Raw genomic sequence first — 129,581 nt, forward strand, 5'->3', positions numbered from 1 at the left:
AAAATCTTTAAAAAAAAGAAAAGAGAAAAGGAAGCTCTACACCCAGTGGGTGGGGGGGGGGTGGTGTGTGTGTGTGTGGGGGGGGGGTTCGAACTCACAACCCTGAGATCATGATCTACATGCTCTACCGACTGAGCCAGCCAGGCACCCCTAAACTGAAAGGTTTTGAGCAGAGGAGTGGCTTGATCGGAATCCTTCCCCTCCCACTCCTCTTGACACCGGGGACGGGGCGGGGGAGGGGGGAGAGAATAATAATGAATTAAATTAAGGAAAAAGAAAAAAAATCTGGCTGCAAGGGTGAAAGCAGGGAAATTAGGAGACCTGCGGAATCCGAACGCGATGATCTTGGCTGCGAACGCCGGCATCATCTGCCGCACCACCACCACCAAGCGTCATTTTGGCCTAAGGGTTATTTTGGCCTGAAGGCGCCCACAAACCAGCTGGTAGCTGGGCGGTTCGAAGCCGCCTACCTGGTGCGCAATCCAGGGGGGATCCCCTCCTCCGCTCCGCAAGGCCTTGGTCGCCCAGCCCGCGCGTGGGGTTCGCCAACGCCCCTCCTCCCCCTCTTTCCGGCTCCCGGGCCACGGACCCTCGTGGCCCCACCTGTAGAAGGCGGCGCCGGGAGGGCACCTGAGGCCACCGGGGGGGTGGGGGAGAGCACGCGCCCAGGCGTCTCCGCCGCCGCGCCCGGGATGCTGCCCCCCACGCCCGCCCCGGGCGGCCGCCGAGCGCAGGGGACTCGCTGCCCCGCGCGGAACGGGCGCTGCGGCCGCGGGGACTCGGCTCTTCTCTGGGATGGCTTCGGAGCGCTTCAGGGCCCGCTGGACGTCCCGCACGGCCGCGCCGTGGCCTCCGTCGTTTCGAGAAAAAGCCCGGCCCCAGGCCCGCCAGAGCGCAGCCTTCGATAGCTCAGCTGGCAGAGCGGAGGACTGTAGGCCGGAGAGGCGTGGACATCCTTACGTCGCTGGTTCGACTCCGGCTCGAAGGACGCGCCCGACGCTTTTGCGCCGTCGGGGAAGCCACCGCGACCCCCGGCGGCCTCGCCCTCCCAGCCCGAGGCCGGAAGCCCTTCGGGACCCCCGCCTCCTCGGCTGCGGGTGTGCCGCCGCCCCGGCAGCACCCCGGGCCTTCCTGGGGCCGTGGGCCGCCACGTGCCCTGCGGCGCTCCGGGTCCGCGCGGCTGCAGCCTCGGCTCGGCGCCGCCCGGTCCCACGCCCTCGGCACTGGCTCCCCCCGCCCCCCCCCCCGCGACTCCGGCTCCGCACCAGCAGGTGGCCCGAGAGGGTCTGCCTCCCGCCCGCCCGCGCGGCTGACAAGCGGACGGGTCCTCCCATGGGGCAGGGAGCACCGCGGCTTCCTTCAGGACAACTGTCCCTCTCGAGCTGGGGCCGTCTCCTGCCCGGCCTCCGGGGATGGTCACCGCTTGTCTCTCCCAGCCGCCGTCTGTCTGTCTGTCTCCTTCCCTGTCTTTCAGGTGGGGTAGAAACATCCAGACTTAACGGCGCCAGAAGAGCCTCTTCGCGGACCCGCTTACTCTGCTCGTGGGACAGAACTGTCACCCTGAGGTTTTCCAGGCCATCGCCAGTCGTGCGCTTGCTTCGAGGCTGACGTTGGCAGGAGCGAAGGGCAGCAGGGGCCTCCATGGGCCTGGCCGGTGTGGCTGAGAACGTCGGAGGCGCCTTCAGGGTTCCGTCCGTGTGAGGGCGGGGTGCGGCCCGGTACACTTCCGTTTTCCCGCGCCTTTGCACCTGCTCTGTAGCCCCGGCGGCGTCGGGTGGGGCGGGGGTGGTGTGTGGGGAGGGTGGGAGGCAGGTGCTCCCGCTGAGGGAGCGCGGACTGCTCCCGCTCGGTACAAGCCTCCTCCCTACTGCGCTGGGAGTGCGGTAAACCCCCCACACCGATTCTCCGATTCTCTGGCTACACCTGATGGAGGGAAGTAGAAACAGAGGAGATATTTCCATCCTGTCCGCTTTCTGGCCACTGACCGCAGGGGTCTCCACGTGTGGGAAGGGATGGGGGCGGGGAAGTGAGATCGGCGGCCACAGCGCAGACTTAGAGCTCAGAGCCCGAGAGAGTCGGGGCAATGAGGGCTGAAGGCAGGGCGCAGGAGAGTGGGGGTAGGGGTGGGGTGGGGCGTGGACAGCTGCCAGCGTGGACGGGCACACACACGTTCACCTGCTTGGCCGTCTTGCGGGTTCTGAGCAGCCGGCTGACTTAGCGCGGGGCCTGCAGGCCAGATTGGCAGGGCCTGAAGAGCCAGATCCTGAGGCCCAGCCAGAGGGCACCGCGGAGAACATGGGCTTCACCTTGGAGCCAGAGCCAGGTTGCCGGGGGGGAGGAGTGTGGGTGCAGAGAACTCCAGAGAATGGTCCTCCCTGTTCTCCTCCTTCCTGCAGGAAGGAGACTCCAGAGTCTCCAAGTAGAGGTGGAGTGCATCCCACAGGGGACTCCAGTGGGACTCCAAGTGTGGAGTGTGGCCCTTGGGAGCCTTGGGGACCCAGCCACTGCCATCCCTGACCTCGGAGCCCACGGGCTCCTTTTCACCATTGCTTCTGCCTCTCAGACTGAAGACTGTGTTTCCCCACACGTCTTCCTCTCCTGGCAGGCTCCTCTTGGTTCTCTCCCCAAGAGGAGAGAACCACTGTGCCACTGCTAACTGAGATGGACTGAGCCATACTTTCCAGGGGCTCAGGAGGGCCCGCCAGGGAAGCCCAACAGGTGAAAACCTTCAGGAAGATGTGATTGCTTTGAAGCCACAGAGAAACCCCGGCCTCCAAGGTCACTACCTACAGAGCCCAGCAGACAGGAACCAAGGAGAACACCTTAAGCCCTTCACTGGATGTGGCCCACTCAGTCCCACTGTGCCACTGCTAACTGAGATGGACTGAGCCATACTTTCCAGGGGCTCAGGAGGGCCCGCCAGGGAAGCCCAACAGGTGAAAACCTTCAGGAAGATGTGATTGCTTTGAAGCCACAGAGAAACCCCGGCCTCCAAGGTCACTACCTACAGAGCCCAGCAGACAGGAACCAAGGAGAACACCTTAAGCCCTTCACTGGATGTGGCCCCTGATGGGATGTGGAGGGGTGGCATCCCTGGGGACCCAGCTCTGGTGCTTTGGGGAAAGAGCAGGAGGACGGGTGGAGGGAGGGGAGGGCATTGGGTTTTGGTGACCAGCCAATGCAAGCCTGGGCCCCAGCATGGCCGACCCTTCCCGGCTGGGGTATCAGGGAGAGCAGCAGGGGGCTTCCAAGGTGCTGCCCCCCAGCCTTGCAAGCGCAGAGGTGCCTGCTACCCAGTCAGGTGGTGGTGGCACTCAGTCAAGGGGGAGGCTGAGCACCTGTGGCTTGCTGGGCCTCTGTGGGACTCTCAGTGGGTGGGGGGAGTGGTCTTGGGCACACGCTAGATGGGATCGGAGAGGCTTGTTGCAATGCAGGGGAGCCAGGGCAGGGAGTCCATCCCCGGCACTGGCGTTCCCTTCTCTCCCTCTGACTGCAGGGCCTCTCCGGAAAGTCCAGAGAATCTTGACCCGTTTCGGGAATCCAGGTCGGTGGGCAAGGGAGGGTCCAAGGAGCCACGCCACCAGCATGGCCCTCACGGCTGGGTCTGCACCGGCCTCGTCAAGCCCCGGAACGCGTAGCTGTGCCAAAAAGTAGAGCAACGTGCGGTGACCGACGTGGACATGTCAGGCACACGAGGGCCAGTTTGAAAGGCTTCCCACTGGCCAAATCAAGGTAAGGATAATAATGCATTACAATCTGTGGAGTAAAATAGGTGCCGGGACACACCAGTATCCGTGACCACGAAGCACCAGATCTTGGTCTTCAAATAAATAAAAGAAAAAGTAAAAGGAACCCGAGCTTCTTGGAGACCTACCTAGCTGCCTCTTTGGGTCTTCATTTTACTACGTGGTCTCCTATGTCCATGTAAAAATCTGTACGCTTGCCTCCTCTTACTCTGTTTTGTTGTTGTTGTTGTTTTAATGCCTTAAGATTTTATTTATTTGACGTAGAGAGAGCACAAGCTGGGGGAGAAGCAGGCAGAGGGAGAAGCAGGCTCCCCATTGAACAAGGAGCCCGACGGAGAACTCAATCCAGGGCCCTGGGATCATGACCTGAGCTGAAGGCACACACTCTGTGGACGGAGTCACCCAGTCCCGCCTCCTGTTATTCTGTTTTATGTCCATTTAATTTTCAGGTCCTGTGGAGACCCCAAAAGGATAGAAATAAAGTCCGTGTCCCCTACTGTTTGATCCAGGGTGAAGCAATGTATGAACAAGAGAGGCAGGCATGTGACAGATATAAGGTGCTAACCCCTGACTTACCTCTCTCTGATGTCTGTAGAATGATCCCATTCTTCTCTGGTGGGAGAAGGGGCTGAAGGAGGCTAGATTGGATGCTGAGGGTGTAGACGAGAGGATCCTCTCCCTGAGCCCAGGGACTGTTCTGTATAGCGTTTTTAGGGGCTCCGGCAAATGATGTTCAGAGGTACTACTGGTGAAACGGGACAGGGAGTGCTTCCAACCCTGTGATTTCTCTGTAGGAAGGAGAGTGTTGGTCATCTTACCTGGACTCAGAGCTAGAATCCAGACCCCGCTTGGAATCCACTTTTTTTTTTAAACCTGAGATCAGTAAGAATTCATCCAATATGTTGAAAGCCTATTATATGGCCATGGGCTAGTCTAGGCAAGTGCGCATGGAGGGTCAACAAAATAGACCAGAATCCCAGCCCTGGGGGACTTACATCCCAGGAGGGTAAAATTAGAAAAGTAAAATATATACTATGTTAGATCAGTGCTTTCCAAACTTTAACGCCTCTAGAACCGAATGGGACTCTTGTTAAAACTGCTGATTATGATGGGTAGATGGGGCCAAGGTGAGGCCTCAGATGCTGCCTCCTTGTTCGGGGGAGAGGGAGAACCTTAGGCTCCACGGAAACCCTGAGATCATGACCTGAACGGAAAGCAAGAGTCTGACCTGACGCTTCACTCCTTGCACCACCACTCAAGAACCCCTAGGACGGGGCATTTCTCTACCATGCGCCCAGGGGACCAGAGGATGCTGAAATCGCTGGGCGATGGGCCACAGGAACAAAGGTGACAAATCCTTGCAAATAACTCCGCAAAGCAGAGTAGGATAGGAAGTACCGTTGAAAAGGGGCTTTTCCCATTAGGAACAGAGAAGAATTTCTTGAGAACGGCTTTCCTTGCTGGCTGAACAACGCACTTCAAGTACACTGACAACACGGAGAAACAAAAAGCCACCCCCGGCCAAAGGCACGCTAAAAGCACGTCATGCAAGGAAAAAAACCACCGCGGGTTGCTGCTGGCACGGCCACCGTGCACCCACTAGGCACCACGCATAGGCACATCAAAAATATCTGACGAGGGCGCCTGGGTGGCGCAGTGGGTTAAGCCGCTGTCTTCGGCTCGGGTCACGGAGCAAGCCGCGCATAGGGTTTCCTCTGCTAGGCGGTGAAACCCGCTTTCACAGAAGCCGACGAATCTTCTGCTTTTTGAAAAACCGGAAAAATCAGGGGAAAGCGCGAACGCAGTCCCCCACTACCACAAATTATGCAGTCGAGTTTCCCACATTTGGGGAAATCGCAGGGGTCAGCACATCCGGAGTGCAATGGATAAGCCTCGCCCTGGGAAAACCACCTTCGTGATCATGGTATCTCCCCTGCCAGGTAAGTATGAGTTGCTCTCCGCGCCCCCCAAACACCCTCGCGCTCCACCCGCTCCTTACACACGGTCACTTCCCTCCCGCCGCCCCCGCGACCCCCGCCTCCCGCACCACCCCCGCCGCCTCCTCGCCCACCCGCAAAGCCACGGAGGGCGCCTTCGTCGGGCCCCACGCGGGACCGGCGGGCTCGGCCGGGGCGGGCCCGGCAGCCTCTGCGCGCCTGCTCCTCTGCATACGCCACGCCCTTGTCGTGACGTCCCGGTGCTGGTGTTCTGCACCGCTTGGGGGAATGAAAATAGACCACGCAGGAGAGATCTGCTGTGTTTTTTCTAGTTAAAATGAACTTTATATATAATTTTTTGTTGTGGGTTTTTTTTCCCCCCTCAAAGTAATCTGTACAGCTACCCGCAGGCGCATGCTTTGCTCTCCATGCCAGGTAGCCGCCCAACATTAGCGTGTAGTAAAATTAGGCGTTTCATTCTCTCTCCATCTTTTTTGAAACCCTTCCCCACAGAGAAATCACAGTCTTTGGGCTATTCAGCCCTCAGGGGTTTCTGCTTTTACCTTTTCTTTGGCTGACCCGTGGTCTGAAGCAGGTTGGGACGATCTGCTTGACTTGAAAATTTCCCAAGGTATGTCACGTGAACTATGTAACGTGAAAAAGATGAAGTCCAAAAATAAACGTAGTGTGTTCCCGTTTGTCAAGCAAAAATGTGAAAACAAGAAAATTATACAAAAAGAAACACAAAACCAATAAATAAACCAGAAGTGGTGACAGTATTGGGGTTTCGGGGGGACCTGCGAAAGGAAGGGGAGAGTGATGGCTTTCCTGGATCGCCTTCTTTGTAATTCAGTTTTGGAACTCTCTTAATGTTTTACACATATTATTAAATTGCAGCGGGGAAATCTCTAAAATTGAATATGAGCATAATTGAACTTAACTATCTTAGATGAATGGTGTAACCACACTGAAATAAACAGAAATAACCAACTGAAATGACTTTTGGACATAGTACATTAACTATAAACATCTTCAAGTCCAAAGACAAGAAGTGCAAACAAATACTGAACTATCCCATAGTAGGTTTGTATTTCATAGCTACCTGGTTGTGATAATTCTGTACTAATGTTTCATGTGTTGTAGGTTGAGCTAATGTGTTTATGGATGTTGGGGAGTCAAGGTCCTCACTGCTGAAGAAAAGAGATACAAATATGGAATGATGGAGGGCAAAAGGGGAACCATGTGTGTTCAAGTGAAAGTTGGAATTGAAAGTATCGGTAAGGGCTCATTATTTTTAAGAGATACAGATATGTGTAGGAAACATGTATTTTTTACCTCTGCCCACTGAAGGGGATTAGAAGCAAAGACAGTAGCATTAAGTATACCTACTACCATGATATTGCTTTCTAAATGCCATTCTCCACTGAAAAGAACCAGGCCTCTTCGGAGAAAAGATAATTTTCAGGAGTCAAGAAAGGTACAAAATGGCCCTGGAACATCTTGTGCCAAAAGATAAGGAAATGCTCCAAAAATTGTATGGACATATCAAAAGTATGCAGTAGCCACCCTGCACTTGATCTTAGCCCAAAGGCCAAGCAGCAATCCACAGTAGCCCCCCTAAAAGGGGCTTTCATTGAACATCAAAATAAATTTTAAAACAGTTATGGGTTACAAACAACTAAATAAAATAATAACCATGAGCTTATATTGACAGTACCTAGGGAAGGATGGAAAGTTCTTTTTTACAATACAATGTCAACTAATAAATGAATGAGTGATAGAAGATCAACAGTTGTCAATTATGATGCAAGAGTCATCAATGAATGCTAAAAACTCTTGTCAGAGGGGCGCTTGGGTGGCTCAGTTGGTTAAGGGTCTGACTCTTGGTTTTGGCTCAGGTCATCTCATGGGTGTTGATATCGAACTCTCCCCCCCTGGTACCCCCCCCCCCCCCCCCCCCCGCCCCCGTCGCTGGCTGCCACACTCAGTGGGAAGTCTGCCTGAAGATTCTCTTCCTCTGCCCCTCCCACCACTTGCTTGAGGTGGCCAAACAGACACCCCGCTGAGTGGGGAACTCATTGGGAGGCTCAATCCCAGGACCCTGAGGGGGTCAGCTTTAGCTGACACTTAATGGACAGGGCCACCCAGGCACCCCTAAGTAATCAATGTTAATACTACCAATAATTGAACAAACTGAGTCATGTGCCTCCGAATGTGATGCCCAGAGGAGGACACTATGTTAATTTGCTAGGTCTGTCATAAAAAGTACCACAAATAAGATGGCTTACAAGAACAGAAATGTGTTCTCTCACAGTTCTGGAAGCTAGAGGTCCAAAGGCAAGGTTCCTGCAGTCTCTCTGAGACTTTGCATAGAACCTTTCCTTGCCATCTCCTAGTTTCCTGTGGTGACAGTCAGTCCTCGGCTTGCAGCTACATTACTACCATCGCTGCTTCTGTCATCAGATACTGTTCTGTGTGCAAATATCTTTACATGGCACTTTCCTCTTATAAGAAAAATAGTCACATTGGATCAGGGCCTACTCTAGTGACCTCACCTTACTTAACAGGATGGTAACCACAAAAATCATATTTCCAAATAGGGTCACATTCATAGGTTGAATGACCTATGGGTTGAGGACTTCAACATATTTTGGGGAGGGACATGAGCCAACCCTTAACAGACACAATATCATTTATGTGGTATTCATGTCAAAAATGCATACCTGAAGGGTGCCTGGGTGGCCCAGTTGGTTAAGTGTGTCTGCCTTTGGCTTAGGTCATCATTTCAGGGTCCTGGGATCAAACCCCTCATCGGGCTCCCTGCTCATAGAAATAAGTAAGTAAGTAAATATATAAACAAGTAAAATCTTTTTTTTAAATAAATAAGTAAAATCCTTAAAAAATGCATACCTGAATGTACTTATGAGGAAACATGGGACAACTCAAAAACTGAAGGATATTCTACAAAATAACTGGCCTGTAGTCTTAAAAAATGCCTACATAATGAAATGCAAAGAATTACCTGAGAGCTATTTCAGCTTAAAGAAGGTTAAAGAGACTTGATAATTGAAAGCAATGTGTGATTTTGAATTTTCCTTTGCTATAAAGGACGTTATTGGGACAACTGATGGAAATGGAATAACTCCTGTAGAGTAATAATATTGTATCAGTGTGAATTTCTTGATTTTGACAATTTTCCTTTTTTCAGTTAAAAAAAAAAAAAAAAAAAGCTTTACTGTATTTCCTTGGATCTTTATGCTGCTAGAACCTCCGGGAAGTCTTTGCTAATCCTATAATCTCTAGTCCTGTCTCCTGCGTTGCTTTGTTCCTGAGCAGCAGTCACCCAGGGACATACAACAGTTCAATCATTTTGGTCATATCTGGAAAGGATATTTACACTTGATACCCAGATAGGATCTCCTTGTATAGAAGAGGAAAAGGTAAATCTAGACAGCCTGAAAGAGGTAAGCTCATCCTGCAGGATGGAAATGTGACATTTCTTTTCCTTTGGTTTTCGGAGACTATTCAACACCCGTCCCCAGTCACGCACCTACTCTGCGAATGGACTCCTTGCCCTGATGCTTTCTGTTCGAATGTTATTTCACTGACACCCTCGCCGCCCGCCCCCACCCCGCCCCCCCTGCCCCTCAGGGGTTCGCAGTCTCGGCGGACATCTGGTATCCCAGAGCCGGGGACAGGGCTCGGGGACGTCACGACAAGGGCGTGGCGTATGCAGAGGAGCAGGCGCGCAGAGGCTGCCGGGCCCGCCCCGGCCGAGCCCGCCGGTCCCGCGTGGGGCCCGACGAAGGCGCCCTCCGTGGCTTTGCGGGTGGGCGAGGAGGCGGCGGGGGTGGTGCGGGGGGCGGGGGTCGCGGGGGCGGCGGGAGGGAAGTGACCGTGTGTAAGGAGCGGGTGGAGCGCGAGGGTGTTTGGGGGGCGCGGAGAGCAACTCATACTTACCTGGCAGGGGAGATACCATGATCACGAAGGTGGTTTTCCCAGGGCGAGGCTTATCCATTGCACTCCGGATGTGCTGACCCCTGCGATTTCCCCAAATGTGGGAAACTCGACTGCATAATTTGTGGTAGTGGGGGACTGCGTTCGCGCTTTCCCCTGATTTCTTAGTGGTCTAAAGGAAGGTGCATATCGTTTTTGTGAGCTGCTGCTTGCTTTTGCTTTAGTTTTCAAAGTTAGGGGTTAGGCGGTGAGTTTTTTGCCTAGGAATTCCGTATTGGGTAGGAAGCCTTTCTCTCGTTGATGTTTCTTTGTGTCCTTTTTCTTTGTGTTTCTGCCGAGTGAGTAAGCAGGGTCTCCAAAACAAACAACACACAAATAAATATGCATGTGCTTTTGAGTTTTGGCCTTACTTTGAGGTGTGTGTAGGAGTTCTGAATTATTTGGAGTTTATAAATGCTTTCTGACCGTGGGTTTTAGATTGGGAAGTCTGTAACGAAGTTTTAAGTTGTTTATACAATTTAAGATATGTCGCAGTATTGAAATCCGTTTTTGGGTGTGTGGGGTTGAGGTAGGTGTACCATCTGTCTCAGGTAGTTCTATACAGAGACGGTATGCAAGTTAAGTTTTGCTTGGTGTTTTTTTTTTTATAAGGCCTTGAACCACTCTAATTCCGCGAAAGCAGTTTTCCTCTTAAACCAGCCAGACGTGTCTTACTAATACTTTAAACTGTTTAACCTGTAGTGCCTCTCTTCAAAAAGATCAGTTTGAGCTCAACTTCTCTAGTTTTGCTACAGAACGTTAATATTGTATAAGCTTTTCCAAACCAGGTGCAGACATCTAGCCCAGTCAATAAGCCTCACTGGTCCTGATGCTTTTTCTTCCTTCCTTTCAAAATTTTAATTCAACTAACATATAATGCATTATTGGTTTCAGAGGTACAGATCTGTTTCATTAGTCATATATAATAGCCATAGCTCATTACATCACATGCCCTCCTATGTCCAACCTCCAGTTAGCCCATTCCGCCACCCTTCTTCTTTCCAGCAACCCTCAATTTGCTTCCTATGATTAAGTCTCTCTTGGCTTCTCTCTGGTTTCATCTTGCTTTATTTTTTCCTCTCTTCCTCTATGATCCCGTTTTGTTTCTTAAATTCCACGTATTATATAAATCATATAAAAAGACATCATATAATTCTTTCTCTGATTGACTCATTTCACGTAGCATAACACACTCTAGTTCTGTCCATGTCCTTGCAAATGGCAAGATTTCATTTATTTATTAAAGATTTTATTTGACAGATATCACAAGTAGGCAGAGAGGCAGGCAGAGAGCGAGAGAGGAGGAAGCAGGCTCCCTGCTAGCAGAGAGCCCCATGTGGGGCTCAATGCCAGGACCCTGGGATCGTGACCTGAGTCAAAGGCAGACGCTTTAACCCACGAAGCCACGCAGGCGCCCCAAGATTTCATTTTTTGATTTTGTTTACTATTTCTGTGTGTGCGCACATGTGTGTGTGTGTGTGTGTGTGTACATACCACATCATCTTTATCCTTTCGACAGCTAGATCCTTCCATAGTTTGGATATTGTGGACATCACTGCTATAAACGGGGTGCAGGTGGCCCTTTAGATCACTACATTTGTATCTTTGGGACAAATACCCAGTAGTGTGCAATTGCTGTGACCCACTTTCCTTTGCAATTTCCTTTCTTGCCATCTCCCCCTCACTGCAAAACTCCCACAATCTTCATTCCCCGGCCCACCCTGTTCATACCCTGGGTCATTCCCACTGCCTAGATTGCTCTCTTCTCCTCAGAGCATAAAGTGTGCCCTGTGGCAGACACTATACTACCACATAGTGTAGGGCTTTATCTGTGCTCCTGGGCATCCTCCTGTTTGTCCTGTGTCCCCCAGGCATACGACAATGGCCAATAAATGTTTCATTAATGCCACAGCCCAAGAGCAGTGAAACCAAGGCAATTATCAGGAACTAGCAGTGAACTATGGAATGTTTCAATTGTTCTGGAGGTACAAAGTAGAACCTCTCCTAAAGTATGTCCTTGAGGGAGTAACATATGTTCTTTATCTTGTGCTTTGTGAGAAAGCCCTTGCATAGAACAGTCAACTCATTTATATGTGTTCATTAAGCACCCTCCCACATATGCTCTAATATGTAACTGCTGCTTCCAGTCTACCCCCACCCCAACACACATTGTGAAAATGTAAAAATGTAAACCAGGCACCAAGGGATGGGGGCACTCTCCTACCCTTTTTCCCCAAAAGACCTCCTTGGTACAGATTAGCTGATGGCTATGTGGAACAATACAGCTTTTTGCCCTGCATTTGCTATTTCTTTCAATTAAAAAAAATATTTTATTCATTTACTTGAGAGAGACAGTGAGGGAGAAAGCACAAGCAGGGGGCAGGGAGAGGGAGAAGCAGGTTCCCCAACGAGCAGGGAGCCCGGATGTGAGGCTTGATTCCAGGACCCTGGAACCACAACCTGAGCCAAAGGCAGACGCTCAACCGACTGAGCCCCTCTGGCGCCCGTGTACTTACTATTTCTTAGCATTTATACAGCATCATCACATTTCCAAAGCACTGTACCAAATGTTTATTAATCCTCACAACACCCCTGTGAGGTAGGTCAATATGTCCTTTGTAGTAGAGAAACTGAGGCAGACAGAGGTCAAGCGAACCTGCCTGAGGCCACAGGGGCAGCCAGTGAAGGGACTGCACCCAAATTTAGAAGCTAGGGCTCTCTGTCCCATGTTCACCCACTGGAGAGCATCGCATAGGTGTATTTTCACCAGTGAAGGAGACACGAAGGAGGACAAAACACAGAGATTTCTCAGGCAACAGAAAAGTCCAGTTCAAATGGCATCAGGGAACAACATCAATGAAAGAAACATTAACCAGCACACCAGTAAGGCAACAGAACATGCAAGGCTGGAATCACGGTGACTACTCTTTTAAGACCTAGGCCAGGGTTTGGGAAAATGTAAACGAGGCGTGACCAACCCAAATACCTGTGGTTTCCAACTGCAAGAGAACTTAGTGAAAAAATCAAACCACACAACCTAATTTTAAATTAGAAATAACTTGATGTTAATTTACATTAAAAAGGCCAATAATATCTTTTGTACCCACTTTATTTCAAATATTCCAATTTCTCCCCCACCAACAAATGCTGTTCTCTACAGCACTCTTTCTCTCCACACGCCAAGTTATACACCAGCGTAACAATCAAGTGGGCTCAATGGCACATCCATGGTTCACTGGCTGAGCTAGAGATGGACGTCAGGAAACCGTAACAGACCATTCGGTCTGCTCCTGTATTTTAGAAATGTCTGCTTCTAACCTGCCTCTGCCCAGGTCCAGCTTCTATGAAAGGCTAAACCGCACACAGAGAAGCAGTTCATTCTTTTGTAAAGGGACTGGTGAACTTGGTTCAATATGCTGTTTAAAAAAAGAAAAACGAAAAATGAAGACCTACACTGTAAAGTATAATAAAGGAGTAGATTTATTATAGCTACTCCAAATTTTAGAGTGATACAATGACCACAGAGTTAAAAACTATCACTGTTATCACTGTTTATTTGATAATAGTTGGTTTAGTCTACAAGTTTAAGGCAAACATACTAATGCATTTGCTTTTCATCAGAAATCATACTTATAAAGATTACATAAAATCTGTCCCCAAACTTCTAAGAAATGTTCATTAATTAAAAATAAGTCTGATTAAGATGCTTTACCAGGATACATGAATGAGCTAAGGTGGTATACAATGTTTTTTAAAAACAAAATTCAAAAAAAGGTAATGGCAATCTTTATCTTGTTTGAGCAATGTATTTTTAAAAGGGTTAAACTTCAGAAAGTACTTAAAAGTAAGTAAGACTGGCAGCCATAAGGAATACTATTCATAAAATAAACACAGTTACAGAGGCTACTTAAAACAAGACTGAACTTTGGGCTTCGGGAGAGGAGGCGCGCACGGTGAGGGACAGCTGTCGCAGGGAGCACACAGGTGCAGGGGTGCCACGTCCCACCGCACACACTGGCAGAGCCCATGGACGGCACCGCTCCGTGGTTTCTCAGAAAAAAAGAGAGTAGATGCACTTTGTCAGCTGTTTCTTTTGTTTCCAGTGAGCAGTAAATGCTTAATATCATTAAGAAAACAAAAATAAAATCTGAAAGAAGGCAGCCCTTTTTAACCGAAGGTGAAGTGTGGCTTATGTGTCTCCATTTAACACTGCCAAGCAGTTCTGCAGCAACTGTAGGTTACCCTACAAGGGAAGGGAGAATAAATTATGAAGCTCAAAGAGCTTGGAAGAATTGTACTGAAAAAATATACAGCACTAGAAATCACGTAACTTTAAATTTATTACGGCAACAAAATTTTGGTAACAAGCTACTCATTACACAGAAGTAACTTTTTTTTTTAAAAAAGATTTTATTTATTTTTATAAAAGATTTTATTTATTTATTATGTATTTGAGAAGGACAGTGAGAGAGGACTGCAAGCAGGGGGAGTGGGAGAGAGAAAAGCAGGCTTCCCGCTGAGCAGGGACCCCAATGCGGGGCTCGATCCCAGGACCCTGGGATCATGACCTGAGCCGAAGGCAGACGTCCAATGACTGAGATACCCAGACACCCCCAAAAATAACTGTTTAAAGACATAAAACTATATACTCTGTTTCATGTACAATTTTTCCACATACCAGATTCTTCAGTAATTTTCCATCTAGACCAATAATATTGTTTTGAATTGCCTGGCATGATCTAATGAGAGATAAAATATGCTCTCTGTGTCCAAGTTAAACTACTGATATTTATTTAGAGAGAGAGCAGGGCGAGGGGCAGAGGGAGAGAGAATCTCAAGCAGAGTCCCTGCTGAGCACAAAGCCCCGCGTGGGGGTTGATGTCATTGACCTGAGATCATGGCCTGAGCCAAAACCAAGAGTCAAACATTCAACCAAGCCACCCAGGTGTCCCTGAACATTCCTGACAGTAAGATAGGTTCTTATCACTCTTCTTTGGCCATTAAAATATGTGTACTATATTATATATATAATTAATATAATGTATATTTTAATGACTAAAATGGTAAGTTATAGCAATTTTTATAAAAATTTTAATAAGGGGCTGCCTGCATGGCTCAGCTGGCTAAGCGACCAACTGCTGAGTTTGGCTCAGTCATGATCTTGCGGCTGTGACATCAAGCCCTGCACTGGGCTCATGCTGGGTGTGGAGCCTGCTTAAGATTCTCTCTCTCCTGGGGCGCCTGGGTGGCTCAGTGGGTTAAGCCGCTGCGTTCGGCTCAGGTCATGATCTCAGGGTCCTGGGATCGAGTCCCACATCGGGCTCTCTGCTCAGCAGGGAGCCTGCTTCCCGCTCTCTCTCTCTGCCAGTCTCTCTACCTACCTGTGATCTCTCTCTGTCAAATAAATAAATAAAATCTTTAAAAAAAAAAAAAAAAGATTCTCTCTCTCCTTTTTCCTCCACCCTTCCATACCCTCATGATCTCCCTCTCTCTCAAAAAAAAAAAAAAAAGTAAAAATAAAGTAGTAAGATCATATACAAATGTATACTATAAAATGCAAACCTGTGTAGCATCTGTAAAACATGTGAAATGGCCCCCAAATTCAGATATGTATAAACATATAGGTTACATCAACTCATGAATGGGGGAGAAGGAAAACTTCCTTAGAGTAGAAAGCCAACTAAAATGTGTACAATGATGGAATTAGAAACTGATCACCATTTGGCCACCATCATAAAAACTGACTCAGGCAAAAGTCAGGATGGATGCTAAAAATAATATAAGGCTGAAATGCTAATACTGTGGTCATTAGGTACATGCTACAGAACACTTAAATTTCTGCTAATTAAAATGAAATAAAAACAGTTTGAGCTTCTCTGTTGCACTACGCACATTTCAAGCATTTGGCAGCACATGTGGCTAGTGATTACCATACTGGAAGTGCTGATTATAGAGTATTTCCATTATCACACAAAATTCCATGGGACACTGCCCGTTAAGTGATGGCTATTTAACTTACATAGTCCCAAGCCAAGTATCTCACCACAAAATACTTGTTAATTTCAAAGTATAAAACAGTAACTTTGCCTCTGAGAAACCTGCAGACATCATTTTATTTACTTATTTTTAAAAAAATATTTTATTTGGGGCACCTGGGTGGCTAAGTGGGTTAAGCCTATGCCTTTGGCTCAGGTCATGATCTCAGGGTCCTGGGATGGAGCCCCATATCGGGCTCTCTGCTCAGCAGGGAGCCTGCTTCCACCCCCCCCCTTCTCTGACTGCCTCTCTGCCTACTTGTGAGCTCTGTCAAATAAATAAATAAAATCTCTAAAAAATATATTTTATTTATTTGACAGAGAGACAGAGAGCACACAAACTGGGGGAGCTGGAGAGGGAGCAGCAACTCCCTACTGAGCAGGGAACCCAACACAGGGTTGGCTCCTTGCTTGGCGGAGAGTCTGCTTCTCCCTCTCTAGCTCCCCCTGCTTGTGTTACCTCTCTCGATCTCTGTTATAAATAAGTAAAATCTTAAAATAAAATAAAATAAAATAAAATAAAATAAAATAAAATAAAATAAAATAAAATAAAATAAAATGTAGTTGGGAGGCCAGAAGGGGAGCCCTCAGATCCTACCACTGATTGCAGACTTTGTAGACCCATCAGGAAGAGAAAGTGAAGTGAAGTACCTTGCATTCTTTTTCTTTTTTTATTTTTTCTTAGTACCTTGTATTCTCAACAGGAGGAAACCCACGTTACTACCCCAGCAAGAGAAAGAAAGGTGGTCTCCTTGTCCAGCAATGGCCCCCACAAGGCAAGACTGTCACAGCTAAGCCAGTGAAAAGTCACGGCACTTCCAACTCACAGTTTACTTTAGTGGACTTTTGGTTCGTAACAGCCTTTCCCAACTCCCCCCTTCCCTCTCTAAAAGAGCATTCCTGTCCTTTGTTCTCTGCACTTGCCTGCGGCTTTTGCTACAGCTTGCGTGTCCTGAATTGTAATTCCTGTTATCCCCGAATAAACCCATTTTGCATCAGATAAAATTTGCTTTGAAGGCTGGCAACTTTTAAACATAACATTGCTGAAGGAAACTCCAAAATTCATTCTCCCCCATTTGGAAGCCCATCCATTTGCTGAACTCTGATTCCACAGAAACAATCCACTTGAATAAATTATGTATGGTGGAAATGTTGATAGTCATTCTGTCATAAATAAATGTTTATTTTCTTTGTACCTTTCTGTATTTGCTATGATAAAAAAAATGCACAAAAGTTTTACCACGCCTGTACTGTGTTTTGAGGCGCTGTACACCGGTTTGGAGGATTTTCCTTCGTTTTCATATTCAAACTGACTAGCCTTTCCTCCCATACCAAGCCACCATACCAGCAGTTTCTCTACCCTGTGGACTGACTCTCACCCCTGCCCTCCCCAGAGCCCATCTGTTTTTCACCTTCTTTTCTTTCTCCTTCACCCACAAACTGCTCCTGGAATAACTCAGCTTCCAGAGGTTCTGCCCAGCCCCTGCCAGAAAGACGTGGGCCAAGAACCCCGAGGTTACTGTGACTGCTGGTCCAGGAATGTCACAAAAACCTAGGATTTCTTTGTTTCAGTGTCTTCCTGTCTCTTCTGCAGGGCCAGGAACTCCTTAAACGCTGGCTCTGTGTGGCCTGCCCTATGGCCCCTGGCAAAGGGAGGTACTTACTATGGTTAAACTTAATTATAACATTCTTTCTGAGGGACATATTGACACGGGATCTTTTTTTTTTTTAAGATTTTATTTGACAGACACAGATCACAAGTAGAGAGGCAGGCAGAGAGAGAGAGAGAAGCAGGCCCCCTGCCGAGCAGAGAGCCCGATGCGGGGCTCCATCCCAGAACTCTGGGATCATGACCTGAGCTGAAGGCAGAGGATTTAACCCACTGAGCCACCCAGGCACCCCATACTGACACGTTTCTTATTAGACCATGAATTCTGAGAGCAGAGGTCCCAACGGGCTGGTCTTCCTGCAACCCAGCCCACTGTGGGCACAGTGCAGTGGGAGGTGAGTGAATGGCTTGGTGAATGACTGGCTCACTTGAAATGAAGGGATGATTTAAGTGAACATTCAGAAGGTAAAAACAAAAAAACAAAAAAACTCCACAAAAGGGGCGTCTGGGTGGCTCAGTGGGTTGAGCCGCTCCCTTCGGCTCAGGTCATGATCTCAGGGTCCTCTGATTGAGTCCTGCGTCTGGCTCTATGCTCAGCAGGTAGCCTGCTTCCCTCTCTCTCTGCTGCTTCTCTGCCTACTTGTGATTGTTGTCTGTCAAGTAAAAAATAAAATATTTAAAAAACAAAACAAAACAAAAAAACTCACAAAAACGGGACAGTTTCTTGAAAACCTGTCATTCTTTTCTCATAAATTAAAAGGTTTTTCAGGGGGGCGCCTGGGTAGCTCAGTGGGTTAAGTAAGCCTCTGCCTTTGGCTCAGGTCATGATCTCAGGGTCATGGGATTGAGCCCCACATCGGGATCTCTGCTCAGCAGGGAGCCTGCTCCCTCCCCCCTCTGCCTGCCTCTCTGCCTGCTTGTGATCTTTCTCTCTGCCAAAGAAATTTAATAAATAAATAAATAAATAAATAAATAAATAAATAAATAATCTGAATACAGAGAACACGTTTCAGAAAGGATTTGAAAAGTACAAAATCTGAGAATTAGAGGTTGGCATCAATCTATAGTAGCAGTCAGCAAATTTTTTCTGTAAAGGGCTAACTATGTACTAAACATTTTAGACTTTGAGGGGCGCCTACGTGGCTCAGTAGGTTAAGCGTCTGCCTTTGGCTCACAGGTCATGATCCCAGGATATTGGGATTGAGCCCCGTGTTGGGCTCCCTGCACAGCGGGGAGCCTGCTTCTCTCTCTTCCCCCTCACTCACTCTCTCAAATAAAATCTTAAAAAAAAAACCAAAAAAACATTTTATTTTTATTTTTATATTTTAAAGATTTTATTTATTTACTTGACAGAGATCACAAGTAGGCAGAAAGGCAGGCAGAGAGAGAGAAGGAAGCAGGCTCCCCACCGGAGCAGAGAGCCCGATTCGGGGCTTGATCCCAGGACCCTGGGATCATGACCTGAGCTGAAGGCAGAGGCTTTAACCCACTGAGCCACCCAGGCACCCCCCAAAACCATTTTAGACTTTGAGAGACATTTGCTCTCTGTTTTAACTATTCAACTTCGCTATAGTAGTAGTATAAAAGCAATCATAGACAAAGCATAAATGAATGAGCTTGGTTGTATCCTAATAAAACTTTACTTATAAATTAAATATAAATTTCATAAAATTATCACATGTCATGATATTCCTTTGCTGAAAATAATGACTTAAAAATTAGACTGCCAATGGGCGCCCCCCCACCCCCGCCCTGCCTGCCTCTCTGCCTACTTGTGATCTCTGTCAAATAAATAAATAAAATCTTAAAGAAAAAAAAAAAAAAAAGGCTGCCAAAATAATTAAAAACAACAACAACAAAACATGAATGCCACTCCTGAGTCACAGGCTTTATAAAAGTATGTTGTAATTTGCCAACCCCTCCTTAATTTATTAACAAAATCCCTGACAGTTTATAACCTCTTTAAAAAGAACAAAAATAGGGGCGCCTGGGTGGCTCAGTGGGTTAAAGCCTCTGCCTTCGGCTTGGGTCATGGTTCCAGGGTCCTGGGATTGAGCCCCACGTCGGGCTCTCTGCTCCGTGGGAGCCTGCTTTCCTCTCTCTCTCTCTGCCTACTTGTGATCACTGTCTGTCAAATAAATAAGTAAAATCTTTAAAAGAAAAAACAACAAAAAACAAAGAAACAAAAATTGTGAACATTAGAAACCAATACATGTAGAGTAAGAATAAACCATGCCAGATTTATCAAAACATGTTCTTCCTCTTTTTCTTTCTTTCTTTTTTCTTTTTAAGATTTTATTTATTTGACAGATAAAAAGAGAGCATTAGCAGGCAGAGCAGCAGACAGAGCAACAGGGAGAAGCAGGCTCTCCACTGAGCAGGGAGCCCAACGTGGGGCTTGATCTCAGGACCCTCTCTCTCCCCCTTCTTTTCCCCCTCCCTCTCTCTCCCTTTCTCTCTCTCTCTCTGTCCCTCCCTCCTTCCTTCCTAGTAGGCTCCATCATTGCAGGGCTTCAACTCATGACCCTGAGGTCAAGACCTGAGCTGAAATCAAGAATCAGATACAACCCACTGAGCCACCCAGGTGCTCCCTGATCAATCCTTTAAATTAAAATTTAGATAAGGACACAAAAGGGAAATTCGTACAAATTACGAATGTCTATCACTTGGGAGTAATAACCACTCTAATAGTCAAGTACCATATGATCGAACTGAAGTTTCCCAAAGATACCACACTAGGCTAAAACTAGCAAGCTAAAATTTAATAGACATAGACATAAACATGATTACAATTACATTTCAAAAATTAAATGCTCAATAACTAAAGAAGTTCTAGAAACTTGTTGCAAGACAATGTGGATATACTTAACAATGCTGAACTGCACACTTAAAAATGGTTAAGATGGTAAATTTTATGTGTTTTATACCACAAAAAAAGAAAAAAAATGACTAAAAAAAAAAACAACAAAAAAAAAAACCACACAACTGGCTGGAGCTTAACAAAAGACTTTGAGCAACACCTGGGTGGCTCAGTCAGTTAAGCCTCTGCCTTTGGCTCCGGTCAGGATCCCAGGGTCCTGGGATCGAGTCCTGCATCGGGCTCCTTGCTCAGCAGGGAGTCTGCTTCTCCCTCTGCCTGAAGCCCGATACTTGTGCTCGCTGACAACTAAATAAATAAAATCTTTAAAAAAACAGAAAAGACTTTGAAGAAGAAGAGAAGGTGTGACTATAGGCCAAATCAAGCTGGTATGAGATGGCACCTTAAACCCTTGTAACACATAAAGCACACTGTAAGAAGAAATGTGCACAATAATCAGCCTGTGTACAGAAGTGATTCTATTTCCTAGTGTAATATACATTTTTAAAGATTTTATTTATTTATTTGACAGAGATCACAAGTAGGCAGAAAGGCAGGCAGAGATGGGGGGGAAGCAGGCTCCCTGCTGAGCAGAGAGCCCAATTTGAGGCTTGATCCCGGGACCCTGGGATCATGACCTGAGCCGAAGGCAGAGGCTTTAACCCACTGAACCACCAGGAGGGCCTCCAGTGTAATATTTTAAAGCAGCAATGACAGGAGGCCAATAACATAAAAAGCTTATTGAAATGTAGGAGATAAAATGTGGTATCCCAAAACTCTTGGTATAGTTTTAAACTTTTTAATGACTTTCAAAGGGTAAATGCTATAAACATATCAAAAAATAAACACTTAAAAGTTGATTTTAATTTAATACTTATAGTTTGAGGAATTTTGAATATGCTTTTAGTTTTCCGTCCCTCTGACTGAAGACAGCATTATGTTAAGTAAATTAAGTTTTGCATTGGTCTCCAGGCTTAATATGGAGTCCACTTAGGATTCTCTCTCCCTCCCAATCGTGTTCTTTCTCTCTCTCTGTCTCTATCTGTAAAATAATAAATAAATCTCTTTTCTTTTGTTTGTTTTTTAAGGATAAAGGTTGGTCCAAACCTTACAGTAATTTTAAAACTTGAGAATCTTAGGGGCACCTGGGTGGCTTAAGCTTCTGCCTTCAGCTCAGGTCATGGTCTCAGGGTCCTAGGATGGAGCCCCACACTGGGCTCTCTGCTCAGCAGGGAGCCTGCTTCCCTTCCTCTCTCTCTGCCTGCCTCTCTGCCAACTTGTGATCTCTGCCTGTGAAATAAATAATATCTTTAAAAAAATTATAATCCAGCTGTAATTAATTCTAATTCAGGAATATTTCTTACAGTATGTCTGTAGAAGGAAAACAGTCATTAAAGAATCATTATCATTCCATAATGGATTCATTTCCTTCTTCTTCTTCTTTTTTTTTTTTAAGTAATCTCCATGCCCAACATGGGGCTCAAACTCATGAACCTGAGATCAAGATTCACATACTCTCCCAACTAAACCAGCCAGGTACCACATAATGGACTCATTTCTAAATTATAAGTCACTTAAATTATTAAACCTTTAATATGACAATACCTTTGCATGCTTCAGTTCTAACTCTGCCAGTTCCACTAAATTTTTTCTGAATGCAGCAACTCTTCTTGTCTTAAAATCTATAAGTTCTGTGAACAAAAGAAATTAGGATTAACTATTTAACTCATATAATAGTTTAAAGTATACCTTATGATTAAAGGGTAAGGTTAACAGTACCTTGTTTTGCAGATTCAGATATTTTTTCAAATTTCTGACAACATAATTGTTGGGAGGTTTCAGCCTGCAGAACATCTTTATTTTTTGCTCTTGCTTTATCCAGTGCTTTATTAGCATTTTCATAATCCACTAGTGACCTAGATCTTCGATAGAGGAGATCCTATAAAATAGAATGCTTCACAGTAATATATGCTGCATGTTTCTAATAGTTACTCGCACCACCATCATCAGAGCAAACACTTAAACCATGAATACCACACATGCCAGCTACTCTTCTCAACTGTTTTTATAACAGCTTTACTGTGATAAATTCACATACATATAACTCATTCAAAGTGCCAATTCAACAGTTTTTAGCATGCTCACAGAATTAACCATTACTACAATCAATTTTAAAACAATTTTGTCACCCAAAAAGAAACCCCATATTCATCAGCAGTCATTCTTCACTTCCTGTCATGCACCCCTCACCCCCCACCACTAATTTGCTGTCTCTATACATTTGCCTATTCTGGACATTTCATTTAAAAAAAAAAAAAAAAGATGGAATCATATAATATGTGGCCTTTTCTGTCTGGCTTTCTTTACTTAGCATAAAGTTTCAAGTTCATTCATGTTTCTGTGTGAACCAGTACTTCATTCCTTTTATTTCTAAATAACATATCCTTGTATGGAAATACCACACTGATTTATCTACTTATCAATCTAGAAGACATCTGGTTTGTTTCCACATTTTGCCCATTATGAATAATGCTGTTTTGAACATGTTTTCCTTTCTCTTTCATATCTCATTACTTAGGAGTGGAATTGCTGGGTCACTTGGTAATTCTATGCTGAACCTTTTGAGAAATTGCCAGACTAGCAGCTGCACCACTTTACACTCCAATGACTCTTCATGAGGGTTCTAATTTCTACACATCCTTGGCAACACTTATCTGTCCTTTTGATTAAAGCCACCTAGTGGGTGTGATATGATATCTCACTGTGGTTTTGTTTTGTTAGTAAAGATTTTATTTTTTAAGTAATCTCTACACCCAATGTGGGGCTCAAACTTACAACCTCAAGATCAAGAGTTGCATGTTCTACCTATTAAGCCAGCCAGGTATCCCTCACTGTGGTTTTGATTTGCATTTCCCTGATAGCTAATGTCGTTGAGCATCTTTTTACGAATTCACTGGCTGGCTGTATGTTTTCTTTGGAGAAAGGATTATTCAAGTCCTTTGCCTATTTTTTAATTGGGCTATTTGTCTTCTTACTGAGTATTAAGAGTTCTTCGTATTTTCTGGATACCAGTTGCTTAATTAGGGACTTGTATGATTTGCAAATATTTTCTCCCCGTCCATGGGTTGTCTTTCCACTTTTCTTCATGGTGTATTTTAACACACACAAGTTTTTAATTTTAATAAAGTTCATCCAATTTATTATTTTTCCTGTGGTACCTGTGCTCCTGGTGTCATATCCAAGAAACCAATGTCCAATCAGAAGTCACAAGATTAACATTTGTTTTTTTCTAAAAGTATTACTGTTGTTGTTTAGGTCTTTGATCAATTTTTTTTTTTAAAGATTTGATTTACTTATTTGACAGAGAGCACAAGTAGGCAGAGAGGCAGTCAGAGAGAGAGGGGGAAGCAGGCTCCCCACTGAGCAGAGAGCCTGATGCGGGGCTCAATCCCAGGACCCTGAGATCATGACCTGAGCTGAAGGCAGACGCTTAACCCACTGAACCACCCAGGTACCCCAAGTCTTTGATCAATTTTGAGCACATTTTTATACATAGTATGAGGAAGGTCTAGCTTTATTTTTATGTGACTATTCAGATGATACAGTACCATTTATTGAAAAGTCTATTCTTTTCCCCCCAAAACTGTCTTAGGACCTTTGTTAAGAATCAATTGATTGGGTGCCTGGGTGGCTCAGTTGGTTCACCCTTGCCTCAGGTCATGATCCTGGGGTCCTGGGATTGAGCCCCACATAGGGTTCCCTGCTCAAGTCTATTTCTCCCTCTCAATCTGCCCCATCCCCCAGTTTGTGCTCATATGTGCTCTGTGTTAGTAAATAAATAAATAAGAAGTCATCAATGTGAAAAGGCCCTACTATATGACACTCTGGAAGAGTGGAGATGTAAAAAAAAAAAAAATCAACATTAAAAAATTAAGGGGAAAGAGGACGAATAGATGGAGTGGAGAGGAGTTTTGGGGCAGTGAAAACTATTCTGTATGATACTTACAATGGTGATGCTTATAATGGTAGATAAGTATCATTACACATTTCTCCAAACAAAAAAGAATATGTAACACTAAGAGTGAGCTCTAGTGTAAACCATGATCTTTATTGTTTCACTTCTTTTACTCAACAAAATTATTCTGAGATTCATCCATATTGTTGCATGTTTCCACGGTTCATTCCTTTTTACCGCTGAGTAGGATTCCACTGTATATACACAACACAATTTCTTTATCCATTTAGCTGTTGGTGGACATTTGGGCTGTTGCAGTTTTTGGCTATTACAAATAAAGCTGCTGTGAACATCTGTGGGAATACATACTCTCGAATACCCAGGATTAGAATGACTGGACCACAGATGTATGTTTAATTTTTTAAGAAACTATAAAACTTTTCCAAAATATTGTATCATATTCCAACTAACAGGGTATGAAAGTTCTAGTTGCTATAATTTTTGTCAGAATTTTTCATTTTAGGGGTGCCTGGTTGGTTCAGTTGTTAAGTGTCTGCCTTCAGCTCAGGTGATGACCCCAGGGTCCTGGGATCGAGCCCCATATCAGGCTCCCTGCTCAGCGGGAAGTCTGCTTCTCCTTTCCCTTTGCTGCTCCCCCTGCTTATGATCGCTCTCCATTAAATAAATAAATAAAATCTTAAAAAAAAAAAAAAAAGAATTTTTCATTTTAGCCACATTCTCATTAAGGGGCACCTGTGGTGAGGGACGTTTGGGTGGCTCAGTTGGTTGAGCAGGCCTTTGGCTCAGGTCATGATCTCAGGGTCCATCATGAGCCCATCATGAGGCTTCACGATCAGTGGGGAGTCTGCCTGAGGATTCTCTCTTCCGCTGCTCCCCCAACATATGCACACACATGCTTTCTCTAAAATAAATACACAACTCTTAAAACAAGAAAAAAAAAGGTGTGTGGTTTACCCCCAGCTGTTTAATAAATATTTAATATCTTTTAAACAGCTATTTACTTATTACTTACTATATTCAAGAATAGTTAGCATGCAATGTTACATTAGTTTCAGGTATGCAACAGTGATCTGACCACTCTATGCTATGCTGTGCTCACCGCATGTGTTAATGCCCATCTGACATCATACACTGCTATTATACTATCATTGATTCCTATATTCCCTCTGCTGTATGTAGTTTTAATTTTTGCAATTAAATTTCAATTCCTTCTTGTGGTCACTAAAAAGTCTGGATTTACTTTTATTTATTTTTTATTTTTTAACATTTTATTTATTTATTTTTAAAGATTTTGTTTGTCAGAGAGAGAGCGAGCGAGCGCGTGCACGCACAAGCAGGCAGAGTAGCAGGCAGAGGTGGAGAGAGAAGCAGGTTCCCTGCAGGGCATGGAGCCCAATGCAGGACTCGATCCCAGGACCCTGGGATCATGGCCTGAGGCAAAGGCAGCAGCTTAACCGACTAAACCACCCAGGCATCCCTGGATTTACTTTTAAAGCCATGTTCTAAAAAGTTATATATTAACAACTATAATATTATAATAAAATAATGAATTTAGTCTTTATTTATTTATTTATTTATTTAAAAAGATTTTATTTATTTATTTGAGAGAGAGACAGTGAGAGAGAACATGAGCAAGGAGAAGGTCAGAGGGAGAAGCAGACTTCCCATGGAGCTGGGAGCCCGATGTGGGACTCGATCCTGGCACTCCAGGATCATGACCTGAGCTGAAGGCAGTCGTCCAACCAACTGAGCCACCCAGGCACCCTGAATTTAGTCTTTAAAGTGAATAATTCATTTTATCCCTATCCACCCCAATGTAAATGATTGTAAGACACAATCTGGTAAAATAATTTGATGTGGACAGTATATTTGCACATAAGTCCTCAAAGTTAGAAAGATTATTTATAACTTGTTTATTTATTTAATTAATTCTCTCTCTCTCTTTTTTTTTTTAAGATTTTATTTATTTGAGAGAGAGACACAGCGAGAGGGAACACAAGCAGGGGGAGTGGGAGAGGGAGAAGCTGGCTTCCTGCTGATTAAGGAGCTGGATGCCCACAGGGCTTGATCCCAGGACCCTGAGATCATGACCCAAGCCGAAGGCAGACCCATAACAACTGAGCCACTCAGGCACCCCTTAAGAAATCTCTTCACTTTGCATGATGATTGCACTCACGATCTCGAGATCAAGAATCATATGCTCTTCCAACTGAGCCAACCAGGCACTCCTATAATTTTTTTTAAGTAAGCTCTATGCCCAACACAGGGCTTGAACTCAAGACCCTGAGATCAAGAGCTACATGATCGGCCAGCCAAGTGCCCCAAGGGTTATTTATAACTTGATAAGGAATGAAAAACTGGTATTCAAAGCACCACTGATCACATGGAAATTTTTTGTACAATATATCAATTCATAAATTAATACTGAATTTAGAATGTCTTTTTTCCCCCAAGATTTTATTTATTCAACAGAGAGAGAGAGTACAAGCAGGGGGAGTGGCAGGGAGAGGAAAAATCAGGCTCCCGCTAAGCAGAGATCTCATCGTGGAGCTCAATCCCAGGACCTGAGCTGAAAGCAAGACACCCAACCTACTTAGCCACCCAGGCGCCCCAGCCTCTTTTTGTTTTTTTCTTTAAGATTTTATTTATTTATGTGTGAGAGAGTAAGAGAGTATAAGCAGGGGGAGCAGCAGAGGGAGAAGCAGCAGGTTCCCGCTGAGCAGGGAGCCTCACGTGGACCTTGATTCCAGGACCCCGGGATCATGACCTGAGCTGAACAAAGGCAGATGCTTAACTGACTGAGCCACCCAGGCACCCTGAATTAAGAATATCTGAGCCACTAAGTTTTTAGTGCTTTTTCAGATGTTTCTGTTAAACATTTTTTTGGATTAGTTAAGAGTTTCAGTCTTGCACATAGACAGACTTCCAAAAGGAAATTTGAGTTGCCTTAAAATAAAACATACCCTGGTTTTATAGTTCTCTCACTCCCAACAAAGGACTTAAGGAGTCCTTTAGCTATACAGACTGTTATTTAGGGATTTTACTTTTTGTTTTGTAGGCATCTTACCCAAATGAATATACCAAATTCATTAAAACAAAGTTTAAGATTATAGAATAAACTTTAATGTGGGGATCCTTGACCAACAATTTGTAAAAGGAGAGCAAAAAATTCACACTTGAAAATCTAATTTAAGGGGCGCCTGGGTGGCTCAGTGGGTTAAGCTGCTGCCTTCGGCTCAGGTCATGATCTCAGGGTCCTGGGATCGAGTCCCGCATCGGGCTCTCTGCTCAGCAGGGAGCCTGCTTCCCTCTCTCTCTCTCTCTGCCTGCCTCTCCGTCTACTTGTGATTTCTCTCTGTCAAATAAATAAATAAAATCTTTAAAAAAAAAAAAAAAAGAAAATCTAATTTAAAATCAAGAGATAATCATTAACAATCTTAAGTCTAACAACCTATAAGGCTTTTGGTAAAGAGATGGCTTTTTGTAAAACAGTCCATTTTAAAAAACAATGAACAATTAAATTACCTTAGCAGCTTGAGATTCCCTTAAGTAATATTTTAAAAGGTCGGAAAGTTTGAGGTCTTCATCAGCAGACACTCGTGCTTCTATTTTCTGGAAAAGGGGGGAAAAATCCAGCATTTAATTAGCAGTTATATTCTACAGCCAATGTTTTCTTTAATTACTCTAAAAAAAATTAAAGTTAAAAATAACTATAGTATCCATTATCCATTCCTATTTAACCTAAACTTCCCTGCTTTCTCCTTTCTACTAGCCTATTACTTTACTTCAGGACTCTGACAAAAAATGAACAGAAAAAAGAATGAAATCAAATGAGATTAGTGTATTTATGGAAGAACTCTATATCTGACCCAAGTTCTTGGCAATAATGAGTTTCAGCATCATCTTTCAGCATCATTTATATTTCTTTCTTGTTACATCATTTCAGTGATAAAGGATGGGTGTCCTGGGTGGCTGAGTCTCTTGACTCTTGATTTTGGCTCAGGTCATGATCTCAGGGTCGTTGAGACTGAGCCCATGCTGGGCTCCATGATGCGTGTGCAGCCTGTTTAAGATTTTCTTCCGGGGCGCCTGGGTGGCTCAGTGGGTTAAAGCCTCTGCCTTCAGTTCAGGTCATGATCCCAGGGTCTCGGGATCGAACCTCGCATCGGACTCTCTTTAGCGGGGAGCCTGCTTCCCCGCTCTCTCTGTCTGCCTCTCTGCCTACTTGGGATCTCTGTCAAATAAATAAATTAAAAAAAAAAAATATTCTCTCTTCCTCTCCCTCTGCCCCTCCCCCTAAAAAAAAGAGTGAAGGAAGACTAGGAAATTCTAATCAATCTTCCTACTAATAACAACCAGAAAACAGTCAAAATATTAACAAAATGTGCCTGAAGACATGAAAGAGTAATAAACAGATATGGTTAGTTTGAACTGGGATAAAATGTGAAGCAGCCGTATTAGACTAAAAAGATTAAACTATTCAATTCAGTTTGGAGACAGAAAATAAAAAAAGATGTGTTTGTCAATCAAATACAAAATAGGGACCTTGTTTGAACCCTAACTCAAATGAACTCCACTGTAAAAAGCCATCTGCATCTATATACTCAATATTTGATGATATTAAGGGGAAATCATTGATTATTATATTGACTATATTAAATTCTTTTTAAAGTGTTTTTAACATTTATTTGAGATAAGGAGAGAGAGAGAACTTGAGTGGTGAGGAAGGGCAATGCAGAGAGCCCAATGCAGGGCTTGATCCCAGGACCGTGGGATCATGACCCGAGCCAAAGGCAGAGGCTTCAACCCACTGAGCCACCCAGGCGCCCCAGGTGTACTAGTCTTTTTAAAAAAATATTTTATTTATTCATCTGAGAGAGAGAGAGAAAGGGCGTGCATGAGTGGAGGAGAAACGCAGAGGGAGAGGGAGCAGCAGACTCCTCACTGAGCAGTGAGCCTGACGTGGGGCTCAGTCCTGAGATCATGACCCAAGCCAAAGGCAGATGCTTAACTGACTGAGCCACAATAATTTTTGTATTATTCCTGCAACCTTTCTGTAAGTCTGAAATTACTGCTGAAATAAAGTTAAAATTTAAAAACCCTACACATCTAGCAGAATAACTAAAATAAAAAAGATAACAAGTATTGTAAACTTGTGTAGCAACCCACTGCTCACATTTATTCTGGTGGGAATATAAACTGGTACAATCACTTTGGGGAGACAGTTTGGCACTATCTACAAAAGCTTTTCATGGGCGCCTGGGTGGCTCAGTGGGTTAAGCCGCTGCCTTCGGCTCAGGTCATGATCTCAGGGTCCTGGGATCGAGTCCCGCATCGGGCTCTCTGCTCAGCAGGGAGCCTGCTTCCCTCTCTCTCTCTCTGCCTGCCTCTCTGCCTACTTGTGATTTCTCTCTGTCAAATAAATAAATAAAATCTTAAAAAAAAAAAAAAAAAAAAAAAAGCTTTTCACATGGGGACCCTATGACCCCTAATTCTCCCCCTGGATATACGCACCCAATGGAAATACACACTTATTTTCAGCTGAAGATATGCAAGAATGGTCTTAGAAGTACTATTTGTAAACAGCCACAAACTACAAACTGTCCAGATTCCTCCCAACAGCAGAACAGATGAGTAAGTTCAGGTATATTCTTTCTTTCTTTTTTTTTTTTAAATGTATTTATTTGACAGAGAGAGATCACAAGCAGGTAGGCAGAGAGAGAGGGAGAGAGAGAGAGAGAGAGAGAGAGAGGAGGAAGCAGGCTCCCCATTGAGCAGGGAGCCCGATGTGGGACTTGATCCCAGGACCCTGAGATCATGACCTGAGCCGAAGGCAGGGGCCTTAACCCATTGAGCCACCCAGGCACCCCAGTTCAGGTATATTCTTACAAAGGAAAGCTATACGGCAAGAAGAATGAAGGAACTATACAAACATGCAACAACAGTGATGAATCTTAGGTACATAGTGTTGAGTGAATGAAACCAGACATAAAAGAATACATACTGCATAAAGCATTTATATAAAATATGAAAATAAAATTAACCTCTGCTGTTAGAAGCTAAGAGAGTGCCACCCTTGAGGGAGGGGGTAACTCATAAAAAGCAGCTGAATAGGGTAAGGTATCTGGGTTGCTGGTAAGAATTTTATTTCCTTTTTTTTTTTTTTTTAAAGATTTTATTTATTTACTGGAGAGGGAGAGACAATGAGAGAGGAAATAGGGGGAGTGGGAGAGGGAGAAGCAGGCTTTCCGCTGAGTAGGGAGCCCAATGTGGGGCTCGATCCCAGGACTCTGGGATCATGACCTGAGCTGAAGGCAGACACTTAACGACTGAGCCACCCAGGCACCCCAAGAATTCTATTTTTTTTTTTAAGATTTTATTTATTTATTTGACAGAGAGAAAGATCACAAGTAGGCAGAGGGGCAGGCAGAGAGAAAGAGGGGGAAGCAGGCTCCCTGCTGAACAGAGAGCCCGATGCGAGGCTCGATACCAGGACCCTGAGATCATGACCTGAGCCGAAGGCAGCGGCTTAACCCACTGAGCCACCCAGGCGCCCCGAGAATTCTATTTCTTAATCTGGGTGTTCATTATATGGGTGTGTGAAATCTGTAAAATTGTCACAAGCTGTATACTTCTGGTATGTGCTCTTTCCTGTGTGTATGGTATACTTCAATATAAAGAAAAAAACTTGAAGCTTCTCAAGAAATATTCCTGGGTGCCTGGATGGCTCAGTGGGTTAAAGGCTCTGCCTTCCGCTCAAGTCATGATCCCAGTGTCCTGGGATCAAGCCCCGCATCGGGCTCTCTGCTCAACAGGGAGCCTGCTTTCCCTTCTCTCTCTGCCTGCTTCTCTGCCTGTTTCTCTGACTACCTGTGATCTCTGTCTGTCAAATAAATAAATAAAATCTTTAAGACAAAACAAAACAAAAAACAAAAATCAGTGACTTGTTTATAAAAAAGAAAGAAAGAAATACTCCTTTATAATAGAGAAATAAACTTGGAAACTTTTTTTTTTTTAAGAGTTTATTTATTTATTTGACAGACAGAGATCATTAAGTAGGTAGAGAGGCAGGCAGGGGCCTCTGAAGGCAGAGGCTTTAACCCACTGAGCCACACAGGTGCCCCAAACTTTGAAACTTTTTAATCTAACAGATAAATGCACAAAGTATATTCAAAATTGAGTTAGGTAAATTTAGATAAATGGATTTATATAAACCCAGGTAACATGTTAGTCGGATGTTGGGTGCTTTTAAATATGGCTCCTCTCCTTCTATTAAGAAGTAGAGTATTTATCCTCTCCCCTTGAATCTGGGCCCTAAGACTTACTGACCAATACAGAAGTAAGGCTGTGCCAGTTTCCAGGCCTTAATGAAACTAGAAATTTCTGCTTCCTATCTTTTGGAATGCTTGCTTTTGGAACCTAGCCACCATATTGTGAGGAAGCCTAAGCGACTCCATGGATAAGCACCATGTAGATGTTTTAGCTAACAGCCTATGCTGAAGTCTCAGCTGAGAGCCAGCATCACCCCCCAGACATCTGAAAGAGCCTTCAGCTCATTCCAGTCCCTAGCCTTCATATGTTCCCTGTTGAGGCCCCAGACATCATGGAGCAGAGGTAAGCCTGCTCTGTCTTTTCTAAATTCTTGACCTAAATACTTCATTAGCATAATAAAAGTTGTTGTTTTAAGCTCCCGATTTTAGGATGGTTTGTTACACAGCAAAAAAACCAGACCACCACAAAAACACTAAAAGAAATAAAGATTGTTGTGGCTACAGCAGCGTGCCACCTAGATCTCCTTCAAGAGCAACTGCTTGCTGCAAGGATCACATATGGTTCAGAGTCCCAACGACAATCTCTCTAGATCCAAAACAATATGCATCCCAAGGTTCTGATGCATCCTCCCCTGTACCCAATGACAGAGCACAGGGGCAGCAGTGCCAGCCTGTCTTGCCTGACACAGCAGTCCCTCTAATAAGCCACTTGGGCTCAGCTGGAAAAAACTTTCTTAGAACTATGCTACGATCTGAAATTCTTCCAACCTATTCCCCTCTTCCTCTGCCCTCTCCTTTCACAGGTATAGACCTGCATTTTGGTCTAAAGGCACTTCATGTCTATCCTGCTCCTTCCTCTTTGTTCTTCCCAATAATCTCCTGCACATCAAAATCCTTTTGACATCTACTTGCACATCTACTGACACATAAAGCTATTTTGTGATAAATCCCTGTTCTTTTGATGTAAACACACAGAAATCAATGATATTTTCCCAGAAAATGCTCATTGGTACAAATAACCAAAGCAGAATAATGGACCCCAGTATAACAACATTTATGTATTTAAAGACTCTTTCCTCTGTAAGAGAATGTCTCCTTTCCTTTCCTTGTCTTCACTACACATTATTCAATTGACAAAGTCATGCTGAACTCAGATTTCTACAATGGACTAGCCACCTCCACTCTCAGTTAAGTACCTTTAACCCCCCCCCCCCTTTTTAAAAAAGATTTTATTATTTATTTGAGAAGAGAGAGAGAGAAATAAAGAGCATGAGGGAGAAGCAGGCTCCCCACTAAGCAGAGAGCCCAATGTGGGACTCGATCCTGGGACTCCAGGATCATGACCTGAGCCAAAGGCAGTCATTTAACCAACTGAGCCACCCAGGCACCCAATAAACTTCTAATAAATATTTTCACTATTCTATCAACTTTATCAAAGTGTTTAAATATTACTACATCTAAGATTGATCCCTGAAAATCAAGACTATGTCAACATTATTACTATGAATTATACCTTTCTACAATTGCCTATTTGTCTTGTACTGATACAAATCATTTTTATTTTTTAATTTTTTGAACGATTTTATTTATTTATTTAAGAGAGAGTGAGAGAGAGAGACCACACGAGTGGGGAGGGCCAGAGAGTGGGAGAAGCAGAATCCCCACTGATCGCAAAGCCCAACACCAGGCTCAATCCTGGGACTCCGGGATCATGACCTGAGTTTGAAGGCAGATGCTTAAGCTACTGAACCACCATCAGGTGCTCTGATACAATTCATTTTTAAACCAGTGTCACGGGGGATCAAAAACAGTATCATCTTGGTAAAATCGTAATGAATCTAATACCTTCTTCTAGTTTACCCAGCCCCAGAAAAAGATCATTCTTCATAAAAATAAACGCTGTTTCATAATGAACATGTTCTCTGATCAAGAATATGAACTTTTATACAAATGCCAGAAGGCCATAACCAAAAAATGAATTTCCTGAAATAAAAAATCAAATTTTCAAATCTAAATCTGTCTCTTCATCCTTCTGAAGTATAGCTTATCTTTCTCAATAAAGTTAAACACAACCACAACAGGTAACACATTACTATACGCAAGGATTGAGACTCCCAAGGGTTAATTTATAGTACTTACTCTTGTTTTATCAAACAGTTCTGAAACTTTGAGAAAAAACCTGGAAGGGAAAAATATTTCATCAGAAGTCAGCTTTGAAATGATTTTTCATTTCAAATGTTCAGAGCATATGCCCCTAAAACTGTATTAATAATGAACTTTCTTATTTCATTACAATAATATTTAATGGTCTTATTCACTGCAGACTTCATTTAGTTCAACACCTCTGTACTTTCATCCATATGACAGATTACTTGAAAACTGTTGTTACAAAAAAATCTTCCCATTTCAAGGTAACAGTCTTAGCCATACTTTTATTTATTTAGTATGTGCTTTAAAAAAAAAAAATTATTTATTTATTTGAGAGAGAGAAAGAGAGAGATCACAAGTAGGCAGAGAGGCAGGTAGAGGGGGAGGGGGAAGCAGGTTCCCCTCTGAGCAGATAGCCTGATGTGGGGCTCGACCCCAGTACCCTGAGATCATGACCTGAGCAGAAGGCAGAGGCTTAACCCACTGAGCCACTCAGGCGCCCCATATTTAGTATGTACTTTTTAAAGTAATCTCTATACCCAATGTGGGACTTGAACTCAAAACCCCAAGATAAAGAGTCACATGTTCCACTGACTAGGCCAGCCAGACACTCTAAGCCATACATTTAAATCAAAAAACTTTTTCCTTATATTCTTTAGCAATATGCCACATAATATTAAATAAAGCCTGTATCTTCTAATTGCTATAGAAGTACAGAACAATCAGATCCAAAGAGGCTGACTTCAAAGGAAAACACTAAAGTTGGAGCAGCTCTTGAAGTTACCTGATACTTATGTGTTAAACATCTTCAAGCAGAGCTGCTTTGTTTTAGGAAATAACAGAAATGAATAACCAATTTCTATCTCAGAATTCACTTTTAACTAAACAGCCTATCTCTCAAATGCTGACACCAACTAAAAAAAAAATCTCAATGCCAAACTATTAAAAGGGTATTCTGTGAAATAATATGTATTTACTGGCGATGTTATAAATGGATTAGGGTAAGTACTACTAAAAGCTAAAACACTATTTTATGAACTTTGTTTTACCAAAAAGAACTTGCTTTGACAGGTTTATGTCCAATAATTCACAGCAAGGTTGACTTTTTTTTCTTATTAAAGTGTTAGAGAATAACTCTTTGGGAAGGTAGCATGTTAATGTAGTAAGTTATATACAGTATCCTGTTTTGCTGAAAAACTTGGATTTTACATGTCTACTAAGACAGGATATACTAGAAAAAAGTTCAAGGATGTGCTTTAGAAAAAGGCATAAACTGTGAAAATAGTTTTGCCACTTAAAATTGAAAAAAAAAGTTCGGATTATTTTTTAGTGAGGAGTTGGATTTAAACAATATTATAGGAGCAACTAAAATTAACTATGGTTAGATTAATGTGAAACACTAGTATAAAGTAAATAAAGGACAGCTACATAAGCAAATATCCAGAAAGCATTTCTATATTAACATGTATGATACTTTCCCAACAGGTTACCCTAGCACTGCCCTAAGATTCATTAAACTTATAAACTAGAATAGCCAGCCTCTTCAAAAAGTATAAACTGACAGCACCACATTTTACTTTAAAAGTCAATCTGGTTTCAAAGAAATACACACATATATATAGTATATTCTAATTCTAAAATGTTTATTTATAATAAACTTCATCAAAACCTAAGAACATTTTGATATAAATTCTGTCTCCTTCTTCCTCACATGCATAAATCAGCCAATTTTCAACAAATAAAACTCTGTAAATGTTAAAATTGTATACATTAAAGTCAATTTTTACTTTTCAGATTTAAAAAAGAGAGAAATGGTAGAGAAAATATGACACTGAACCACGTTTGTAAGAAGTGCCTCATTATTGATGTATTTTAAAGAAGATATTCTAAATGCCTCTTGGGTAGGAAATATTCTGTGTGTTCAGGCTACTAATGAAATTTTTGCTTTATTTATTTTAAATCAGAATCCTTACTTGCATATATCTGTAGAATCCTGAGTTCCTAAAGCATATAATGAAGAACCAATTCTATTGTAATCATCTGCAGCACCTATGGGAAAAATTTTTAGAATTTAATATATTTATTCACTGATTCAAAAATATTTATTGAGCACCTACTTGGCAAACAATGTGAATGTAAATAACCCAAGTCTGGTGAAGGAAATGACAACAGCTATAATATAATTTGATGAATATTATATCAGACATAGGAACAGACTACTTTGGGAGCAGGGGAAACAGATGATTCCACCTGAATAAGTTAGGGAAGGATTTACGAACACTACTGAGTGAGTAAGAACTTATAGGATAAGCAAACCTTTACCAGGCAAAATGGAGGGGACAGCATGGATAAAGGTCAATGAGACATAAAAGGGTATAGTATATTCAGACAGCCGTCCAGGAAGAAGGTCCTTTAGAGTACAGAAGAGAATGGATAGAGCTGAAGGTGGAAAAATAAACTTGAAGTATTTTGAGGGGAAAAACAGGCTTTTGTAAGACATGATAAAGTTTGGATTTGATATTTTAAGAATGGGTATTAATAAACATTTTAAAATAACATTTAAAAATAGCCACTAAGGATATTTAAATAAAAGTTCCTTTGCCTCAAATTAAGACTAGAAATGGAGACACAGAAGGCAGAGGAACCACCTACAAATTTGTTGTGGCAGATACTGATGGTCAGGATCAAGTGAGCAAGAAGAGTGACAGCAGAGAATGACAAAGCTGGAAGATATTTAGGAAACCTAATAGGCAGGATTTACAAACAAGAGACCTGAGGTAGGAGGGAAATTTAAGGAGCTTGGGAAGCTAGATGAATGGTGGTAGCACCATTATCCTTGGGTGCTAGGAAGCTAAGTATTCAACTTTAGCACTTTTCCCAGGGCTCACCCCATATGACAATTCGTTAAAAAAAGATTACTCATTTCAGAAAAAGGATAGTATAGTGCAACAGTTAATTAAGAGCACGGAACTGGAACCAAACTGCTTAGGGTCCAATCCCAATTTACCAGCTATATGACCTTGATCTTATCACTTAGCCTGTGTATGCCTTACTTTCCTCATCTGTAAATGGGGATAATAATGGTACCAGCTCTGTGCGATCACCTGGACTAAATGAATTAATGAATGTTATTATACAGGCACACAGCAAGTACAGTATTATACAAATGTTTGCTATTATTAACTAAATCCCAGACATGTTTACTTTGTATGGAAATTCCCACTTACACCAGTAGTATTTTTTATAAGGTTTAATGTGTTTATTCTCTTAAAAGAACAGTAATCCTTACACTGTACTTTCTTATGCTGTACATTCAACAGACAAGACTGAAATTTGGTGACTCTATTTACTTTTTAAAATTATTAAAAAAAAAAAGTATTCAAAACAGGGCACCTGGGTGGCTCAGTTGGTTCAGCAACTGCCTTCAGCTTAGGTCCTGGAGTCCTGGAATGAGTCCCATATCTTTCCCTGCTCAGCAGGGGGTCTGCTCTTCCCTCTGACCTTCCCCCCTCATGCTTACTCTCTCGTTCTTTCTGTCTCAAATAAATAAGTAAAATCTTTTAAAAAATTCAAAACAAGTCGATTTTGATATCTTTCATAAAGAATCTTTTTTTTGAAGTGGGCTCCATGCTCAAACTTACAGAGTTGCATGCTCTACTCAACTGAGCCAGCCAGATGTCCCCATAAAGACACTGTGAATACAAACTTCAGACTCTGAATGGTAACTTCTACATGTGAGATTGTTCACTATTATCCTAAAAGTTTAAGTTATAAAAAAAATAACACTTAAAAATCATGTAAAGGTTGGTTTACTGAGGCAGGAATCAAAAATGATTTGTGTTCCGACAAGGTTGTCCACTCTTACCTCTGTGTTCAACATAGTACTAGAAGTCCTAGCAACAGCAATCAGACAACAAAAGAAATAAAAGATATTCATATTGGCAAAGAAGAAGTCAAACTTTCTCTCTTTGCAGATGACATGATACTTTCTATGGAAAACCCAATAGACTCCACTCCCAAACTACTAGAACTCATACAGCAATTCAGTGATGTGGCAGGATACAAAATCGATGCACAGAAATCAGTTGCTTTCTTATACACTAACAATGAAAATACAGAAAGGGAAATTAGAGAATCAGTTCCATTTACTATAGCACCAAGAACCATAAGATACCTGGGAATAAACCTAACCAAAGAGGTAAAGGATCTGTACTCGAGGAACTACAGAACACTCATGAAAGAAAATCCAGAAGACATAAAAAGATGGAAAAGCATTCCATGCTCATGGATCGGAAGAAAAAACATTATTAAAATGTCTATATTGCCTAGAGCAATCTATACTTTCAATGCCATCCTGGTCAAAATTCCACTGGTATTTTTCAAAGAGCTGGAACAAACGATCCTAAAATCTGTATGGAACCAAAAGAGACACTGAATTGTTAAGGAAATGTTGAAAAAGAAAAACAAAACAGGGGCACCACATTGCCTGATTTCAAGCTTTACTCCAATCAATTCTTGGCCGTTTGGCTAAGACCAAGTGTCAAGCTTTACTGCAAAGCTGTGATCACCAAGACAGCATGGTACTGGCACAAACACAGACACACAGACCAGTGGAACAGAGTAGAGAGCCCAGATATGGACCCTCAACTCTATGGTCAAATAATCTTTGACAAAGAAGGAAAAAATTTACAGTGGAAAAAAGACAGTCTCTTCAATAAATGGTGCTGGGAAAATCGGACAGCTATGTATAGAAGAATGAAATTCGACCATTCTCTTACACCATACACAAAGATAAACTTGAAATGGATAAAAGACCTCAATGTGAGGCAGGAATTCAACAAAATCCTACAAAATCCAACAAAAACAAGAGGTTACATAGGCAGTAACCTCTTCAAAATCAGCCACAGCAACTTCTTTCAAGACATGTCTGCAAAGGAATAAAAGCAAAAATGAACTTTTGGGACTTCATCAAGATCAAAAGTTTCTGCGCAGCAAAGGAAACAGTCAATAAAACAAAGAGGTAACCCATGGAGTGGGACAAGATATTTGCAAATGACACTACAGACAAAGGGCAGATATCCAAGATCTATAAAGAACGCCTCAAACTCAACACACACAAAACAGATAATTACATCAAAAAATGGGCAGAAGACATGAGCAGACACTTCTCCAAAGAAGACATGGCTAAAAGACACATGAAAAAATGTTCATCAGCATTAGCCATCAGGGAGATTCAAATCAAAACCACACTGAAATACCACCTTACACCAGTTAGAATAGCCAAAATCAACAAGACAGTAAACAACATGTGTTGGAGAGGATGTGGAAAAGGGAACCCTCTTATACTGTTGGTGGGAATGCAAGTTGGTACAGCCACTTTGGAAAACAGTGTAGAGATTCCTTAAGAAATTAAGGACCCTTTGACCCTGCAATTGCACTACTGGGTATTTACCCCAAAGATACAGTCATAGTGAAAAGAAGGGCCATCTGTACAACAATGTTCATAGCAGCAATAGCCACAGTCGCCAAACTGTGGAAAGAACCAAGATGCCCTTCAAAAGACAAATGGATAAAGAAGACGTGGTCCATATATACAATGGAGTATTATGCCTCCATCAGAAAGGATGAATACCCAACTTTTATATCAACATGGATGGGACTGGAGGAGATTATGCTGAGTGAAATAAGTCAAGCAGACAGAGTCAAGTATCATATGGTTTCACTTACTTGTGGAGCATAAGGGATAACACGGAAGACATTGGGAGATGGAGAGGAGAAGTGAGTTGGGGGAAACTGGAGAGGGAAATGAACCATGAGAGACTGTGGACTCTGAGAAACAAAACGAGGGTTTTGGAGGAGAGGGGGTTGGTGGAGTGGGTGAGCCTCATGGTAGGTATTAAGGAGCGCATGTATTGTGTGGAGCACAGACTGTGGTGCATGCACAATGAATTTTGGAACACTCACAAAAAAATTAATTAAAAATTATTTGTGTTTAATATAAATTACACTAATATTTTATACATAAATTGACCCTAAAATTATTTTTTATTTATTTTTATTTATTTATTTTTTTACAGATTTTATTTATTTATTTGACAGACAGAGATCCAAGTAGGCAGAGAGGCAGGCAGAGAGAGAGGAGGAAGCAGGCTCCCCACCGAGCAGAGAACCTGATGCGGGGCTCAATCCCAGGACCCTGAGATCACGACCCGAGCTGAAGGCAGAGGCATTAACCCACTGAGCCACCCAGGCGCCCCTAAAATTATTTTTTAGAGCAAGAAATTCCTGGATCCTAATATCTGGCTCATAGGATACTACCCTCTTTAGCTGTTATATCATTATGTGATCACAGAAAATAAGCAAACTGCCCTGATTTTATATATTACAGTGATGTTGAAAACTTAATTTTTCATAGTCTAGGCTAAGTTCATGCATCATGAAAAAATAATTTTTATTTTATAATTCTGTAAAATTGTATGTTATGTAATTAATTATATGTAATAACTATGACTTTGTAAATAGGTTCACAACCATCTTTCTTTTTTTTTTTTTTAGATTTTTATTTATTTATTTGACAGAGAGAGATCACAAGTAGGCAGAGAGGCAGGCAGAGAGAGAGAGACGGGTAAGCAGGCTCCCTGCTGAGCAGAGAGCCCCATGCGGGGCTTGATCCCAGGACCCTGGGATCATGACCTGAGCTGAAGGCAGAGGCTTTAACCCACTGAGCCACCCAGGTCCCCCACAACCATCTTTCTTAAAAGCACCATTCCATTTGGCCAAATAAATAAATTAGAATCACTAATATTTTCTTCAGTTTTCTTTTTTTAAAGATTTTTATTTATTTATTTGACAGACAAAGATCACAAGTAGGCAGAGAGGCAGGCAGAGAGAGAGGGAAGCAGGCTCCCTGCTGAGCAGAGAACCCAATGCGGGGCTCAATCCCAGGACCCTGGGATCACGACTTGCACCGAAGGCAGAGGCTTTAGCCCAGTGAGCCACTGCTTAATTTTTTTTTTTTTTTAAGATTTTATTTATTTCTCAGAGAGAGAGAGGGAGAGAGAGCGAGCACAGGCAGACAGAATGGCAGACAGAGGCAGAGGGAGAAGCAGGCTCCCTGCCGAGCAAGGAGCCCGATGTGGGACTCGATCCCAGGACGCCGGGACCATGACCTGAGCCGAAGGCAGCTGCTTAACCAACTGAGCCACCCAGGCGTCCCAGCCACTGCTTAATTTTAAAAAGATTTATTTATCTGAGAGAGAGAGAGAGAGAGCATACAAGTAAGGGGAGGGGCAGAAGGAGAGCCTGATGGAGGAAGGATCCCAGGACCCTGAGATTACCACCTTAGCAGAAATCAAGACTTGGCTGCTTCAATGGCCACAGTGGTTAAACTGTGGAAAGAACCAAGATGCCCTTCAATGGACGAATGGATAAGGAAGATGTGGACTATTACGGACTATTATGCCTCCATCAGAAAGGATGAATACCCAACTTTTGTATTAATATGGACGGGACTGGGGGCACCTGGGTGGCTCAGTGGGTTAAGCCACTGCCTTCGGCTCAGGTCATGATCTCCTGGTCCTGGGATCGAGTCCCACATCGGGCTCTCTGCTCGGCAGAGAGCCTGCTTCCTCCTCTCTCTCTCTGCCTGCCTCTCTGCCTACTTGTGATCTTTCTCTGTCAAATAAATAAATTCTTAAAAAAAAAAAAAATGGACGGGACTGGAAGAGATTATGCTGAGTGAAATGTCAAGCACAGAGAGTCAATTATCATATGGTTTTGCTTATTTGCGGAGCATAAGAAATAACATGGAGGACATGAGGAAATAAAGAGGAGAAGGGAGCTAGTGGAAATTGGGGGGGGGGGGGAGATGAACCATGAGAGACTGTGGACTCTGAAAAACAATCTGAGGGTTTTGGATGGGTGGGGGGTGAGAGGTTGGGTGAGCCTGGTGGTAGGTATGATGGAGGACACGTATTGCACAGAGCACTGGGTGTGGTGCATAAACAATGAATTCTGGAACACTGAAATTAAAAAAAAAAAAAAAAAAAAGAGTTGGCTGCTTAACCAACTGAACCACCCAGGCATCCCTGAACTCTATTACATTTAAACTCCATTGTGTAAGTGATATTTATCCCAAGAACGTAAGGATGGTTTAACATTTGAAAATCAATCAATACAATTAACCATACTAATAGAAAAAAAATAATATGATTATCTCAACACTGTAACTGCAAAAAGAACATCTGATAAAATTCCAACATTCATTCCTAATTTAAAAGAAAAACATTCTCAGAAAACTGGCAATTTTTATTCATTTATTTATTTCAAAACCTAGCAATTTATAGGAGAGTTTCCTCAACCTGATAAGCATCTAGGAAAAATCTACACCAAACACCATAATTAATGGTTTAAGAATGAATGCCTTCCCCTTAAGAGAAGGAAGAAGGCAAAGATGGCTGCTCTTACTACTTCCATCCACACTGTACTGGAGCTACAGGTACAGCTTCAGTACAATGGAGCAAAGAAAATAAATAAATGCAGCCTAAACTGTAAAGAAGTATAACTGTTTCTATCATCAGATGATCATCTATGTAGAAAACATGAAGGAATCTACAAAATAGTTACTGGAACCAATAAGTGAGTTTAATTAGTAAGACAGCCAGATATATGATCAATATAGAAAATACAATGTATTTCTATGTATTAGCAAAGAACAACTGGAAAAGGAAAGGTAAAAAACATAATTTACAACAGCAGCAAAAATAATCAGGGATCAATCTAACTAAAGGTATATAAGATCTGTACAATAAAAGTTATAAAATATTGCTGAGAGACTTTAAGGAAGACCTAACTAAGTGGAGAAATACACTACATTCATGTATCAGAGAATCAATATTGTCAATCTTCCCCAAATTGACCTACAGGATTCTACACAATCCCAATCAAAATTCAGACATCATTTTTGTAGAAAGCAACAAGCTGATTCTGAAATCCATATGAAAATATAAAGAACCTAGAGGAGCCAAAACAACTTTGGTAAAGAAGAATTAAGCTGGAGGACTTACATAAGAAAAGATGTTCAACATTATCAATCATTAGTGAAATGCAAATTAAAATCACACTGAGAGGACTATGAGAACAGCTAAAAGGAAAAAGATTGAGTATCTTTGCTGGAAAAGATGTGGAGCAATTAGAACTCTCACGTACAGCTGGTAGGAATGTAAAATGGTATAATCATTTCATTTTGGGGAGAAAGTTTGGCATTTTCTTAGGAAGTTAATTATACACTTACCACATGATCCAACCACTCTTCTTTTAGGTATTACCCAAGAGAAATGAAAGCACATGTCCATTAAAGGCTTCCGTATAGATGGTTCATGTCAGCTTTATTTATAACAGCCTAAAGCTAGCAATGACCCAAAGGTCCACCAACAGCTGAATGGATAAACGACTGTGGTATATCCATACAACAGTGTAACACTCATTAATAAAAAGGAATGACCTCTTGAAACACACAACAACTTGAATGAATCTCAAAAGAACTTTGCTGAATTTTAAAGCCAAATAATAAAAAGTACATATAGTATAATTCCATTCATATAAAATTCTAGAAAATGCAAACTAATCTATAGAGTCAGAAAGCAGATCAATGGTTGCCTGTGGACAGAGCAAAAAGGAGGGAATACAAAGGGCTGTAAGGAAATTTTTGGTGGTGATGGATATGTTTATTATATTAATTATAGTGATGATTTAGAAAAAAATTTTTAAAAAGACTTTATTTATTTGACAGACGAAGATCACAAGTAGGCGGAGAGATAGGCAGAGAGAGAGGAGGAAGCAGGCTCCCTGCTGAGCAGAGCACCTGATGGGGGAGCTTGATAACAGGACTCTGGGATCAGGACCCGAGCAGAAAGCAGAAGCTTTAACCCACTGAGCCACCCAGGCACCCAATTTTTTTTTTTAAAGATTTTATTTATTAATTTGACAGAGAGATCACAAGTAGGCAGAGATGCAGGCAGAGAGAGTGGGGGAAAGCAGGTTCCCCGCTGAGCAAAGAGCCCGATGCAGGGCTCGATCCCAGGACCCTCAGATTATGACTCAAGCTGAAGGCAGAGGCTCAACCCGCTGAGCCACCCAGATACCCTGGCAGTTATGATTTTACACATATGTCAAAACTTACCAAACTGTATACTTTGAACACTAAACTTACTGATACCAACTTATACCCCAATAAAGCTGTTAAAAGAAAACAGTCTATCTTGAACTTTGAATGAATCTTTTACGTACATGACTTTGTAACATCATATATTTGATCATTTAGAAAATATCAGCTCAGCAGAGCCTTCGATAGCTCAGTTGGTAGAATGGAGGACTGTAGAAAATATCGGCTCAATGAGTTAAACAAATCTTCCAAAATGTTGACAAACTTCATTATATATACAAACAATATCAAAAATACCACATTCAAATATGATTATCAATCTCCTCAGAGAAGTCTTCAATTATTGTGAAGTAAGTTCATGAGGATGGATACAAGTTTTCCAAATTCTAATTATTGCTGGAGAGCTTGACCTTTAACACTGTCAACAAATACTGTCAGTTTTTTTCCTTAAAGTAACAGACTCATTTAATTTTTAAGAAAACGTCTATCAGGGGCGCCTGGGTGGCTCAATGGGTTAAAGCCTCTGCCTTCGGCTCAGGTCATGATCCTAGGGTCCTGGGATCTAGCCCCACATCAGGCTCTCTGCTTAGCAGGGGGTCTGCTTCCCTTCCCCTCTCTCTGCCTACTTGTGATCTCTCTGTCAAATAAATAAATAAAATCTTAAAAAAAAAAATGTCTATCAAATACTCAAATTTGAATAATCATAGTTTGTCAGCTGTTCTCTCAAGTAGAAATAGTGTTTTTTGTTTTTTTTTTAAGATTTTATTTATTTATGGAGAGAGCACAAGTAAGCAGAGCTGCAGGCAGAGGGAGAGAGAGAAGCAGGCTCTCTGCTGAGCACAGAGCCTGATGTGGGTCTCGATCTGAGGACCCTGGAATCATGACCTGAGCTGAAGGCAGCTACTTTACCAATTAAGCCACCCAGGCGCCCTCTAGAAATGGTGTTTTTCGGGTAAGGGGTGGAAGCAGCTAATTCAGTTGCAACTACAGGGCTTTTCTAAAGAGAACTGTTATACTTCAGTAAGGAATCATAGTGCTTTATGTATACTTTCCATTTCACCGTTCAGAATATTAAAAACGTGAACTCTAAGGAAGTGTTTATTACAATTAGTAATTTTAACTGCTTTATCAAAGATATTCTTTTTCTTTTTTTTTTTTTAAGATTTTATTTGACAGAGATCAAAAGTAGGCAGAGAGGCAGGCGGGGTGGGGGGGTGGGGCGGAAAGCAGGCTCCCTGCTGAGCAGAGAGCCCGATACCCTGAGATCATGACCCAAGCTGAAGGCAGAGGCTTAACTCACTGAGCCACCCAGGCGCCCTATCAAAGATATTCTTAATTGAATTTTTCTTTTCTAATTGTAAATGCACTGCAGGAAAGAATATAGTGACTCTTAGCACAATTTCATGCCACCTCCTTGATCTGTGCTAAGGCACCAGTAATTTTATCCACCATGGCTTCTGCTTTATCAGTGTAAATGTTAACATGGTGAAAAATACAAAAAGCACCATGGACTATTAAGAAAACAGTTTTGACCTCACAGACTTGCTAAAAATAAAAAGAGCCTTAGGGTCCAGACTTCACAGACCACAGTTTAAGAAACACTCTTCTACATCAAGACTTTTATAAACTCGAAGTAACATAATAACTTTATAATTATTCCATTAAAAAAAAATGTAAGCTTTAGCCACAGAGAAAAACCTTACTTTTGTGGGATCTTGTCATCCTATCAGATTTAGCAGATGCATCCTTAACTCGGTTATGATATTCTAAAAGGAATGTTCGTTCATGCTCAAAGAAATCATCTACATCCTATAGGGTCAAAAGAAAATATAATTTTTCACTTATTTGCTTTAGTATAATACATAAATCACTTTACCATTATAATCACAAAAGATCAGTAAAACAGCACAGCTATCCTCTAATGATTTTACCAACAAGTTCAGACTTTATACAGACGTGCACTTCTATCTATCCAAGAAGAAATCTGGAATGGTTTTGCAGATGAAAGCTTAGATCCTTCCACAATGGTTCATGTTCACATGTTGAACTCTGAAACGTGTTCCTTCCTACTCATGTTCTGTGTCTACAGTCCTGCCTCTCCAAGAGATACATTACTGCCAGGGGAAGTAATCTATTGCTTTTGAAAAGAAAAAAATCACAAGAGGCAAGTCTCAATCTATTCCTCTTGGTTTACTATGTATTCTATGAGCCATTCCTGAAGGCTGCCAAGCCTTTGTCATTACAGCCATCTCTGACTGCTTTGGGGAAATATGGCCAAACTAGCCTTCTGGAAGCAATTATTGTATCTTTTTTGAAACAAAGCCAGATACACATTAAAAATAAAACTATTCAAAGTCCTTTCCTCCTTTCTAAAACAGCAGATGTTTTTTTGAAAAAGCACCAGCTAAAATGATGTAATTAAAATCCACATTAACGGAACTTGGGAAAAAAAGTCGGTACTAACAAAATTTCTTTAAAATTTGTAATTCACGTGTATAAATTTTTTTAACTGTTAAAATGGGGATAAAACTACCCAACTTGTAGGGTTGAAGAGTAAACAAAATATGGGTCAACGAACACACTATAAATGTTCAAAAAATGTTAGTTACTTCTTCACCAAAATCATAATCCATACAGTGCTTTATACTTAATGCTAAGAAAAATGTTCAATATTAATGCATAAGTAGCATCAAAATGAAAGAAGTGGAGTCCTTATTAGAAAGTAGCCATGGCAGAAGCATTGTCAACATACCAGCTGACCTGTCTCTGAAAAACTGAAGTATAAATCAAATAAACAGTAATTCCCACCTAAGTTTTACTTCAGATGTATTTATAAAAATAGGCAATGATGACAAATCAGCATTTATCTTTTTTTGTATCTGCTTGATAATGTAATATAAACTTTTTTCTTTTAATGGTAAGAGTCTTCAGATAAATTAATTCTTGTACCATTTTTAGAACATCATTAAGAAAAACTTGGGTGTTATTTATTTTAATTTTGAATACACCTGTTTGTTTATTTGTAAGCTCCACGTGCAACATGGGGCTTGAATTCACGACCCTGAGATCAAGAGTCACATGCTCTACCAAATGAGCCAGGCACCCCCCACCCCCGCCCACAAGACTAAAACCTCAAAGGAGCTCTTCTAACTCCACATCTGAACCCAAGTCTGCTCCTAAGATTTTGTAGGCCAAGGGCAAATGTACAAATGGAGGCAGTCCCTCATCATGCCCTATCCTGCAGTTCTGCAAGGCACCCAGAAAAACCTCACATACATACGTAAATGGATATTCTCTCCTGCACACTCATCTTCTCCCCTGTGCCCGCCCTCTCCCCAGCTGTTCCATGGTCACCCCTGACCACCCATGAATGCACACACTGGAAGATGAACTCAGAGAAGAGGCCCACAGAAGAGGAAAAGTTAGAGGTAGGCTTCAGATTTAGGCAAGGAAATATGGGGTTCCAGATCCCTAAAGCCTGTTCTAGTTTGGAGGGAAGGGGCATGCACTCCAGGTGGGTAAATCCCCTTGGACCTACAGATCTCTCACCCCTGGGAAAAGGAAGTTCTCCAAAGAGTAGAATTGAGGGCAGGGGGCCCAGATTCCCAGGCCTAAGAATTCTACTGTCCAAACTTCTCTTTTACTCCAACAGTGTCATCTGCATGTCTGAAATCTCAATCTATCTTCTTAAAAGAAACAGATTCTCAAACCAATACCTCTTTTAATAAAATAAAATCTTACCTTTACTCCTGAAACAATTACTCCATCTGCTGATTTTACCATGTTTTTAAAGAAATCTTCAAGTTTCTCTTTTTTATTTTTTCCTCTCACACTCAGCTGAAAGAAAGGTAAACTTAAGTTGACAATTTTTTTAGATTACAAATGGAAAGTTATACTTTCTTTTTTTAAAGTAACACCTCTTTTATTCTCTGACATCAAAATGGCAACTACAAAAGGATCCTGATTTTTAAACTTTAGTAAATTGGCAATCATCATGTGTATCAGGGACTTTCAAACTTTAGGGTACTAAAGAGGAGGCTGGCTTCACTCTCAAAGATTCAGATTCAGGTGGTCTACAATAATGCCTAGATTATCTCAAATTTTGTGAGTACATCTGATAATCCCATTGCAAGTAGCCTTCTCATCATATATATAGTAATATATAAAGACAACTACAAATTTAATCCAGGAGTTCCTTTAAAGATGTAAAATTTAGGAGTGCCTGGGTGGCTCAGTGGGTTAAGCCTCTGCCTTTGGCTCAGGTCATGATCTCAGGGTCCTGGGATTGAGCCCCGCATCAGGCTCTCTGCTCAGCAGGGGGGCTGCTCCCCCTCCCCCGCCTGCTTCTCTGCCTACTTGTGCTCTCTCTCTGTCAAATAAATAAATAAAACCTTTTAAAAAAAGATGTAAAATTTATGGAGTCATACACCATCACATGACTCTGTAAAAGCTTTGAAAACACATTCTGCAAATTCTTTTTTTTTTTTTGTAAGATTTTATTTATTTTATTTGTGAGAGAATGAGAGAACGAGCAGGGTGAGGGGCAGATGAAGAAGCAGATTCCCCAACGCGCAGGGAGCCTGATGTGGGGCTCAATTCTGGGACTCTGGGATCATGACTGAGCTGAAAGGTAGATGCTTAATCTACTGAGCTACCCAGGCACCTCATATTCTGCAAATTCTTCACTCTGAACTCATCCAAATATCATGTCTTGTCCTGCTCTGGAGATTAGCAACTTATAAGGGACACAAAAGGTGACTCCCAAATGGGTTAAGCCTCTGCCTTCAGCTCAGGTCATGGTCTCAGGGTCCTGGGATCGAGGCCCACATTGGGCTCTCTGCTCCACAGGGAGCCTACTTCCTCTTCTCTCTCTGTCTACTTGTGATCGTTCTCTCTCTGTCAAATAAATAAATAAAACTGTTTAAAAACAAAACAAAACAAACAAAAAAACTGAGAAGCAGCTAACTCTTCGACTTTACGACTTGCTACATCAGCGTGTACCACAACAGAACATCCCATCTAATTTTCGTATCTACTGCCATGGCTCCAATGTTCACCATTATGTAAATGATTCACAATCATGATTACTACCCCTAAGCTCTTTCCTGAACCTCAGACCCTATTTCCAATTGCCTGTATCATATCCTTATATGGAGATTCTGCTAAATCCACATTAGATTAAGACAGTATTCATTATAATCTAATCTCCACATTTTTCTTTCTGGATCCCTATCTATGGTCCCTCCATCCAGTCTCTTCAACATATTCCCTTAAACCCCATACCTCTCATTAAAAATCTTGAAAATCTACAACTTCTTTTTGTCTCTCACAACTCAAATTCCATCATCAAATGCCTAAAATCTGTCCCTTTCTTTCCCACTGTCCTAGTGAAAAACCTTATTATTTCTGGCCTATTATACTGTACTACTTGTTAACATCTCTTTTCCTCAATTCAATTCATTCTGTTGATGACTTCCAAAATCAAATTTTGAGCATCTCTTCCCTACTCAAATTTTTACAGAGTTTCACAATGTTCAGAGATTGAAAGCCTATTCAAGACTCAACAATCTGGTTCACTTATCTTACCATCTATCACCCTTTCCATCTTTCACCCCCACAGAACCTTATGTTCCAAACAGTTCTCAAAAGAAGCTCTGAACTTTTAAACTCCTCTATACCTGAAATGCTCTCTCTCCTCCTACCAAAAATTCTATTCAGGTATCATTAAACATCCAAATTAAAATATATCTCTTCATGAAACCCTTCCAAACTGCTTTATCTGGCTTTTCAATACATGCTGGGTGTTTTCTTAAACTGCATTTTTAAAATTAATTCATTAATTCACTCATTTAATAAACCACTGACAAATGTATATAAAATCAGGCACTGCACTAGATGTTTAGGATATAAAGATGATTATGAGGTGGTCCCTACTATATTTTTTTAAAGACTTATTTACTTAAGAGAGAGCTCATAAGAGAGAGCGTGAGCTGGAAGAGGTGCAGAAGGAGAATGAGAGAGAGGGAAAATCCCAAGTAGGCTCCCTGCTGAGGATGGAGTCCAATGCGGGGCTGGATCCCAGGAACTTGAGACCATGACCTGAGCCAAAATTAAGAGTCAGGCCCTCAGGGCGCCTGTCCCAGGATCGGGATTGAGTCCCACTTTGGGCTTCCTGCTCAGCAGGGAGTCTGCTTCTCCCTCTGACCCTTCCCCCCTCATGCTATCTCTCAAATTAAAAAAAAAAAAAAAAAAAAAAAAGACAGGCCCTCAATTGACTGAGCTACCCAGATGCCTCAAGGTGGTAAGAGTAAGAGTAATTTATGATGCAGAGGAGAATACAGAGAAACACATGATTTACCATGGGGTGAGTAGTACAATGTTAGTGAATCCACAGGGCATTAGGAGAACACCAAGGGAACTCAATACAGACTTAGGAGAGGAGAAAGGTAAGACTGGAAGCTGAATGAACAGTCAGGGGCCGTTTCAAGAATGCAGGCAAGGACTGGGGCGCCTGGGTACCTCAGTCAGTTAAGACCATCTGAGTCTAGATTTCGGCTGAGGTTACAATGTCAGGGTCTTGAGATAGAGCTTGGTGTCTGACTCTGCACTGAATGTAGAACCCGCTTAAGATTCTCTCTCTCAACTCTTAACTACAGGGAACAAACTGAGGATTGCTGGAGTGGAGATGGGTGGGGGGTGGGGAAACTGGGTAACGGGCATAAAGGAGGGCATGTGAAGTAATAAGGACTGGGTGTTGCATGCAACTGATAAATCACTGGCTTCTACCTCTGAAACTAGTAATATAGTATATTTAATTAAATTGAATTTTAAATAAAAAATTAAAAAAGATTTTCTTTTTCCTTCCCCTTTTCCCCCTGTGCCTATGTGCATGCTCGCTCACTCTCTCAAAACAAAAAAACCTTTAAAATAATCCAGTCAGGGACACCTGAGTGGCTCAGCTGGTTGAGCATCTGCCTTCAGCTCAGGTCATGATCCCAGCGTCCTGGGATGGAGTCCCACATCGGGCTCCTTGCTCAGCAGGAAACCTGCTTCTCACTCTGCCTGTTCTGCCTGAATTTCTCTGTGCTCCTGCTCTCTCTGACAAAAAAGTAAATAAAAAATCTAAAATAATCCAGTCAACAATTAGAAAAGGCAGAACCAATCTTTAGGTCTGGTGATAGGAAAGAAGAGGACACATTCCTAATACTGTAAGGGAGTGAAACAGACAGGATTTGGTGTTTCCCTAACAGGAACAGGGAGTAGGAAGAGTAATGAGTAATTTTTAGGTTTTTGTGTTTTGTTTCTGTTTTAAGATTTTTATTTATTTAGGGGTACCTGCGTTGCTTAGCCTCAACTGTATGCCTTTGACTTAGGTCATGATCCCAGGGTCCTCTGATCAAGTACTGCATCGGGCTCCCTGCTTCTCCCTCTCCTGCTCCCCCTGGTTGTGTGCTCTCTCTCAGTCAAATAAATAAATAAAGTCCTAAAAAAAAAATCACTGTTTTGGTAAGATTTATTTATTTGAGAGACAGAACAGAGAGCGAGTGCACGCGCATGCACAGGTGGAGGAGCAGAGGGAGAGGAACAAGCAGATTCTATGCTGAACACAGAGCCCGACATGAGGCCTGACCCCACAACCCTGAGATCATGACCTGCGCTGCAATCAAGAGGCTGTTGCTCAACTGAGACACCCAGGTGCCTTAGTAATTTTTAGGTTTTAAGGAATCGGAAGGTAGTGGTACCTTCTTTGAGACAGAGAACACAAAAGGAAGCATGGATTTTAATTATTTTTAAGATTTTATTAATTTATTTGACAGAGAGAGAGAGAGACGTAATGAGAGAGGGAACACAAGCAGGGGGAGTGGGAGAGGGAGATTTATGTGAGGCTCCATCCCAGGACTCTGAGATTGTGAACTGAGCTGAAGGCAGATGCTTAACAACTGAGCCACCCTGGTGTCCTGGAAGCACGGGTTTAAAGAAGAGTTCAGCTGAAGGTAAAATGCCAAAAGGCATCTAAATACAGGTTTTCATGAGACTGTTTAATAAAGAGGGCTGGGGTTCATAATTAATACTGATTTACAAGTTAATAACAGAGTGCCTGCAGCCACAGGAGTCAATGAGATCACTTAGGGAGAATTTATAGAATTAGAAAACTAGAGGAACTCTTTTACTTTTTTTTTTTTTAAAGGATTTATTCATTTATTTTAGAAAGAGAGTGAGTTGGGGGGTGCTTAGGGAGAGAAGCAGACTCCCTGCTGGGCGCAGAACCTGATGTGGGGCTCCATCTCATGAACTTGAAATCACGATCTGAGCCAAAATGAAGAGTTAGACACTTGGTGCACCTGCGTGGCTCAGTGGGTTAGGTGCCTGCCTTTAGCTCAGGTCATGATCCTGGAGTCCCAGAACTGAGCCCACCATTGGGCTCCCTGCTCAGTGGGAAGTCTGTTTCTCCCTCTCCCGCTGTCCCTACCCCTGCTCATGTGTGTGCACGTGCTCTCTCTCTCAAATAAATAAATAAAATCTTAAGAAAAGAAAAAAAAAAAAAGCTGGGAAATTTAACTGCTGAGCCATCCAGGTACCCCTAGAGGAACTTCTAAACTTCTGGAGGAGTCAGTGGGGAATCTAGGAAGGATTAGATTTAAATGAATAGATACATGGAGGGAAAAACTCATGAAGTGGACTAGGAAGGAGTCACAGAGTTATGAAGAAAACTTAGAAGAGATCCAAAAGATACAGAAGTAAATGGGATCCAGGAAAGCTAGAAAGATATCTTCATCAAAATGGAAAGGCACAATGTGAGACATCATATTAACAGAATAAAGGACAAAAACCACTATAAAGGACAAAACTAGCTATCATCTAAATAGCTATACTTTCTCATAACAAAAACTCAACAAACTAGGAACAAAAGGGAACTTCAACTTGATAAAGAGCATCAATGAAAACCCCACAGCTAACATCATACTTAACAGTGAAACAATGCTTTCCCCCTAAGATCAGAGACAAAAAGATGTCTGCTCTTGTCATTTCTGTTTTACACAGTACTGGAGGTCCTAGCCAGGGCAGTTAGGCAAGCAAAAGAAATTAAAAGGGTGTCCAAATTGGAAAGGATTTTAAAAAAAGAAAAGAAAAGCTCATATAGGAGTGTGGCTGCCATCGTGGTTGAGGTTGTGGGAGACACATGGAGTTGTAGGATTTGATTTCTGACTAGCTTTCACCTCCCAGTGAACAAGGTCATTGTCTCATCAAGAGGAACTGCTGCAAGTTGAAATGAGCTTTTATGGAAAATGGGAGAGAGCTCTCTAAAGTCATAACCTTGTTATAAATGGAGCAGGCAATCTAGGGTAGATGAGAAAGATATAAAGACAAAAGGGCTGCTAACAGGGTCAAACTCCTAGATAAGTCAAGGGTTTAGATGTACCAGTGAGTCAATGAACAGCCAAAATAAGAATGGGTAAAAACAGAGTTATTTATGCTCGGAATCTGTTAATACTAGAGTTTAAGAACTCAGAGAGGAGGCAGTGTCCTGGTTGCGGGCCACTGATAAGGTAGCAAGAATTGAATGGGCTTAAGGTGTTAATTAGGTTAAATATTTAATCTACTGTTAAGCAGACTCAGATTATACCTAGCAAAAAGAGGAAAGATATATAGCTACCTAAGTAAAGCAACACTAAAGGCAGTCAGTACAACAGTGACTACTTCTCACACAACTAAAAGCTAGAATAAGCTTTTCTAGCCCTCCCAGATGCCCCATGGCCTTTTTAGACTTCAAGCACCCTAGTTCCACTTCAACAGCTCATTGGTCCCATGACCCTCTAAAACTTAGATAACAAAATAGCACATACAGATTGCTTTTCCTGCCCCGGGGAAGTGAGTAAACGTCAGAGAAACAGTATCAGAACAAGACTGAGAAAAACTTTCTAGTTTTGGGCCTATGATCTTCTATAAGTTAATGTACAGGGTATTTTTTATTTTATTATTTTATATTTAATTTTTTTAAATTTTATTTTATTTACTCATTAGACAGAGAGACACAGTGAGAAAGGGAACATAAGGATAAGGAGGTCGGGAGATGCAGGGCTTGACCCCACGACCCTGTAATCATGACCTGAGTAGAAGGTAGACACCCAAAGACTGAGTTGCCCAGGTGCCCCTAATTATAGAGTTTAGAAAGATTTATTTATTTATATGAGAGAGAGTGAGAGAACATGAGTGGATTGGGGAGGGGGTAGAAGGAGAGAAACTCCATGCTGGGCACAGAGCCTGATGCAGGGCTTGATCTCACGTCCCTGAGATCATGACCTGAGCCGAAATCAAGAGCATCACCCAGGTGTCCTGCTGTTATTACAGAATATTTGCAAAACACTGTCTTGTCTTCAGAGTTTCTGCAAAACACCATATGCTAATATTAAAAGGGTTATTACACATATCACATCATTATTTCTATTAAGCATGTATTAGTTTGGGAGAAAAAAAATCTACATTGATGGGAAAAAACTTATGAAACCCTAAGATTTCTGAAGGCTATTTTTTTTTTCAAGATTTTATTTATTTGACAGAGATCACAAGTAGGCAGAGAAGCAGGCAGAGAGAGAGGAAAAAGCAGGCTCCCTGCTGAGCAGAGAGCCCAATGCGGGGCTTGATCCCAGGACCCTGGGATCATGACCCGAGCCGAAGGCAGAGGCTTTAACCCACTGAGCCACCCAGGCGCCCCTCTGAAGGCTATTTATAAAGTTGATCTAAACAATTAATAATCATTAACTTGCCTTTTTTTTTTTTTTAAAGATTTTATTTATTCATTTGACAGACAGAGATCACAAGTAGGCAGAGAGGCAGGCAGAGAGAGAGAGAGGGAAGCAGGCTCTCCGCTGAGCAAAGAGCCCAATGCGGGGCTTGATCCCAGGACCCTGAGATCATGACCTGAACCGAAGGCAGAGGCTTAACCCACTGAGCAACCCAGGCGCCCCTCATTCATGTACCTTTTTTTTTTTTTTTTTAAATTTTTATTTATTTGACAGAGAGAGATCACAAGTAGGCAGAGAGGCAGGCAGAGAGAGAGAGAGGAGGAAGCAGGCTCCCTGCCGAGCAGAGAGCCCGATGCGGGACTCGATCCCAGGACCCTGAGATCATGACCTGAGCCGAAGGCAGCGGCTTAACCCACTGAGCCACCCAGGCGCCCACATGTACCTTTTTTTAAAAAAAGATTTTATTATTTGAGAGAGAGCGAGAGAGAGCACAAACGGGAGAGTGGCAGAGGAAGAGGGAGAAGCAGACTCCCCACTGAGCAGGAAGCCAGACGCCACGACTTGATCCTAGGACGCTGGAATCGTAACAGAAGCAGAAGGCAGATGCTTAACCGACTGAGCCACCCAGGCACACCTCATTCACTTATCATTTTAACAAATACTTATTTTATTATATCTTAACTGTCAGCCACTGCTCTCAAGTGCTCAGGATGCAGTGGTGAAAAATAAAAGCCTTACTTCCAGAGAGCCTATATTTTAGTAGCAGAAGACAAATAATAAATACAAAAATTTAAAAAATAACAGATATATATGGGCATGAGGGTAGCTCAGTCAGTTAAGCGTCCAGCTCTTGATTTTGGCTCAGGTTGTGATCTCAGGGTCCTGGGATCAAACCCCATGACAAGATCTGCTTCAGATTCTCTCCCTCTTCCTCTGCCCCTCTCTACTCCCTACTCATGCATCTGCTCTCTCTCTCTCTCTCTAATATAAATAAATCTTAAAAAAGAAAAAAAAAAAGATACAGAATTTCAGATAGCACTAAGGGATTTGGCGATGGGACAGAGTGTGTGGAGCATGAGGCTCCTCTAGCATGAGCGGCCTTGAGCTGACAATACCATGCCAGTATACCTATGGTGCTCTACCAATTATTATTAAGGTTTTGGCCCAGCCACGAATAAGGTTGAGGAAAAACAGACACATAACGGTAAAAGATTGATGATAGCATCTATATCACTTTGGCAACCCTACTCACAAATTGTTTTCCCTTATAATCATGATATAGCCAGCATTCTTTATAATTCCTAGTTACAAATCACCACATACCAGTATCACCACATTTATGCTTGTGAAAGTACCCATGTTTAAGTGCTATGCTTCTGTGATTTTTTTTTCTTTTTTTAAAGATTTTTTATTTATATATTTGACAGAGAGAGAGAGAGACAGCAAGAGAGGGAACACAGCAAGGGTAGTGGGAGAGGGAAAAGCAGGCTTCCTGCTGAACAGAAAGCCTGACACAGGGCTTGATCCCAAGACCCTGGGATCAGGACTTGAGCCAAAGGCAGCCACTTAACACTGAGCCACCCAGTTGCTCCTATTTCTGTGATCTTGAGGTACTTCATACTCTTTTTTTAAAAAATGTGTTCACGGGGCGCCTGGGTGGCTCAGTTGGTTAAGCAACTGCCTTCGGCTCAGGTCACGGTCCCAGAGTCCCAGGATCGAGTCCCGCATCAGGCTCCCAACTCCATAGGGAGTCTGCTTCTCTCTCTGACCTTCTCGCCTCTCATGCTCTCTCTCACTGTCTCTCTCTCAAATAAATAAATAAAAATCTTTAAAAAATGTGTTCTCTCTACTGCTAGACTTAGGACATTTTATTGTCATGGTCATGTCAACTAAAACCAAACCAGAAAGACAAATTTATATATACAAAACTCTTTGATCTTGATGTTGACTTCTAAGCAAACTAGCACTATGCTACACTTGTTTTTTGCTCAAATTATGAGTTAATCTTGTCATCCAAATATAAATCCCAATATCTCTACCACCCACCCATTAAAATTCTTTTGCCAGTACTGCAAATGAAGAAATCTTTAAAGCTCAATTGCATCAATTTTTTCTATTTGCACTGTAACAGTTTTCACGCAGAGAGGGAGGAAAGATTAGGAGCAATCACACTGAAGAAGGTCAGTTAAACGGATCAAAAGTCAATGATTAATCCTAATGTAACCTGGAATTCTTTAGCTTTAACACCTGGCTGGGATTCTTCACAGGGCTTCAGAGGACTCCAAACTCAAATTTAATAAACAATCAAATTGATAACCCTGTTTCTTAAGAAGTTCACAATTTCAGGATGAAAAATCAACATCCCAAGTAGTAACATGAATTACCCCCATTTCTTCAATTAATCTACTCAAGTTCTACTGAAATACTGTATTATCACTACAAAAGTATCATTTAAATGAACTGCTTTGAAATATAATAATGTTACAAAAAGAGTTCATCTATTCTTGCCTTTTCCAGTAACTCTAAAAATAAACCTTGATCACTAAATTTAATCAATACTTACATCTTGATTATATTCCAAGAAGACATGAAAATTTAAATCTTTTCTCAAAATAGGATGTGCTGCCACACGACATAGGAACACTTCATGCATTGCAACAGTCTTCTTGAATATTGCCAAATACTCACTAGAAACAATACACAAAATTAAAGGTAAAACACTGCATCAACTAGGAAATCGTCTGCAACAAGTTTTTCAACAAATACTCTGAATTATACTGAATGCAAAATTAAAGATATAGAGATAAAATCCACATAAACAAAGATTTTAGTTGAACTGTTAATAAAATATGTAAAACCCAGCTCTGAAAAGGCTTCATGCTAGTTAATAGTATTTATTATATTTAAATGTTAATATTTTTAGGTTTTATGAACCTTTCTTCCTATGCAAGTTGATGTTAAAGGTAACTACAGAGGGATTTGTTTTCAGCTCCAGAGAAAGTAAACTACAAATTATTTGATACAATCTTTTTGACTCAATTTCTAGATAATTACTGCATTTAAACACTTGTATACAAAAAATAAAACCCAAACCTCAGTACACATTTTTGACATTAATAATTATTTTCATCTATAATGACCCAAACACACAAGAAAAAAAGCATACCACAGAGAGACTAATTTTGTCATTACATTGAAAAACTGTACTTAAAATATTTTATTATCAGTGAATCACAGTGATCATATAGTAATACATGTCAGTTTGAAAAAAAGAAACACTCAAGGAAAAGGCCCAATATTGTTGCTTCAACTACGTGCAAGGAGGATAAAATTTACATACCAGCAAACCAGCAGGACCAATGTTGGGAGAAGTTTGATCTCTGTGAGGGTAGTCATTCAGTGAAGACAAAAAAGAAGGATGCAGAGGATGGAGGTAGCAGTAGGATAAACCCAAGGTTCTCTGTTATCCAACCCCTAACCAGACCACAAAAGAATCATGATCAGGGCCACTGGAAAACCACAGATTCTTTAATATTAATGTGCTCTGCTAATTTCCAGTTTTCAGTCTCATAACTATAAAAGTATAGATCTCTGTCTGCTCTCAGACTATTGCTTGCACCCAGCATAGACAAAAGTCTTAAAATACCTGGCACCTTACACTTTGACAAAAAAGATCTACTTTGCTAATTTATCCTGTCAAATGAGTTTAGCATTCTGAAAAGGAGGCTAGTGGCCAAGGGGATATATGCTTAAAAGCTGAAACTAAGTGGAAGAGGAGAAAAGGAAATGCATGAAGAGGAGAAATGACTAGAAAAAGAGTGATGAAAGTGATGATGATGCAAGGAAAATATTTCCTTGTATAGCTCCCAAAATACAGAAAAACAGTACAATGCAAATCTAAAATTATTTCAAATGTCTAATAAAAGAGGAAAGATTTGGTATTTTTAGCAAGTATGCTAAAAATAAAATAGAAACTATCTCAAATTTTTTCAAGGATTTAATACATTTCCAGTGTATGTGAAACCAATAATCATTCAACAAAAAACATTTTAAAACTATTCTCTTGTTACTTTGCTCCTATTCTTCTTCCTCCTCAGAAGCCAGAGGCAGAGAAAAAGAGGGCAAAAATTATACATACACACACGCACACACACATATTTTTAAAAAAAGAAAACAGAATATATGCAGAGTTGCACAGTGCATATTTCTATGAGAAACAGAAGTTTGGGTAGTATGCACATATTGAAAAAAGAAAACCAGTTTGGCAATGACAAAGACCTTGTAATTAAAAAACAAAACAAGTTACGTTCTGTTTTTAAAAAGTCGTATTTCCCTTTGTATTATTTTTTAATAAGGTTTTGGATCCTCTGTTTTCAATTTTCAGTCTATTTAAAACATTAATTTAAAGAATTTAACAATGCAGACAATTATTCCATAATTTTCCTGTAGGCTCTGATCATGATCATTAAAACTGGTTGTTTGGCTTAAACCTGCATCTTTCAGAAAGGGTCACTGTGGTGAAATGATTAAAAGGATGGGATATCAGAGAGCACAGAAAAAGGCATTAAAATAAGCACAATTAACAAAGCAGTAAGAAAAATCACATACGCTTCCAGTTCCTGTTTCATCTTTGTGAACTCTTCCTTTGTCATGGACCCTTCGCCTTCTCCCAGCTTCTGAAGTTTTTCCCTTGAAGCATCAAAATCAGGTCTTGGTGGTGCTGGTGGGATCTGTAAGAGAACCAAGTCACTCATTTATTTATTTATTTATTTATTTATTTATTATTTTTTAAAAAAGATTTTATTTATTTATTTGATAGAGAGAGATCACAAGTAGATGGAGAGGCAGGCAGAGAGAGAGAGAGAGATGGAAGCAGGCTCCCTGCTGAGCAGAGAGCCCGATGCAGGACTCGATCCCAGGACCCTGAGATCATGCCCTGAGCCGAAGGCAGCGGCTTAACCCACTGAGCTTGAGCTACCCAGGTGCCCCAAGTCACTCATTTAAAGACTATTTTCTTTTTCACAGCAGCTGTACTGCTGCCACCATAAAAGACTGAATCTGGGAGAGCTAAAGACATCCTGAATGAACACAACACCAGAAATATATCAATTCAGGGTAGAGAATTTGATTAGGTCCTTTGTGCCAACAGCAGAGCACTATTTTCTACTATTAGAACACTTGTTCCCATACTTTAATCTGCAGATTTCTCTGTGGCACCTTATGAGTCCTCAAATTATATGCACATTAAGCTCTGACTATATACTAAAAGAAGATGCATACCATTTTTCAGAATGAAGTAAATGGTTCGATTAAATACAAATATTTTTAAAAATTAAGGAATTTATAGTAGCTTTATGCTATTCTGTTTCTAAAATTCATGAATCCCAACAGTAGGATCCAGCAAGGAATGTTAAAAAGGGTTCCTGAACTGGAGGACTGGATCAGAAACAAAAAGTACGGACTTAAAACCAAGGGATTAATGACTAACATCATTCTATTTACTCACAGTGGGTAAGTAAACACTTACCTTAAATAAAAATGTAAGATCTAGAAGAGCCGTATCATTCAAAGGTATAATAAAGAGAAAGTGTACCTTAAGAGGAATGGCCTACAAGTAAGAAGTGTTTAGGGGAAATGATGGAAGTCAAGAAAGCAAGAAGGTAAGAGGAAGAACAGGTAAGTAGGGGAAAGCTACAGAATGAATACAAGAAAAGGGTTATGCTTGAGGAAAGCAACAGGGAAAGAAGTATCAAGAACAGCTGAGCACACATACACCCCATCTACTGTGTGCCAGGAATGATGCTGAACAATATGCATATAAAGATAAATAAGACATGATCTTTTCTTTTTTCTTTTTTTAAGATCTTACTTATTTGTCAGAGAGAGTGGAAAGAGTGAGCAAGCACAAGCAGGGGAAGCTGCAGGCAGAGGGAGAAGCAGACTCCCTGATGAGCAGGGAGCCTGATGCAGGACTTGATCCCAGGATTCTGGGGTCACGACCTGAGCTGAAGGCAGGCGCTCAACCAACTCAACCACCCAAGCGCCCGAAAGAAAACATGGTCTTACTCTTTGAGGAGTGTTTAGTCTGTAGAAGGATATGGTAGTAAGAAAATCCCATCAGACAAGATGAGGGTGAAAAGGTGGAAATAAGATGCAAAAAGAAGGAGCTTCCAGGTTGGTGAAGACACTGACATGCTGGAAAGGTGGAAGGTAGTAGACCTGCAGAACATGAGAGTTTTGCACCAACCCCCTCTCCCTGTACCTTGTCCTATGCATCTCTTTGTTTTGGGGGTCCTGAGTTGATCCTTTATAAAAACTGGTAGTTTTTGTAAAAGAAAAAAAAAAGAGAGAATGCACTGCCAGTTGTCCCCAAATTCTGAGTCATACAAAGAAAGAGCAAATGACTGAGAAGGAGTGGCCGCAAGGATGGAAACAGAATCAGATCAGGATGATTTCAAGATGAAATGAAACTAAGTTTCAGGAATCTAAGTGTGGTCAGGCCCTGATGGATACCTAAATAACCTCTTAAGGGACCCTCCAACCCTAAATATCTGTCTACCTAAGGGTTCAAGACCAGTATGGTTTATAATATCCCCCTCATTAATCTCTAGGAAAAGCCTGTTTCAATTCCAATAAACAGTAAGAATTTAAGTTTAAATGAAGGAGCATAAGATATCCATTATCTTCACACTCTTAAACTAGACAATTCAGGATAAAAGGTGGTAGTCCATTGTGTTTTGCAACTGACAATTTTTAAAAACCACACCAGTTCACTAAAATGCTAAACAAAATTTAACACATAACAAGGTATCTAAAAAGCACCTAGAAAATGGGATTAAAATGGAACCCCAACACTTACAATGTAACCCGCATAGTCTTCATTTTCAATGAAGGAATCATGAAGCCAGATAAATTCCTCATGTTGTCGAACAACAGAAAACTCATTTTGTTTAAAATTTGGCAATGAGCTCTGCAAAGATAGAGATTTTCTTGAAGAAAAATCAAAATTATACTAAAAGGCTTTTAATAAACACTTTTAATCTTATTTTCTTAAATCAGTCTTACATAAATGATTATCAGTACTTTTACAATCTATAATGAAAACTCTGAGACACCCAGAAGAAATTATCCTGGCAACTTTGAAAAAGTAAGTTGACAGCCTCTTATTATACTGTACTGCCACCATTACTTAAAGGTTATTAATATATATCAAACTCAACTACTCAAAGGAAAATAAATCTACAATCTGAAAATGTGTCTGAGAACTAAAATCCAAGAAGAAAATATTTTGTAAGGCAGTAATTTATTTACTTAATTTTAAAGATTTTATTTATTTATTTGAGAGAGAGAGAGAGAGAGGAGGGTGGCTGGGGGGAGAGGGACAAGCCTGCGACCATGACCTGAACTAAAATCAGGAGTAGGAGGCTTAACCACCTGTGCCACCCAGGTGCTCGGTAAGACAGTAATATAATTAACTGAAAAAACAAAACTGAAAACAAGAATAGTGAAACATGTTAGTAAGTCTAGAGAAAATAAAATGTGCATTACATCTAGGTTCTGTGATTCTTAAATGTTAATCTTTAAAATGTACATTAAAACAAATACATTCACTAAAACTGTTAAAAGCAGTGAATTATAAACTAAAATATGGTTTCTAATTATGTTCAAAACCAAGGTTCCAGTCAATATATTACTACATATGTAACATTTGCACAATAAATAGCTGAAATAATACATGTTCAAAATCACATTTACCTTTGTGTGAACAGTGAATTTTACTTTATCTCTTTCACTAAGAGCATCAGAAATGTCCACTTGCAGAGCAGCATCACTCTGAAGATCTACATTTATTGCTTTAAGCTAGAAAAAGATAATACTTTAATGAAAAGTTCTGTGGGCTTATACAGAATTTCATTATTTTCTCAGACATTAAGACAATGCAAAAACAGAACAAAAATAACAAAAGAATCTTAAATCTAAAAGGTTATCAAGTTCATTTAAACCTCATATATATTTTGGGAGGCAGGTGCTTTGGGTATGTTACTACTTTTTTTTTTTTAAGATTTTATTTAGTATTTGACAGAGAGAGACACAGCAAGAGGGAACACAAGGCGGGGGTGGGGAGGGTAGTGGGAGAGGGAGAAGCAGGCTTCCAGTTGAGCAGGAGCCCAATGCAGGGCTCCATCCCAGGACCCTGGGATCATGACCCGAGCCAAAGGCAGACACTTAATGACTGAGCCACCCAGGTGCCCTGGCTATGTTATTATCTTAATCAATTTTTGTTCTATACCATTCAACTATACTTTGTATGAGTCGATGTGCTAACCATGATTCATTTTAATTTCACTCAAAAAGTAAACTATTTTTTCTCTAACTTACTCTCTGCCATCATGGTATGTGTGGTTAACTATTCCTCACGATGGACTACCACAGGAAGTCTAGAAGTCACCCTAACCTAGGAGCTTGGATACCCTGGGTTTGAATCCCATCTCTGCACATTAATACTCTGATTTGGATCTTCTCACAAGGCCCATCAAGCAATTTCTGGCAAAGAAACAAAAGCAGAACTGTCCCATTCCCCAGTGGATTCAGATGAAAACTAGTAACAAAATTAGGTACATCTTCAAGAGGCACTGGAGAAGAACCAAGCTAGTCTATAAGCAACGGCACATGGGATGGCACACATATCTATGCTGCATGGTCACAAATTCATATCCTACCACTCTGTAACATCACTACTACCTGAGCAATAGACATGTTTTATCAGGGAAAGGATTCTTCTGTTACTATGCTTCTGCACCAGTTGGTTGGTTCAAGAATAAATACGTGAGACCTTTTGTTTGGAAAAAAAAAAAAACAAGGGGCGCCTGGGTAGCTCAGTGGGTTAAGCCTCTGCCTTCGGCTCAGGTCATGATCTCAGGGTCCTGGGATCAAGTCCCACATCGGGCTCTCTTCTCAGCAGGGAGACTGCTTCCCTTCCTCTCTCTCTGCCTGCCTCTCTGCCTACTTGTGATCTCTCTCTCTGTCAAATAAATAAATAAATAAATAAATCTTAAAAAAAAAAAAAGGAAAAAAAAAAACAACAAAAAACCAAACCATAAAATTAACTATCTTCCGAGAAGATGGTCCATTAAAGTTCAAGTGCTCTAAAAGTAAGGAAAGTATCTACCTTTTTTCTTTTAAAAGATTTTATTTATTTGACAGAGAGAGACACAGCGAGAGAGGAAACACAAGCAGGAAAGTGGGAGAGTGAGAGGCATGCTTTCCACAGAGCAGGGAGCCCAAAGTGGGGGTTGATTCCAGGAGTCTGGTATCACGACCCAAGTGGAAGGCAGCCGCTTAACTGACTGAGCCACCCATGTGCCCCTCCTTTTTTTTTTTCCCCAAAGATTTTATTTATCTATTTGTGAGACAGAGAGAGAGAGCATGAAGGCGGGGTAAAGGGGAGAGGGAGAAACAGACTTCCCGCTGAGCAGGGAGCCTGATGCAGGGCTTGATCCCAAGACTCCAGGACAATGACCTGAGCCAAAGGCAGATGCTTAACTGACTGAGCCACCCAGGCACCAAGTATCTACCTTTTAGAACAAGAAAAATAATTAAAAAAATATTGGCTAAAAATTCTACTGCTTAATACAGGAATAAACTGTGAAACTATTAAATACAATTAAAGATACTACACATGTAAAGCGCTAAGAAAAATGGTAACATAAATACTCAACTACTGCCTGTGATATGCATTAAATTCACATTTCACTCTACAAGCTTTACTATGTTCAAAGAATTAAATATGTTGTAAATTTAGTGCTTTCATTTACGTGTCTATGAGAAGACTTCTCTACTTATAATTCTTTTAAAAAAAATAACTAAATAAACTCTATACCCAGTGTGGGGCTGAAACCCACAACCCAGAGATTAAGTCATATGCTCCACCCACTGAGCCAGCCAGATGCCCCTCTACTTTACAATACTTATCATTAATTCTATTTATAATTCTTAAATTTCATCAATTTTTCTTCCCTTTAAACAAATATACATTCTAAAATGTTTGGCTACTTTGGAGTCTTATTTAAAAAAATCAAACACACTACAAGATAAAAATGAAGTCTTAGCAGCAAAGATAGAAAATTATTTAAAGTCTAATTAACTACCTAGCTTACTTCAAATACTGTAGTTAAACCCGGGACTTATTTTGGGAATCTCACCTAGTCAATGACATTTCACCTTTTTTTTTAAAGATTTACTTGTCAGAGAGAGAGAGAGGGCGTGAGTGAGCACAAATATCCCTGTGATCATAACCACAATTATCTCCAGGAGTTCCTTCCTTTGACATTTCTACTTCTTTGCTTTCCACCTCTTCTGTAAATTATCTTTTATATGTGTTATTAAAGCTGGTAGCCATTCACATATTGCCTTTATGGCCATTAATCCGATCTATCATTTGTCTTTTTCATTCTTTTAGCAGCTATGTTCTAGAATTGATCTCAGGAAAAGTGCCTGAATCATAAAGGCAGTCATAGCAAAATGCTGATGGTGAGACTGTGACTCCTTTAATTTATATTTCATAGTAAATTCAAAATATCAGCTGAAGTGTTCATCCTGATATTGCATTTTTCTACAGTCAGTATGATATACACTTCATACCTCAATTTTTTTTTTTCCATTTCCTGAGATTACAGAGAAAAGGACATATAAAGGAATTATTTTGTTTGGCAATAAGATTTGCTTCACACACATTAGGATTTTTTTTTAAAAGTTCTGTTTTCTAATAACTAAGATGTATAATGGAAAAGCCAGCCAACAAAATGAAATCATCCCCCACATAAATACAAAATTTCCACTGAAAGCTAATCTGCTGTATTTTATCAATTCTAGATGCGTATTTTACGCATTTTAACACTTGAAACAGGAATGCCTTGCAACAGAAAACAAATTTCAGTTTAACTGGAAATACTTTTTTTCTTGGTGATACACAGATTTGATAAAGTATTATATTATAAATTTATAAAGTGTTATATTATAAAGTATTATATTATAAATTTATAATTACATAAAATGCACACAGGATTTTTCAGGCGTATTTTCTTCTTTCTCTAAAGTTAATATTAGAGAGTTTTTATTAAGGGAAAATGAAAGCAAACAACTTGTGATTCATCAACATTTAATTAACTGTCTGAAATTAGTGAGGTCGGTGTGAGGAAATTCTCATTAGATGACATTCACTGGTTTAATTCTTTAAACACTGTGTCAAGGCCAAGAGAAAGACTTGGCAGGGAAAACAGATTAAACAACATAAATATATATCATTAGAAAGATAATTTAGGGGCGCCTAGTTGGTTAAGCATCTGACTTTGGCTCAGGTCATGATCCCAGAGTCCTGGGATTGAGTGTCAGTGACGGGCTCCACAATGAGCTGCCAAGCAGGGAGTCTGCTTGTCCCTCTGCACTGCCCTCCCTTTGTGCTGTCTCTCTCAATAAAATCTAAAAAATAAAATAAGAAAGATAATTTAAAGACAATGCCCTTTTGATTAATTTTCCATAAATACTTATTTAGTAAAGAAGACATTCACTACTAATTTACTATACTGACTCATTTACTATAAAGTATGTACACTAGGACATTCCTAAAAAATTAGTTCCATCTTTTGCCAGAAAAGCAAATGTAGACACATGAGTGGATGGATGAAGAAAATGAAAATAACTATTGCAACAGCCTCCCAATTGGTGTCTTGCTTCTACCCCTTACTTTATTCTATTCCTTACAGAGCTACCAGAAGATCCCATTAAACATTAAACATAAACATCATTCCTCTGCTCAAAACCTAAGGGGTCCCCACTTGGAGAAAAGCCAAAGTCCTTATAGGGGTCTCCCAGGCAATACAAAATCTCTATCTGACATCATCTCTCAGGCTAATCTACTATTCCTCTGGCTCACTGTAAACCTGCCACATGTCTTCCTTGTCGTTCCTTTAATATTGGGGCGTGCTGCCACCTCAAGAGTCTTTGCACTTACTGTTACCTCTACCTGGAATATTCTGCCACCAAATATCTATCTGCAGGAATCACTCCTTCATTTCCTTCAAGTATTTATCAAAACGTCACCTTCTCAGGAAGGCCTTTCCTGTCAGACTATAGCTCAACTCCCTTCTACTTCCTCCTTTTTTTTTTTATATCACTTGTTTACCATCTACTCTCTCTATATATATTTTTAAAGATTTTATTTATTTATTTGACAGAGATCACAAGTAGGCAGAGAGGCAGGCACAGAGAGGGGGGAGCAGGCTCCCTGCTGAGCAGAGAACCCGATGTGGGGCTCAATCCCAGGACCCTGGGATCATGACCTGAGCCAAAGGCAGAGGCTTTAACCCACTGAGCCACCCAGGCGCCCCTATATTTTATTTTTTTAATAGTCCTCCCTAACTAGAATGCCAATTTTGTGAGGACACAGATTTTTGTTTTGTTCATTGCTATATTCCCAGTGGCAGACTTCAACAGCTACATGTTGAATGGAAAGTAGAAAGAAAGGTGGTAATCATAACTGGGCTAAGAAAATGTAATTATAGTACAATCAATGGAAAACCTCTGAGACAGACAGAAGTAAATTCCATTAGTCTCACTAATTCAGGCCAAATTTTAAATCTGTTTAACTCCTAGCCCAGATATGATTTTGAAAGTCCTGTAAAACATCATTTCTATTATTATTTTATGCCTTATACTGAGCAGTCAAATCCATGGTTGATTATATATACATTTTCTGGACACTGGGGTGTGAAACCAGATTTCCTCTCATATACCAGAAACAACAAAACATTACTAGGGTTACATGATATGTCACTCTAACGCCTTTTAAAAAATTTTTTTATTAAGATGTATTAATTTACTTTAGAGAGAGCGAGCATATGCACACAAGGGGGCAGAGGGAAAGGAAGAGAAGCAGACTCCCCACTGAGTGCAGGGCACAAGGCAGGACCCTCAGAACATGACCTGACCTGAAATAAAAAGTCAGGCTGCCTTGAACCCTCCAGGAGCCCCATCCAAAGCCTTTCTGGTGTCACACCCCCACTGCTCTTTTGCCATACCCTGCTTGCAAATTCCCGTAACTGTTATTAACCCAACCATCAACTCTCTGCTTTTACACTTTGAGCTGCTGAGTGTAGCTAGAGAAAGCAGTAACTGGCATTTGCAACCAGATTTCCTCTCACATACCGTTCCAGACACAATAAAACATTACTAGGTTATTACTAGAGTAGTACTAACGGTGTTCATGCCTGTATTCCCTCCAAGTCACAGTTAATACTACTGGTAGTACAAATATAACACTTTACTCTATAGACAATATACTAATATGCATTTATTTAATAAACTTTTAAAGAGATTTTACCATTTTATCTATCTATCTATCTATCAGGGAGAGAAAGAGAGCACGTGCAGGCACCCAAGAGAGAGCACAAGCAGGTTCCCCGCTGAGCAAGGAGTCTGATATGAGACTCAATCCCAGGACCCTGGGATTAAGACCTGAGCCAAAGGCAATTGCTTAACTGACTGAGCCCCCAAAGCGTCCCTTTAATAAACTTAAAAAAAAAAAAAAAAAAAAAAAAAAAGATTTATCCACTTATCTGAGAGAGGGAGAGAGCATGAGTGAGGGGCAGGGCAGACACCTCAACAAGTGTGGAGCCCAACGGGGGCTGGATCTCAGGACTCTGAGATCATGACCAGAACCAAGAGCCGGATGCTTAACCAACTGTGCCACCTAGAAACCCCTTCCCTAGTACTTTTAACCAAACAATCAATTTTTCACCTCATTTTAATGTATTTCAAACAGCTATCTCGGGTACTGTGGAGCACGTAAGGTGAACAAAAAGCTGTGCCTTCAAGAAACTGGTAGTGAGGGAGACAATCAAACCAAAAGAAGTACTTCCCATTTTTCTTCCTCACAGACTGTACCCTGTGCACAATTTAACCTTATCAGTATCTCCCAGTGTGTGACCTTCTATGCGTCTGCAGTGTGTTACCCTCTCTGCTTCTCTCCTCTTCCACACTACTGCATGATACGTCACTCCACTATCTTTCTTACTGGTCCTGTCAACTCTCATTGCTCTTTTTGCCATATCTGGCTTATAAATTCCCACACTCAGGAGCAATTCAACAATGGCCTTTGCTTTCTGAGCTGCTGGTATGGCTACAGAAAAGTCACAATTGTTTATACTGGTCTACTACAAAATTAATGGTCTTCGATTTGCATCGGCTCTTAATACCACTCAGCCCTCTTGAATAGACCTGCTCAGCTCCCCTTCTGATTCCCTTCAGCAACTACTCTCAACTTCTACTTCAACCCTCTAAATTTCCACCCCTCTCTCAACAAGTGACCTGGTTTCCCACATCCCAAAGAAACAACACTAGCAGCTGTTTTCCCTCAGACCTATCAATAAACTCTCTTACAAAAAAAAAAAAATCTAACCTCATCATCTTTTCCACTTTTTCATAAGCAGTGTCCATCTGTTCACCCGAGCATTTAACTTTGCTGTCTGCTTTAGGACCTGCTCATACACTGCTCTTCTAGTTAAGGTTAGACTCTGTCTCACAAATCCTTCACACACTAATTTTTAAATCCAGTAACTTTTTACTCTTCTTGTCCTCTCTGCAGTATTTTTGCCTTAGTGATCATTTTAATTCCTTTAAACTTTCTCAACTTCTGGGGACTTCTCTCATATCCCTCCTACTTCTTTCAGCCCTGTCAATCGATCTGTTCTTCCCTATAATCCTTAAATGTTGGTTTCCACAGGTGCTATCTAAGCTGGGCAATCTCAGCCATTCTCGACTGTAACTCCTAAGTATTTATCATCAATTCAAACCTCTTAAATTCCCAATCATGCTTTCGCAGTACCAACTAGACATATCTGCCTACAAGTACTCGCTTATTAAACAATGGAATGCCAGGGCGCCTGGGTGGCTCAGTGGGTTAAAGCCTCTGCCTTCAGCTCAGGTCATGATCCCAGGGTCCTGGAATCAAGCCCCACATCGGGCTCTCTGCTCAGCAGGGAGCCTGCTTCCCCCTCTCTCTGTCTGCCTCTCTGCCTACTTGTGATCACTCTCTCTGTCAAATAAATAAATAAAATCTTAAACAAACAAACAAAAAAACCAGAGTGCCTTCAATGTGCAAAACCACTGTCCTAGGAGCTAGGGATAGAGCAGTGAAAAGACACAATCCTCACCCTTTCAGGAAAGGGATCAGATACCTACCTTATAGGTACTTCAAATCCGACATATATGAAACCAAACATTTTATCTACCTCAGTTCTTTTACCCTGCATTCCTCATTTTCTCCTTCTCCTCTGCCCAGCCCATGTACTTCTACAGTCACTATACCCCACCAATTCTACCTCCTAAGCATCTCTTTGCTATGTCCCTTCCTTCATCCTCCCTTCTGATTTAATTATACCTTCATCATTTTTCATCTGGACTATTACAACAGCCTGTTAACTGGCTTCTCTGCTTTGTGGAAGAAAGAATCAACCTCTACATCAGAGTAATCTACAGTGCTATTTTCATCTAGGCATAGGTCTTTCACAGCTTAAAATCCCCAAGGACTTCCCACTGCCTGGAATCTTAATTATTATGCAATTTACACTTGATCTATACTATCCATTATCTACCCTTGCTTCCTGTGAGAACAAGTGCTCCAGGTGGAACCAAATTACCTACCCAGGCTACCCACTCTGCTGGCAAGCCTTCCCCTTCCATGAGAGCCTACAAAATTCCTGGTCAATATTTAAGGCTTAGCTCATTTAGGTAACAGCACAGCAGTTAAAAAAATGCCAGACCTGGAGCTAGACTGCCTGAGTCTGACTTCAGCTCATATTGGTTGTTACAACCTTGGGCAAATTATTTAATCTCTCTGAACCTCAGATCTCCTTTCCAAACTAGAAAGTAGCAGCTACTAAACAGGGATTTGAGAATTGAGTGAGTATATGGAAAGTACCTGGCCCACAGTGAATGCTAAGTCAGTATGCAGTTATCATTATGGCTTCACTACGTCCCTTCTCCCAAAAGCAAACACTCCCTCCTTTGTACTTCTATGGCACTTTACCATAAGTCTGCCACTACACTGTGATGGTCTTAAGGCAGGAACTTTCTCTTTTTCCTTTGCCAACATAATCGATGTCACATTTTTATCTTAAGTATCAATAAATGTGGAATATGCTCAAACTAAATGCTGTGCAGGTACCAAAGAAAATGCCAACATGTGGCCAAGTCTTCAAAGATAAATCAAATTTCAAGTGGAAAAAAAAAAAAGGTGAGAAAAAAAACAACAACACTCTGCCACATTAATAGGCATGGATAAAGCAGACATTAAAGTACCCTGGCAATGACAAGCAGACTAGAATATGTCTAGTGTGACAGAAATACTGAGAAATGAAGCCAGCCTGAAAATGTCATGAACGGTGTTTAATGCTAGCCCAAGGAGTTTGAACCTTACTGCAAGAAGAACTGGGTCCAGGTAAATGCTTTTGACTAGTGTGGTTATATGATTTAATCATTTAAAGTCAGGAAACTTTAATGTCAAGCTGGACTGGAAGGTAGACAGAAAGGATACAGAGACTAATGACAGGTAACAAATAGCAAGGACATTAAGGGGGTCCTTACTCATTAAAGATGGGCTAAACATTTTTGAGATGAAATTAACTGGCCTTGGGGACACCTGGGTCAGTTAAGTGTCTGCCCTCGGCTCAGGTCATGATCCCAAGGCATCAGGCTCCCTGCTCAGCGGGGAGCCTGCCTATCCCTCTGCCTGCCGCTCCCCCTGCTTGTGCACTTTCTGTGACAAATAAATAAACCTTAAAAAAAAAAAAAAAGAAAAAAAGAAATTAACTGGCCTCAGTGACTATTCTGATATGGAGATGAAGGACAGGATTCAGAAGTTTCTTGCCTGCGTGACTGGAAAATGATAATATAACAAAGATGAGAGATAAAGAGGGAGGAGGAAGGCTAGGAATCCAGAAGAGGGGTAGTTACTCCACCTGAAGTAATTCTAAAAACAGTAAACATATTATTTACAATTAAAAGCAAATGCTAAGCAAATTCTGCCAACAATGTGTTGGCACTTACTGCTTTTATTTAACAAGCACATCTGAGCAAACTGTGTCCAGTTCAAAGGGCTCATTTGTTTACTAAATAATATGTTACTGTCCTTCGTTTTGGGGAAAAATGGCCTATTATGTAGAGGTATGGCTGAAGAGTGGCCAGTAATTTTCAATATTGTGTATTTCTTAAAGCCTGCTTTTTAAGTTTTCACAATTCAGTATTTTTTTTAAGGCAGTAAGATTCTCTTCTGATCCAAAAATCATGATGAAAATTTAAGGCTGCTTAAGAATGTATTTAAAAGTATTAACTTTAATTTTGCTTACTTGTTGCTCTGTAGGAATGCTTACATTATTTTTGAGTCTGTGACTTATATCAAAATTTCTATTGAGGGGCACCTGGGTGGCTCAGTGGGTTAAAGCCTCAGCCTTCGGCTTGAGTCATGATCTCAGGGTCCTGGGATAGAGTCTTGCATAGGGCTCCAGCCTGTTTCCCCCCTCTCTCTGTCTGCCTGCTTCTCTACTTGTGATCCCATCAAAAAAAAAAAATAAATAATCTTAAAAAAAAATTTCCTATTGATACATGCACTTCATGCTTTTTCTCTCTCAAAAGTTTCTTAAAAGGCTGAACACAATAACCTAAAATAAAAGTACAATGTCTAAAAGTTCTAATTATGGCAATCTATTTCTATCAGAGCAAACACAATATAAGGAAATTTAAACAGGCCAGATATTTGTTCCTGAATGATGAAACAGCAGAGTAACTATGAAGTTGTAATCAAACTTCAGTGCACAAAAGAATCTTCTTGGGTGCTTGTTGAAAAAGTAGTAAATGACAATTACACAGGATTTAAAAAAAGAAGTATTAATCTGTCCTTCTCCCTACTTTGGGAGATTGATTTACTAGGGCAGGGCCCAGAAACTTGTTTTATTTTCCAAACACCCCAGGTGATTCTGAAGCAAATGTTTCAAGGTCACTTTGAGAAATACTTATACTGGCCCTGGTATCAGAAACATGGTTTAGTTTAAAGTCCACCTCTCCCCCTCATTGGCTGTGTGACCTTACACCGCTTACTTAGTTTCCCCAAGGTTCAGATTTCTTATCTGTAAAAGGCGAATACTAAAAGTTTCATAAGGATGATGAGAGAATATAATGAAATAATGCTTATACAGTACTTAACACAGTGCCCACCTATAATTATTACTATGATTCACCCATTTCCACAAGACAAGGAATAAGGAAGAACTGGACATATATACATATTAACCATGACAACCTAAATGCTTTGTAATTCATGGTAACGTTTTTTCATTTCCTTCTGGTAAGGCAGGCTCTTTGTCTCTCTTTCCCTCTAATTTTGTTATACATGAAAAAAGTTTTTAAATATATTACATTATGTGCTTCAAGTTTTATAAACAAATCTTACCAAAGGCGTAAGGCAATGAAAGCAAATATTAACTAGAAAATACTCTGCTTTTCATATCAAAATAAATACTCAAAAAATTAATACTTTTATTGAACATTAGCCAGATTTTACAAAAGAGCAAATTCTGTTTGCTTTTTCTGGTAGACCATAAAAATTAGAGACAAAGTCATCTAAATAAAGAATGCCAACTGCTTTATATTTAGAAAAATCAGTTTAATTGTACTATAATCAATTAATCTTTTATTACACAACTCTACTGTCTTTCCTATTTTAAAATCCAAAATGTAATTTTTCAAAGATTTTATTTATTTGACAGAGAGACAGATCACAGGCAGAGAGGCAAGGAGGGAGGGAGAGAGAGAGAGAGAAGCAGGCTGTCTGCTGAGCAGAGAGCAGGGTGCAGGGCTTGATCCCAAAACGCAGAGATCAAGACCCCAGATGAAGGCAGAGGCTCAACCCACTGAGCCACCCAGGTGCACCACCAAAATGTAATTTTTAAGTGGCCATCTAATGCTACTGTCTTATCCCAGAACATATAGATACACATCTACAGTTTTTTTTTTTTTTTTTTTTAAAGATTTTATTTATTTATTTGACAGAGAGAAATCACAAGTAGATGGAGAGGCAGGCAGAGAGAGAGAGAGGAGGAAGCAGGCTCCCTGCCAAGCAGAGAGCCCGATGCGGGACTCGATCCCAGGACCCTGAGATCATGACCCGAGCCGAAGGCAGCGGCTTAACCCACTGAGCCACCCAGGTGCACCACCAAAATGTAATTTTTAAGTGGCCATCTAATGCTACTGTCTTATCCCAGAACATATAGATACACATCTACAGTTTTTTAAAACTCACTAGAAACTAAACTTTTTAGAAATAATCAGAAATCCTATATGATGCTTTCACACACCAAATTCTAAATGATGCTTTTGTGTAAACTGAGAAATTTATTAAAACATCATTTATAAAAGTAGGCAGCCCCGTTATCCTTCTTACCATCTGAAAACTTTATAAAGCTCGCCAGTTAATACTAACTACCTCATCTTTTATTTAAAAAACAGTAATATCCTACAAGAATATTTTGTCACCTGCCAAAAATCGACTAACTGATGTGTCTTTCACATTACCGAACATGAATAAGTAAAGGCAAAATGGGAAACTGAAGTGCAGGCTGTTAAATGTGATGGACCCGAGGAACCTTGCTGAGCTGCAATCACCATATATCAATATTATTCAAGCGCTTACTTGTACAACGTACCCCCCTCCCCCAGCTTCAGACAAGGCAAAAGAGGGGAGACAACAGGAGGGAGGAATTAGAGCCTGGAGGCCTTTTCTTAAGTGGCAGGCAACTGGCCTCAAACCACCACCGCGGGAACTCCGCAAAAAAAATGTATGTTTTTGGATATTAAGAAACGTGAAGGCACCATGAGCTTCCAGCACTTTGCAAAATCTGGTACGATACTGAAGAAGAGTTAAGGTTCGGCAACCGTAAAATTCCTTGCAAACGGGTAATTTACAAAAAGCCTGTACTCTGTTTTAGAAGGTGAGAAAAGTGGGAGGCAGCGGGTTCGACGTCCACAACGGGAGAAAACTGAGGGTGCCACCACAAAGGTCTGAGAATGGGTTTTCATAGCCCCTCAAAGCGTCGGGGGCTGGGGGGTAAGGATCCAGCTCCGACCTCCACTTCCACTTCCCACCTGCGCCCCAAGCCGGGCGGGGGAGGAGGTCCAAGGGAGGGTCTGAGGCGGGGCGGGGGACAGGAAAGCTGCTGTGGGTCCCCAGGAAATCAGAACCGAGCGCCCCCGAGGGAGGAACGGCTGCAAGAGGGCGGGGCGCGGTGCAGCGAGGAAACCGAAAGGAGGACGCCGGAGACAAGGTGCCGCGCGACTGGGGACCCTTCCTGGTACCACACCCAGGGGCCAAGGCGGGGGCGAAAGGGTCCCGTGAGCGAGAAGAAGGCAGAACTTACTCCGCGGTCCTCCTCCGAGAGGAAGTCGGGGCCGTCGTCCAGGCCTTCCTGCGGGGTCGCCGGACCCGGCGCACCAGGGGAAAAGATGGAGTTGGGGAGACACAAAGGGAGACATTAGTGCTAGGCCGGCGCGGCCCCCGCGCCCGCCCCGCGCCCGCCGCCCCCACCGCGCGCCCGGGGCTCGGCGCCGCTGGAACACCCACCATCATGGCTGCTCCGAGGCGAGGGCCAGCGCACGCGCGCACCGCACCGCGGGGCCGGAGGGAGCCGGCAGCAGCGGGAGAGGCGGGGCTGGTGGCGGCAGGAGGAGGCGGGGTCTCGGAGCAGCCTGCCCCGCCCCGCCCTGGCGCGGGGGGCCGGGGGCGGTAAGCTGCGGGAAGGGGGAAAGCAGGGCCCTCCGCCCGAGGTTGGAGCACCCCAGTCGGAAAGGGCCCGTAGGCCCAGACCCACATGGCTGCGGGCAGGTCGCGGCTGGCCGGCTCTGACCCGGAAGGCGCCGAATGCCACCTGGGGAGCTGTCCAGTTTCCTTTCCCTTAGGGCTGCAGCGGGGAAAAAAAAAAAAAAACGAGCGTCCTCCGGAAGCCAAATAAATCGCCTAGTCTTTGTATTATGCCACACAATAATTAATCACAATTAATATTTTGCCTATAGAAATTGTGGGAACTAAGGGCCTTCGCACAGTGAGCTGTAATCAAGCTTTTACGGTTGGTGAGGTAATAACCTCAGGGTTTAGGGTGCTAATGGTTAAGAACTATAAAAGTGAGCTGTTCCCGTTACAAGAGCATTTCTTTCCTTTTTATGAACGAGCGCCTCCAGACCTACTCTTAACTGTCCGGCCGGACAGCACCACATGGGTGTCCACAGGCAATTTAAAGGACGGGACAAAATCATTCCTTAACCTTTGCCCCATGTCACCTTTTACGCACGCGGACACACGGGCAAATGTACATGCCATCCTTGTGCTTCCAGTCACTTAATGGTATCGGCATGCTTCCACTTTTCAGACCAGAAACCTCCAAGTCCTATTCAAATCCTTCCTTCTCCCTCACTCCTCACTCCATTTAGTAACAGATTCTGTTGCATCTGTAATTTATTGTCTCATCTCTTAAATTAGTCCCAATCCTCCCTCTCCTCCCGTCCACAGCAATTACCCTCAGTATCTGCCTGAACCCTTGCAATACTCTCTTAACTTTTCTTATTTTCATCTCTCTCCTTCGTTCTACATCTTGCCACCAGTGGTTCGTTCTTTCTCTTCCTTCCTTCCTTCCTTCCTTCCTTCCTTCCTTTCTTTCTTTCTTCCTAAGATTTTATTTGACACAGAGAGAGAGAGAGGAGCACAAGCAGGCAGAGCAGCAAGCAGAGAGAGAAACAGGCTCCCCGCTGAGCAGAGAGCCCAATGGTGGGGCTCCATCCCAGGACTCTGGGAACATGACCTGAGCTGAAGGCAGATGCTTAACCGACTGAGCCACTCAGGTGCCCCTCCAGTTTTCCTCCTAAGACACAGACATCAATGATAAGGCTGCTAACCCTGTCCATGATCTTTACACATTTTTATTACATTAAGGTCCAACTCCTCCGCCTAGCATTTAAGGACTCCACACTTGACTCTCTCCCTATTCTGCCAGGCCCTCTGTCCTATCTTGTTGAATTGAAGCTCTTACAAAAATAATGTTAAACTATTAATAATTTCTTGAGAACTTCTTGTAGCTTTCATTTTGTATGTAAGGAGAACTGAGGCATAGAGAAATTAAGTTACTGCCCAAACAAGGGTTATTCTCCACTTGGGTGGGGCGTGGCTTTATTTTTTGTCTTTTGTTTCTTGTTTTCCAGTGCATTGTAGTAACTACTGGAGGAGTGTTTTTTTCCACTGGGAGTCATGAGGCATCATGCGGTGTCAGTATAGTGTGATGAAGTGTCAGGAGGAATGTTCTAGTAATCTGTTGTTGGTGAAAAGTACCAATATTTCCTATTTTGTTTTTGGATTGAAGGTAATGCCTTCAATCCAAATGGAGCTACAGTTAATGAATGGGATTTGCATACAGCTGATAGGAGGGTAAGTGTGTCCTATGGACAAAGATTGAGAAGTGTCACCTAGGACCACCTAAATGTCTCTGATCATTAACCAAGGGTTTCAAGACTCAAGCCAAGACCGGAAACATTGTACAGAAACACTCCAATTATCAAATGTTAAACTTAGAAATCACTAGTTAAAAGCAAGATTTAAAATATGAGTAGCCAAGGGGCGCCTGGGTGGCTTAGCCGGTTAAAGCCTCTGCCTTCGTCTCAGGTCATGATCCCAGGGTCCTAGGATTGAGCCCCGCATCAGGCTCTCTGCTCAGTGGGGAGCCTGCCTCCCTTTCTCTCTCTCTGCCTACTTGTGATCTCTGTCTGTGAAATAAATAAATAAAATCTTAAAAAAAAAAAAAAGAGTAGCCAAATAACATTATCAACAGAGACATTTAATAATTACTGCAGTTAAAATCAATGGCTGATGGGGCACCTGGGCGGCTCAGTAGGTTAAGCCTCTGCCTTTGGCTCGGGTCATGGTCTCAGAGTCCTGGATCAAGCCTTGCATTCGGCTTTCTGCTCGGCGGGGAGCCTGCTTCCCCCTCTCTCTCTGCCTGCCTCTCTGTCTACTTGTGATCTCTCTCTGTCAAATAAATACATAAAATCTTAAAAGAAAATCAATGGCTGAGGGCGCCTGGATGGCTTAGTCATTAAGCGTCTGCCTTTGGCTCAGGTCCTGGGATTGAGCCCCACTTCGGGCTCCCTGCTCTGTGGAAAGCCTGCTTCTCCCTTTCCCACTCCCCCTGCTTGTGTTCCCTCTCTCATTGTGTCTCTCTCTGTCAAATAAATAAATAAAATCTTTAAAAAAAAAATCAGTGACTGAAAATTCACATGAGTAGAGAACCCAACCTTGAAATAATAAAGTTATTCATTAATACCTGAGCCTATCTATCTAGGTAAAGGTCTCCAACTATACTTTGTAAATGATAAGAAGGAATTATCAGTAACAGATACTAACAACTATCAGAAAGGCAGTTACAGGGGTGCCTGGGTGGCTCAGTGGGTTAAGCCTCTGCCTTCGGCTCAGGTCATGATTCCAGGGTCCTGGGATTGAGCCCCACATCAGGCTCTCTACTCTGCGAGGAGCCTGCTTCCTTCTCTCTCTCTGCCTGCCTCTCTGCCTACCTTTGAGCTCTGTCTGTCAAATAAATAAATAAAATCTTTAAAAAGAAAAAAAGGCAGTTGCAGAGTTTAAGGAATATCAAAGGAAAAGAGATTAAAATTAGCTCACACAACAGATTTTTCTGCTACTTACAGAATAAATTGAGAAGATATTAAAACTGAACCACTTCTCTAGTATTATTTTTTAAAGATTTATTTATTTATTTTAGAGAGAGAGAGACACACACACACACACACACACACACACACACACACAGCATGACGGGGAGGGGCAGAGAGAGAGGGAGAGAAAATCCCAAGAAAGCCCCACACCAAGCGTGGAGTCTGACATGGGGTTCGATCCCAGAACCCTGACTGAGTCATGACCCGAGCTAAAACCAAGAGTTAGTTGCTTAACTGACTGTGCTCTCCCCCGACAGGATCTCCTTCCCTAGTACTTTTAGCCAAATAATCAATTTTTCATATTGTTTTAATAGATTTTTGTGAAATTACCTGCTTCTATATAAATTTCACAAGCATATTGTGTTGAATCACAATCTGATTTTTTTTTTAAAGACTTTATTTATTTATTTGAGAGACAGAGATCACAAGTAGGCAGAGAGGCAGGCAGAGGGAGAGAGGAGAAAGCAGGCTCCCCGCCCAATAGAGAGCCCGATTCAGGGCTCGTGGGATCATGACCTGAGCCAAAGGCAGAGGCTTAACGCACCGAGCCACCCAGGCGCCACTCACAATCTGATTATTTCATAGATTTAGTTACATAAAAATAAAATATTACAGTTTGGAGTAGATACTAAATAGTGTTTCAAAAACAAACGTACTGGAAGATTTTAGAGAAAAGTAAACTTTTAGAGAATAATAAACAAGTCACTTTTAAATTTTGGGAAAATAAAAAAATATATTTGCTTTGAACATTTTTATCAAACAAAAACCGACTTTTTTTCTAGAAGAAAAACTTAAAAAAACTGAAATGATGATTATTTAATTAGATTTAGAAGAAAACTGTTTAATGCCTTTTATCATGTTCTCATCAAAGAAAGTTTCACCAAAATGTATTTTTATCAACTCCTCATTTCCTCGAATTCTAGACCATTTCTTGTTTTGGACAACCTTTGGGTCCTAATTCTTCCCTTCTCCCTGGGAGTTATATTACAACAAAATTCTCTACAGAAAGATTGCTGAACCCTGTTTTTTCCAGTTATATCAGTCAGGGTGTGTTTACCTGCAAGTAACAGAAAACATCAATTCGAATAAACTGAGCAGTACAGAAATGTGTGATCTCACAACAAAAAATAAGGAGTCTCTAGGCATAGTACAGATCTTCCTCACTTTATGATGGTGTTACAACCTGATAAAACCATCATAAACTGCAAATACCATAATTGAAATTTCATGTAATACACTTAACCTATTCAACATCATAGCTTAGCCTACCCCACCTTAAACATGCTCAGAACACTTATATTAGCTACAGTTGGGCAAAAAGCATCTAACACAAAGCTTATTGTACAATAAGGGTTGAATATCTCATGTATTCATTGAATTCTGTACTGAAAGTGAAAAACAGAACGGTTGCATGGGTACAGAATGATTGTAAGTGTATTGGTTGTTTACCCTTGTGATTGCATGGCCAACTGGAAGCTGTGGTTCATAAACCACACTTTATTTAAATAAATCAATAAGCAAACAAACAATACAGATACCGTATATAGAAGATCAAAAATAAAGAGTCATGTCTCAGGAAAATGAAGGTGGAAAAGTGAATGTTCCAGAGATGAAAATTACTCTTAGAGAAACACAATCAACTCCCACTTTCCTGGGATTCAGCCCTGGGAATCAGTATCAGTCGTGGACCAGCTGAAATAATCTTGACCATAGTGCCTGAGGACCAAGAGAAAAAGTGACATCATCTCTACAGAACCCTGACCCCAAGGCACATGCAGATTTATTGATTAATGTTCATACCTCTAATTCTATTTGGAAGAATTCCTTTTAGAAGCCGAAGACCATTACACTGAAGTCTAGCACATTTTCTTTTGCCTATTTTATTTTATTTATTTTTAAAGATTTTATTTATTAAGTAAATAAATAAATTTATTTATTAAATAAATAAATAAAATCTTAATCTCTTAAATAAAGAGAGAGAGGGGGAACATAAGCAGGGGGAGTGGGAGAGGGAGACGCAGGCTTCCCCCTGAGCAGGGAGGCTGATGTGGGGCTTGATCCCAGGACCCTGGGATCATGACCTGAGCTAAAGGCAGATGCTTAATGACTGAGCCACCCAGGTGCCCTCTTTTGATTTAAACACGAGTTGATAAGGACAGAGACATAGAGGACAGTTTAGTGTTGCTCCGTGCCTAGAACAAAAGCAGCATATATATTATGTTAAATCATTTCTAAGTCGTATTTCAATATTGATGATTTGAAACCCTCATTCCTCCATCACAGAGCTGCAGGGGAGGGAGGAGACAGAAACCTGCAAGAAATACAGGGAGGTGCCTAACACATGACACTCGTAAGTAGTTAGAAAAATTAAAATGGTATTAAAATAATTTAAGGTTTCCTACCCCTCTATTCCCAGATGTGAAATGCTTTAGGAGAAGGGAAATGTATGTTTAGACATATTTTCTTTCATCTTTTGTTATATTCCATTATTTCACTTGAGGATTCGGGCCCTACAGAGAAAGCAGAAACAAAGAGTGCAAATCTTCCGAACAATTTTTGAAATAAAATTAATTTGAAAAAACTTTAAAAGAGTTAATTAACTAAATTGTTGGACGCTATGCCACACATAACCCATTGTTTCTCTAGTTAAGCATTTCTTGCTTTTTTTTTTCTAGTTAAGAATTTCTGCCTTCAGAACAAAAGCTACACTTCCCTCACATAAGATATTCTACTACTCTAGGGATTTTTCACCCTTTTTCTTTCATGTCCGTGTGTGTGTGTGTGTGTGTGTGTGTGTGTGTGTGAAACATTTTCACTTCTTATTTTGGAACCTGGGATTTTTTTTTTTTTTAAGATTTTATTTATTTATTTGACAGACAGAGATTACAAGTAGGCAGAGAGGCAGTCAAAGAGAGGAGGAAGCAGGCTCCCTGCTGAGCAGAGTCCGATGCGGGGCTTGATTCCAGGATCCTGGGATCATGACCTGAGCCGACGGCAGAGGCTTTAACCCACTGAGCTGCCCAGGAGTCCCGGAACCTGGATATTTTTAGAAGTCCTTGTTGCAAAGGACGTTGACCCAAGATGTCTCCTGAAAAAGTGATTAATCCAAAAAGCAAAACTCAGCAACTTCAAATCATTTTTGGATACTCCCTCTACTCACACTGATATCAATGCTATATGTTTTCATCTTTTAAAGATTGAATTCAGGAGCTGAGAAATCCCATGTCTTCTCTTAGTCAGAGTCATATCACATTAACTTTTAGAGCTGGGTCCTTTCATTCTTTTGGTTGATGAACAGATAATTAACCTTAATGTTGGCAATTACATTCATTCTGCTGACATAGATGGCGTCTAAATTTTTTCAATACCAGATGAGGTTTCCTTGATGAAACTTCAGTTTGGTGGTTGAATTGAGCACTCTCTTTTTTTTTTTTTAAAGATTTATTTGTTTGAGAGCAAGAGAGAGAAAGCACGAGTCAGGGAAGGGGCAGAGGGAGAGAGAGAGAGAATCTCAAGGCGACTCTGCTGAGCCTGAGTGCGGAGCCTAATCCAGGGCTCAATCTTACGATCCTGAGACCATAACCTGATGGCAGCCAGTGCCTCTGGACTGAGTACTCTTATGTGCAACATTGAGTGAGGTATGGCAATTTTCAAAAAGAGTTCCATGGGAAAAAAAAAAAAAAAAGAGTTCCATGGGACTATTAACAGGTTTCTATAAACATGCTTTTTTAAAAAAAATTTTTTTAAATTCTTTTTAAAAATTATTTATTTATTTATTTTAAAATAAACATATTATGTGTTTTTATCACCAGGGGTACAGGTCTGTGAATCGCCAGGTTTACACACTTCACAGAACTCACCATAGCATATACCCTCCCTAATGTCCATAACCCCACCCCTCTCTCCCCACCCCCCTCCCCCCAGGAACCCTCAGTTTGTTTTGTGAGATTAAGAGTCATTTATAGTTTGTCTTTTTTTTTTTTTTTTAAATTTTATTTAAGTAATCTCTGTCCCCAACACGGGGCTCAGACTCAAGACTCTGAGCTCAAGAGTCTTACGCTCTTCCAGCTGAGCCAGACCAGTGCCACTATAAACATGCTTTGTAAAGCATTTGTTACAAATGTGTTCTGCTAGGGCACCTGGGTGGCTCAGTCGTTAAGCATCTCCCTTTGGCTCGGGTCATGATCCCAGGGTCCTGGGATTGAGCCCCACACTGGCCTCCCTGCTTAGTGGGAAGCCTGCTTCTTCCTCTCCTACTCCCCCTGCTTGTTTGTGTTCCCTCTCTTGGTGTCTCTCTGTCAAATAAGTAAATAAATTTTTTTTTTTTAAATTTTATTTGTCAGACAAAGAGAGAGAAGAGAGCCTGCACGCAGTTGGGCAGGCAGAGTAGCAGGTAGAGGCAGAGGGAGAAGCAGGCTCCCCCCAGAGCAAGGAGCCTGAAGTGGAACTCGATCCCAGGACACTGGGATCATGACCCAAGCCGAAGGCAGCCGCTCAACCAACTGAGCCACCCAGGCGTCCCTAAATAAATAAAATCTTTAAAAAAAAAAAAAAAGTGCTCTGACAGATCTTACCTGATGTGTTTTTAAGGACAAAGTTCAGAAGAAGTTGAAGAAATTATCTCTTTACACACATACATCTCTGAAAGTAAATAGCAATTGCCAGGGGCTGGGCAGGGTTGGGGGAGAAATAGTGACTGCTACTGGGTATGTGGTTTCTTTTTACAGTGTTGAAAATATTCTGGAATTGGATAGTTATGATGGTTACTTTTTAAAAAATATTTATTTATTTTACAGAGAGAGAGAGCACAAGCAGGGGGAGCAGCAGGCGGAGGGAGGAGAAGCAGACTCCCCGCTGAGCAGGGAGCCCGATGTGGAGCTCGATCCCAAGACCTTGGGATCATGACCTGAGCCAAAGGCAGACACTTAATTGACTGAGTCACCCAGGTGCCCTTGAATAGTATACTTTAAAAGAGGGCAGGTTATAGTATGTGAATTATATCTCAATTTAAAAAAAAGAATGAAGTAACTTCAGGGAATTTATTTCTTAGGAGTTTACACACAGTTTTAAAGAAGATATTTCAAAAGGTCACAGCATTCTTTTCTGAAAAGATATCTGTATGTTTGCATAAAGGAGAATGAGTTATGTATACAAACCCCATGCCTTGTTTGGAAAACCTGCTCTCTCACCCTTCTGCTTTAATCTTTCTAGGAGTAGCTTATCCCCTTGTTTAGGATCAAAGGGTAGCTGGGCAAGAACCATTGTCCAGCAAAGATTAATGAGGTTAAGTCCCAGCAAGCCTGGGAGGGGGCTGCAACCTCTACCATAGGAGTCTCAAGAAAGGAAATGTATAGGGATCAGGAAACAATTCCAGCTCCCAGAACAAAAGGCCTAAAAACACCTCATGGAGATCAGCCATAGGCCCTGGGCACCCCCTTCTGTTTGTCCCTTTGGTGCTGTTGCTCAGACATAACTGGGTCCAAGAGTTCCAGAAACATGAAGCTTTCCAATTCAGGAGTGGGTGTAAACAATATTTGGTCATTGTGTTCCATGAAGAATAAAATGGCAGGTCTAGGAAACCCTTTGATTTGTGGTGCTGAATTTTCCTACCCACTATAGTGAAAAGACTCGAAGGTTAGTCTGGTCTAGAAGTGAGAGCTTCCCAGATTTCAGTATGGGTAGGTGGTATAAGGTCCTTCTCTGTTCTCACTGCCTAAACTGACTTCTCTTCTCATCTTAGCCTCTTCCAATCCTATTCATCCTTCAAAATTGGTCCAAGAGTTGCCTCCATCACCACTCCTTCCTCACCTGTAATGGTTAAGAAAGGATGGCTCTGGGGATCATCTCCTATGTTCAGATGCTGGCCTTGTGACTTGTAACTGTGGGCGAGCCATTTTCTCTCTCTGCCAGTGTCTTCATACGTAATATGGCAACAATAACATAGTGTCTGGAGTTAGACATCCTGAATGGCAATCTGAGCTTTGCCATTTAACTATTGTGGAGTCTTGACATTTTCTTAAACAGTTTTGTTCTTTGGTTTCTCCTTTTTTTTTTTTAATTTTTAAAAAATTAAAAAAAGAGATTTTATTTATTTGACAGAGAGAGAGATCACAAGTAGGCAGAGAGGCAGGCAGAGAGAGTGAGAAGCAGGCTCCCTGCTGAGCAGAGAGCCCGATGCAGGACTTGATCCCGGGACCCCGAGACCATGACCTGAGCTGAAGGCAGAGGCTTAACCACTGGGCCACCCAGGTGCCCCCCTCTTTTAGAAAAAAATTTTTTATTTATTTGAGAGAGAGCAGGAACAGGAGCGGCAGAGGGAGAGGAAGAGAGAATCTCAAGCAGACTCCCTGCTCAGCGCAAAGTCCAATGTGGGGCTCAATTTCATGACCATAAGAACTGAACTGAAATCAAGTCAGAGACTCAATTGACTGAGCGACCTAGGCGCCCCAAGTTTTCTCTTTCTTCAAAATGAGGATAATAAATAACATGTAACTCAATCTCAAAGGGTTCAAGGAGGTTTAAAATAATCCATATACAGCGCATAAAAGAGTATCAGACATAAGGCAAAAGCTGAGATGTTTGTTATGATACTGTTATCATTTTCTTAGAACTACCCTGTCCCACTCCTGATAAGTGGGTCCCCCAAAGCCCTGTTTCCATCATGGACAGTAAACCTATGTTACAACTTATTGGACCAGAGGAGGGCAGCTGACTCAAGCTGGCTGGGCCAATCAGATTCCTCTGCTTAAGAATTTTAGGAGGGGAGGGGCACCTAGATGGCTCAGTCAGTTGAATGCTAGACTCTTGGTTTAGGCTCAGGTTGTGATCTCAGCTTAGGTCATGATCTCAGGGTCCTGGGATTGAGCCCCATGTTGGGCTCCACATTCCGCAGGGAGTCTTCTTGAGATTCTTTCTCTCTCTCTCCGCCCCATCCCCCCCTCAAATAGATAAATAAATAAATACATCTTTAAAAAAAATTTTTTTTAGCAGGGATAAAAAAAGAATTTAAGCAGAGGCATGTAGAGATAGAGTTGGAAGCTGAGTGACTTTAATGGCAGGGCCTTCATAAGATAAAAGCACTCCAGAATACTGCTGCTGAGGTCCCTGGTGCTGCTCAGGCAGACTTGAGCCAAAGACCCGTCCCCTTTAAGAAGTCTCATGATTTTAAAATCTTTAAAAAAAAAAAAAAAAAAAAAGTCTCATGATTTGACTTCTCTTTGTATTCAGTGAAATACTCCAGTACTTTCCCAGTAACATCTCCCTTTTTGGTGAAGCTTTTGGTTACTTGTAAAAAAAAAAAAAAGTTTCAATTAATACTAATATGTGTACCTTTGTATTAGTTATTATGTATATGTATCACGTTTAGTGGGTAAGAGCCATATTAGTTAAGATCATGCTAGGTGCTTTAATAGAAAAATCCAAAACCTAAACGGTATAAATCCAAAACCTAAACCCTGTGTGATTTATTTCTTACTTATGCAAAATGTATTCAGCAAGAGAGGAGAGTTTGGGAGTGGATTCCCTGCTATATGTAGATATTCAGGAACTCAGTCTCCTCCCATCTTCTGGTCTGCCATCCCTTTTAGGACAGTCATGAAGGTCACAGAATTCAGAGAATCTGTGAACTGGATAGGAAAGAAATTTACATCTTCATTTTCTATAGCTTTTATTGTAGGCAACAAACCACAGTAGTATTCAAGACTGTGCCACCAAAAGAAGTCACAGCTATTTTCATGATATATTACAGATGTTACAAAATCTTGAAATAATGTTTATACTCACCACTATTTAAAAGTTATGATAGTTACTAGACTTACCACTAATTCTAATTATTTAATGTGTTAATTAAGAAACCCATATGATGGGGCGCCTGGGTGGCTCAGTGGGTTAAAGCCTCTGCCTTCAGCTCAGGTCATGATCCCAGTGTCCTGGGATCGAGCCCCACATCGGTCTCTCTGCTCAGCAGGGAGCCTGCTTCCTCCTCTCTCTGACTGCCTCTCTGCTTACTTGTAATCTCTGTCAAATAAATAAATAAAATCTTAAAAAAAAAAAAAAGAAAGAAAGAAACCCATATGAGCAACACCTGAGTGGTTCAGGTGGTTGAGTGTGTGCCTTCGGCTTGAGTCGTGATCCCAGGATCCTGGGGTTGGTCCCGCATCCCGCTCTTTGCTCAGCAGGGAGCCTGCTTCTGCCTCTGCCTGCCGCTCCCCCTGTTTGTGTTCTCTCTCTCTGGTGAAAAAATGAATAAAATCTAAAGAAAAAAAAACATATGATATTGTATCACAACTTTAAAAAATTCCAATACCTATATTTCAATATGACTTGTTTTCTTTATAATCCTATTTTATGCATTTAAAACATTATTCTGGAATTCTCAAATACTTGACTGATACTCCTCAAAAGTACCTGTCAAAGGTCATGAAAAAAAGGGAAAACAGGGGTGGCTGTCTGGCTTAGATAGAAGTGCATGTGACTCTTGACCTCGGGGTCATGGATTTGAGTCCCACATTGGGTGTAGAGATTACTAAAAACAATAAATAAACTCTAAAAAAAAGGGAAGTGTAGATACTGTCACAGTCCAGAGGACATTGAGAAAACTTTTTTTTTGTTCTAGATTTTATTTGTCAGAGAGAAAGAGAAAGAATGTGTGCACGCAGGGGGAGAGGCAGGCAGAGGAAGAGGGGAAAGCAGGCTCTTGCTGAGCAAGGAGTCTGATGTGGGACTCCATCCTAGGACCCTGGGATCATGACCTGAGCCAAAGGCAGACACTTAACTGGCTGAACCCCCCAGAGATCTCCAACACTAAGAAGACTTAACAATTAAGTACAACATATTTTCTTGGATTAGATCCTGGAACAGAAAAAGGACATTAATGGGAAAACAAGCTCCATCTGAATTAAGTCTGGAGGTTAGTTAATGATAATATACTAATATTGGTTTCTTAGTTTTGGCAAATGTACCTCAGTAATGTAAGATGATAAGATTGGAGGTCATTGAAACCGAATGGGGAGTAAAAGGAAATACTCTACATTATTGCAATGGACTGAATGTTTATGTCCTCCCCTCCCCCCCCACCCAATCCATATGTTGAAACCTTTTTTTTTTTTTTAAGATTTTATTTATTTATTTGACAGACAGAGATCACAAGTAGGCAGAGAAGCAGGCAGAGGGAGAGGAGGAAGCAGGCTCCCTGCTGAGCAGAGAGCCCGATGTGGGGCTCGATCCCAGGACCCTGGGATCATGACCTGAGCCGAAGGCAGAGGCTTTAACCCACTGAGCCACCCAGGCGCCCCCATGTGATGGTATTAAGAGATGTGTTCTTTGAGAGGTGATTAGTGCCTCCCAAGAATAGAATTAGTGCCCTTATAGAAGAGGCCCCAAAGAGACCCCTCATCCCTTCTGCCATTTGAAGTTACAGTAAGAAGAAGGCTGACTATAAGGAAACGAGCCCTCACCAGACACCGAATCTGGCCATGCCTTGCTTTGGACTTCTCAGCCTCCAGAACTGTAGGAAATAAATTTCTGTTGTTTATAAGCCATCCAGTCTATGATATTTTCTTATAGTGGCCCAAATGGAGTAAGACACTACCTTTGTAACTTCTCTGTAAATCTAAAATTATTCCAAAATAAAAACTTTATTAAAAATGGGCGAGGTTATGCCTGGGTGGCTCCATCAGTTAAGTATCTGACTCTTGATTTTGGTTCTAGTGATGATCTCAGGGTTATGAGATCAAGCCCTGAGTTGGGCTCCACGCTCAGAAGGGAGTCTTGAGATTCTTTTTTTTTTAAAGATTTTATTTATTTGACAGAGAGAAATCACAAGTAGTCAGAGAGGCAGGCAGAGAGAGAGGGAAGCAGGCTCCCCACTGAGCAGAGAGCCCGATGCGGGACTCGATCCCAGGACCCTGAGATCATGACCTGAGCCGAAGGCAGCGGCTTAACCCACTGAGCCACCCAGGCGCCCCAGTCTTGAGATTCTCTCTCCCTCTTCCTCTGCCCTTCCCCCTGCTCTCTCTCTCTCTTTCTCAAATAAATAAGTAAAATCTTAAAAAAAAAAAAAAAGAGGCGTGATTCTGAAAAGGGATTCAGATATCCACAGCACAAAAGGATTAATGCCTGCCCTAGAGCCTCAGATGCTATTGGGCGAGGGCAGAGAGAGCAGCAGGAACAAGTGGGAAGCTTCTGTGGGTCAGGCCTGATGGCAGGAACAGCTCTTCTGCCTATGTTCAGTCACATGGTCAGTCTTGGCACAGGAAGGTCTGGGAAATGACTGTAACTTCCGGACTGGGCAGCAACTCTGCACTGTGGAAGGCCCCACAACTCAGCTAGCCATCTACCATGTGAGTTCTGGCTGGCGAGTTATGGACTTCCTGTCTCTTGGTCAGGATTCTAATAGGAAACAGATGTCACGCTCAAATTAAGAGATTCAAGGAGGGTTCGCTTACAGAGGGAAAAAGTTCAAACCTGAAGGTGGCAATAAGGCAGGAACAAGGCCAGCAGAACACTTTTCAGGCCAGCGGAAGCCTGAAAGGATTGAAATCTCGAGGGCAGGAAGTCCGCCATCACGGTAACACAGATCCTTAATGGATCCTCAACAAATGGTTTTAATTAAGTTGCAACAAAACAGAATGAAAAAGCTGGGAAATATATTAGGAAGCCAGGCTGACCTTGAGCAAAAAAGTTCAAGAATAACTTCTGAAGTGCAAAGACTTGAATCAGACAGAACTCATTTGAGTTCTAGCTCCTCCACTTATTAAACAGGACTTGCTTCTGTAAATATTAAAATACTAAATATAAGTACATTCCTAAGTTTTATTCCCTACCTTTCCATCTCTGGCCTGAGCCTTGAGGCTTACTGCCCCAGAGCAAGGAAGAGCAGTCACTTGGTCTTAGTTGCAGGATGCTTGGCCATTGGAGGAGTTCGAACATAGAGCTCCCCTGACAATGTAAACAAGAGATTCCTGCCTGCTTCTTAGACCTTACTGGGAGGCTGGAGTGTGAGGGAGACAGTAGCTCTAGCCTTCTTCAACTCTGATGTGGGGGGAAAAGAAAGCAAGAAAAGAGAGGACATAGACAGACACACAGGTCCTGATTTCCTCTCTCCAGACTTTACATCTGAAGGAATGGGGGCATCAGACTCACTGATACACATGCTGGTAATAGGGAGGCACTCTTGTTCATTTTTTCTTTTTCTTTTTTTTTTTTTTAAGATTATTTATTTATTTATTTATTTGACAGAGAGAAATCACAAGTAGGCAGAGAGGCAGGCAGAGAGAGACAGAGGGAAGCAGGCTCCCCGCTGAGCAGAGAGCCCGATGTGGGACTCGATCCCAGCATCCTGAGATCACGACCTGAGCCGAAGGCAGCGGCTTAACCCACTGAGCCACCCAGGCGCCTCTTCTTTTTTTTTTTTTATGTAGATTGGGTGTGGATCCTGAGCTCAATGCAGAGCTTGAACTCACGACCCTGAGATCAAGAGTCAGACACTGAACCAACTGAGCCACCCAAATGCCCCGAGACACTCTTGTTCTTGATCACTTTGAGGACTCAGAGATGAGTTGTCCAGAAGACTGCCCCCATGCTAACCTGGCAGTTCAGTCCTATCAGGCAGAAAGAAGTTTTGAGGTTTAGCTTTCCTTGCGATATGGTCGAGGCCCAGAAGTTTCTCCACTCCTCAGCCATTCCTCAAAGTCAGAAGACAGCTAAATTGGGTGCCTACAGGTCTTCGTGTGTAAGGCACCTAGCAGATATTGAACGTATTAGCTACTGTAGAGATGATCTGAAGACTCAGACAAAACTTTGAAAAGATCTATACAATGCCTCCTCCATGCCTAGAGATCATAGAACAGAACAGATCCTACCCCTATCCCCTATTTCCTGTCTCCATCCCTCCCCCATCCCATATCCCACACCCCACACCCCACACCCCACCCTTGCCCCAGCTGGGATGATTTTGGTCTGAGCCTTCCCAGAAGCAGAGAGTTGGGCCAAAGGACCTCTTGAGGTTTCTTTCTGCTTTTTGACTCAGCAAATGTATTGAATTATTCACTCTTTTGTATTCTACAACCACATTTTTTAGTCACGTCTTTGACCTTGCTATTTACACAATTTCCTTTGCCTTGCAGTTTCTAAAAAGGAAAGCCAGAACACGTGCATCCTCATTTTAAAGGCATCCATTAAATCCTAAATTATTAAAGATAATGCTCTCCCCCTCTCGCATTTAACTGAACCCATACCTTGCATAAACTTGCTGTGGGGGCGTCTCATAAATTTGGGTGAAGACCACCATCACGTGCCACAGGATTTGCCATCTTGTGGCGATTGCAGTAATTGTAAAAATCTGGTCTGGGGCAGGAAGGTGGTGCCCTTGAGGAGGGGAGGGACGTTCAGTCTGGCCGGTAAATCTGTGAGGGGCTTCGGAGGAGATGTTCACCAAACCCTCTTCTTTTTTTCCCTGGCCAAAGAGACTACATTACCCAGACCCACAGAGATAGGAGCAGCTGAGTGACTAAGTCAAATACGTTGTGACTGAAAAAGATATGCACAGGGCTGCCTGTGAAAAACTTCTTTTATGATTGTATTCATTTTCCTACTGCTTCTGTGACAAATTACCACAGATTTAGTTACTTAAAACAACACAGTTTTGTTCTCTTACTTCTATGGCTGTGAGTTGGAAATCAGTTTCATTGGGCTAAAGTCAGGAGGTGCACAGAATTCATTCCTCCTGAAGGATCTAATGGGGAACCCATTACATTGCCTTTTTTTAGCTTCTGGAGGCTGCCTGTGTGCTCTGGCTCATGGCTCCTTCCTCACCCCAACATCTTTGATCCTTATATCTCCTCCTTCCTCCTTTGACCTTTTCCTCCCTCTTCTGAGGACTCTAGTGATTACATTAAGGGACCACCCAGACAATCCAGGATCATCTCCCCATCTCAAGATCCTTAATCACATCTGTAAAGCCCCATTCGCAATGTAAGATAACATTCTCAGATCCTGGAGATCAGAACATGGACATCACTAGGGACACACTGCAGTGATCCCCCGACATACTTGGCCTTCCCACACCTGCAGAGAACAGTGAAACCCTAAGAGATGGTTAAGTCCCATAACAGAAGGCTGTGTGGCTGAGTGACTGAGTAGAACACAGTTCTCCTACTGACTACACTGAACTATGAAATGAGGGAGAAAAATCTTTTTATTGTGGTGAGCCACTGTGGTTGACTGAATTGTTGGCCCTGACGATTTAACCTCCTCCTCCCCCTCTCCCATGTCAACACCTCTGCAATGGCCTCGTTGTGGGCAGAGTGTACTTCCTAGCCCTTTGACTTTGGGCTTGACAACATGACTTGCTTTGGCCAGCAGTTGGTGAGCAGAGGTGACTGACAGCGTGCTCAGGCCTTAAAGGGCACTCGTGCATCCGCATGCCCCCGTTTGCCTCTGCCATTGCCACAGTGCTTCATGACGGAATGGTTGTTCTACACCAATAAATGTTAGGAAGGCTTACTAGATAGCAAAGGTTAACTAATATAACTACTGAGATTTTAACTTGTTTATGACAGGCAGCTGGGAGAACAATGGGAGGGAGGGAGATGGAAGAATGGGATGCCCTGGCCAGAGAGTGGGGAGTTGGGATCTATTATTCCAGTGGAGGAGCAGTTCCCAGTGACAGCGAGGTCAGGGTATAACCATGAAGGGAGGAGGGGCTAAAACTAAATGGAGGCATTGTCCCTGGACGTGAGCAGAGCAAAGAGAATGACAGAACTTGAGTTGGAATGGAAGACTGACTAGAAGCCAAGGGCCTGAGCCACCACTGAATAAAAGGAGCTGATCTTGAGATTGAGAAGCCAAACATCAGGTAACTTCGGAAAGAAGAAAATTCAGAAATGCTAGAATGACCCCATGAAGAGTACTAGGAGTGGGAGACCTCCTCCAGACTTCTGTTGTCTGGAAACCAGGAGAGGGTGAAGCCATTGGGAGGTGACATCTTCCTTAGAAAGATTAGCTGTGCTTGATCTTAGTTGTCTGATTTAGTTCCCCAGAGGAAGAAGAAGAAGAAAGGCAGTGGGGATGGGAAGGTTTCGTTAAACCACGAATGTTGTGAGATTACACCGAAGATTCTGCTGAGTGAACCAACGCCCTGGGACACTGGCTGGGTACTTCAACACGGCCTGAATTAGGTGCACATGCAAAGGTATCTCCCACTGGCATATTTATTGGATAATGGCTTTTGTATCAACTGGCTCATTATTTCATAATATTTAGGATAAGGCATAATGTATGTCAACTATAATTCAATAACAAATATTAAAAAATAAAAAGTGCAACAGAGCTGCCTGACTGGCTCAGTAGAGCATGTGACTTTGATCTCAGGGTTGTGAGTTTAAGCCCCGCATTTGGCATAGAGCCTACTTTAAAAGTAAGTAAGTAAGTAAGTAAGTAAATAAAATAAGATGTTTTCTCAAGGTGCCAGGCAGGCTTATTTGGTGGAGCATGCGACTCTTGATCTCAGGATCTTAATCTTTATAGTTGGGTGTAGAGATTACTTAAAAATAACATTTTTTAAAAAAGATTTTATTTATTTATTTGACAGAGAGAGTGCATAAGCAGGGGGAGCAACAGGCAGAGAGAGAGGGAGAAGCAAACTCCCTGGTGAGTAGGGAGCCTGACATGGAGCTTCACTCCAGGACCCTGGGGTCATGACCCAAGCTGAAGGCAGATGCTTAACTGACTGAGCCACCCAGAGGCCCCCAAAATAAAATCTTTACAAATAAATAAACAAATTAATTAATTAACTAATAATAAAAGGGCAAGGAATAGTATGAGAATATTTTGCATGTCCTTTGTAGAAATTAAGTGTACTAATAATACAGTAATAAATGGGTTTGCTGTTTGAGTGCTCCTGAAAAGGATCTGGAAGTGCTCAAAAACTTCTTCCTACAGCTATAAAGACATCCCTAGGATATTAAGTTCGTTTTCCAGCAAAGTTGCAAAACTGCCCTCCAAAACAGACTTCCTGTCTTCCTTACGGATGGCACTGCAGTGGCACAATTCTAATTCCAAGTAGTCTACACGACATGGTAAGAAGAGCGCTGGCCTCTGAAGAGATCTATGTCCTGGAATCTATAGACCCTGGGAACATGTTACCTTCCAAAGCAAAGGGGAGTTAAATTTGCAGATGAAATTAAGTTTGTTAATCAGCTGGCCTTGAGAAGTGGTGATGATCCTGAATTATATGAGGTGGGCCCAGTGTAATCAATCACAAGTCTTCTTGTAAATGAAAGACAAAAGCAGAAGAGGAGACCCAGAGAGGTGACAGTGTGAGAGAGGGGCAATATGGCTGGAAGGGGGCCCTGAGACAAAAGATGCAGGCAGCTGTGGGGGGGTGGGGAGACAAGGAAGCAGATTTTCCCCTAGAGCAACCAGAAGGAATTCAGCCCTGCTGACACCTTCATTTTAGCCCCATGAGACTCTTTTTCACTTCAGAGCTCCCAAACTAGAATATAATAGTAGTTTCCTCACACATGAAGACTTGAAGGGAACCCTGTTCAGATCTTTGGAGCTCGCTCTTTCTTTCTTTGCAGCCAGGCTCTCCGGTGCTCTGCCCTGAGAATTCCAGCCACCTGAGTCTTTGCAAATTCTCAACTCTGTCTCCTTCACTTGGGGAGGCTGCAGGGCGTGACCTAGCTTCCGCCTCTCTGTACCACTGCTTGGAAAGGTACCAGGCAGGAAGCCAGAGCGACCGTAGGCCTCATCTTTTTTTTTTTTTTTTTTCTTTTTAAAGATTTTATTTATTTATCTGACAGAGAGAGATCACAAGTAGGCAGAGAGGCAGGCAGAGAGAAAGGAGGAAGCAGGCTCTCTGAGGAGCAGAGAGCCCGATGCAGGGCTTGATCCCAGGACCCTGGGATCTGAGCCGAAGGCAGAGGCTTTAACCCACTGAGCCACCCAGGCGCCCCAGGCCTCATCTTTTTATTTCCCTTCAGAGATTACTGTTCTCTACTGCCTCTCATCCAATGTCTGAAACCGTTGTTTCAAATATTTTGCCCAGTTTAAAAAAATGTTTAAGGCAGGCAGCGAATTTGGTTCCTCTTAGTTCCTCACGGCAGAAAGCAGAAGTTGCAGGAGCCATACTTCAATCACAGATGGGCTGTTTTTCCCGGAACAAGTTTGTTAGCTTCTCAGATCTCATTTCCTTCAGTGGTTTTGTTTTGTTTTGTTTTGTTTTTTTGGTGTGTGTTTTTTTCTTAAGTAGACTGCTTTTTAGAGCAGTTTTAGTTTTATAACAAAGTTGAGTGGAAGTTAGAGATTCCCCACATACTCCCGGCCCCCCCCCCAACATGCGTGGCCTCCCACATTCTCAACATCCCCCACCTGAGTGGGACATTAGGTACAACTGGTGAATGTGCATTGACACATTACCACACAGGGTCCACAGTGTACAGTACGGTTCGCTTTTTTTGTTGTACATGCTGTGGGTTTGGACAAATATGTAGTGACAAGTATCTACCACTATGGTATCATAGAGTAGTTTCACTGCCCTAAAAATCCTGTGTGCTCCACCTTTTCATCAATTCCCTCATCCCCAACCCCTGGCAACCACTGATCTTTTTACTGTAGCCATAGTTCTGGCTTTTCCAGAATGTCATAGAGGTGGAATCATACAGTACCTTCCTTTTCTTTTCTTTTTCTTTGAGAGAGAGCTAGAAAGAACATGATGGGGGGGTGAGGGGTAGAGCGAGAAGCAGACTCCCCACTGAGCAGAGAGCCTGATGTGGGGCTCCGTCCCAGGACCCTGGGATCATGACCTGAGCTGAAGGCAGACGCTTAACCAACTGAGCCACGCCCCCACCCCAGGTCTGTACCTTTTAAGATTGGCTTCTTTCATTTAGTAAAATACACTTAAGCTTCCTCCATGTCTTTTCATGGCCTGATACTCCATTGTCTAGATGTCTCATAGTTCATCCTTTCCCCCACGGCAGGATCTTTTGGTTGCTTCCAGGTTTGGGCAAGTATAAACAAATTACAATAAATATCTGTGTGTAGGTTTTGGTGGATCCATAACTTTCACCTCCTTTGGGTAAATATCAAGGGGTATTATTGCTGAATCGTATGGCAAGAGTGTTTTTAGTTTTTTTAGTTTTGTGAAAAACTGCCCAACTGTCTAATACAGTTGCATTCCCATCAGCAATGAATGGGAGTTCCTTTTGCTCTGTATCCTCACCATTTGGTGTTGGGAATGTTCTGGATTTTGGCCATCCAGAGTATCTCATTGTTGCTTTTAATTTGCATTTCCCTGATGACATATGATGTGGAGCATACAGAACACATGCCATCTGCATATCTTCTTTGGTGAGGTATCTGTTAAGATCTTGGCTCCTTTTTTGATCAGGTTGTCTGTTTCTTATTGTTGAGTGTTAAGTGTTCTTTATATATTTTGGATAATTTTTTTTTTTCCCCCAGAGAAATGTCTTTTCCAAATAGTTTCTCTTAGTCTGGGGCTTATCTTTTCATTTTCTTTTTCTTTTTTTTTAAATTTTTTTTTTAAGATTTTATTTATTTATTTGAGAGAGAGACAGTGAGAGAGAGCATGAGCGAGGAGAAGGTCAGAGGGAGAAGCAGACTCCCCATGGAGCTGGGAGCCCAATGCGGGACTCGATCCCGGGACTCCAGGATCATGACCTGAGCTGAAAGCAGTCGTCCAACCAACTGAGCCACCCAGGTGCCCCTTAATTTTTTTTTTTTTTAAGATTTTATTTATTTATCAGAGAGAGAGGGGGAGAGAGCGAGCACAGGCAAACAGAATGGCAGGCAGAGGGAGAAGCAGGCTCCCTGCTGAGCAAGAAGCCCGATGTGGGACTCGATCCCAGGACGCCGGGATCATGACCTGAGCTGAAGGCAGCTGCTTAACCAACTGAGCCACCCAGGCGTCCCGACTTTTTCTTTTTTTTTAAAGATTTTATTTATTTATTTGACAGAGAGCACAAGTAGTCAGAGAGGCAGGCAGGGAGAGAGGAGGAAGCAGGCTCCCTGCTGAGCAGAGAGCCCGATGTGGGGCTCCATCCCAGGACCCTGGGATCATGACCTGAGTCGAAGGCAGCAGCTTTAATCCACTGAGCCACCCAGGCGCCCCTTATCTTTTCATTTTCTTAACGGTATATTTCACAGAGCAGAAAACTGTAAATTTAATAATGTCCAGCTTATCAGTTTTTTCTTTCATGGACTGTGCCTTTGGTGTTGTATCTAGAAAGTCATCAGTAAATTCAAGGTCACTTGTATGTTACCTTCTGGGGGTATTATAGTTTTGTATATTACATGTAGGTCTGTGATCCATTTTGAGTGATTTTTTTGTGAAGGGTGTAAGGTCTATGTCTAGATCAATTTTTTTTTTTTTTTTTGGCATGCAGATGTCTAGTTGTTCGAGTACCATTTGTTGAAAACTCAAATGATCTTAGGTGATATTTATGTACGCATAATATAAATGTCAGCTGCATGGGCTTGAAATTCAAATAGCAGTTGGTTCAAATACTCATCCCCAATGTCCCTGAGGATTCTCTGGAGCTTAGTCTCCTCTTGGTGTCCTCTGGTTGAGGTCTTGTTTCCAGCCACATTATAGGCCCTGGACTCAGTGTTGCTTCTTTCTTTTCCTCACCTCACCCCCTCACCGGAGACTGCCTCAATCTCTTCTCTCGGAAGCACTACTCACTGTAACATACGTGAGCAGATATTATCAAAGGAAGAGAGGCATGGAGGAGATGATATTTAGGGCAGAATGACCTAAATTGGATTTTAACATTTCTGAACTTAAAAATCCCTGGTCCATTCTTTCTTATGAAGAAATCACTCTGTATCTCTTCCTTTCAGGCTGCAGTCTCCTGGCATTATCCTGGATCCCTGTTGGGGTCACTGCTGACCCATGTGACATCTTTGTGCACATTTAGAAAAAAGCAGCTCTCCTTTAGCAGGCCTCACAATTCACAGCTTGACAGCAGAAAGTGGGCCAGATTTCAGCCCCAGCACCCCCTATCTTGCTTAGCCTTCATCCCTCCCTAACTTATTTGTCCTTAACCCACCAAATTCTCGTTTGTTCATTTGTTCCTTTCTTTCTTTTAAAATTTTTTATTTATTTATTTTACACAGAGAGAGAGAACAAGCAGGGGTACAGCAGAGGGAGAGGGAGAAGCAGGCTCCCCACCGAGCTGGGAGACCAACATGGGGCTTGATCCCAGGACTCTGGGATCATGACCTGAGCCGAAGGCAGATGCTTAACCAACTAAGCCACTCAGGTGCCCCTTGTTCATTTCTTTTCTTTTAAAAGATTTTACTTATTTATTTAACAGAGAGTGAGAGAGACTGAGAGAGAGTGCACAAGCAGGGGGAGGGCCCGAGGGAGAGGGAGAGGCACACTCCCTGCTGAGCTGGGATCCCAATGCGGGTGCTTGATCCCACTGCCCCGGGATCATGACCCAAGCCAAAGGCAGAGGCTCAACCAACTGAGCCACCCAGGCGCCCCTCTTGTTCATTTCTTATAGAGCACTTTAGCTCTTCCTTTACTGGCTTGAAGCCATCCAAGTTATTCCCCAGAGTCTCATCTTCATAATTAATTTAAAAATGTACTCCTAGGTTCTTCAAAAAGTTAAAAACAGAACAATGTTAAAATTCAGCAATTGCACTACTAGGTATTTATCCAAAGGATATAAAAATACTGGTTCAGGGCGCCTGGGTGGCTCAGTGGGTTGGGCCGCTGCCTTCGGCTCGGGTCATGATCTCAGGGTCCTGGGATCGAGTCCCGCATCGGGCTCTCTGCTCAGCGGGGAGCCTGCTTCCTCCTCTCTCTCTGCCTGCCTCTCTGCCTACTTGTGATCTCCCTCTGTCAAATAAATAAATAAAATCTTAAAAAAAAAATACTGATTCAAAGAGATACATGCTCCTGATGTTTATAGCAGTATTATCAGTAATAGCCAAATTCTGGAAAGAGCCCAAATGTCTGATGACTGATGAGTAGATAAAGAAGATGTGGTATATATATACACAAGAGGATACTACTCAGCCATAAAAAAGAATGAAATCTTGCCATTTGTGACAATGTGGATGGAGCTAGAGTGTATTATGTTAAGCAAAATCAGTCAGTCGGAGAAAGACAAACACCATATGATTTCACTCGTATGTGGAATTTAAGAAACAAAACAGATGAACATAGGGGGAAAGAAGAGAGGCAAACCATAAAACAGACTCTTAGCTATAGAGAACAAACTGAGGGCAGCTGGAGGGGAAGTTGGTGGGGGATGGGCCAAATGGGTGATGGTTATGAAGAAGGTATGGGTATCACTTGTGATGAGCACTGGGTGTTCTATTTAAGCGATGAACCATTTAATTTTATACCCGAATCTAATAATACACTGCATATTAACTAACTGTAATTTAAAGATTTATTTATTTGAGAGAGAGAGAGAGCATGAGTGAGAGGGGCAAAGGGAGAAAGAGAATCTCAAGCAGACTCCCTGCTCAATGTGGAGCCCAACTGGGGCACGGGGCTCAATCCCACTGCCCTGAAATCATAACCTGAGCCAAAATCAAGAGTCAGTTGCTTAACTGACTGAGCCACCCAGGCGCCCCTTACCTGACTGGAATTTAAATAAAAACTTGAAAAAAAAAAAAAAAGTGCTCCTAAACTATAAAAGCTTTAACTCAGGAAGGAACAATGGGGTGTTAATATTTTTCCCCCCTCACTCTACATACATCATAATGATGGTGATAATGATAAAATAATGACTAACAGCCCTGAAGTAAATAAGTAAATATGCTTAAGTTATTATATGAAGAGAAAAATGTTTTTCCAGGAAAATCAACGGTCCTTTCTTTAACATGTAAAAGATTGCGTATTATACCCATGTTTACTACAGAATAGAAACCAGAGTCTCTAAAATGCTTTTCCCCTCTCCTTACTCTAAAGTGCATAATGCTCTCAAGATTGAAAATGCTTAATCTGCAGATGCATTTTGCAAATGTATATATGCGACAGAAAGCTGGGAAGTTCCTGGAAGACAACAGGATGTCAGTCTAGCTTCACAAAGCATATGTAATTGTCATAGTCATCACATTCTTGGACAAACCACAGGGAAGCAAGAGACGTGGGCCACATCTTTGACATAATGTATTTCTGCAATTCTAGGATATACTGACAGCATAGGAGGGAAACAAAAAAGGCAGTGTATAAAATGTTCACATCAACAATAACCTACATCCTGATTTCAAAATTTATTTTTAAAAAATTTTTATTTATTTGAACATATCACGATTATTTGCTTTGATGGCATGGCTTTAACTAAAAATTCCTTTTAAAAATACCAGTGTAGTTATCATACTGTGTTATCTTAGTTTCACGTGTACAATATAGTGATTCAAAAACTCTATGCATCACTCACTGCTCATTATAATGGGTGCACTCTTAATCCCCTTGACCTATTTCACCCATCCCTCCCACCCACCTCCCTTCTGGTAATCATCAGTTTGTTCTCTGTAGTTAAGAGTTTGCTTTTTGGTTTGTCTCTTTTTTTCATTGTTCTTTGTTAGCATAGTGCCCAGAACACAAGAGTGTCCACTGCTCTGAAGAAATTCAGAAGGAACAACAAAGGAAAGGCTGGGGATTATTTACTCCTTGTATTATTCAATCTAACTCAACAAATATTTAATGACCATTTACTTTGTACCAAGAATTTGGCTGGGAGCTGCTATAGGTGGAAATAAAGAATGTTGGGATTATCTGTCTTAGGAAAAGAGAGCAGATGAAAAATATTTAGTAAATTTAATTTTGTTAACAAAATTTTGGGTTTAAATGCTAATTGTGTTTTACTTATTTATTTCGATTTATTTATTTATTTATTTATTTATTTATTTATTTATTTATCAGAGAGGGCACACACAAGCAGGGTGAGCCGCAGAGGGAGAGGCAGAATCAGGCTCCCCACTGAGCAGGGATCCCGATGTGGGGCTCGATCCTAGGGCCTGAGACCATGACCCAAGCCGAGGGCAGATGCTTAATGCATGCCTGAGCCATGCAGGCACCCCTGATGATGTTATATCTAAATTATCAATTACCTTAAATGAATTAAACTAAATATGTTATGTTGCTCTAATATGCCTATTTAGTTTAATGTATTGTTTTATATACATGACTCAGAGATAATTTTGCATTTCTCAGTAACACTAATCAAAGAATACGTTATATTTGAAATTAAACTTTTGTGTTTTTTTTAAAGTAATCTCCCTGCCCAATGTGGGGTTCAAACTCACAACACTGAGATCAAGAGTTGCATTGTCCACTGGCCAGGTGCTCCAAGAATGCTTTCTTTTAAAGTGGCACTAACATGGTTTCCCCAAAAACATTAAAATAAATGAATCAACTGGAGAATACACCTTACCTCTAAATCCTGGCACTGAGGAGTAAATGAATCAATTAAGAAATATTTTACTTCTAAAATAGCAAACTTGAGATGTGCTGGGACATGGCATGTCCTTGTTTCTGATGACAAGAGTGAATGGTCCTGTAGGAAACCTTAGGATTAGACGTTATCCAGGTATGTGTCATAGCAAGGCTCCAAGATGGCCCCCAGGGATCCTTGCCTCTGATAACTGCGGGCCTGACCAAAATCTGGTTGGGTCCTCACAAAAGACTACAAGGAAGAACTTCCTGGCCAAGCCCTTTCCAAATTCCTGACTCAGAAAAACAGTGAGATAGAAAACATGATTATTATTGCTTTAAGGCACTACATTTTAAGATAAATTGTTACTGATCCAGAATGCATTGAGGTGATGTCAAGTCATTGAAGGGTAGTAAGTGGAGAAGTACATAGTCAGACTTGCATCTTAGAAATGATGCCATCTGTGGTGTGGAAGTTGGGAAACTAAAGGCAGGGCACTAGTTAGGAAGCTATCGTATATCCAGGTTTGATGTGGTAGGGACCAAAACTAAGTGAGTGGCAAACAAGCGGCAAACAAGCTGGAGGTTAGAGAAATGGACCGAAAGGTGTCTATAAGGGGCGCCTGGGTGGCTCAGCCAGTTAAGCGTCTGCCTTTGGCTCAGGTCATGATCCCAGGGTCCTGGGAACGAGTCTTGCTTTGGGCTCCCTGCTCAGCCGGGGTCTACTTCTCCCCCTACCCACCCCTGCTTGTGATCTCTCTCTCAAATAAATAAAAATCTTTAAAAAATAAAGAAGTGTTTATAGAAGATAGGACTGACTCCATTAAGTGACTGATGGGCTATGGCAAGAAAGGTAGGGACTCAAATGGTTTCTGTGTGTGGGGGTGTGTGTGTGTGTGTGGGTGTGTGTTTCCCTTCTAGAATCATGTTATAATACGCAGCTCTATTTGCTGAATTGTATAATTTTGTAGAAAGGTTACCATTTGCTCTCCAGATTTACTTTTCACAGTTCTTCACCATGCTCTGTAGAGTGACTGGCCCATATGGTTTGTTGAATGTCTTTGACTTCCAGTTGGGTTCAACCAATGAAGATCTCCAGCAGAGATTAGGGGAAGAGAAGACAGTGAAGGTGGTGTTATACTTATCCACCTTCATCTCTGGAAGGTCACCTTATGCTGCCTAGGTCCCTTGACCAAAGGTCACACTCCTCTTCTGACAGGCTCCAAGTCTCTCTGGAGAGTGTGCTCCCTCCCTGGCCAACAGGTGGGACTAGCCCTGATACGGTTATCCCTGGTGGTCTCCCTACACACTGCACACACTTGTGTAAATTGTACCTTTATTAAACTACTTTGAATTATCCTCATTTGAGGGTGCTGCTTCCTCCTGGCTTAGATACATTTTTTTTAAAAATTTTATTTATTTGAGAGAGAGATAGCACGAACAGGGGAAGAGCAGAGGGAGAGGGAGAAACAGACTCACTGCTGAGCAGGGAGCCGGATGAGTGGCTTGATCCCAGAACCCCAGGATCATGATCTGAGTTGAAGGCAGACATGTAACCCACTGGGCCACCCAGGCTTGAAAGAAGCAATTTACCAAGATATTATTGGCCATAAACATCCAATTATAAATTAGCTTATGAGATTTCTTTTCAAGGTATAACTACATAAGATTGTTCTTGGAGGGAATGAGACATAAAACAAATAAATCTTCATAGAGATTTAAAAACAAAACAAAACAAAACAATATAATACAACCAAAAGAGCAAGGGGTGTGAACTCAGATCTTAGCTTGAGTTCCAGATCAACAGTTTACAATACTTTGGGTCTCATTTTTCTCATCTGTAAAATAAGAGTTATAAAATAGATTAGTGCCCTTCTTGGTTTCTTTTTAAGGTTTTATTTCTAAGTACTCTCTGCACCCAACGTGGGGTTTGAACTCACAACCCTGAGATCAAGTCGCCTGCTCTTCCAACTGAGCCGGCCAGGCGTCCCTAGATCAGTGGCTTTCAATCTGTATTTCACAAAACATCACAGTTCCAAGAGGCACTTCAAGGCCCACCAACCTGGGAAGGGAGAGATACACAGAAAGGACAGGAGGAAAGAGACAGAGCCCCACCCCTGCTTCAGCCAAGGCAGCTCTGTTGTCTGCTTTATGTGGAACGAAGTAACCAAGGATGTGACTGACGGTTCCAAATCAAAGGCTACTTGATTTTAGAGACTTCGGAAGTCATGGATGCAAGACTGGGTATTCTAGATACCAGTCCTCTAGGGAAAGGTGGGCTTTTGGCCGTGTGTGTGTGTGTGTGTGTGTGTGTGTGTGTGTGTGTGTTTAAAGAGCAGTTTGGGGTATCTGCCCTTTGTGTGCATTAAGCTGGGCGGGGAAGGGCATCCTCCTTCCCTCTTCTAGGACTCATTGCAGCTGTCTGTGTGTGTTTGGGGGCAATCCAGGGCAATGCTGGGGGCGATGGAAACTAGTCCAAATCTGAGTCTCCACACTCCCAGCAGAGACCAGTAGGCAAGCAAAAGGAAGACTGGGTCTCAGCCCGAGCCTGCCCCCTGGAGTTTATGGATTTTACAGAGAATTCTGGGGAAGCAAAAACAGACATGTTCCTGGGATTGGTGTATGTGTGTGTGTGTGTGTGTGTGTGTGTGTGTGTGGTAGAGTTGTTTAGTTTTAGTGTTAAAAGGAATGTGGTTCTATTTGGAACCCCTATCTGGTAGAAGCAGGACATACTCAGGACATGTCGACAGAGCATGGGCAGGGAATAGGTGCTCAGTAACGGGAACAAACGAACGCGTGATGAATGAGAAGTAAATGAATTCTGGGTTACGCTGCACTAGAAGATAAGGGTTCTGCTTTTAAATACATGTGTGAAAAGCAATGAGCTAGTTCATATCAGAAGTCCAGTTAGCGGTGATGGCCAATGAGTGTGGGCATACCTGTTCTCGATGGACACTTGCAGGTCCTTCAAGACATCAGGAAGGGCTACTGGCTACTGGCCAAAGAAGGGAAGGAAAACCAGCAGAGAACACAAGTCTCAAACGCACATTTTTCTATCTGTTGTTGGCATTTTCTTTCTTTTAGGGTTCAACAAGTTCAAAGAAAGATTTCAATGATTTAAAGCTGCAAAGTAGTCACTAGATTTTTTTTTTTTCAACTTCTTATCTTACAATAATTACATGTTCACAGGAAGTTGAAAAACTAGTATGGAGAGACTAGTGTACATTAGAAACTATGTACCTTACAACAAAAGATATTTTTTAAAATGTAAAATCCAGTTAAATATTTCGGGGTCACTTTATTACATTTAGTTTTTCTCCCAACATGCTGATTATTTTAGAAATTAGAATCAGTCACCTGGGTGGCTCAGATGGTTAACCATCTGCCTTTGGCCCATGTCATGATCCCAGAGTCCGGGGATCAAGTCCCTCAATGGGCTCCTGCTCAGCGGGGAGCCTGCTTCTCCCTCTGCCTCTGCCCCTCTCTCTTTCACTCATGAATAAATAAGTAAAATCTTAAAAAAAAAAAAATTAGGATTTACAGATAATTGATCACTTTTAAATGGCATCTCAGACACACTAATGATTAAGGAATCAGGTTGGTTCCACCCCCCCAAAAAAGCTACTGCTCTCTCTTTCAGAGGATAAGCCTTCAGAAAAAAGTCACTCGGTAGAGAAGTTACAGAGAGAATGTGTTATATGTATGGTGTTTCAAAAACTTGGACCCCTCCGTGAAACCATTAGCTGCCTGGCTCTCTGGAAGGTAACCAGTAGAGGGCACTCCAGGCTTCATAAACTGCAGAAAACGCTCGTGGATCTGTCCAGAAGCCTTCATCTTTTCTTCACCTTGTTATGAGCTTGGCTCTTGGATGATTGTGGAGTAGTTTTCTTGGTGACACAACCCCAAAACTTCTGAACTCCCAAAAAGCCATGTTCATATTACACGAATAACTTAAAAGTAATCCAGTGTTCTTGCATCAGTGTTGCCCCATTACTCAGCTTCTTTGAATCAGTCCCTTAATGATACAGGATTCCAGGAGATAACATACACATGATTATCAGGATTCCTTGATCCTGGATGCTCTTGCCTGAATCCACATACATTGCCTGAACCCAAATACAATGCAGATCTATTTCTACACCAGACTCTAAATAAAAACACCAATGAGCTTTGAGCAGCTTGGCAGGTGAGGAAAGCATGCTCTTTTTCAACTTTTCTAAACAGTGTACAAAATAGGATTATAATTTTCCCCACAAACATGCAGACATAACTAGAACTTCAACAGAAATAAACTAATGTGTGCTTTAGAAATTCCTCTGGAAGTGAGAGGAAAACTAATAGATGCCAAAAACTTAGCACTCATCAGGCACTTACACACAATCTGATTTCATGCTCCTACTGACATGCCTACCTGGGGAAACAAAAGTTGCTCGAGGACATCAAGCTAGTTCAAGGACATCCAGAAGCACACCCAGATGTTCCTGGTTCCATGTGCCTGTTTTTCCAGGGATCCCTGATCTGTACTGAGTCACTCTGCCATGACTTGTCCTGGCCCTTTCTGGGAATGTGTTCCACAGTGAGGTTCATGTTCAGTGATTTCTGATTGCTTGTATTTTGGAATTTGCCTGTTGCTTACAATGTGCCATCTGTTGTTACGAAAGTGCCCTAAACTGTGGTAATCGAGGTTTAAAAAAAAAAAAAAAAAGAACTTTTTTGTAAGGGCTGAATGGTGGGAGAGGAGGACTGGGCGAGGGCAATGAAGGGAGACCTTTGTTTTTCACTCTGTATGCTTTCGTAATGTTTGAATGTTTTATGATGAAAACATATTCATGTATTCCTTTTTTTTTTTAATAAAAAAGAAAAAAAGAAACTTTCCAGGAAAATATGAAGAAACAGTGTAGGAACAACCACAGTTTGGGTTTTTTTTTATGATATATTTAGGACATATGTATAGTAGTTTGAAGATAAAGACCTCTTTTGAGAGAGGAAAAAAGAGGACCAAGATTTCATTATATGGCTATTTTCTTCTCTTCATCCCTCACACCCTACACACACAAACACAAACAAAAGCCTCTTATTGTTTCCCCTGATGGAATGATGACTAAGTGAATAAATCATCCAGTCACCAAAACTTCCTCCCCTGTCATTTGACACCATGTAGGGAATACTATGTTGGAAATGTGCAGCTGTTTGAGTCCCGAGAAGCACCACCCCCGGAGGTTAGAGGGTTTGGAGAGCAGGAAAGAGCTAGTCAATATTACTAGTCTCTAAATCAACTACTGCTGTCTTATTTAAACGGTGGTGCCGTTGATTTGAGGGTGAGAGGGGTGAAAATATGCACCGCCTTTCTTCTCTGTAACTCCAGCACAGACTATCTTCATATATTTTTTTAAAGATTTTATTTATTTATTTGATAGAGATCACAAGTAGGCAGAGAGGCAGGCGGGGGGTGGGGGCGGGGGGGGGGTTTGGGAAGCAGACTCCCTGCTGAGCAGAGAGCCTGATGCGGGGCTTGATCCCAGGCCCTGGGATCATGACTTGACCCGAACGAAGGCAGAGACTTTAACCCACTGAGCCACCCAGGAGTCCCCAGACTATCTTTATAATTCACTGAAGGAAATAAATTTGAAAATTTTATGGTTAAATTTGTAATCTAGAGCCTGTTAAATTCATTCACAGTCCTGTAACCAGCTCTGAAGTAAAACCCGCACCAGTACATCGAAGTACTCTGGGGTTAATTGTTAGACAGGAAAAGGGCTTATTAATCTCCCTGCGATGATTCAGGATCTGCTGAGAAGAGTTTACCGCCGAGAAGCATGACCATGGGAAGAGCACGACACTTGCCCCTCCGTTACTCACACTGCTTTTGAAACCTTCTTAAAACTGGAGCATATGAAAGCTCTATTTATTCTATTTATTCTGGAAAAATCCCCTCCTTGGGTGGCGAGAGCACCCTAAACTTCTTTTCAACCTCCAGCGGTCGGTATTCCCTGGCACCACCTGAATAATCAGAACTGTTTATGTATTCATCAGTGCCTCCTGCATAGGGCAAATTTTGTGCGTATGTGCATACATAACATATTACATGCAGATGTGTGTGTATATGTGAGTGTATGCACATATATGTGGGTGTATACACAATAAACACATTTATGTATCATGTACAGATGTATATACATATATGTTAATATGTTTTTCTTTTTAAGATTTTATGTATTTATTTGACAGACAGAGATCACAAGTAGGCAGAGAGGCAGGCAGAGAGAGAGGAGGAAGCAGGCTCCCCGCTGAGCAGAAAGCCCGATGTGGGGCTCGATCCCAGGACCTGGGACCATGACTTGAGCTGAAGGCAGAGGTTTCAACCCCCTGAGCCACCCAGGCGCCCCTATTCATATGTTTTGTCTTAAGAAACTGAGGGCCTATATAGCAGAAGTCTCCTTTTGCTGAACTTTTCTCTCTGGCTCTTTAGAAATCACTGAGGGGAGGCGCCCAGGTGGCTCAGCTGGTTGAGTGTGTCTGCCTTTAGCTCAGGTCATGATCTCAGGGACGTGGGATGGAGCACTGCATTGGGCTCCCTGCTCAGTGGGGAGTCTGCTTCTCCCTTTCCTTTGGCAGTTCCCCCTGCTTGTGTTCTCTCGAACTTTCTCTCTCAAATAAATAAATAAAATCTTTGAAAGAAAAATCACCAAGGGGCACTGGCTGGCTCAGTCGGTGGAGCATGGGACTTTTGATCTCAGGATTGTGTTTGAGCCCCACACTGGGTGTAGAGATTACTTAAATATAGAAATCTTTTTAAAAAATAAGTAAAAAAATTTTAAAAACGGGGCACGTGGGTGGCTCAGTGGGTTAAAGCCTCTGCCTTCAGCTCAGGTCACAATCCCAGAGTCCTGGGATCAAGTCCCACATCGGGCTCTCTTCTTCAGCAGGGAGCCTGCTTCCCCTCCCCACTCCCCGCCCTCTCTCTGCCTGCCTCTCTACCTACTTGTGATCTCTGTCTTATAAATAAATAAAATCTTTTTTAAAAAATGTAAAAAAACGAATTATTGCCTAACAGTTGTTCTTCATAAATTTTAATGTAATCATATGTATAAGATAGATTTCATAAGCCAAGAAGATTTACTGTAGTCATTGTGACTATGTTCTGTTCACCTATTTGATATTTTTACCTCATTCTCTTGGTTCTTAAGACTTTTTGGTAAATATGCTCTTTTGGGGAGTTTCTTAATCCTTCGATTTAGATTAACTCTTATTTTTTAATAACATGGAAATGTATTATTATTTTTTTTTAAGATTTTTTTTTTTTTTGACAGAGAGAGATCACAAGTAGGCAGAGAGGCAGGCAGAGAGAGAGGGAAGCAGGCTCCAGAACCAGAAGTTCAGAGGTGGGGTGGCTTTGGAGTTGGTTGGTTTGGTGTCTCAATGTTGTCAAGGACACAGATTCTTTCCATTTGTTCTCTGGCCATCCCAACTGAATTGGCTTTTGTCCCCCAGCTTGTCCCTTCCCGGTCTCCTCTGCAACTTCCCTTCTTGATGATTATTCTTTTTTTTTTTTTTTTTAAGATTTTATTTATTTATTTGACAGAGAGAGATCACAAGTAGGCAGAGAGGCAGGCAGAGAGAGAGGGAAGCAGGCTCCCCGCTGAGCAGAGAGCCCGATGTGGGGCTCGATCCCAAGACCCTGGGACCATGACTTGAGCTGAAGGCAGAGGCTTCAACCCACTGAGCCACCCAGGTGCCCCCTTGGTGATTATTCTTGGTTCTTTTTCTGGTTTCCTTACCTAGGGGAGTTTTGCCTCAGGAGATCTGAGTCTTTGTATGTCTAGGCTAACCTCCACCCTTTTCCTCCAGAAGGTCACCTGGTCTGACTCCAGCTGGCATAGCTCTGAGTCCTCCAGCCCCTCTCCCGGCCTGGTTTTGAGAATTAATTTGCACCTTAAGTTAAAAACTCTAAGCAGCTCAAGGGTGGGATTTGTTTTTTCTTCCTCATTACCTCTGCTCCCAGCCCCCTGGTTCTGCTGGGTGTCCAGTATACCCAGCTGCTTTGCCTCTGGCCTGGAAGTCTCCTGAGTTTCATACTAGCCTCCTCAAGAATAGTCCTTCTGGGGGCGCCTGGGTGGCTCAGTGGGTTGGGCCGCTGCCTTTGGCTCGGGTCATGATCTCAGGGTCCTGGGATTGAGTCCCGCATCGGGCTCTCTGCTCAGCAGGGAGCCTGCTTCCCTCTCTCTCTCTCTGCCTGCCTCTCTGTCTACTTGTGATCTCTCTCTGTCAAATAAATAAATAAAATCTTTAAAAAAAAAAAAAAAAGAATAGTCCTTCTGTGGGGGAAGTCACCTATTCTGTGGCTTCCCCTTTCACTTCTCTGTGACTTTCTTTACCTTACCTAGGAAGTGGATCAGGTTCCCATCTCCAATGACAACCTATTGGGCTTGTCACCTGAAAGTTCTGTCATGATTTTGACTTGAACATGCCCCAAACTGAATGGCCCATCCCTTTCCTCCTCAGACCTGTCATTGTGTAGATGCTGTTTACATTTGCTATTCCATTTCAATATGCTAAGGACTGAAGAAGTTAAGAACTGAAAAAGAGTGGGATTATTTTCAGTACAAGCCACTTTTTTAAAAAAGTACGTGGATCAGAAAGGAAGACAAAAAATTGCTAGGGCCCACATTTAGTAATGAGACCCATTAAGTAAATAAAAGAGGAAAACAACAGCTTTAGCACCAAAGGGGGAAGTGCTAAATTTCAGAATAGGATGAGACATGACAATTAAGTGCAATGTGTGGTTTCTGTCCTTTTTTCTTTTTGAAGTCTAGATCTTTTTTAAACCTGTGGAGGGTATTATAGGGATAACTGGGAATATTTGAATAAGGACTGTGTTTTAGATAATACTAATGCATTTAGGTTAAGTTTCCTTAGTGAGATACTAATTATGTGGTTATGGACAAGGAATATGCTTCTTCTTAGGAAATACACTTCTTAGGAAAAACTCACGTTTTGGGGGATGAAGTGTCACAGCATATATAATTAACTCTTCAATTGTTCACCAAAAAGTTAAGACTTAAAAGCAGAACGAGAGAAAACAAATGCAGTGACATTCTGCTGATACCTCTAATGGAACAGCACATGGTATTCATTGTATTACTTATAACTCTTCTGTACATTTGAAATTTTTCAAAAGAAAAAGTTGGGGAGGGGCGCCTGGGTGGCTCAGTGGGTTAAGCCTCTGCCTTCAGCTCAGATTGTGGTTTCAGGGTTCGATCAAGCCCCACATCAGGCACTCTGCCCAGCGGGGAGCCTGCTTCCCCCCTTACTCTCTTCCTGCCTCTCTGCCTACTTGTGATCTCTGTGTTAAATAAATAAATAAATAAATAATCTTTGGAAACAAACAAACAGAAAATTTGGGGAAACGCTGTGACTGGTAATGAAAAATTCACTCTTCTGATTCAAGGACTCTGTGTGTGCGTATGTAAGGGTTATCATGGTTTAAATTTATATTTAGAAATTTCGGAGGTATAATCATTCAAGAAAGCAGATGTGATCATTGTCTATTTAAAACTAATAACAGTTTGAACTGTTCTAATGGGTGGAAGGGCTGCTTAGGAATGTTGCTTCCTGAAGGCGGGGGTTGCGTCAATCCCCTCCCTGAAGGCCTCCACCACTTGGCAGCAGGCCCGGTTGGCTGAGCATGTGCCCCGAGAAGAAATTGGGTCGCATGTCTCCCTGTGGTCAGATTCAGGCATGGCGCCCTTGGTCCGGCCCCACGCACTGGGTCGCCGCTGGAGGTGGGAAGGTGGGAAGTAACACATGGCTCCGGCCAGTTGTCGAGCTCTGTCCTAAGCTTTCGCAAGCATCAGGTCCCTCCTTTGGCACAGCCTCCTGATGAGGTAAGAATTATCATTCCCAGCCACAGGGGAGAAAACAAAGCTCAAGAGTGATGAAGTTTTAGCCCCAGGTCATAAAACTGGGAAAGCGTGGGAGCTGAGATTCAAACAGGCTCTTTCCACACAGAAAACCTAACCCTTGTTATAAAATTGGTCTCTTTGACTCCACGCTGCCCTGACTGGAACATGGGGCACAAATTCTGGATAGCTCACATATGACCCACCTGGTTGTGGAGCCAAACTGCCTTCGCTATGGAGAAGCTGGAGGTCGTGTGAGTCTGTATCCTCTGAATTGGGGGTTATCTCACTCCCAGAGCTGGGGGCCATGCTGTTGACATCGCGATGTTGTTGACAAGCCGGTCTGGCTGGAATTCTTGCCTGCTTGAGAGCACAGTATTAACAGCGCGGAGGGGCTCTGTGGTAGCAGCTGGACGTCAGTAGATGAATCCACTCCAAGCTGGCTTTCTCACCTCTCTTTAAGCTGGTAACATAAGGGTTTTGTTTTTGATTCCCAGAAAGTGACTCGGGACTTAATTTCCTGAATTTCAGTGATCGGGCTTCCTACTGCTGATCCTCCGGGTCCAGCAGTCCTTCACGTTAGCAATGTTCATTCTTTTCTTTTTAAAACTATAATTGAAAGGACTTGTGGGTTTTGGTTTTCTTTTCTTTTCTTTTCTTTTTTTTTTTAAAGATTTTATTTATCTATTTGACAGAGAGAGAGCACAAGCAAAGAGAGCGGAAGGCAGAGGGAGAGAGAGCCTGATGTGCAGCTTGATTGCCAGGTCTCAGGATCATGACCTGAGCAGAAGGCAGGCACTGAACCACCCCCTTGGTTTTCATTTTTTCTTTTCCAAGGAAAGGGTGTGTTGTTTTTAAACTTTAAAAGTAACATTTTAACAGATCAAAATCTATAATAAGAACTGCTATTTATTGATGTGGGAGAAATTGTACCAAGTGATTCCTAAGTTTTATATCATTTGCCTCCTGCAGCAACCTTGTGGGTAGGTACTCCTCTGAGGGGAAGTTAAGTACCTTGCCCAGGTCACTCAATGTCTGAGTGGCAGAGGTAGAGCTGGGGCTGGAACTCAGGTTTAGCTAATAGCAGAGTCCATATTCTTCATTATAGCTGCCTCCTAATTATAAAAACATATGTATTTATTGAAAAATATTTGGAAAATACAGTCTGAAGAAATAAATTCCCCTGAAATCCTGTATGCTGAAATAAACCACCAATAACATTATTTTCAACCTTTTCCTCTGCATATAGATCTTTTACATATATATAATATATATTTTCATGCAATGTTAACTGAAAAGCAGGGAATGAAACTATACTGAGTCATTCTAATTTTATTTTATTTTAATTTTTTTTGAGTCATTCTACTTTTGAAAGTATCAATAAATAGGACTCTTACTCCACATTCATCATGGTTGTTTTTGTTTTTGTTTTTTTTTAAAGATTTTATTTATTTGAGGGGCACCTGGGTGGCTCAGTGGGTTAAGCATCTACCTTGGGCTCAGTTCATGACCCCAGGCTCCTGGGATAGAGTCCTGCAGCTGGCTCCCTGCTGAGCAGGGAATCTGCTGCTCGCTCTGCCCCTTCCCCTCTCCACCCTCCCTTCATGTGCTGCGTGCTCTCTCTCTCTTGCAAAAATAAATAAAATCTTAAAAAAAAAAAAAGATTCTATTTGAGGGGCACCTGGTGGCTCAGTGGGTTAAAGCCTCTGCTTTCGGCTCAGGTCATGATTCTGGGGTCCTGGGATGGAGCCCCACATCGGGCTCTCTGCTCAGCGGGGAGCCTGCTTCCCCTTCTCTCTCTGCCTGCCTCTCTGCGTACTTATGATCTCTCTCTGTCAAATAAATAAATAAAATCTTTAAAAAATAAAAAAAAAATTTAAAAAAATGATTCTATTTGAGAGAGAATGAGTGAGGGGGAGGGGCAAAGGGAGAGGGAGAAGAAGGCTCCCCACTGAGCAGGAAGCCTGACCAGGAGCCTGGGATCATGACCTGAGCCCAAGGCAGACACTTAACCTACTGCCACTCAGGTACCCCTTGTCATGTCTTTTTAATCTAACATGATGTAACAAGTATTTTCTAATACCATTAAATATTACTCAGAAACATGATTTTTTTTTTTAAAGATTTTATTTATTTATCAGAGAGGGAGAGGGGGAGAGAGCAAGCACAGGCAGACAGAATGGCAGGCAGAGGCAGAAGGAGAAGCAGGCTCCCTGCCAAGCAAGGAGCCCGATGTGGGACTCGAACCCAGGACGCTGGGATCATGACCTGAGCCGAAGGCAGCTGCTTAACCAACTGAGCCACCCAGGCATCCCAGAAACATGATTTTTAATGGCTACAATATTTCATTATGTAAATTTTCTATTATTTAATCTTTATGTTGATACCTCTTCTATCATAAATAAAAGTGTGGTAAACATCTACATATAGTTTTGTTCTATTCTTTTTTATTATTTATTTATTTGACAGACAGAAATCACAAATAGGCAGAGAGGCAGACAGAGAGAGAGGAGGAAGCAGGCTCCCCGCCAAGCAGAGAGCTCGATGTGAGGCTCGATCCCAGCAGCCCGGGACCATGACCCGAGCCGAAGGCAGAAGCTTTAACCCACTGAGCCACCCAGGCGCCCCTAGTTTTGTTCTATTCTTATGAATGGTCAAATATATATTGAGCTTCTAGTATGTGCTAGGTATAAGAGAGACAATGGTGAGCAAAAGAGGCATGGTCTCATCCTTTAGGGAGTTAGCAATCTAGTGAAGGTGATTTAATCCACATTAAGCCACTGATCACAAAAAACCCTGTAAAGACATACTGTGATAAAAAGGAAAGGCACACGTTGCTGAGAACATGTACCACCAGAGAGGGATTACAGAAAACCTCTCCAAGGAAGTAATAATGGGCTTGAGATCTGAGTGAAATGTAGGAGTAGCTGAACAGGGATCCTGGACAAGAACATTCTAGGCAGTGGGAACAGGAGGTGCAAGGGTCCTGTAACAGGAAGCAGCACAGGGCACTTGAGGAGCAGTCAGCACAGCTAGAGTAGATGTAGCCTGGAAAACAAGAGGGTATAGGAGCTAGACAGGTAGGGGAGGTAGCAAAAGAGTCGGAGGTTGGTGCCTACAGGCCTCACTGAAAGTCTTTTTCTTTTTTTAAAGATTTATTAATGGACTGACTTTAGAGAGTGAGAGAGAGAGAGAGACCACAGTCATGCACGCACATGCAAGTCTAAGCCAGAGCATGGGGGTGGGGAGTCAAGGGAAAGAATCTCAAGCAGACTCCCCACTGAGCATGAAGCCCACTGCAGGGCTCCATCTCCTGACCCTGAGAGCATGATCTGAGTCAAAATCAAGAGTCAGCCACTTAACTGACTGAGCCAGCCAGGAGCCCCTCATTGAAGATCTTGATCTTGATCTTTACCCTAAAATGTAAAGAGACTGAAGGATTGTAGAGACTGAGTTGGGTAAGATTCCTCTGCTTGCAGTGGGAAGGACATGTGGGAGATGCAGCATGAGGAAGCTTGTGAGGAAGATTGACAGGAATCCTGGCGAGAGATGATGGCAGCCTAGGCCAGGGCCACGGAAGAGGTGAACAAATCTGAGACATCTTCTAGAAGATAAGATTTGGAGAACCGTGATGGATTGGTTAAGGAAGTGTGAGGGAGAAGATGTTGGACTGCCGCCTGGATTCTGAGTTGCAGAACTAAAAGCACAGACTTCAGTCAGGAACATGGACAAAAAAACAAGTTTGTGGGAGGTAGTACCTCCACGATGCTGGGTTAGGAAATGTTTTTCTACTTTTGCCAAGAACCAATTTTTATAATCTTGGTTTAATTTAAAATTTAGGAGTTTAATTTTCACATAGTTGGGAATTTCCTAATTTACTTGTCATTATTAATTTCTAATTTCACTCCATTGTGATCAGACAACATATTTTGTTTCAACCCACTGATTCTAACCAGAAAGGCAAAGATAATTCTTTCTTTTGTTTTCCCTTTAATCTTCCAGGACTCACATGGCACATGGTGGCAGTTAATAGAAGAACCAAAGTATCATCCCACAGATCAGTTTACTGGTCATAGGGGAAGACGTAACTGTGTAATGGGAGGGATCAGACTGTGATCATCTGCCCACACTGATCAATAATGAACTCACTATCAGTGGGACAAAAGATAGTGGGTGCACCCGATGTGATGCAGTATGAAGAACACGGAATCACCTAGAAAGTATTCCTATCAAAAATGTTTAGCCTGGGGGCACCTGGGTGGCTCAGATGGTAAAGCCTCTGCCTTCGTCTTAGGTCATGATCTCCAGGTCCTGGGATCGAGAACTTCATTGAGCCCTACATTCAGTCCCATGTCCAGCTCCCAGCTCAGTGGGGAGTCCGCTTCTCTCTGCTTCTGCCTTTCCCCCTGCTTGTGCTCTCTCTCTCTCTCAAGTGAATAAATTAAAAGAAATTATTAAAAAAAGAATATTTAGCTAGAGTCTAACCAACCTTTTAGATCTAACTGCCAGCTTATAGGAAATGCAGGGAATAGGGAAACAAGGGAAGTGACATCAAAGGAAACCATGAGACAAATCCAGAAGGTGAGACATTCTATAGGACATACTGAGTTTCTTCAACAAGTTAGTGGAATTAAAAGAAGAAAAAAGGTTGTTGGAGACTATTCTAGATTATAGGAGGCTTAAGAATAACAAAAATCAAATGTAATATGTGGACTTTGTTGGACAGTGGTTTAAATACACAAGCTGTAAAAAGACATTTTGAGGATAATTAGGGAAATTTGAATATATATCAGATATTAGATTATATTAAGAAAACATCAGTTTGTTAGGTGTAATATTGGTCTCTCTTTGGTACACAGCAAGGTCTCAGAAACTCAGGGTCAGCCCAGTGGGACTCAAGCAGCAGAAATAGGTGTCTACAAGACCAAACAGTAGGCATAATCTCCCAGGTTTTATCTCAGCAGACAGGAGAAAACCTCTGCTCTAGGAATATAGCTGGATGAGAAGTGGCTCCTCAGGTCTGATGTCTAAAAATTATGGGTGGTATTCATAAAATTCATAAAAATTCCAGGAAGTCCTGTAATTTCTTAGAAAGCAAGTGAATTTCACTGCCATGAAGATTGTTCTAGAGCCCCCAGGGATCCAATGCTATGACTGATTTTTCTAAATAAATCAATAATAAGTAGGTCATGTGCTGTCCTACTTTTCATGTGTTCGATGTCACCGTCCAGGAAAAAATGAACCCGTCCTGTTAGCATTCTTGGTAAAACTTCAGCTTTGGTCAGTTCTTTTTCATAGCTCCTTCTTCATGTCCCCACACATAATGTGGGGATATGGACGTCTGCACTGGTAAATGGGATTTCTTATTTTGCTCTAGAATAGGCTTATGTATCCTGGGAGTTAAATTTCCTGCTATTCGAAAAAAACAAAACAAAAACAAAAACCCAAGCAGTTGCGATGGTTTGGATGTTGTCTGTTTTGTTTTCTATTAATGCAAGTATTTGTAGAATTTAGTTTGCTGGGCGCCTGGGTGGCTCAGTGTGTTAAAGCCTCTGCCTTCGGCTCAGATCATGGTCCCAAGGGTCCTGGGATTGAGCCCAGTATCGGGCTCTCTGCTCAGCAGGGAGCCTGCTTCCCCCTCTCTTTGCCTGCCTCTCGGCCTGCTTGTGATCTCGGTCTGTCAAATAAATATATAAAATCTTAAAAAAAAAAAAAAAGAATTTATCTTGATATTTTATCTTACTATCATCCTAATGAAATCAACCAGAAATTAGACATCAAGATCACCACAGTTTAGATGGCCACTTACTTAGTTCCACAGACCTTGGTCCAGGAATACTGTGGGAAGGTCCAGGAATACTGTGGAAAGTAAGGTCCATGAGTCTTTATTTAGATCTTACGTCTCTTTATTTCTCTCTCTCTTTTTTTAAAGATTTATTTATTTATCTATTTGACAGACAGAGATCACAAGTAGGCAGAGAGGCAGGCAGAGAGAGGAGGGGAAGCAGGTTCCCTGCTGAGCAGAGAGCCCGATTCAGGGCTCAATCCCAGGACCCTGGGATCACGACCCGAGCCGAAGGCGGAGGTTTAACCCACTGAGCCACCCAGGTGCCCCTAGATCTCACATCTCTTATCTTGATGTAGAGCTTGCAGGCTGGATCCTACATAACATTTCTAAATATTGGGGAGAAGAGGAAAGGAGGGAATTTACATTTATTGAGTAGCAGTTATTGGCCAGGCATTATACTATTTTACCTATGTTCACTCACTTACTTGGGGATGAATATAAAGTAAGTAGTTAAGGGGTGCCTGGGTGGCTCAGTAGGTTAAGCCTTGGCCTTCAGCTCAGGTTGTGATCTTGGGGTCTTGGGATCAAGCCCTGCATCAGGCTCTCTGCTTGGCAGGGAGCCTACTTCCCCCTCTCTCTCTGGCCTACTTTTGGTCTCTCTCTCTCTCTGTCAAATAAATAAATAAAAATCTTAAAAAAAAAAAAGTAGTAGTTAAGAGGGCTGGCTCTAAAAAATGAAATTGGAGACGGAGAGAGATAGGGAGGGAGGGAGGGAGACGTGTTGGGGGAAGCAGGGATATAAAACTGGCAAAATGTTAACAATTTTGGAATTCAAATGGAGGGTATTCAGGTACTCTGTACTACTTTTTAATAAAGTTTTTATTTTTATTTATTTATGACAGAGAGAGATAGCGAGAGGGAACACAAGCACAGGGTATCTGGATAGGGAGAAGCAGGCTTCCCACTGAGCAGGGAGCCCCGGTATTGGGCTTGATCCTAGGATGCTGGGATCATGACCTGAGCTAAAGGCAGACACTGAATCGATGAGCCAGCCAGGTGCTCCGGTCCTCTGTACTATTATTCAACTTTAAAATTTTTTTCACAATTATGGGGCACCTGGTTGGCTCAGTTGGTAGAGGATGTGACTCTTGATTTCAGGGTTGTGAAATTTAATTATGATTTCACAATTTAAAAAATTTCCTCAAACACTTAAATATAGTTATCATATGACCTAGCATATAACTATTAAATACATAGCCAAGAAATGAAAACTCAATCTGTACGCAAGAAAACTTGTACACAAATGTTCTGATTTATGATAGCCAGAAAGTGGAAATGACCCAAGAGGCCATCAACTGATAAATGAATAAACCAAAGGAATATATCTGTACCATAAAAACAAATGAAGTTCTGATACAGGCAATGACGTGGATAAACTTTGAAAGAATTATGCTAAGAAACTAAACACAAAAAACACATATTTTATGATTCCATTCATATGAAATGTCCAGAATAGGCAAAATCTCTAGAAGCAGAAAGCGGATTAGTGGCTACCTAGGGCTGAAAGTAGGAGGTTGAGGTGGAGTAATTGTTAATGGCTATAGGGTTTCTTTTGTGGGGCATAGGGGATAAGAATGTTCTAAAATTAGATTGTGGTGATGGTTACATAACTGTGACTATACTAAAAACCATTCAATTATACACTTTATTTATTTAAAGATTTTTATTTATTTATTTGACAGACAGAAATCACAAGTAGGCAGAGAGGCAGGCAGAGAGAGAGGAGGAAGCAGGCTCCCCACTGAGCAGAGTCCGACTCGGGGCTTGATCCCAGGACCCTGGGATCATGACCTGAGCGGATGGCAGAGGCTTAACCCACTGAGCAACCTAGGTGCTGGGATCATGACTTCAGCTGAAGGCAGAGGCTTTAACCCACTGAGCCACCCAGGCGCCCCGAATTATACACTTTAAATGGGTAAATTGTATGACATATGGATTATATCTCAATAAAGTTGTTTAAAAAAAGGACAACAGGGACGCCTGGGTGGCTCAGTTGGTTAAGCAGCTGCCTTCGGCTCAGGTCATGATCCCAGCGTCCTGGGATCGAGTCCCACGTCGGGCTCCTTGCTCAGCAGGGAGCCTGCTTCTCCCTCTGCCTCTGCCTGCCATTCTGTCTGCCTGTGCTCTCTCTCTCCCCCTCTCTCTCTCTCTGATAAATAAATAAAATCTTAAAAAAAAAAAAATTAAAAAAAAAAAAAAAAAGGACAACAGGTCAAAACAGCCTGGGTTTGGATCCTATCTCTAGCCCTTTCTTTGTTATGTAAACTTGGGCAAGTTATTTAAACTCTAGGCCACAGATTCTAAACTAAATAGAGAAATAATATCACTACTACTAGCCTCATTTGGAGGAATAATCTGTGAGTTAATCTATGTGAAGTGCCCATAGTAAGTTCTGCATAAATATTGGCCATGATGATGATGATGGGCAGACTATCCAACAACCCTAGTTTGGTACTATTCCCATTTTTCAGATGAGGACTCTGAGGCCCACAAAAGTTAGTACTTTGCTGAAGGTCACACACCTAACAGGTAATAGAAGCTGGTATTCTGATGACACATGACTGTAGAAGCCAGGCTTTTCCACCATAATTCTTTTGCCTGCCAGAATAGATGTATCTTTTGTGGTATAATATGTATTTATAGAAGGCGCTTTAGGAACTATGTAACTGCGTGTGAGAAATTAATATGCTAAAAAACACATGTCTAATTTTGACGTAGTCTTTTATGCCAAAGTGATATTATTTAATACCCCCAAACTGCTCTAGTTCGAGCCTCTGGCACAGAGTGGGTCCATAAGATGACAAATCGTCACTGTGCAAAACAAGCAGACTTCCCCTCTATCCCTCTGGTATCTCTGAATGGCCCTGGGTTGTTTTTACAGCCAGGTTAATGGAATTAATCATGTATTTTGTAGGTCCAGCACGGAACACTTCCCACCTTGTGTTACGGCTATTTACAGATATTTCTTCTCTTCTCAGCCCAGCTCCTTTAGGGCAGTGAAGGAGGCTAAACATAGAATGTATTCACTTGATTGTTTTTGAACGAGTGAGTGAATGAACGAGAAGATGAACAATTACATGCGAGCCGCACACTTCAACAGTCTCTGGGTCTAATACTGGCGATATACTTCCCTACAGATTGTGCACTTCATGCTAAAGGCCGGGTGAAGATTTTCAGCTAAAGAGTTCAGGTACTCCTCATCCCAGAATTGGACAAAATGTCCTAATAATCCTTATTGATTAAGCTATAAATGGAACTACCACATATTTCCAGAAGTACTGAAAGTTCCCGTTTAATCTCCTTCCTCTTTACCCCACCCCCCAAACCATAAACGTGTCCACAGCTGAGATTTTCCTGCTTCTTCCTTAAATTTGTTAAACAACGCCTGATTAAGGGTAACAATCTAGTGTAGACCATACTATAGAGCTGTATTTATGATGTATGCACTGTGAAGAGCCTTCTGGCTACCTCGGGAAACCAGTCTAGTCGAGTGTTTAAAAGAAGTCTGGCCTGGGGCGCCTGGGTGGCCCAGTGGGTTAGAAGAAGTCTGGCCTGCTCCAGCCAACTGGACCTGAGTTCTACACCTTCCTGGGGGGCATCTTCATATGCAGCACTCGGGGCTGTGTCTGGCACATCCTGAGCATTTAGTGAATGTCTGTTGTGTGAATGACTGGAATTGTCTGCTTTCCTTTGGCTCCTCTTCATCTTGCCCACATTTTGTATTAGAATTCTCATTTTCCCAGGTAGATCTGAGTTCCACCGTGTGGACTAGGGGCAAGGCTTTAGATGAAAAAATAAGAGGGATATTTGAAAATCAGTCCGATTAGAGAAAGAGGAAGGTGAAAGGATTTATAAAAGACAAGAGTTTTTTTATGCAAAATATTATCTTCGGGTTTGAGTTCTGTGCAGGGATATTTCATTCTCTTTATTCTGTGGCCATGGTATGGTCCCAAACCTCTCATCTTTGTTACTGTATGCCCTTAAAGAGGCAAGGGAAGGCAAAGCAAAAAGGAAATCCAATACCAGTTTTGAGGGGGAAAAAACCTCTCAAAACACAGGTCCTACTAAGTAAAAGTCAGTGATGTCATCTTTGAAGATGAGGTTAACGTTTTAATGCACTCAGACTTTGAAGATTATGAATGAGCCTCCCAGACAGTTCCCTAGCTACAGGCCAAATAAATACCCAGAGATTAAATGAGGCAGGATATACTGTAAAATGTGGAGGCACAGGATTGCTTGGATCCTCCACAGTTTACACGAAAGTTCATTCTCTTGTTCAACAACCTTTTAATTTAAATGCTTTTTATATACCAGGAACTATTTTATGGGCTGGAGATCCAAGTTCGGGGCTAAAAAAGATGTGAAGCATGAAGAACATCAGGAAATATTCAGAGGATAAAGTTGTAAGAAACAATATTGGTAGAAACCTTTTCCCAACCCTGTAAGGTCTCACAGACTACTGACTAGTCTTTCTCTTCCTTGACAGATAACTTTCTTGAAAGAATAATGTAGGGGCACCCAGGTGATTCAGTGGTGGTTAAGGATCTATCTTCTGCTCAGGTCATAATCCTGGGGTTCTGGGATCCAGCCGCATGTGGGGCTCCCTGACCAGTGGGGAGTCTGGTTCTCCCTCTCCCTCACCCTCTGTCCTTCCCCCTCTTGTGCACGTGCTCTCAAATAAATCTTTTTTAAAAAGAATAATCTAGGGGCGCCTCGGTGGCTCAGTGGGTTGGGTCTCTGCCTTCAGCTCAGGTCGTGATCTCAGGGTCCTGGGATTGAGCCCCGCATCGGGCTCTCTGCTTGGTGGGGAGCCTGCTTCTCCCCTTCTCTCTCTGCCTGCCTCTCTGCCTACTTGTGATCTCTATAAATAAATAAATAAAATATTAAAAAAAAAAGAATAATCTATACCTCTCCCATTGTACAGAATGAAGAATGAACATTTAGAAACTTTTACAGCAATCTGTCATGACCACGACCTCCAAGCCTGTCATCAACGAACTCATCTTGTTGAAGAGAGTGTAGATCCAGTTAGGCTATCATCCAACTTTCAGGGTAACTTGCACCAGGTGCAAGTGACATTCTAGTCACGCACAGCAGGACTACTGTCAGTCCATGACAGATCGGAAATTAGAGACACTGTGTTTCACCACATTCATTCAAAAAGCACTGGTCTACACAACACTGTTTCCACTTCATCCCTTGTTCAGTCTTCAAGCCGTTTCAAACTGGCATCAGCCTTCCCCACTCTGCTGTAAATACCACAGGAAATGTCACTGACCTCTTTATGGCCGAATTTGGTGGATTCTTTTTTGTCCTCATGCTACGTGATGTCTCCAGCATTTGACACCCTTTGCTTCTGTAACATTACAGAAGTTGTGTTCTCCTACCTCGCCAACAGCTCCTTCTTTATCTCCAGGCTTTTCTTCTGCCTACTTGTTGGCCTGTTTCTCTTCTCATGTTACACTCACACAGATTACTGCTGGGCAATCTTACTGATGTTCCATGGTTTCGACTATACACTGTTGACTTCTAAATCTGTATTTCCGGGGTTATAAACTTGATGGTACACTAATGTGCTTAGGATATTTATAAAAGAAATTAGTTTAAGTTGAAAAAGCAAGATAAATAGAGAATCAGTTTTCATTTACAATGATTTTCAAAAATTATACATTATTTAGTCCCAGAAGCCATTTTTATTCCAAATGAATTCTTCTATGAAAGTCTAATATATAAAACAAAATAAAAGCAGTTTCTCTGAAATATATGAGAGCCCTAGTCATTTTAGTCCTTTACTTCCTGGGGCTCTCAGGTAATTGCTAAACCATAAGTTTTCTTTTCTTTCCTTCTTTCCTCCTCTTCTTCTTCTTCTTTTTCCAATAAGTAGGTTCCATGCGCAACATGGGGCTTGAACTCAGAACCCTGAGATCAAGAGTCACATGTTCTACTGACTGAGCTAGCCAGAAACCCCTACCGTAGGATTTCTTAACCAGGAGTCTTTGGATGCCCAAGGGACCCATGGAAAGAATTCAGGGGACCTATGAAAAATTATATCTTTTTTTAAAAAAAGATTTTATTGAGGGGTGCCTGGGTGGCTCAGTGGGTTAAGCCTCTGTCTTTGGCTCAGGTCATGATCTCAGGGTCCTGGGATCGAGCCCCGCATCGGGCTCTGCTCAGAGGGGAGCCTGCTTCCCCCCTCTCTCTCTGCCTACTTGTGATCTCTCTCTCTGTGTCAAATAAATAAAATCTAAAAAAAAAAAAAAAAAAGATTTTGAGAAAAAAGAGAGTGCACCCACAAGAGCACAAGCACAGGGGAGGGGCAGAGAGAAAAGGAGAAGCAGACAGTGGAGTGGGGGCGGGGGGGGGTGCTCAATCCCCGGACCTTGGGGTCATGACCAGAGCCAAAGGCACTTAACTGACTAAGCCACCCAGGTGCCCTGAAAAATTACATTTTTACTTTAACTGATCACTACTTGAAATCTATTACTTCCTTGTTCTGACTATAGACCAAAATATATTATGAATATAGATCATAAACCACAGTACTATCACCAGTTCTTATGGGTTCGTCACCAATAGAAATCACATATTCAGGTCATATTTTGTTATTGCAGATCTCAAAGTATCACTTACATTCATCACTACATATTATGGTAGTTATTATATTGCCACTAGACACTGTTACATAATGTGTTAATAAAGAAGCATATATATTAAGGTATCACTTTTGGTGGATACATTTTATATATATACAAATAAAATACATACATACATATAAATTTTCAAACATTCTAACTAGGGAAATGGTGCAAGAAGAGGTTAAGAACCCCTGTAGAAACTTAGGGATCTGTGACAATCAATATGGAACATGGAACTCCCAAAGTAAGTTCTCTACTTCTCCTAAAGGACTTAAGGGAAGTGGTGATAAAAAGGCCCTTTTTGTTCTTAATTTTAAAGAGATATTCAGTGAAGAAAGAGGCTGTTGGAAGCTCATTTCAAATAATAATTCTTTATTTGAAGGGAAAATGTCTTGATCTTTTAAAAAACCATATTTCTCTAAATGCTATTTAAAACTCACTTCAACGAAATCTTTTCTCTTTCAATTATTTTTTCCTGAATTCCCTCAGTGCTTATTCAATTGCTTATCACCAAATACTTATTAGTTCACAGGTCTATTTTGTCTTGCCAACTGGATTATAAAAGTGCCCTTGAGAAGTTTATTTCTCAGGATGGCGAGAATAGTGTTCTACAAATAGACACTCAATAAATGTTTCCTGGTATGTATAAGGCCTTTCACAAAAGTGAACTTATTTGCCATAAAAGCAATAATAAAAACCAATATGGTTAAGCAATATTTATTACAAGGTGCTGAAAAAAGAGGAATCTGTTTTTTTTAGATTTTTCTTTATTTATTCAACAGAGATCCCTGCTGTGCAGAGAGCCTGGTGGGGCTCGATCCCAGGACCCTGAGATCACGACCTGAGTCGAAGGCAGAGGCTTAACCCACTGAGCCACCCAGGCGCCCCAAAAACGGAATCTTTTTTTTTTAAAGATTTAATTTATTTATTTAACAGTAAGAGACACAGCAAGAGAGGGAACAAAAACAGGGGGAGTGGGAGAAGGAGAAGCAGACTCCTTGCTGAGCAGGGAGCTGGATTCAGGGTTTGATCATGACCTGAGTCGCTTAATGACTAAGCAACCGAGCACCTCCCCAAAAGAGGAATCTTTGATTCTGGATACTATTTGGTGAAAGGAATTAAGATATATGTTTATAAATAGCTTTTATTTACTAGTAAGAATTAAAACTCTCCCTTAACAGAAAGTGATCTTTGATATCCAAAAATTCCATTTTCTATCACCAGCAGAATGGGACAGACTTTCTATAATGAGCAGATTATATGAATACTGCTAAATTCTTTTTGATCCAGGAATTCAGCCATGGCTTGTAAGTGATCAAATCAGAGTTTTACAATAAAAGCTCTAGCACAGGATAGAAAAATACAGCCATCATTTTAAAAACTGTAAGATATATTCCACTTCAAAAATGTTATTTATAGCTATGGTAGTTTTAATTTTTCCTTATCTATTGAAACTATTGTTTTATGAACATTGCTGCAAAGCAGGTTTGAAATCTAAATTCAAGTGGAACTATGACTTTTTAACCAATGGTTTGTTTCAAAATGCTACTTTCATTAAAAAGGTGTTAATATTTTCTTTCCACATTTATAAATTTCCTATTAAGTCTCTTCTGAGCCAATCTGATGTTTAAAAGATCTTAAATGTCAATAATACTAAAAATATACCTAACATTTTCTAAATAATGGTTAATTTTTATAACCATTAACCTTTACTTCTGAAATCAATCAAGTCCTGTCACTTCTCCTACATACCTCTTAAATACACTCATTCCAAGTGCATTTTCCATTACCTTAATTCAGGCTTCCTAACTGCCTCCAGTTTCCTCACCCTCCCATACATTCTCAACGTGGTCATAAAATGATCAGACTTGGGTTTCAGAAAGACCATGACACTCCTCTGCTTAAAACCCTGCACTGGCTCCTTATCAGGCACAGGTTTCATGTTCATTAGCACAGTATCCGTGCCCCTCAGTGATATGGCTCACACTCCTCTCTCCTGCACTTCTCATCGCAGGGCTTCATGCTAGACTAAGCAGCTGTGAGAACTATTTGCAGGGCCTCTGCACAGTTTTTCCTTTCTCCAGAGTCATCCTCTCATACTGAGTTCTGGTCAACTCTTCATAGTCCAGCTCAAATATTTCTTCTTCTATAAGACCTTCTTGAAGTCCAGCCAAATTCAGTTAATCATTCCCTCTTCTATGTTTTGTAACATATCATGCTACTTATCACATTGCATTTTAATGGTTTATATGCTTGCCTTTCCTGTATCACCACAGACTTTCTGAGACCATGAAAAGTGCTTCATGTTTTTTGAAGTGAACTAAATTTGATCTAATGATCTGAGTAATTGGGAAACAGAGATGGGACATTTTCAGAATGATTCACGGTGGCCAGGAGGATCATGTTTCTCCAGAGCAAACATAAATCTTATGTTTCTTTAATCACAGGGATTACCAGACCCTCTTGGAATAGCACACAGAACACAAATGCTTAAATATAGCCAGCTTCTGGCTTAGTGTAAAATGTATACATTATGTTTTATCTTAAATCTTTTAACAGGATACAAAGTAGAGTAGAGGATGGTTTGTTTACACTGTGTACTAGGAACTAGTATTTATTCACCTTTCTCACACATACCAGGAGAAAAGTAGAGTCCTGATATACTGGAAAATATGTTGTATTGTAGAGTCCTATAATTGGAGATACACACACACACATATATGAATGATATTTTGTGAAATAGTTCCTTTGGGGAACAGTGAAAGTTATGTGTAGGTGCCTTTTATCAAGTCCCAAAGAAACCAAAGGAGATGGCATAAAAAATACAGGGAAATTCTGTGGCTTCAAATATTTATGGTAGAAAATGCCAAGTCATACAGCAAGGATTCAGGTAGGTGGGATGCATTATTTTCTAGCTCCAAACCTGCTCCTCTGTGACTACAGCCACAACAATGTTCTCTTTCTTGGATTAAAAATACTAAGGAATTTATACAAACAATATTGAAGGATAAAGTCTTCCCTTTTATCTGCAAGCACAAATGACTTAACTAGTTTTGGCTATAGATATCTTCATACATTCATAATAGCTTAAAAAATAATTTGTCTGCAATATTTAAAATCAACTCGTGATTTAACTTAATTTGCTCTTGCCTGTATGCAGGGGCATCTGGGTGGCTCGGCTGGTTGAAGCTTCTGCTTTCAGCTTGGGTTATGATCCCAGGGTCCTGGGATCGAGTTCCACATTGGGCTCTCGATCGGCTCATTGGGGAGTCTCCCTCTCCCTCTGCCTGCCACTCCCCCTTGCTTGTTCTCTCTCTCTGTATCAAATAGATGGGTAGAATATTAAAAAAAAAAAAAAAAAGTTATGCAGAAAAATATTACCCATGTTAGCCTAGCCCATTTTTTAGGGTTTTCCTAGGAGAATGTCATTAGTTTATGTTTTACCTAAGGCTCATTTTTCAGAATTCTATTCATTATTTTACATCTTGCCAAGAGAAAAATCTGAATGAAATAAAATATCCAGCTCAGAGAAGAAAAATTTTATGTTGCAGTGACAATGATGCTGAATGACTCTTCAATTGATCCCAATGCTTTTCTATAGCTGGGACACAAGATTATCTAATTCAATCACCTGATATTTCTTAAAATATTTTTATAGAATAAAAATAAAAATAAAATATTTTTAACTTCTTAAAATTACTATTCAGTGATAACTATAAGGCATTTTTCTTCAACAGGAAGATAAAAACAAAGCAAAAATAAGGAGGTAAATACTGCTAAATCAACCTCATAACAAACTTAATTCTAATGCAGCAATTATTTAAAATGTACACAACTCAATATGCAACAGTATTAAAAATCGTAAATCAACTTTACTTTTAAAAATGAACTAACCTGGGGTGCCTGGGTGGCTCAGTGGGTTAAGCCTCTGCCCTCGGCTCAGGTCATAATCCCGGGGTCTGGAGATCAAGCCCCACATCTGGCTCTCTGCTCAGCAGGGAGCCTGCTTCCTCCTCTCTCTCTGCCTGCCTCTCTGCCTACTTGTGATCTCTGTCTGTCAAATAAATAAATTAAAAAAAAAATCAACTAACCCTAAAAAACCCACATTCTATAATCTAAATATACAGCAAATTAGGAAATGACTAACACCAGTTTTGTTAGCTTCTCATCCCCTTCCCCCTCATGTAAAAGACTTTTTGAAATGGAAACTATAAAGTAACTATACATCTGTTCGTAACATAATTATTGATAAGCAGTAATGAGTAAAGGGACTGTAACTCTTTCTACTTCTTTGATCCATAGCTTTATTTATTATTTTTAAAAAAGATTTATTTTAGAGAGAGAGCACACAGGGGAGGGCCAGAGGGAAAGAATCTCAAGCACACCCCTCACAGAGCAGAGCCCAACGTCAGGCTTCATCTAACAACCCTGAAATCATGACCTGAGCTGAAAACAAGAGTCTCGCGTTTAACGCATTGAGCCACCCAGGTGCCCCATAACTTTTTATTTTTAAGATTTTATTTTTAGGGGAGCCTGGGTGGCTTAGTCAGTTCAGTGTCTGCCTTTGGCTCAGGTCATAATCCCAGGGTCCTGGGATCAAATCCCACAGAGGGTTCCCTGCACAGCAGGGAGCCGGTTTCTCCCCCCCTCCCCGCCCTACCCTCTGCTTGTACATTCTCTCTCCGTCAAATAAATAAAACCGTTTTTTAAAATAAATAAAATAAAAATATTCTTAAAAATATTTAATATTTATTCTTAAAAAAATTCTTAAAAAAGAATTCTTTAAAAAATTCTTAAAAAAAATAAAGATTTTATTTTTAAGTGATCTCTACATCAGAGTGGAGATTGAACCCACAACCCCAAGATCAAGAATTATACACTCCACCAACTGAGCCAGCTAGGAGTCCCTGATCCATAGCTTTTTTATACAAAAAGATTTACATATTAATCTTCACATAAAATTCTTTTACACTTATTTCATGAAATCTGCATGAAGTCTCTCATATCTTATTCCTTGTACAGTATAGCAAAGTTTTATTATTTCTAGAACAAAGTACTCAATTGCCATTTTTACCTTTGATAGAACTAATTATGCCAATTTGGGAACTGACTTGTTTTATCTGGTGATTTAGTTTGCTGCTAATAATATTTTTAAAAGGCCCCATCAGCTCACAGGAACACATAGGAACTATGGGCCATATGCCCAGGAATTTTGTGATTCATTCAATAACTATCAACTTCCCAAAGGAAATATTTGGAATTCCACTATTAAGACTATGTAAAATGAGGGAAAAAAAGATAGTACCATAACTCAAGTGCTTTTTCATGTTAGAAAATTATACATTTGGGGGCACCTGGGTGGCTCAGTGGGTTAAGCCTCTGCCTTTGGCTCAGGTCATGATCTCAGGGTCCTAGGATCAAGCCCCACATCGGGCTCTCTGCTCAGCAGGGAGCCTGCTTCCCCCTCCCCCCACTCCCACCACCTCTCTGCCTACTTGTGATCTGTCAAATAAATAAATAAAATCTTTAAAAATAAAATTATACATTTGAAAAAAAATCTGTTCTAAATTCTGTTATCTATTCTTAACTTTCATGTTATACCAAATAAACTACTAAACTGTTGTGTATGCATAATCAAATTAGCTATCAGAAGTCAAAAGTAAATGAAACTATTTATAAATCTAGATGAAGAGTAGTTAAATCTACTTCTAGTGAACACGTCTAGGGTACATTTAAGAAAAATCTCATAAGCTAAAAAAAATCAACTGGCATTTTACGTTTTTTTAAAGATTACTTTTCTTATCAAATGCATGTTCTCATATTCCATTGTTTCAATAATCTAGAATAAACCTTTTCTCTTTTTTAAAAATATTTAATTTATTTATTTAAGAGAGAGAGAGAGATCACAAGTAGGCAGAGAGGCAGGCAGGAAGCAAGCTCCCCATTGAGCAGAGAGCCTGACGTGTGCTTGATCCCAGGACCCTGAGACCACGACCCCAGCTAAAGGAAGAGGCTTCAACCCACTGAACCACCCAGGTGCCCCTAAACCTTTTCTCTTAACGGGAACAAGTTCAGTTGTGTGCCTTTAATGATATAAGTATTGTCAAAGACAAAAAATCACTTTTTAAAATATTAATGATAGGGGCGCCTGGTAGTGCAGCCCGTTAAACTTCCAACCCTTGGTTTTGGCTCAGGTCATGATCTCAGGGTTGTGAGATCAGGCCCTACATGTTCAGAGGATCTGCTTGGGATTCTCTGCCCCTCTGCCCCTCCCATTCATGCTCTCAAATAAATAAATGTCTTTTTAAAAATATTGATATTTTTTTTTTTTTTTTTTAAAGATTTTATTTATTTGTTAGAGAGAGAGATACAGAGCGCAAGCACAGGCAGATTGACACCTCACAGGAATAGAGTGAGGCCTCCTTTTTTTTTTTTTTTAAGATTTTATTTATTTATTTGACAGACAGAGATCACAAGTAGGCA

At 41.6% G+C, this 129,581-nt stretch overlaps 1 protein-coding gene, 3 long non-coding RNA genes and 3 other non-coding genes across 7 annotated transcripts; 3 read left to right on the forward strand and 4 right to left on the reverse strand.

Moving 5' to 3' along the window:
* Nucleotides 1–898: 898 nt before the first annotated feature.
* Nucleotides 899–988, forward strand: TRNAY-GUA. Its single transcript is given in 2 exon segments — nucleotides 899–935; nucleotides 953–988. It is a non-coding gene; the product is annotated as a tRNA-Tyr (tRNA).
* A 3,074-nt stretch (nucleotides 989–4,062) lies between these two features.
* On the reverse strand, nucleotides 4,063–5,399 carry LOC116591261. The gene is made up of 3 exons (XR_004285915.1): nucleotides 5,367–5,399; nucleotides 4,323–4,534; nucleotides 4,063–4,198 (listed from the first exon to the last, which is right to left on the reverse strand). It is a non-coding gene; the product is annotated as an uncharacterized LOC116591261 (long non-coding RNA).
* Nucleotides 5,400–5,530: 131 nt separating this feature from the next.
* Nucleotides 5,531–5,694, reverse strand: LOC116592276. The gene has a single exon (XR_004286439.1). It is a non-coding gene; the product is annotated as a U1 spliceosomal RNA (small nuclear RNA).
* A 366-nt stretch (nucleotides 5,695–6,060) lies between these two features.
* On the reverse strand, nucleotides 6,061–8,446 carry LOC116591264. Its single transcript, XR_004285917.1, has 2 exons — nucleotides 8,407–8,446; nucleotides 6,061–6,328 (listed from the first exon to the last, which is right to left on the reverse strand). It is a non-coding gene; the product is annotated as an uncharacterized LOC116591264 (long non-coding RNA).
* Nucleotides 8,447–9,635: 1,189 nt separating this feature from the next.
* Nucleotides 9,636–9,799, forward strand: LOC116592277. The gene has a single exon (XR_004286440.1). It is a non-coding gene; the product is annotated as a U1 spliceosomal RNA (small nuclear RNA).
* A 2,427-nt stretch (nucleotides 9,800–12,226) lies between these two features.
* SNX6 (sorting nexin 6) lies at nucleotides 12,227–75,434 on the reverse strand. Its single transcript, XM_032344014.1, has 14 exons — nucleotides 75,151–75,434; nucleotides 74,948–74,995; nucleotides 62,238–62,342; nucleotides 61,342–61,452; nucleotides 59,091–59,212; nucleotides 57,046–57,169; nucleotides 47,479–47,574; nucleotides 45,441–45,546; nucleotides 35,549–35,624; nucleotides 33,567–33,606; nucleotides 27,682–27,768; nucleotides 21,960–22,119; nucleotides 21,786–21,871; nucleotides 12,227–13,922 (listed from the first exon to the last, which is right to left on the reverse strand). The coding sequence occupies exons 1-14, from the start codon at nucleotides 75,397–75,399 to the stop codon at nucleotides 13,869–13,871; spliced, it is 1,464 nt and encodes a 487-aa protein (XP_032199905.1). The 5' UTR covers nucleotides 75,400–75,434; the 3' UTR covers nucleotides 12,227–13,868.
* A 1,519-nt stretch (nucleotides 75,435–76,953) lies between these two features.
* LOC116591265 lies at nucleotides 76,954–121,051 on the forward strand. The gene is made up of 3 exons (XR_004285918.1): nucleotides 76,954–77,001; nucleotides 120,778–120,866; nucleotides 120,950–121,051. It is a non-coding gene; the product is annotated as an uncharacterized LOC116591265 (long non-coding RNA).
* Nucleotides 121,052–129,581: the final 8,530 nt, after the last annotated feature.

Source organism: Mustela erminea, chromosome 5 (genome assembly GCF_009829155.1).
Source record: "Mustela erminea isolate mMusErm1 chromosome 5, mMusErm1.Pri, whole genome shotgun sequence".
Taxonomy (NCBI): Eukaryota; Metazoa; Chordata; class Mammalia; order Carnivora; family Mustelidae; genus Mustela; species Mustela erminea.

Coding starts and splice junctions, on each gene's coding strand:
- SNX6 (XM_032344014.1), bottom strand. CDS start 75,399: ATGTGGGTCTGGGCCTACGGGCCCTTTCCGACTGGGGTGCTCCAACCT. Junction 61,453..62,237: donor AATTCACTGTTCACACAAAG/GTAAATGTGATT, acceptor CTATCTTTGCAG/AGCTCATTGCCAAATTTTAA. Junction 35,625..45,440: donor GATGACAAGATCCCACAAAA/GTAAGGTTTTTC, acceptor TTTTTCCCATAG/GTGCTGCAGATGATTACAAT.